Source organism: Chlorocebus sabaeus, chromosome 10, assembly GCF_047675955.1.
Source record: "Chlorocebus sabaeus isolate Y175 chromosome 10, mChlSab1.0.hap1, whole genome shotgun sequence".
Classification (NCBI taxonomy): Eukaryota; Metazoa; Chordata; class Mammalia; order Primates; family Cercopithecidae; genus Chlorocebus; species Chlorocebus sabaeus.
In genome coordinates, this window is record NC_132913.1 from 102,809,176 (window position 1) to 102,953,354 (window position 144,179).

Sequence of the window (144,179 nt, forward strand, 5' to 3'; positions counted from 1 at the left end):
ACCTAATTTTTCTTGAATTGTCAATTTCTTGCCTAAAAATAGTTTTTTCTTTTAGCAATACCTCTTCAATGTTGCCTGCTTAAAATAATGCTCGGGGGAAGCAATAACCTGAATCAATAAAAACAGCAAAACATCTTTGGAAATAGTGGATTCTTCTGTTTGAGATCAGGAGTAAACAAACTGTTTAGCTGGGAGCTTATCAAGCCATGCTAAAAGTGTCAGCTGACACAAAGTAAGACGTGTGAGGTTGGGGTTATCATACCATGGGGTTTCCCTAAGACAAAACTATACTATACTACTTGCTAAGAAATAGTATGAAAGTTCTACCATTCTTGTACTGTGGTGCTAAAAGAAAAGGCCATGTACATGTGTTTAATTTGCTATTCGTTTAATTCATAAATTTAATGTATTACTTTGGAGAATCCAACAGACATTTTGGAAAGGGTGGCATTTTTCCTGACCTTAAGTGGGAAACTTGAGGTTTTTTTACATTTCAACATAAAAGTAAAGGTGCTTGCTATCCATTTAGTGAATACAGTCCAACTTAAACTGCATTTTGTTTTTATTTTTAATTTTGAGATGAAGTCTCACTCTGTCGCCTAGGCTGGAGTGCAATAGCACAATCTTGGCTCACTGCAACCTCCGCCTCCTGGGTTCAAATGATTCTCCTGTCTCAGCCTCCCAACTTATGGGGACCACAGGCATGTTGCCACCATGCCTGGCTAATTTTTTATTTTTTTTTTTGTAGAGACAGGGGTCTCACTATGTTGCTCAGGCTGGCCTCGAACTCCTGAGCTCAAGCAATCCTCCCACCTCGGCCTCTCAGAGTACTGGGATTACAGGTGTGAACCACCATTCCCGGCCCTTACACTGCATTTTAGGGTAAATATTTTTAGGTTTGTAGTCAGGCAAATGGTGTGAAGCATCATCAGTCTCAAACCATAGCTGCTCTTTCCTTATATTTTTAGATATCAAGGCCTTTAAGCAAGATTCAGATGAAGGGCCTGCTTTACCAGCTCACCTATGAATATGGAGGCACCAGCTTACTTTCTGCAGCACATGTGTCTCAGGGGGTTGTCCCTTCCCACAGTATATAGATTGGTATTGAGACAACATTCTCTCTCCAGGGTGCAGTGATGACCCACATATGTGAGACAGTCATTTACTGTCACCTTTATTTTGTACTTTCTGTGGTTTCTAAAAAACATACAGAGCAGTTCTCTTGGTGACTACTGGGCTGATAAAGCTGAAAGATCAGTAAGGTTAAACAGAAGTCCAGGGTCTGGGTCTGTATTTTGCTAAGGAACCCTCATCTGAGCTTCATTCCCTGTAAAATTAAGCTCTAAAACCTCTCCTAAATGAGATGGCTAAATGTCAAAGCATTTTGTAAACTGTAAATCAATTTAAATGTGAGTTAGTATTTTTTTTTCAAATGAACATGAGGAAGTATCTTTCTGTATTTAATTTTAATATTCTTTGCCAGGTATTTATTGAAATACCTTCTTTCATTGTACAATAGTGTATTTAAAAAGTGCTTTGCATGTCTTGTTTATTATGAACTACTAATTTTTTACTAATTAACAATTAACTATTTGCAGTGGCACTATTTACTATTCTGAATGTCACGTACATTTATTTATTTATTTATTTATTTATATGTGTTTTTTGAGATGGAGTCTTGCTCTGTCCCCCATGCTGGAGTTCAATGGCACGATCTCGGCTCACTGCAACTTCTGCCTCCTGGCTTCAAGCCATTCTCCTACCTCAGCCTCCCGAGTAGCTGGGACCAAAGGCACCCACCACCACGCCTGGCAATATTTGTATTTTAAATAGAGACAGAGTTTCACCATGTTGGCCAGGCTGTTCTCAAACTCCTGACCTCAGGTGATGCACCTGCCTCAGCCTCCCAAAGTGCTGGGATTACAGATGTGAGTCACTGCGCCTGGCCTGAATGTTAAATTTAATCCGAAAGTTTGTTTCCTCAATGTTAAATTGAAAAAGAAATGACCTTTACAGATCAGGAGTAAACAAACTGTTTGGCTGGGAGTTTATCAAGCCATGCAAAAGTGTCAGCCGATCCAAAGTAAGACATGTTAGATTGGGGTTATCATACTATGGGGTTTCCCTAAGATAAAACTCTATACTATACTATTCAAATACTTTTAATATCTTAGTCATTTTTATTTTCCTTGCGCACAATCTCTTTGAACAGAGGTTTATTCAATAAAGGAAGGAAATGGTGGAGGAAGGAAAGAATTATAATGGTTAGAAAAGAGTAACTAAAGATTATTTCGATTATACTTCTGAAGAGCAAACTAGCAATTTTAATAAATATTTGGGTCCACTTAAACTTATTAAAGCAGAAAGTATAAAGCTGTCTCCATTAGTGCAGAGATGAAGTGACAAAAACGAATCCGTTTTTGTAGCAACTGACTTAGAAAATCTTGTACTGAAATCAACAATTAGAGAGACTTGCACATCATAGATTTTCAAATGTTTGCTGAATTGAAAAAGAACATTGACAAGAATTATTTCCCCCCAAAGTGTCTTATGTCAAATAGATGAACTTCACGTTGTGGAATGTAAATCTTTTATTAAAACAGTTGTCTTTCCACAGTAGTAAAGCTTTGGCACATACAGTATAAAAAATAATCACCAACCATAGTTATACCAAATTCCTCTTATCAACTGCTTACTAAGTGTTTTCAATACAATTTTTTCCGTATAAAAATACTGGGAAAAATTGATAAATAACAGGTAAGAGAAAGATATTTCTAGGCAATTACTAGGATCATTTGGAAAAAGTGAGTACTGTGGATATTTAAAATATCACAGTAACAAGGTCATGCTTGTTCCTACAGTATCGCGGGCCAGACACTTAAGTGAAAGCAGAAGTGTTTGGGTGACTTTTCTACTTAAAATTTTGGTCATATCATTTCAATACATGTTGCATCTTGGTTGGCTGCATATGCTTTCCTATTGTTCCCAAACCAAATCACAAGTTAGAATCACTTCATTTAAAATACTGAGCGGTATTGAATACTTTGAAGCAGAACAGGCAATGTGCAGCCCTCATTTATGAGAAAACTCTCAGGACACTCCCAGGGTGATGCTTGGAGAAGCTGTGAGTTGAGCTGAAGCTGGAGCACTTCCTCCAGAGCAAAGGGCTTAAGAAAGAAACAAGAACTCTAAGATGGGTCTGCTAACAACACTCCAGTTTAGATGGATCTTGGCAGAGAGACACGCTTGTTCCTCTGGGTTGGAAAGATTTACTCTCGGGAATCTTCTCTGTCAGCCTGTACATCTAAAGGCATGAAGCACTCAATTGGGCAATTAACATTCTGTTTAAAAAGAAGGAAAAAAAATTAGTGGCAAATACTGTAAAGTGTACAGAAAAAAAAATGCGGGGAGGTGGAGACTCATGACAGCTGCTTATAAATAGGATAATATTTCTTCCTAGTTTCAAGAACCTAGCAGCATACTGGGCAATAGGAGATGTTCAAGAGTTAAATAAATTATAACTTAAACTGTATTATGGAATACAGTGTTTCACTTAAGTCATTTATGAGTTTTTTAAAAAATTAAAATATTTGGTTCATTCTGAAGAAAGATACCTGTAGAAAGGACTGTCTAGTATGAGGAAACACACTCGTGGCGCCAATGCACTTACAGTGTTTGTTCTTTGATGGTATCTCTGAGAATACTGGTTGTAGGACTGACCAGTAGTGCCTTCGGGACTGGGTTCACCCCCAGGTCTGCGGCAGTTGTCACAGCGCCAGCCCTGAGAGAGTAGAGGCATGAAGTCAAATGGGGTTTATGATAACCTGAGGACATTGTAATTTAGTGTTTGAGTTAAAGAAAAATTTCACAGCTTATGCACTGGCCAAATATAAGCAGTTAATCACTAAGGAAACTTTGATGATTTCATGCATTTATAATTCTTAGAATACATTTTGGCTTATTACCATATCTTGTACCTGTATCTGTCTCTCTGTGTTGTTTCTTTTCCCCCAAAATGTCCTCTCTTCTCTTCCTATTCAAACCTTACCCATCTCCTGAGGCTCATTCCAATCCCAACTTCCTCAACAAGTTCTCTGCACTAGATAATGGAAAAGGTAGAATCGTAGCGATTTTAAAAGGGACTTGAGATCACATGAACAAACATTGTCATTTTATAGGTAAGGAAACAGAGACCCAGAGGAGAGGAGTGACCTTGTTTAGAGGGAGCAGGGCAGTCATACTGTGGACCACTGGTGGAGTTGGGGCTGCCGCCCAGGAGGTGGGGTGACCCCGGCCATGTTCTTTCTAATGCACCACTTTACCACTCCCTTCCTAAACTTCCCTACGCAGAGACATGGTAGCCTTTCGTCCGGCCAGAGATGGCATGGGAGATGGAAACGGGACCAAGCTGAGCCAGTGAGGCTCCTCCCTGAGGTTTTTGCTGGAAATGGGAGGACATACATGTTCTCTTTTACTACTGTTCTTAAGCTGGGAGGGGGTAAAACTGGAGCTCATGGAGGTCAGGCATCAATGACACCATCTGCAGAGACCCCTCTGAAGCATGGCGCCAGTGCATGGGAAGGCACGAGGAGCAAGAGGGACTCCGGGTGCCATTGCTGGAGCAGCCCCTGAAGCTGGTGGATCCTGGGACTTTTCCATTCTGTGGACCATTTTTGCTTAACTTGAGTTGGACTTTTTTTCTTACAACTAAAACGCAGCCCTAAATAATACAATCACTTTCTTTTTTATATTAGAATTTAAATATTTTGGACATATTTCTCTGTGTAAGTGCATATGCCCCTTAATACCTAACACAATACCAGTGACTGCCTCCTTACAGAGTCATTGAATCTTCCTTTCATATGAGAAAGTAACAGTTTCCACTCCTGTCTTAAATGTTTCATTTAGCACTTTACTTGAGAATAGAATAAGCCTCACACATGAAAGGTTTCATGTGCATAAATAATGAGAAGATGCTGAAGTGAGACCAAAATCAACTTCCCAGCAAATTCACTCTCCATCACACATTTTTATACCAGAGTGACTGAATTCTAAGATCATACGATCACAGCCGTTATAAGTGTTAATGGAAGAGAGAGAGAGAGACAGAGAGAGATACTGAATTCAATCTAAATTCCAATCTCCAATTCTCCAGAATTGGGAGCACCTCCCTCCCCATGTAATCACTGGGGGTGAAACAAGATCAGAGTAGTTTCCATGGGCTGCCCCTGGTGGGGTCAAGACAGGCCCCTGAACGCCCTTGCTGCCAGATTAATTTTCCTAAAGATTAATTTTCCCAAAGACTATTTTCCATCATGTTTCTTTGCATCTTGGATACCTGTAATTGGTTAATGCCAAATGCATTAACCAGTGAGTCTCACCCTCGAGTGTGAAGCACGCCCCTCACCTACCAGGATTTGGGGAGTTGCTGGGAGGGCACGTCTTCACTGAAAACAAAGAGCTGTCACGTTCCATTGCTTTTATTTGAGTTACGCGTCATTTCGTTTTGAAATTTCAAATCATATTAGAGAAAGGCATATTATTTTTTGTTATACTGGGCATATTTTAGAAATGGTTGAGAAGTACTGGTTTAAACAATGGGCTGCCAAGGCCCTCCATAAGCCACTTCTTCCCATCTAATTTCTTACCAGAAGACAGCAGGCAGAGGGTTGGCTCACCAAAGCCCACCTGGGCCAGCTCCTTTCGATGCCAGGGGGTGTGCTTTCTGTCTCTCTGCTTTCTACCCTCTCAACTAAACCTTAGGCATCGTAAACCTCAGTCAGTTCATGCTTCTCTTTCTTGCTAATTCCAGCCTACCCAGAACTGTATTTGTCAGACCCACTTAGAACTTAATTAGCTTGACTTCGAAATGTATGCTAATTTAACATCTTCAACTATATCATTAAGAGCCAAGACCATTTCCCATTTCCTCTGTTTTTCCTATATTACTTAGCACAGTGCTAGACCTGTAACACGAATCTGTTCTGAATCAAGGAGAGGGTGAAAGAGTGGCATTTTCTTACATCTGAGATATTATTCAAAATATTTAACAACGTTGCCATGGGGACACCAGTCCATCAGAATGGAGCTGGAGGCCTAGAGCTACACTGCACTTAACACTTCAGTTGCTGAAAAATAGAAGCAGCCTGAGAGTAGCGGGGGAGGGGATGGTCTCAGGCTGCCCAGGATGGGGAGAACTGGCTGAAATGAAACACATTCTGCTCACCACTAATTAATTTGACTAGTATCTCTGCTTCACTTTTTTTCAGTGTAAATGATATCTCTGAGATGTCAGGGAGCTTAGGAAAATGATTCTAGCATAGTATAAATGACAGGTATTACTATTAAGAATGACTCAGGACTCAAGGTTTTGGTACTCTACATGCCATTCATTCTTTACTATTAATATAATAGTATTTAATTATAATAGTATTTAATATAATAGTAATTCTATTACTATTACTATTACTAGTCATAGTAATTTCTAGTACTAGAAAGAATGAATGGCATGTAAGGTAGACATAGAGCTACTCTAGAGCGCTGTGTCAGCAGCTGTATGCCAGCAAGAAACGTGGTATTTTAATACTTCTGAAGGGTCTCTGCCCCTCCTGTGTGTACGACACATCCTCACAGGAGCCCACCCTTTATCTTAGCTAGCTTGTAGGGAGCCTGGCACATCTGGTCTTACCCGCTGGCCTCCAAAGCATGTGCAGGAGCAAATGGCACCGAGATATTCCTTCTGCCACTGTTCTCCTACGTGGTACGTCTTCCCATCATCATAACACGTTGCCTCATCTGCATGTAGACACAAGACAGATGCATGTGTAAGCTGAGAATAATACTGCAGACTTGATCTGGGGGTGGGTTCTATTTCTGTCCTAAATTTATATCATCACAGTGCAAATTCCACATATTTATGTGAATCATCCATAAGAGAAGTACTGCTATACAGATCTTAGGGTGGCATTTCCAAAAATTAGACTTAATACTGGAAAGGCTCCAATGGGAAGATGGAAATCATATTTTACAAGTTGAATCTACAGACTAATAAAGCTGCTTTCTAGCATTTTACTGCAGATAATGGTCAAAATACTCAGGTTGGAAAAGTGCTAAAGTGTCCTGTAATAACATTAAATCATGACTCATTTTTGAAGCTTGTCTTCACTTTCCCAAATCAAAAGACTAAGAAACCCACTGTTCACTCTTCAAGGAGACCTAAAGTCTCCGATCATTTCTGTGAATGAGAGTTACAGCCTGATAATGAAAGTGGGAACGCTTAATAAGGCAACTAAAAATGATCTGTGATGACGTACGAGGGTCACACTTGAATTCTCCTTTTCCATTCCCAAGACACGTGCAGCTCATCATCTGGCCATTTTCTCCCTGACGGTCCCACTTCTCTCCAATCTTGTAGTTCACACCATTGTCATGGCACCATCCTGTAGGGGTGGGGAAAGTCAGGACCAAAAAGTTATTTGTATATTCTGACTCACAAGACAGTGGGTGAACTGGGACGTGTCACAGGGTCTTCAGAACCATGATCTGGAAGAAACAGCAAGTTAAAGATAAAAATCCCTATAATGGGCCATTTTATTTGATTATTTTTATTTATTTAATTTATATGTATATATATTTTTGAGACAAAGTCTTGCTCTGTCACCCAGGCTGTAATGAAGTGGTGCAATCTCGGCTCTCTGCAACCTCTATCTCCTGGGTTCATGCAATTCTCCTGCCTCAGCCTCCCGAATAGCTAGGATTACAGGCACTCCCCACCATGCTATTTTTTTTTTTTTTTTTTTTTTTTTTTTGTATTTTTAGTAGAGATGGGGTTTCACCATGTTGGGTAGGCTGGTCTCAAACTCCTGAGCTCAGGTGATCCACCCACCTCAGCCTCCTAAAGTGCTGCGATTACAGGTGTGAGCCACCATGCCTATCCAATGGGCCATTTCTTTGGTTGACTTTTAAAATATTATTTTTTTTTATCATTTACCATTTTCTAGGACATTTTAAGATTCAATTTATTCTGCCACAATCATGACATAAGAATAGTCAAATGAAATGACTTCCATTTGAATTCTCACTATTAAGATTTAAAATTGTGGAAAACTAAAGTGGGATTGGAGTAGACTGTTAGGAATAGAACCTAGATGAAAAATCACTTTTGGATTTGCAGAAACCCTGGATACGAAATAGTTCAATTAACCATAAAACAAGGATCAGCTGATCTCTATATGCCACCACCTGTTTCAGGTACATGGGAAGAGTAAAAAAAAAAAAAAGAACCTGGATAAAACAAAACAAAAACAAACAAAATGCTAAATTATTGGTTATTATCCACATCAAATAAGACTGGTTCTGTGGAATATCTAAAAGTCACAGTTATATGTCTTTAACTACTATACATAAGAGATAACTTTTTAACCTCCAGGGCTTATACAACAAAACACACCTCAGAAGCTTATATAACAATATACTACTTCTTCCATTTTATCAACACTTCAGCCTGCCTTAAGTTACAAAGTAAAATAATTAGACAACTATGACATCAAAACAAAGATTATGTAAGTTTAGCCAAAGAGTCACATAAATGAACTTGACAGCTCTGCTCCCACAATTGCACCTAAGTGCTTAAACAGGTAATAAACGTACAAACTTAAATGTAGTTCGATTTCAGGAGTTAAAAACCACCTACTTGAAGTCAAATATTAAAATTTCCAACTCCTAAACAGCATATGATGTTTTTACTGTTTTTCATTTTCAGATGGTCAAATATGGAAGTCTATATTGAAAACAGCTGGCTCTAAAATTTCAGTCTGTATTAAATGATTTCAAGTATACAAGCTAAGTAAAATACTTTGGAAATCCTTTTTTACCAAGTCCTATATTCCAATCCCATGGGACATGATTTCTGTATGTCTATAGGTGGCTTATTTATAGGCATAATGGTCAACATCTATAAAAATGAACCAATTGTCAATAATAATCACATCTCGTAAACACAAAGAATAAATGAAAGGTTTATACATTCTAATTCTAAATCTCAAAGCATAATAGATATTTCCTAGGCACATTTTAACTTAAAAAGTTTGAAAAATTAAAACCTATTAGAATTTAAAAATCAAACATTTATCAATTCAAGTTGATTTTTAATGATCTAAAAGCAGATTATCTGTTTTTTCTTTTATATTTCTAGCAACATTCAAGCTACCTGGGCTATGTGTGTGAGGCAAAAGTGTGTACATGTGTACTATGATATGAGCATGTTTGGTTTATGCTGAAGGAGACAGTGTTTTTGAGTCTAAATGTTCACCTCTGATTTCACTCAACACTAAAGATTAAAAGAGATTTGAAGTTTTTCTGTGTTTCTAATACTCTTAATTAGAACTGGTTCCAAAAGCCTTTAACTTTATCGATTTGTTTTCACAGAAAATTTCAAAAATTAAATTAGCACCATAACCTTATGTTTAATTAATGGTTGTGTTGGCATACAACCCTTGAAATGAAGCAGTGTCCACCAAGTAAAATTTCCCATCATTTTTCTATGATGCAAAATATTACTTCGAGTCAAACAGTATTCCCTTGTTTGCTTCATGTTTGGAAGAACCTATGTCTTCCAAACATGCTTCCTTGGCATATGAGTGCATGCATGGAACTGAGGAGACGAACACGCAAGTGGATGGACAAAGCAACTACTCACTAGATGAATCACATCTGAAATGACCACTTCCAAAGCCTAAGCAGTGGCACAACAGTTTAAAGCCTGATTCAGACATTCGTTCCCACTCATCTCCAACGGCGTAATGGGAAACCGTGTAGGGGTCAAAGCATGAGTCATCCGTAGGTTGGTTCAAGCCTTCATTGACTATGAAGAAAAGGAGGAAAAAGCAAAAAGAGACATCTTATTAATCGATTTGGACCATAAGAAGAAAACTGAATGATTGTATACAATGACTTAATCTAAAACAAAAATTCTAGGAGGATTAAGAGGCATTCATCTGTTCTATTAAGGCATTAACTGCTCTAAAAAACCATGCTTAGATGTAGTCAGTGGACACCTGTCACAGGCATCTGACAAGAAGCCCATCTTTTATTTTTCCCTTTGTTTCTAAAATAATTGCCATTTCTGCTAAAACTACTTTATAGAACGTGGAACAGATCTTGAGGCAGTTTAAGCTAGTTGAGAACTTTAGTGGGATGCAAAGACTAGCGATGCCTCTCCACTGGTACCTGAGTGACCTTGGGCTAGCTATTTAACATTGCTCTGCCTTGCTTCCCTCATCTGCAATACTAGGAGAATAATAAAAATATCTATACCTCCTGGGGAATCTGCGAAGATGATATAAGGTCATGAATTCAAAACACTGACCCTTTTCCAAGACTTAGAAAGTGTTCACTAAATAAAGAATAATTATTAAAGTTGTCTTTTGCTTATAGTGCAAAAGTCTTAGCATTTTAATATACCATTATAATGTAATTTTCACTTTTATTATTGTAATTTTTGCATAATAGTGCAGCAAACCTAGATTTTGGACACTGTTATTATAGTGGTGAGACCGCTTTATCAGTGACGTCAACGGTTCCAAATAAGAAAAAGCCCTTGGAATACAGATGATTTAGGAATGAGTAAGGGAGTGTCTTCATGTTACCTAAGATCTTATCTCTTTATGATTTGGAAAAGCTTATTTTAAAAAAAATCTGTGCAAACAAAGCATGCTTCGAATTATTCCCTAAAAATTAAATAAACTAATTTACTTTGCCTTAAAGTCCCACTGTGTATTTTTCTTTTTACAGTGCAAAACTCAACAGCTCAAAAGCAGTAGATATTTGAAGTGCCTAATTTTTAAAAGGCATCACCCTTGAAGAAAATAGTGTTTTGGAGAGCTAGTAAGTCTGAGATGTCTCAAAGCTGGGAGAACCTGGTTAGAATGTAGAGTACTGCTACTGGGAATAAGGAGTTTAAAAGAAAAATGGAAGGAACTTAAATTGTTCCTAGGGGTTTCTATACTCAAAAGAGCCAGGAGTTAAAATTCCATCCTAACTAAAGTTAAAGAGATGGAATCTTTTTTTTTTTTTTTTTAAATGACTTAGAAAAGCACGAAGACCTTTTTGCTCTTGAAAATTCTGTTCACGTGGCATTCTGCTAGTAAAATCACAAAAGGCAAAGATAAGCATTACTGTGGCTATGTAATACAACAAACACAAATTAATCTCCTCCCAACCTCTCTCCAGCCAAATGCTCAACTGCTTAATTCACAGGAATTTATACATGTAAAGTAGCACAGTCTTCTATCAGATGAGGGAAGAGACTAAAATTAAGCAACTGGCCTTAGGAATAAAATCTGTCACTTGGCAAAAACAGGACTTAGCACTCTCTGTTGGTGTGGAGTAGAGAACCCTCCTGTTGGAAGATTCGGGATTCACGGTTTTGATTATCCCCTATCTCATGTGCCTTGGTGGATCTTCAGCTGCTTCAAATTGAGAAGCCAGGTGGCACACTATTGATTTAAAAGGATTTCCCAGGTGCTACAGAGAAGAGTCAATGATCTTTTAACCTCTATAGAAGCTTTTGACCTATATAGTCAGGAAAAAAATGGAAATAACGTTGGGAAAAATGGAAATAACATTGGAAAAATGAATTAACTTTGGAATAACATTCTCTGCAGACAGAAATGCACAATGGTGGTAGCATTTTATATCAGGAGCAAAAGCCAACTGTCCCCATGTCTGCAGAAGGGGTATTTTCTTTATAGGTGATCATTTCAGTATTTAAGAATCACTCAAGAGGACAGCAGCATGGTGAGTGGAGAGGGGTCTGGGGAAAGACATCAGGAAACCTGTGCCCTATATCAACTCAGATACTCACAAGTAAGGACTCAGAGTGTTGTACTAAATAATATTTGAAGTCCCTTCCAGATCTATAATCATATCACTATTTGACAGTCTGTCAATAACGTATGCATTTTGTGAAGACAACAGGATATGGCAGGAGGTGAGGGAGAGATTAATTTAATACAAAGTTGCTCATTTATTTCATGTTGATGTGTTGCATTATTTCCCAAAGATAAAAAGACAATGGCAACAAAGGTACAGTCAACAGAAAAGCCCATCTCTGGTGTAGAGCAGAGGGGAGCCTGTATCTTAATAATACGTGTTTACATACCAGAGTTGCCCACGGTAACAACCTCTTCTCGAACCTTATGCCTCTGCTGGTCTTTCAGTGCCTCCACTATGATGTTGTAGGTGGCACCTCTGGTGAGGCCTGTCAGAGTGGCACTGGTAGAAGTTCCAGGAACCCTGAACTGCAATTATCGGTACATCCAAAGCAGAGAGAAAGCATTATAGTGAGGAATGACATGGGCTCTCCTCTTACCAATAACCCTCACTGTTTAAACAAAGCAAAGGAAGACAATAAACAAACAAACAAACAAAAAAAAAAAAAAAAAAAAAAAAAAAGGGTATAGTGGTCCTAACCAGCGGAGGAGAGAAATGGAACAAGGATAGGGGCTAACATTCCTGCCAGATTTTCCTGCCAACAATCTACCTATGTGGTCCGTAGTTAGCAGGAGCCCTCGACAATACTAGAGACGGCCTGCCCTTGATCTTGCTTCAGTCGCAGGTCTGCATAAGCCCTCGGGAAGCTCTGGCCATGTTTGCTTGACATAAAACCCGGACACTGCACTATATGGGAGACACAGTCATGCTACTCCAAGAGGTATCTGACCCCAGTGTGGAGTCCTTAAAACAGTTGGGCAAATCCTCAAACCTGTGTTTCTAAGCTCATAAATTTCCTACAGTGTTGTCAGTTTTTAAATTCTACCACTTTCTAAAAATAACAACATAATAAAAATTGATACTGTCAGTGGGCCGGGTGCAGTGGGTGGCTCATGCTTGTAGTCCCACTACTTTGGGAGGCCAAGGTGGGTGGATTATGAGGTCAGGAGATCGACACCATCCTGGCCAACATCGTGAAACCCCATCTCTACTAAAAACACAAAAATTAGCTGCGTGTGGTGGCACGTGCCTGAATCCCAGCTATTTGGGAGGCTGAGGGAGGAGAATTGCTTGAACCAGCGAGGTAGAGGTGCAGTGAGCTAAGATCACGCCACTGCACTCCAGCCTGGGCGACAGAGCAAGACTCTGTCTCAGGGGAAAAAAAAAAATTGATACTATCAACACAAAGAATATACATTTTAGAGAATCAATCACTTATCAGCTGCTATGCACAACTTAGGCTGTTTTTTTTCTATAGACATAGATAGTGGGGTTCTTCAAGGACAAATCGTAAAGGTAGTGTTGTAGACTGCTGCACACAAATGGAAATTCAGGTAGAATGTTTTTCTTTCTTTTCTAGAATCATCTCTTTGTCCTTACTCAAAAAGGAACCTCAAATGTGTGAGAATAATAGAAATAGTTTCATTTTCTCTATGAAATAAAAGCTAGTGTCTCTCTGGTATATCCTCCAAAGTAGAGCCATGTTGGGATTAAAAAAAAAAAAAAGGCTTAAATATGCCATCTTCTAAGAGGTTCTAGAAGGAAAGCCACTTTTTTTTTTTTTTTTCTTCAAAAGATGGGGTTTCACCACATTGGCCAGGCTGGTCTTGAACTCCTGACCTCAAGTGATCCACCTGCCTTGGCCTCCCAAAATGCTGGGATTACAGGCGTGAGCCACTGCACCCAGCCATGAAGCCACTTTTTATCCGAGGGCTGGTCACTTCAATTACCTAACTTATTCTGTGCTGCTCCATGAGAAGTGAAGAGAAAAATTAATTACCTGTAAGGGCTCTTCGTCAGTGCCAACAGGATGACATGAAATGATGTACTCAGAAGTGTCCTGGAATGGGGCCCATGAGATGGTTGTCTGAGAGAGAGCTTCTTGTCCTGTAGAGGCATTTGGATTGAGTCCCGGCCCATGTGGGTAGAGGTGATAGTCTACGTCTTCCCTGGGGATGTGACCAATTTGAATCTCCTCACCTACATTCGGCGGGTATGGTCTTGGCCTATGCCTTATGGGGGTGGCTGTTGTGGGAGGTGTGGTCCGCCTAAAACCATGTTCCTCAAAGATCATTTGTTGCCCAACAGTGGGTTGCTGACCAGAAGTGCCAGGAAGCTGAATACCATTTCCAGTGTCATACCCAGGGTGGGTGATGAAAGGGGTCTTTTGAACTGTGGAAGGAACATCCAAGATCTCTGGTCCATGAAGATTGGGGTGTGGAAGGGTTACCAGTTGGGGAAGCTCGTCTAGCCAAGAGAGGTTAGAGCCAAAAAAGCAAAGCGCATTAAGCTCCAAGAAGCAGCAGCAATAATAATAATCTATTCAGGCAACAATGAATGTTCACCAATGTGATAAAAAGCCCTCAGAAAATGAGCAGTTCTGAGATCACGAAACACTTTTTCCAGAAAGAAATCTTTAGGATTTTTCTCAAAGGTTTCTTTATAGTTTAGAAAGAAAAAAGTGTTAGTATGAATTTATCATACACACAGCTTTAAACCGCTGGGCCCCTTAGAAGCTGCCTCTGCTCAAATTAAACCTAATGGAACTGAAATGTGCATTCTCTTTCTTTCTTTTTTAAATTGGAGAAGCAAGTTGTAGGAAGTAGAATCCAGACTAATCATATTAGTGTCTTAAGTATGAGAATTACAGAGGTTTGGCTCAACAGTTCTTCATGGTTTGAAATGGTAAAAATAGATAAAACACACATTCATTTTTAAAATTTTCCTATCACGACAGCATTTTCTTGAAATTAAAACTGGGTGCAAAAGCAAGACATTATTTAGCTCGAAGTTGTAGAAACCAAACAATAAATAAAGATAAATGTGAGAGGTTTCTCTTCCTCCTTTAAAAAAGGAAACATTTTAAAATTCAACAGAAGGTATAAAAGAAGAGCAATGATAGCAACTTGGTTTTACATTTTACATCTTGTTTGAATTTTTAAAAGGCGAATAACAAGGCTTTATATTGAGTGGCTGTAGTAAAGAAAAAAAATAAAACCAAACTCTGCAGTGCATGTTAAATTATTCCTACTATTACAGAATACAATATATACACTATGCTGTTAGAAAAAAAATCACAAGAAATGCATCAAAACACAGAGAACCTTTTCATATTGCAAGATTGCTCATCTGTTATTAGTTTTGTCCTAACTTTCTCCTTGTTACCTGCAAGGTACTCTTACCTGTCTTTTTCCTTCCAATCAGGGGCTCGCTCTTCTGATTATTCTTCAGGGCAATGACATAAATTGTATATTCGGTTCCCGGTTCCAGGCCTGAAGGGAGAATAGAACCATCACATTATGTCAATGGGCTCAGCTAGTCAAGTGGAAGTCGGTCTCACCAGCAGATGCTCCTGGGAGGAGGCACTTCCTCTCCAGCTGGCTGTTGGCCTCTTGAAGGTAAAATCGACTTCACTTTTCCTCCATAAACACCTAAATATCCTGCATATAAAGTTCACATCGCAAAGTACTTGTCTGACTGTCATATCTGACACCTGAATAGACACTTTTTGGGTACCTTTTCCAGGGTATTCTTTTACCATGTGGTCTTATTTGCCTTTTTGAATTTAAGAAAATCTATCAGCATCATATACCACCACTGGAATATCAATTTGGAAGACAGTCCTGCAGATTATATACATGAATCTACTTAGGCCTAATAACCAAGTGGTCCTCAGTGGCAGATCAATGAAAAGCAAAACTCAAGGCAAGTGAAGGGTAAGAGAGATTGGCCAATCTTTGTACAGCCTCTGTGGGAAGTGTCTAGTTCAATTCCTCTCATATCTGCTTCTATTTTCCTGTTCTCCCGAGTTTTAAAAAGGCAGTGTGTCCTTCTAATGTCTGTATGTTCTATGGGAATTTTAAAGTCTAGGTGATACTCTATACAGACTGATATGGTTTGGCTCTGTATCCGCATCCAGATCTCATCTGGAATTGTAATCCCCATGTATTGAGGAGAGGAGGTGATTGGATCATGGAGGTGGTTCCCCCAGGCTGTTCTCATGATAGTGAGTTCTCACAAGATCTGATAGTTTTGTAAGTATCTGGAAGTTCCTCCTTTGTGCTTCTCTCTCCTGCTGCCATGTAAGACATACCTGCTTTCCCTTCCACCATGATTGTACATTTTCTGAGGCCTCCTCAGCCATGCGGAAATGTGAGTCAATTAAACCACTTTATAGCAGTGTGAAAACAGACTAATACACATAGTTTAAAAATTTCATCTCTTGGGCAAAAATAATACTAGAGACTTATAGTCTTTCCCACCAAGGTAATCAACTTTTATTCGCCATTCCAGGCATTCTTTCTGATGTGGGTGGTTGGGATTGCTGTGCCTCAAGACCTATCCTGTGATAGTGGTCAATGGCAGGCGGTACTCTGGCAAGTCCTGCAAGAATGCCATATCTATAGAGATCTGAGTGTAATGACAGAATCACTATCAGCTAGTTTGCTTTGAAAAATATCTTTCTCCAGGACTGAATTGACAGGTATCTGGCAAACTTGCAACAAAAGGAAAACATGAGTCTAGTCCTGCCATTTAGGACAGTCTTGAAATTGCATTTTCCTTCACTCATGCCTTCTGGGATGTATTGAGCTGTACCACTCCTACACAGAGAATGCTTTTTGAGGTTATCAGGAACAGGGTTTTGCATTCTCACGACACAGTATCAAAGACGCAGCGGGCGTTTGCTAAGGACTTCATGTGCCCTAGGTAGTAAGAAGGAAAATGACAGCATGGAAGCAGCAATACCAGTAATAGTAGCCTCTGTGACACCAGGGCGGGGCCGAGGGACCACTTCTCTGGGAGAAGACCCAGGCTTCTCATACTTGATGATGTAGCCAGTGATCCTGGCACGTGGCGGCTGCCACGATACCAGCAAGGAATTGGGTGTGGTGGCCAGGAAACGCAGGTTGGATGGTGCATCAATGGCTGAAAGAAAAGAAAATTAAGTCTCTAAGAAGGCAAATAACCAAGAAAATTATTCCCACACTTTTCTCCCTAGCCCTTCTAAACACACTTAAAAGAATCCGAGAATACTGTAAACCGGAAACAGGATTCTCGGGAATCTATAATACAAAAATATCTGCCTCACTTTTGTTTTTTGAGTTCATGAGACTGACTGCATACAAGTCAGTGGCATTTCCTCAGTAGAAGGTATAGTTACCTGTGGAGGCGTCGATGACCACAGGGGAGCTCCGGGCATTGTCGTTCAGGGTGTACAGGTAGATCTTGTAGTCAGTGCCTGGTTGTAAACCTGGGATTTGAGAAGAGATGATTTTTACCAGTTCTTGCTTTACTAGGAGAATTCTCAAGCTCGCCTGCAGTTTTTCTGGGTTCCTCTATCATCCCATATTTATATGGACTATCAAAGTGGTCCACATTTGAACAGTAAAGTAGAGCATGGTATGGATGTAACTGTTAACAAGAAATGTATCTTGAAAGTGAATCACTGATGCAGATAAGGACACTGGCTAAAGTAAATTCTGGAATGCAAAAATGCTATATTGGAAGAGGCAACATTCATTGCAGAATGAGGGGCAGCCATTTATTGAGGTTTTCTCTTTATAGTAATCAGATGATCAATAGCTGAGCCTTGGAATCACAATTTTAAAAAACTGAAAAAGACCTCAGATATTGAATATTCTTTGGTTACAACTTTGACCTTTATTAAGTAGTATAATTTACTTTTATATTAACTATGCTTTTTAATTTATACTAATGCTAAGATCTATACATCACTGTTTTTTATTTCTTTTAGTTTTAAACTTTGTGTTATAATTTTTTAAATAAGAAAGGGCACAATGATGAAAGATCAAACTTGTTGAATGAAACTTACGCCATTTCCATGACAAATATTACACAAAATCAGGCATTCAAAAGACAAAACAATTTCTGATCATAGCATGAAAATAACGTTCTAAAACTGGGTAATGATAACACTGAAAATAAATTTTATCAGTGTCAGTCTTAGAGCAATTAATAAGTCAGTTTACATTGTGGATATTTTTTAACAAATGTGGTTAGCACAATGAGTTCCCTGACCTGTGATGGTGTAGCTTCTGACATCTGGCTTGATGGTTCTCTGGATTGGAGTCTGGCCATTGGCTGGAACAGCATCAACTTGGAAGCCAGTGATCGTCTCGGTCTTGGTTCTCCAGCTAATGGTGATGGTGGTCTCAGTAGCATCTGTCACACGAGCCCTTCTTGGTGGGCTGACATCTGCACAGGAGCATAACTAGAGATTAGTGCCTGCTTGGCTCATCCTTGTAAAGTTTTGGTATTTTAAAATGTTTCCTTGGTATATATCAAATTCATCCATTTCAAGAAATATATAACTAGTAATGTGTAGATTATCTCCTTTGGCATTCAGAGAGAAAGGTCAACTGCAATTAGAAAATATGAAAAATCTACCTCTCATACACTTTATTTTGAAGAACTGAAAAGCTTTATAGATACTGCCAGTGGTTCCTAGGGCTGGCTTTTTAGTATCTACAAATATTTCAATAAATATTAAAATTATTAATGCATTATAATGTAAAAATATGTGTGGTAGGAGTTATAACATGGCCAGCTAACAATTATATGTGTGTGTGTATGTGTGTGTGAGAGAGAGAGCATGTGTATGTCTGTGTGTGTCTAATATTACTGCAAGTATTTTTTCTTTTCTCTCAACAGGTAAAATGCCATCCTTCTTTTATAAACGATGAAACTTTGACACTTTACCTGACTTTTGAAAAGGCATATATCAAGTTATTGATATAACAGAAGACTAGAATCTAAGCCTGATTTTGGTCCAATGGTTACTGTGCTGTGATATAATTTGGATATTTGCACCTGTCCAAATCTCTGTTGACTTGTAATCCCCAATGCTGGAGGTGGGGCCTGGTGAGAGGTGTTTGGATCATGGGGGCACATCTCTTGTGGCTTGGTGCTCTCTTTATGACAGTGAGTTCTCAAGAGATTGGGTCATTTAAATCTGTGGAGTCGTCCCCTACAACTCTTTCTCTCTCTCGATCTTGCTTTTGCCACAGCCATGTGATGTGCCTGCTCCCCCTTGGCCTTCCATGATGATTGCAAGCTTCCCAAGGCCTCCCTAGAAACCAAGATACCAGCACCATGCTTCCTGTAAAGCCTGCAGGCCTGTGAGCCAGTTAAGCCTCTTTTCTTTAGAAATTACCCAGTCTCGGCCGGGCGCGGTGGCTCAAGCCTGTAATCTCAGCACTTTGGGAGGCTGAGACAGGCGGATCACAAGGTCAGGAGATCGAGACCATCCTGGCTAACCCAGTGAAACCCCGTCTCTACTAAAAAATACAAAAAGCTAGCCAGGCAAGGTGGCGGGCGCCTGTAGTCCCAGCTACTCGGGAGGCTGAGGCAGGAGAAAGGCGTGAACACGGGAGGCAGAGCTTGCAGTGAGCTGAGATCTGGCCACTGCACTCCAGCCTGGGCGACAGAGCGAGACTCTGTCTCAAAAAAAAAAAAAAAAAAAAAAAAAAGAAATTACCCAGTCTTAGGTATTTCTTTATAGTAATGCAAGAATGGCCTAATGTGCATTGTTAAGATATAGCAGAAGCCAGTGGGGTCTCCCCAAGCTTAGCTCTATGAAAACAAATTCTAACAAGTAGAGCATAAACTAGATGTCAGTCCTAGTCCATAACATCAACATTGTAAGCTGATGAAGTGATTCCATTTTATGGGTCAGTAGACCCCTTTCTGAAGGAGTATAAAAGATGACAGTCATGCGTCAAAAAGACAATCAAATTGATTTTCAAATTAGGACTCATTCCACTGTTAACATATATAGCTTAAAAAGCATTTTTTTAATTAATTTATTTATTTTAAGAGACAGGGCCTTACTATGTTGCCCAGGTTGGTCTGAAACTCCTGGCCTCAAGTGATGCTCCCACCTCAGCTTCCCAAAGTGCTAGGATTTTAGGCATGAGCCACTGAACCCTGCTGATTTACCTTTAATTTTGGTCTATACAGAAGGTTTGTCGATATGAAGAGATTTTATTGCTTACTCTCTAGAGTGGTGACAACTCCCTGAGCTGGTCTGCTTGTCAAAGTGTCCTTAAGAGCATAGACACTCACTTCATATTTGGTGGCCACCTAGAGAAATAAGGGCATGGTGAGCGTTAGCAGTGTCATGAACTGAAACCCAGGGAGTTTCACTATAGCATTAGGTAAATACAATGATTAGAAAATAAAAAATAAACAAACTAGCAAAACTCACAACCTTGTAAATTCCTTGATTTCATTCCTACAGTGCAGGTGATCAACGTATTTAATTTATCAATTTTAAAATGCTCTTAGCGGTTAAGCTTAAGTAAGCCATAGATTACATACTTAAACTAAGCTGGTAAAAAAATGAGGAAAGTGGGTATTAGCATATTTTTCTTTTTTATGATCTGACAGGTGCAAATCATAATTTTTTCCTTATCATAGAGAGGCAAAAAGAATGTTCCATTTTGTTTCTGACAATCTTTCTGTAGTTTCCCCTGAAATTGACCTTACATTAAGAGGTACATCAACCCCCTAGGTTCCTAGCAGTTTTCTGCATGTATGTCTGGAAGGTTTTTAAAATGTTTTAATGAGGGTAGGGTCAAGGTAAACTGGTACAAACTGTAAAATATTCTTTACCAAGATAACAGAGCTCAGAAAATGCATAACTAAGTTGATTTATGCATTCAAGCAACGGATATGTAAATTGTCCCCCACAACCTTTTAAAATAAGCACAATACATCTAAAAGAGCTGAACAAAATCCAAAGCTATTTATAAAATTCTGTCCCAATGGTTACCTGGAAAACTTAGGTCAACATAAAGGAATTCTGTTGATACAAAGTTACAATAAGTATTTGATGCAGAGGAAAAGAATAGTTAGATTTATTATGACATTATATTTTCACCACCTTAGAAACTGTATTAGAGATGGTCTCCATCTTTATTCCAACGAACAAAGGTCACGTCTTACCATAAGTCCTGATACAACCACGGATGAACTGTCAGGAGCAAGGTTGATTTCTTTCATTGGTCCGGTTTTCTCCTTGGGGGTCACCCGCACTCGATACCCAGTGAGCTGAACATTGGGTGGTGTCCACTGGGCGCTGAGGCTCGTTGGTGTGACCTGAGTGAACTTCAGGTCAGTTGGTGCAGGAATAGCTGTCGGGATTGTAATTGGTTAGAGGTTATCTTATAGGAAATGGGGAAAAAGGAAAATAAAGTGGGTTCCAAGAAGTAGAATGGATTGTTCTTGTTGGGTTAGGTGGGTTCCCTGGTCAAGCAAAGATTCAGTACGAGAAAGTACAATAAGGGATGTAAAATGAAGAAAGTGTTTGCTGAGAAATGTGTTTTATATCCACCAATTCTCAGAATCACTGAGAACATTTGGATAAATGCCAGAACTCTAGGAGATTTTAGGTTTTAGAAGTTTTTTTGCTTTCCCTTAAAAAAAAAGTTATATTGCCTTATTGACCATTATGATTTATTTTCCCTTTGTATGGAAAAATAAGCAGTAGCCCTTTTTCTTTCTTAAAATTTTTAATTAATTTAGAAACAGGGTCTTGCTCTGTCATCCAGGCTGCAGTGCAGTGGAGCTGTCATAGCTCATCGCAGCCTTGAACTCGTAGGCTCAAGCGATCCTGTACCTCACCCTCTTGAGTAGCTGGGACTACAGGCATGTGTCACCACACCTGGCTAATTTTTTCATATTTTTTGTAGAGATGGGGTCTCGCTTCATTGCCCAGGCTGATCATGAACTCCTGGCCTCAAGCAATGCTCCCACCTTGGCCTCCCAAAGCACTGGGATTACATGTGTGAGCCACTGCACCCGGCTTCCTTTTTCTACATAAAGTATCTTTGTATATGGATAACCATTTCACATAGTATTCCATCCAAAAAAGAGAGAATAATGTTTTTATTGTCTCTTTATTTGGACCCTATGACAGATATGGCTGCTAAATTTGATGTTCTCTCTGTAATGCGGCATAGGAAGAAAATTGGCTCCCAACAGAAGCAGAAGAGAGAAGCGAAAAGCAATAATACAGACTGTCACCTCTAGGGTTTATGCTGTCACTAGGATACATCTTTAGCATTCTACTCTGCTTCAGAAATAAAGCACAAGAGCTAAAGTATTATGGAAAGCAATTGCCCTATTGATTGTTTCCTATGTGTCTGAATCACAATCATTTAAGCTAATTATACACCAGCGCATGACATCTAACCAGAGAAGAAAGGTCTTACCCATGTGTGCTCAGAATCATGCTGCTATGAAATGCCCCAGTTTGGGTTCCTTTTTATAAGTAAGCTGTATGATGCCAAACTTCTTTCCTTTATACATAGTGAGGGTAATCACAGGGAGTCAGAGCTTAGGAAATAATCCACAATTTTAGTATCCTCTTCAAATGTCTCGTTTTATGGTCTTGTTTATAAGCCAAGATACTCCAAAATTTCTTTTTATCAGACTTGTTTACTTAAATATCACCTCAGTTTTATTGTTTCTTACCATTCCTCTTTAAAGAGGATCTTTCCTAATAATTTTTTTCACCCTTACACGGGAATCAATAGCCCAGTGAAGTATAATTCATTCAGCAGGGCATAAAGCCGCTGCTCCCATGGGCACCTGGTGGTGCAATTAACAATATACCTGTGGACTGGGTTCCAATCAGGGGCTGGCTCTCCATATCATCGTGCAAGGCAACCACACTGACTGTGTACTCAGAACCCGGTCTGAGGCCTTGCAGCTCTGCAGTGTCTTCTTCACCATCAGGTGCAGGGAATAGCTCATGGATTCCATCCTCAGGGCTCGAGTAGGTCACCCTGTACCTGGAAACTTGCCCCTGTGGGCTTTCCCAAGCAATTTTGATGGAATCGACATCCACATCAGTGAATGCCAGTCCTTTAGGGCGATCAATGTCTGTTAGGCAAATTAATGGTAAGAGGTTATGTGAAAAGCAAGTTGTGAAATAAGCATTTTTATAACATGCAAAGCAGTTTTGCAGATACCATTTTCTTTGACGAAGTCCAATTAACCCACTGTCAAATGGAAAATCACTTAATCACTTGCTTAATCTTTCTTGGTTTAGAAAATATGCAATGTTGCATCACTTATTAAAACATAGGTGTATGTGAGATAAGCAGATACCCTGCAAAACGTCCCCACAATGGCAATGTATTTATATTAATTTAAAGATATTCTACTACCATTTGATTTTACAATGTGATGTTAGTCTCATAGACCTGGATTTTCTATACCTTGGAAGTGGTAAAGCTGATTTGCAACGTCAGATTCAAATTGTTATAATTGTTCTTTTTTTTTTTTTTTTTTTTGAGATGGAGTCTCCCTCTATCATCCAGGCTGGGGTGTAGTGGCATAATCTTGGCTCACTGCAACTTCTGCCTCCCGGGTCCAAGCAATTATCCTGCCTCAGCCTCTTGAGTAGCTGGGATTACAAGCACGTGCCACCACGCCTGGCTAATTTTTGTATTTTTAGTAGAGACGGGGTTTCACCATGTTGATCAGGCTAGTCTTGAACTCCTGACCTCATGATCCTCCTGCCTCGGCCTCCCAAAATGCTGGGATTACAGGCATGAGCCACTGCGCCCGGCCCTATAATTGTTCTTACACTCTTCTTTTCTCATCTCTATTAAGCATTTATAGTACACTCTGGTCCAGCCATAGTCCTTCAAATGCCCCAAACATAACAGCTACATGAGGCACACTTCAATCAGCTTTACCATCCAGTTGTAGAAAAGACGGTCTAGGAAAATTTTTTGTAGATTTGCTATAGGCAAATAAGATTTCGCTGAGGCCATTTGAGCAAAAGAAATTCAAAGCACAGCAACTAACTATGGTAGTTTCACAACTTCTTTCTCTGTAAATTCCTTGCTTGGCACCGAGAAGGAAAAAAGATGTTCGTAAAGGGCTCAGCTCAAGACATAAACTAACCAACAAGTCGACTTTCCCTATATGTAATTGCAAAAGACCTGTGGCGGGCATTCAGACACCCAAGAACAAAATTCGACTTTGAAAATGGAAACCAAGCAGTGGTTACGTACTGGTTACTGCAGTCTGAACCAGAGGCTGACTCTCTCCGCTGGGATTCTGAGCAAAGACACTAACCACATACTCCACTGTGGGCTGCAAGCCTTCAATAGTCATTTCTGTTTGATCTGCAAAGGGAGTGAAAAGCACATACGATACCCACGTCATCCACTATAAAGTCCTCCAGGTGGCTTCTAGAGTTTGGTAGTGAACATATGGTAGCCTAGAATTTTTATTTGCAGAATTGTAACAAAAATGTGGAGGAGTCAGACTTTGATTTCCTCTTGGACAAACCTGTTCATTGCTAATACAAATTACCATATGGGAGTGAAGTCACACTCAAGGATAAGTTCTAAAACTTAATATGATGCCCCCAACAATTAGTGATACTGCTCTCAGAAAAAATGAAAATTAACTTGACTTTAATAAATTGCCTTAAGATCCTAATTTCACAAGTATTCTATTTAAAAACAAAGACAACATAGCTAAAAGGATCTGAAAAAGTCAGGCCATTTCTCTTTTTAGTGTGAATGATAAACAAAACCAGAAGGGTGAATCTAATAATTTAAGATGCCCATATCACTAAATAGAACTATCCATGTTAAAACAGAAATGCACTTAAGACTTCTACTGTGAAGAGGGTTGATAACGATCTTGAGCCCTGAATTCATGAATGGGTAAAATGATGACATAGGACAAGAATTACATAGTACTCACAACAAGGTAGCCATTTACATAAAAAAGAATATTAGATGCTACCCCATCTATCCTGTTGTATATGAGATGCAGATTATTCTTTTTTTTCCTGAGATGGAGTCTCTCACTTTGTCTCCCAGGCTGGAGTGCAGTGGTGCTATCTCGGTTCACTGCAACCTCTGCCTCCAGGGTTCAAGCCATTCTGCCTCAGCCTCCTGAGTAGCTGGGATTACAGGCAGGAGCCACCATGCCCAGCTAATTTTTTGTATTTTTAGTAGAGATGGGGTTTCGCCATGTTGGCCAGGCTGGTCTTGAACTCCTGACCTCAAGTGATCTGCCCGCATCAGCCTCCCAAAGTGCTGGGATTACAGGCATGAGCCACCACGCTCGGCCAAGATGCAGATGATTCTTACCTGGACCTGCAGTTTTAGTTTTTGTTGGTCCTGGTCCATTTTTGGGAGTGGTGGTTACTCTGTAACCAGTAACAGGGGAACTTGAAGGCAGCCACTTGACACTAATGCTGTTGTCCTGAACATCGGTCACTTGCATCTGTGATGGTTTGTCAATTTCTACATATAAAAGCAGGGAGAAACCGGTGAAGCCCCAGTCCTTGGAGAAAAGATTGGACAAGCCCTCCTCTCTAGGTCTGCTATATGTTCGAATGATCTCTTACATGAGAAAGGTATTTCTTCTTGAAAGAACACAGAGAGAGCTTTTAGAGGGATGGGGCAGGCATCTCAATACCATTTCCTATTTTTGAGATGGCTGCTTCATCCACAAAGAAGCTACATTCCACAAGCAGATGTCTGTCATCCTACTTTATCAACTCATCCATTCTTTTCCAACAAATATTTATTGAACACTCTCCATGCCCGTCTTATTGCAGACATGTGGAATATATCAACAAAACTGACAAAACTTCCTGCCCTTGGGGTGCTTCCTTCTTTATCTGGCTCAAAACTCTGTTAGCGGCAGGTGTTAGCTGCAGTTTGTTGTCTCATTAAAAAGGAAAATCTATTCCACAATGAGAAAAATACCTTGGGAGAACATTGTAAAAAACTCTCTGAATAAATAAGCTGGTGTCACCCCAGAGTAGAAGTTTGTACCTGTTCGGTAATTAATGGAAATTGGCTTGCTGCTTGCGGGGCTGTCTCCACGGCCAGTGACAGCATACACGGTGATGGTATAATCGACTCCAGGTTTAAGGCCACTGATGGTAGCTGTAGACTTGCTCCCAGGCACAGTGAACTCCTGGACAGGGCTATTTCCTCCTGTATGAAAAGGGGTTAGTTCAGAGTGTGAGGGGCTTAGAGCTACTTGGGTATTACTGATTAATTGAATTACCACATTTATAGCAGCATGTAAATCACATCTTCTTGCTTATTCCCTTTTAAAGAGCACTCTCTTGAACAGAAAGGGGTATTTATGCACGTAGCAAACCTTGGTAAGTGTATAAACATTGAGAGAAAATTACATTTAGTGCTATTTTAACATTTCAGCTTTAAAATGCCACTGAGTAGTAGAGTAGCATTAAAAGTGGGAAGAAGGTAAGCCCTCAACCCAGGATTGCACGCATTGTGTCCTTTTTAAAAATTTTAACGGAATAAATTCCTGTTAAATAAAATTTGGAAAATATAGAAAAGTAAAGAGAAGAAAAAATAAAAATCACTTATTTCCACCACTGATAATATGTCTGTGAATTTACAATCCTTTTATTTCCTCCGCTCTGCTGTTCCCCCTCTAGTTGTATTATATAAACAACTTTTTATTTGGCTTTTAGAACAAATTATATCATCTATATCTTCCATATTTTCTTGGAAAAAACCAGGGCTCCATTGAATGGACTTGCCAACATTTCTTTAATTCTTTGTTCACTGTTGGGCTTTCAGGTTATCCACAACAGAGTCTGATTTAATCAGAGTGTAAAATAGCATTTTACTGCTGTACCTGTTTCTCCATAAGTGATCCTGTAATATCTCACAGTGACAGCAGGAGCATCCCAGCTGATCAGCAAGCTGGTGGGGGTCGCAGCAACAACTTCCAGGTCCCTCGGAACATCAGAAACTAGAAAAAGAAACGGGAAACTTTTCACATCCGTAATTTTCAAACAATACTCAGATTTATTCTTTCTTTATTTTCCAAATAATTGTCTTAATGATTCCTTCATACAGTAATGTAAATAATATGTGTAATTAGCAGAATTTAATATTACGACGAATTCAAGATAAGGGGTTACAGAGCCCATTCAAATTGTGATAAAATGATTATTTCAAATATAGGGAAGAATTTTTTTCCCTCAACATTGTATTTGGAAAAATTTCAAAACTACAGAAAAGTTAAAAAAAAAAAAGTAATACAAGGCCGGGTGTGGTGGCTCACACCTGTAATCCCAGCACTTTGGGAGGCCGAGGCGGGCAGATCATTTGAGGTTAGGAGTTCAAAACCAGTCTGGCCAACATGGTGGAGGGCACCTCTACTAAAAATACAAAAATTAGCCGGACGTGGTGGTGGGCGCCTGTAATCCCAGCTACTTGGGAGACTGAGGCAGGAGAATTGCTTGAGCCCAGGAGGCAGAGGTTGCAGTGACCTGAGATCCCGCCATTGCACTCCAGCTTGGGTGACAGAGCAAGACTCCATCTCAGGAAAAGAAGAAAAAAAAAAAGTAATACAATGAACACCTATATACCCTTCCCTTAGGTATTTATCTCTGGCTTGACAACTTGAGACTAAAATACAGGTATCATGATGCTACTGTTCCCCTAAGTACTTCAGCTCTATCTGCTAAGAACAATGACATTATTACCCTAAAATTATATTGTTAAAGGTACTTTGAAAAAGTGTTCAGTTTTCTACATTTTTTTTTTTTTTTTTTTTGAGACAGATTCTTGCTCTGTTGCCAAGATGGAGAGCAGTGGCACAATCTTGGCTTACTGCAACCTCCGCCTCCTGGGTTCAAGTGATTCTCCTGCCTCAGCCTCCGAAGTAGCTGGGACTACAGGCGCATGCGACCACGCCCAGTTAATTTTTGTATTTTTAGTAGAGACAGGGTTTCACCATGTTGGCCAGGATGGTCCCGATCTCTTGACCTCATGATCCACCCGCCTTGGCCTCCCACAGTGCTAGGATCAGAAGCGTGAGCCATTGCACCTGGTCCCCCCTTTTTTTTTTTTTTTTTTTTTTTGAGACAAGGTCTTGCTCTGTCACCTAGGCTGGAGTGCAATGGCTTGATCTCAGCTCACTGCAACCTTCACCTCCTGGGTTCAAAGATTCTCCTGCCTCAGCCTCCCGAGTAGCAGGAATTACAGGTACATGCCACCACACCTTGCTAATTTTTGTATATTTAGTACAGATGGGGTTTCACTGTGTTGGCCAGGCTGGTCTTGAACTTCTGACCTCAAGTGATCTGCCCACCTCGTCCTCCCAAAGTGCTGAGATTACAGGCGTGAGCCACCACATCTGGCCAATTTTCTACATTTTCAATAAAACTTGTGTTATTAGAAATGCATAAATGCCCAAATCAGGTGAGAAATTTCTTGAGAGGAAAAAAATGATCTTCTTTACTGCTACCATGCCCGGACTTCTTTACCATATTCTAAGAGAGGTGTTTCTCCACACATTCTCTCCCTTTCCTCTCCGTGTCCCATGACAGTGATCTATTTTTTTTTTTTTTTAAGAGCTGATGACAGACAACAGCAAGCTACTTTACAGAATCTACCAACTGGGTAGGAAAGTCTTCTGAGTTTCTTTGCAGACCAGAAAACAAGTTACCTGTTGATTGTTGGCCAATCAATAAGGGACTTTCCTCTCTGCCATTAAGAGCAACGATGCTGACCACATACTCTGTGCCTGGAGTGAGGTTGGTGAGGGTGATGGAATTCCGAGAGGGGGGCACCCGATCTTCTCGAGGTCTCCCGCTAACGTGCTCGGGGTGATGGCGGATCCTGTAGCCAGTGATGGTGGCTCGAGGAGCAATCCAGTGCACAGTAAAAGAGTTGGCGGTAATATCAGAAAAGTCAATGCCAGTTGGGGAATCAAGACCTGTTGTTCCCACCCAGGGGAGGAAGAGAAAAAAGAAGAAAAGATACCACCAGTTTAGGAAGTGAAGAAGGTGTAGGGGAAATTAACGTACATCCAACATTTCATTCCTGTCTCATCAATACCATGATTTGCCATAAACCTCAGAGTAAGATGTACTGATTCTAAGCTACATATGAATTTTAAAATCTTAAATTGACTCACTTCAAAATAGCCAACTCAAGCACTCATTTTTTTCTTTTGCTAAGTAATTCAAGCAATTTTTAGGGGTTATTACAGTAGGTTTCTGTGTTACATTTGGAGATAAGTGTTCAAGATCTTCTGAGAATTGACATTTTCAAATTCTTCAGTGTTTAAGTATTCTATGTTTCTATCCTGTAAGTGTATCCTTCCAAGTAAAGCAAGATCTGCCCACTCTCAAGGTAAATGTTTGACTCTCAGAGAAGCCTCCTAAGCTCAAGAGGGAATTTATATGTCAACAGAGTGGTAATGATGCCAAACACAAAACTTTCTGAAACTAAAGACATTATCCCAGACAAATTACAATGCTGATAATTCCTCATGAATTGACATTTTTGAAAAATGCATTTTTTAAAAATGCACAAAAATTCAGAGTTTGTTGTAAATTTAAACCACTTAGTCTCTGGGACTTCCAGCAAATTTCTGTTTTAGTTACAGCATTTACTAGTTCTATTCAATAAGAAACTAAACTAAGATATCGTAAGTCCTTTTTGGAAGCAAGTAGACTATAAATAAATTAATTAATACACTAAACTGTATCTTTTTAAAGAAAAAATTAAAAGAAGCATTCATATTTAAGTACATAATATTTATGAGGTTCAGTTCAACTTCCTTCTAGTAAATTCATATTTTATTAAGTAAAAAGTAAACTTGCTGGGTTAGTAAAGGAAGAAAAATAGATGACAATGAGTGTTGGGTCAGCCATTAGACAGAGCCACCTAATGAAAAGGAATGTCCACTAAATCTAAATAACAAAGATCTTCTTAGGAAATGTTTTTTAAAAGGACAGACGACAAATTTCTTGATTAATTTGTTAGTGACTGAAAGTCAGTGGTAAAGTCATACTGTGATGACAAAAGTACACACACCACGACCACAAAAAATGGAGATGTATTTCATTTGTTATACAGAATTGGTAGGCAAAAGTCATACTTTTGACTTTATCCAGTATGACTGGATAGTCATACTGCCAACACCACTCACCTGTTTTCTGTCTTCCTCTAAGAGGTGTGCTCTCGTGTTGTTCGTAGACACTGGAGACACTCACTACATATTCTGTACCAGGCAGGAGATCTGAAAGGGCAAGTGGGGCTTATTTTAAAACTGTGCTCGAAAGCGTGAGAAACCAAAGCGCGCCCAGGACTATTTCAACTGATGAAATGTCCAAATGTCCAGTCCTAAATCCTACTTACACTTAAGTGAACACTAAGGCAAAGTGTTCACTGAACAGACCTGGCGAAGGTCTGTAATTAGATGACTCAGCTGGATTTCAAGTGGGACGAAGTTGCTGCAACAACTGGATATTTCTCGCATCCACCTGAGAGTATGTCTCTGGAGGGCACATGATAATCCTGGCTGTGGTGCTATGGATTGCCATTGATGCCTCACAACAACCCTGAGAGGTAGTTTGCTACTTTTAAAAGCAATTTTCTTGCCATACAATGTACTGCATATATTTAAAGTGATTTGATGGGTTTTTACATATGTGTGACTTGGGAGACCATCACCGCATTCAAGAAATGAGCAAACCTATCACCTCTAAAAATTTGATTTACAATTATCTCCATTTTGTAAATGACAAAAAACCAAAAAACAGTAACAACAAAAAATACTGAGGCACAGAGAAGTTATCTTCTTTAATTTACTTGCCCAGGATCATACAGGGATTGACCCAGGCCAGCACTAGTGGTCTTAGCAATTAACCTTTACTGGAAAAAAGCCACACTTCAAGAGAAAGCAATCGGTTCTGCCATATTAAAATGAGAGCAGAATAGTTTTTTAAAAATTAAATATACATCCCTGAGTCTCTTCTTCCTTTTTTTTTTTTTTTTTTTTTTTTTTTTTGAGACAGACTTTCACTGTGTTGCCCAGGCTGGAGTGCAGTGGTGTGATCTTGGCTCACTGAAACCTCTGTCTCGTGGGTTCAAGTGATCCTCCGGCCTCAGACTTTGGAGTAGCTGGGATTACAGGTGCCTGCCACCATGCCTGGCTAAGTTTTGTATTTGTAATAGAGACAGGCCTTCACTGTGTTGGCAAGGCTTGGACTAGAAATCTTGACCTCGTGATCCACCCGCCTTGGCCTCTCCAAGTGCTGGGATTACAGGCGTGAGCCACTGTGCCCGGCCTCTTCTTCCATTTTGATACACAATCATGCATAGCTTAATGATGGAGATACATTTTGATAAGTGTGTGATTTGGTGATTTTATTGTGTAAGCATCATAGAGTGTACCTATACAAACCTAGATGGGCTTGTAATCCCAGCACTTTGGGAGGCCAAGGAGGGTGGATCACTTGAGGTCAGGAGTTCAAAACCAGCCTGGCCAACATGGTGAAACCCCACCTCTACTAAAGATACAAAAAAATTAGCCGGACCTGGTGGCTCATGCCTGTAATCCCAGTTACTCGGGAGGCTGAGGCAAATCGCTTGAGCCTGGGAGTTGGAGGTTGCAGTGAGCCAAAATCGTGCCATTGTATTCCATCCTGGGCAACAGAGGGAGACTCCGTCTCAAAAAAAAAAAAAAACAAAAAACACCTAGATGGTAGAGCCTACAACACACCTAAGCTATAAGCTATATGGTCTAGATGGTAGAGCCTACAACACACCTAAGCTATAAGCTATATGGTCTAGATGGCAGAGCCTACGACACACCTAAGCTATAAGCTATATGGTCTAGATGGTAGAGCCTACAACACACCTAAGCTATAAGCTATATGGTCTAGATGGCAGAGCCTACGACACACCTAAGCTATAAGCTATATGGTCTAGATGGCAGAGCCTATGACACACCTAAGCTATAAGCTATATGGTCTAGATGGCAGAGCCTACGACACACCTAAGCTATAAGCTATATGGTCTAGATGGTAGAGCCTATGACACACCTAAGCTATAAGCTATATGGTCTAGCCTACTGCTCCTAGGCTACTAGCCTGTGCAGCATGTTACTGTACTGAATACTAGAGGAATTGTAACATATGGTAAATATTTGTATATCTAAAAGGTATAGAGAGTGAGGTTTCTAAACTTGGAACTCCTACTCACTAAACCCTCATTCCCCTGCACACCATTTGCCCTTCAGCGTTTCTGTAAAGCCTCCTGCAAAGCTTGGAAAAGTGCCAGACTGGAGGACCAGATGCTTGGATTCCATTTCCACCTTACTAGCTGGCCAGTGGCAATTTACTTAACCACTGGGGACCTCAACTGCTTGGTGTTTGTTTATTTATTTTTTTGAGACAGGGTCTCACTCTGTCACCCAGGTTGGAGTGCAGTGGCATGATCATGGCTTGCTGCAGCCTCAACCTCCCCAGGCTCGGGTGACCTTCCTATCTCAACTTCCGACATAGCTGAGACCACAGGTGGGCATGACCATGCCCGGCTAATTTTTGTATTTTTTTTAGAGACGTGGTCTCACTGTGTTGCCCAGGCTGGTCTCGAACTCCTGGGTTCAAGCAATTGGCCCACCTCAGCCTCCCAAAGTGCCGGGATTATACAGGCAAGAGCCACTGCACCTGGCTTGCTTCATCTTTATAATAATGACTTTGCTAGGAGGGAGAGCAGCTACCTTGAGGTCATTGGTAGCATTAGGATTATAATAAGGTCTTAGAACACATGATTAACATGTGACAGGTCTATGGCTAAGGGACAGACATTATGATACAGGGGCTTGTATACTGGGTGATGCTGTAATTAGTGATTCCAGGGTGCTCTAGAACAGAAGCAATAGCCCTGAGGTGGTGGATATGCCAAATAAAGATATTCTTGCCCTCAGCCACAAAGTAAGAAACCAAGATTATGGTCACGTCAAGCTGCTCTTCTTTGTGTTTCATTGTCTAAATTATGTTTGAAAGGTAGAAGATGTTTTCAGACTAATATTTGTTAATGTACCTAAATGTAAGCTATTTTTCCCTTATGTAGAATCTTTTGCTGTTGTTATATATTTGACTATTACAGTGAAAATAATAAAAAGTACTGTTTATGTGAAACACAGCACCATCTTGCAGCCTACTGTTTGATTCTTTAACAAAAGATGTCTATTCTATAATGGTTGGGACTAGAAAGAGACAATTTCCATAAATTGTTGTTGTTTATTTAATGTCAGTTTTTTTTTTTTCTGAGCTCTCAGCCTTCTGAGAAATCCTTCTAACAGATTCTTTTTGAAGTACAAATTAAACTTCTGACTCTCTTCAAAACAACATCCTAATCTAGCCCAAGCAATCAGTCACTTTTCTAAGTATTCAAATCCTAAATCAACTACTGACACTTTTTTTATACAAGTGAGAATAAAGCATGCATAGTGACACTATTTTCAGTTCTCATTTTTTTCTCTAAAGATTTACATTTAGTCATGTAATTTCTCTTGATATTCACTTATTTTTATCTGCTTATTTGGAAGCGGAGTTTGTTTAAAGTCATGGAACTTTCCTGCTGGTGTTTTTCCACTATGATTTTTTTAAAAGCTGTAGATATCAAAAGTATATTAAGATAGCAACAAACATTACAGCTTTCAAAATTTATGGAGCTGTATATTGAATTTGGAGTTTAGTTTGTAGCTTGGTTGCAGCTGTCTTGCTTTTAGCTGATCCTACTTGAGAACTCAGAATTCATTTGCTATGCTCTGGGTTAATATTTATGGAACAGATACATTCGACTGCTTACTTGTTAAGACCACTGCATTGTCTGAAGGAGAAATTGACAACTCTGCAACATCTTCCTCATTTTTCACAGGTGAGTAACGCACCAGGAAGTTGGTCAAATCAATGGATGGGGGTGGAGCCCAGGTGACACGCATGGTGTCTGGACCAATGTTGGTGAATCGCAGGTCAGTGGGAGGAGGAACAGCTGGTTTCGAACAAGAAGGAAGACTCATTTAATATAATTTTAAAATTAAAGCTAACGAAGTAGCTGGAAAGGTAAAACCAATATTTCATGCATAAAGGAAACAATCATAATCATGCAAACAGTCTAATCTAAATCTATTTTAAGTCATAGTGTACTACTGTTAAAAATAAAACACTACACACAGTACTGTTAGGCCCCCTTTAACCTTTTTGCCGTCATCGATATATTTAAAAAAATAATTTTAATCTACTTTCAAATATGTTGACTTTATGTACATTATTAATACCACTGCAGATTATTTTATCCCAGGCTGAAGAGGCTTAAGTCGCCACACAGCAAAGAGAAACATAGCGGTACTTTACAAAGAAATACATGCACACAGACAAAAAGACAAGAGGGTCCTAAACTTCCCCCCATGTGAGATGTCTAGAGCTACAAGTCCATTCAGTGAATTCTACTTACAAGTGAAAAGTGTTCATGCAAATTGGTTCTCAGCATGTTTCTTTTCCCATGCACAGCAGAGAACCTTTAAAATGTTGCATGCATGTCCCCAGACTGTGGTTAAAGAGGTGTTTCTTTACCTAGTGACAGCAACGAAACCTAGAATGCTCCCAAATTTACTTTTCTCCTACCTCAAAACACTCTACCCTAAATTTTGATGGGTTTTTAGCTACAAAGAAGGAACATGGTACAGTTTATCAAAGGGTAGAAGGAAGAGCATGATGGTACATTTTGGAGATATATTTCTTATAATTAATTGGTGCTTATACAATTTGGTATTTGTGTTTGGTATTTAAGAAGGAAAATTCTAGGTCTCCAAATTGAATGAACATTTGCTATTTTATATTTAACAGAACAGACATCTGAATTTTTCTAGCTCTGTATCTACTTGTGATTTAAATGAGAGTGTACTGAAGAATACTTGCATATGTTTAGCAGATGCATTTGATTCCTTATCCCCATAGTCCACCCTGTCTTAATCTTCGGCCAATTGCTGACTTCCCCCTTAAAACATCCATATTTAACCAGAGTAACTGGTGGCAGCATGCAACACCATCTATGTCTCAAACACAGAAGTTTTCGAAATTCACCCGTTTGTTGTGTCAGTGTAGTAGGGGCACTCTCGCCGCCATTAATGAGAGTGATAACGCTGATATCATAGTCAATGCCCGGCTCCAGCCCTGTGACTGTGTAGTATCCTACTGAGGAGTCCACAAAATCTTCAAAAATAGGGATACCTTCTCCTGCCGCAACTACTGTGATGCGGTACCCAATAATGGTGGAAGAGTTTAGCGGGGTCCACCTCAGGCCGATGCTTGAATCGGTTATATCAACAAAGCTTAGGTCAGTGAGTTGGGGCACCTCTATTGAGTTACAAAGCAAAGGGGGTGGGGGGCAAAAGGAAAATAGAGGCAAAAAAAGAGGAAAAAATAAAGCAGTGTATATCAGGTTATCAGTAGTAAAATTGATGGAATGTTAAAGCAATGATGGTAATATGCAATCTGTTTTAAATTCTCTGAAAAGACTTCCTAAGCATCATGAACAATTTGCTTCCCTGGAAGAATAAAACAGGTTACAATATTCTTTTAGGGATTTTTTTTGTTTGTTTGTTTTGTTTTGTTTTTGTTTTTGTTTTTGCATTTTGAAAATGTCCTTAAAGGGTACAATTTGAACTGTTCAGATTCCTAAAAATCATATGCCTGTTTAGGATGTCAAAACCATTCTTAGAGCCAAGACATAGTATCTGAAGTAAGCATCAGCAATATTTAATAAGTATCTGAAATAAGTGTATGAAGTAAGTATCAGCATTATTTAATAATTCCAGAACTGTTTTAGTAGAAAATAAGCTTGCATGAAGAAGGTTAAAAAATAATAATAATTAGGTGATAAATTGATATTTTTTCTCCCATACAAAACTCATGACAATATCATGGCCATAACGCTAATGCATTATGAATGTATGGTGTGAAATGTGCCATTCAAAAGCACATTGAGGCTTAGGAAAGAGGCTTAAGGTCAAGGCCATTGCCACTATTTTAGTTCATTTATAATCAACATATGTAATTAGCGTTAGTAAAAGCATTCTTCTGAAGAGTCCAAAGGGGGACACAACTGTCCAGTGCTTTCATTCTGTTATAACCCAATGGACAAACAAGCCTATCCTTAGACAGGCCTTTACCATGTTGTCTTTCAAGCCACAACAAAGAACACCCTGAAGGTGTGGCTTTTACTTCTTTTTTTTTTAGTCCAATTTTTAAAAAGAAGGATTTGAAACTGCAAGATGAAAAACTGGACATGTCAACCGAATGCTGTTTCCGTGCTCACATACGAGGACAAAACTATTTTATAGGCAGCTGTTGGAAATTGATGTGGACTGTAAAATCAGGCAGAAATGTACTGATGGGATGCATTTACCATATTACTTTGAGCCTGTCAGTACTGAGTACAGACACGTGACAGTGTTTTAGTCATACTTCCATGTGAGCGGACATTACAGAGTTAAAGCTGTGGCTGCCACTCCATTACATACTCGCTGCAACACACAGCATCCCAGTGAAGCACAGACAGTAAAGCGGTGTTAACAGCAAGCATTTGTCCAAATCGCTGCTTTGACTTCTTGGTTTTGGAGAGTGCAGCTGGGAGATCGGAATTAAATCCCAACTATATTTGACACCCTTAACCGTCTAGGGATTAAGGTGCTAATCCCCACTCTTATTGGAAGTGCCACCCTCAGGATCGCAGCTTATTTTTCTATTACCTGGGATGATGGTATCAGAGATAGGGACACTTTCCTTGTCATCCTTGACAGTGTAAACACTGACATTGTACTCCAGGCCGGGACTCAGGTTATCAAAAGTGCAGGAGCTCTGATCAGCATGGACCACTTCTTCCAAAGAATATCCCTGCTGGCCGTTTGTAGGGGTTGTGGTAATTCTATAACCAGTAATGTCTGGAGGAAAAAGAAAAGAGGAAGTTATTGCACAGAGCATCTGTGAGCCAGAGCACATTTAACTAGACTCCAATGACGGACTCACAGAGCGGAATGGAGAAGGACTTGGCATTTGCTGAGGACTCCACTGTCACTGTCGTTCAATGCTTGCAACAATCCTTTCAGGCAGTACTAAGATCCTCACTTTATTTTACTTTTTGTTTTTATTTTTTGAGACACAGTCTCCCTCTATCACCCAGGCTGGAGTGCAGCGGCACGATCTTGGCTCACTTCAACCTCCGCCAAGATCCTCACTTTAAAGGAAATTTTGAACCAGGGGAGTGATTCCCAAAAGCTTTCATTTCCAAATCCCATGGTCCTACCACTGTACCCTGCTTTTCCTTAATGAATCATTTGAAGACAGCTGAGGAATATTCCTTTCTACCTGCCTAGTATGGAATCGCTCTCAACCTTAAGCACATTCCTCAGAGAGCTCTCCTAATTTAAAAGGTCTGAGACTATGGGATTTATAGGAAGAGAACCAAGAAAGGAGAAAAGGTGAAAAACAAAAGTGGTGATACTTATTCTATAAAGAGTATTGATTGGGAGGTTGAGGCAGGCAGATCATCTGAGGTTGGGAGTTCTACACCAGCCTGGCCAACATGGTAAAACCCCATCTCTACTAAAAATTCAAAAATTAGCTGGATGTCGTGGGGCATGTCTGTGATCCCAGCTACTCGGAAGGCTGAGTCACGACAGTCGCTTGAGCCCAGGAGGCAGAAGTTGCAGTGAGTCGAGATGGCACCACTGCACTCCAAGCCTGGGTTGCAGAGTGAGACTCTGTCTCAAAAAAAAAAAAACAAACAAAAAAGAGAGTATTGATTGTTGAAGTCTTCAGGAATCATAGAAATCGGGCAGTAAAAGAGTTGAGGGGGATGAGAGACATTCAAATAAAAACAGTGAGGACTAGACAGCTGTAGGGCCAGATTAAAAGTAAAATGAGAAAGTATATTAAACTTTATAAAAGGCAAGGAGATGACAGAATTTCATTTGCCATTAGGAACAGGGTAAACACTAATGTGGCAAATACAAGGAAACCCAACTGAATGAGAAATAAATATTGAGATCATTACACTTGCTAGTGATCATCCAAATGTGTGGGCTGGGTCATTGAGACAATGAGTGATCCTGCTGCTAACAAGCGTGAAGCTTGCCAACTGAAAGTTTCAGATTCGGAGCAACTCAGCTGGAAATTGTACAGCTTTGGCTTAAATGATGTTTCCGCAGATAATGAAAACTTTACCAAAATCATTCTACTTCAGAGAGAGGGATTAAAAGAGATATTCTGAGCTAGTTTTTTTCTGTGTGGTTGCATACATTAATCAGACTTAGAGATGATAGCCTTAGCTCTGTGCCCTGGCAAAGATAAGAACTATATAGTACTTTTTTTTTCTAACAAAAATTTCACAATAATTTAACAGTAAAATTAGAAATAGCTAAGGAATAAACTAAACATACCCCTTAATTTAACAAATATAGGAAGTAAGAATGCAATCAACATTAATTGGAACTTCTATTTTTGTTTAAGATTTTTCTCCATAAGTTTTGTGAGACTTCCATGTGGTTTTGGCAAAAGTAATGAATATCTAAAATTTCCTGTTATTGCCATAGTACATCGTGCTATTTGACTATTATTACAGCTATCTTTATACATTTTAGTATTTTATAAATAATTTTCAAATATATGTGAACAAGGAATTTAGACAAATGCTTCATTTAAAGCTTTCAAATGGTCAAGAAACCCCTTAATCAAATTTTTTCAGTTGGCATAGAATATAATTTAAAAAAATTACATTCCAAATATGTGATGTTGGGTGTGAGAAAGAGTCTACAAACTTAAGTTACAATCCCAGTTTTGTAACATTTAAAATGTGTGACTATGAGTAGGCCAATTTTTTCTAAGTCTCAGTTTTCTTATTCTGTAAAACAAAGGTATTTCTGCCTTTCATCACCCTTAAATATTTGTGGTGCAACTCATGACAAAACATTCATAAAACTTCGGGGAATAATAAACTTAGGCTCTGTAACAACTCACAAAAGGGAAATTACGTAATATGACTTCAGCCATTTGTTTGGCAATTTTTAATGCACTCAGCAAAAGGCACCTTCCACAGCGCTTTTCTTCAGCCCTACAGCTGTGTGAGGATCTGCCTTGTCCCCCTAGACTAGCGTAAGATTGTTCTGTTTCCTGTGATTGAAGTCAACGTGGATTAAAGCATCCTGCAGGCTGCCCCATGATGTACGTCATGTACTGCTATAGTCTGTATGGAGAGCTGAGCATTTGTAATTTGAATCCTTTCTTTCTCTGAAAGAAACAGTTTCTAAAATCTTTGCCTTGGGAAGGTACGGTGTATACTTGCCCTGTGATCCATCCCAAACTTACCTGGGGTGGTACTCCTCTCCCAGGAGACTGTGAGCACTCCAGTGTCAGGGTTTGTCTCCAGATGCAAGTTTGTTGGTGGAGACAATGCTATGGAGAAAGAAAATTTTAAAAGTTAAAGATGACACAAAGCTCTTGACCTGTGTAATCTTTCCTCCTTCCCTACCTCCCTCTCTTCCACGCTTCTTGCCTCCCTCCCTCCCATATAAGTATAGGTTACATTATGAAAACATGATGGACAGCAGCAGTTCTCTGACAAAGACTTTTTTTATGATTAATGATTTTGCAATACTATTGAAATTATTTTCATCTTGCCTGTTCATAAATATTCTTGACATGGAAGGAACATTTCTGATGCCATAAAATATAAAGCATGAATTGAACCTGCTATTCCAAATTCAGGAATAGCATTAATAATTTAAGTAAGGATAAGATATCTCCCCTGTGCCATTCTCATCTAGTGATATTGACACTAGATTTTTTCAAAAAGTGGAACAGTTTTAAAAACTAATAGAAAAGGGAAAAAGAGTTCTTCTTACGTGTCACCACTTTGTTTACAATTGGCGCATCTCTTTCCTGTCCGTCTCTCAGGACTTGGATGGTGTAGACATATTCCACTCCTGGAGTCAAGCCAGACACAACGATGCTTCCTGAGTCTGAAGTCACTTCTCGTGGTGCCTCTCCTCCCTGGCTTGGTCGTACACCCAGCTAGAGGAAGGAAAGCAAAATAAACACCAAGGACGAATATTTCCAGAGGCCTGTTACTGCTGTGAGGTTGTGATTATGCTTTAAATAGCGTAAACTCTTCAGAAACTGCACAATGTACTTTTATTAGGAAATGATTTGGGGACTCTTTTATATACTTTAGCTGGAAATTCCCCAAGGTGGGGAAGGTATCTTCCAGACTGCATTAAGGTGGATTGTTATGGAAGGTTCCAGAGAAATGTCATTACATACTGTTTTGCTTGATAAAGAATCTCTTGTTACAAACCAGATATACCCAGGGACTGTGGGCCACATGGTATTTTGTTTCTATTTTTCTGTGTGTGTGCTGGAAGGAATGTTTGAGCTCTCCCTTTAACGAGTTATTCACATTCAATTCACCTTTTAGTTGCCATATAAAGGCACTAGCCCCTGTAGCAACTGTATTGCAAAAACACACCTTTCGAAGAGCTATGTTCATAGCTTCAACTGCAGGATGATACATTACAAGAGAAGAATTAGAATAACTATGCCCATAATTTAAAATCCTTTTAAGATCCTTTTTCAAAAACTCAGGTAACACTGTGCTATCAAATAGTGTCCAACTCTAAAGAGATCCTTCACACACCATAAGGCTTCTGAAAGTCAGCATGACATTCAGGGAATTTAAAAGGTATACTGGCAATCTTCAAAAAGTTCCTCTATATTTGAGTAGCATAATCATAAGTATGGCCATTCATATACTTTATCTTTGGTGTATTTTTTTAAACAATCAAGGGGATTGAGTCATGATTTCCAGCGATAACAAATATTTCTGTCTTCACACTAAATGCCAAAGAATGGAATTCTTTTAAACATATTCATTTGTATTCATCACTTCCCTAATATCATTACTTTAAAGAAGATGAATCCAGATATCCACAGGGAAACCTTAATCTTAACTTCTATTAAGAGATTTACCCGCAGTGCTTTGAACAGTTGGAGATGAAACTGATTGGATGAAAATGTGATTTTTAAGTGACTCTGAGTTTAATTGATCTCCCTAAATTGGCTTTTGTGAACTTGTTCACACCCATTTAGAACAACACATCAAATAAAGTTTTCCTATATTTTTTTGAAATGTAGTTCCCTGCGGGAAAGGATAGAGAAAATAAGATAACAACAAGCAGCAGCTTCGTGCTAATGTTTTATCCTTAGAAAAGCACTTTCATAACCTCCATCCATTCTTGGAACAATTCAGTGAGGTAGGCAGGGAAGGATTGTTAAGCCCTGACAATGTAGCCAAAGATGTATGAACAGAAGCAGGTGACAAAACCCAGGTCTCCTGACTCCTGAGCACCCTGTTTCCACTACATGGGAAACACAAGGGCAGCTCAGGATTGTATCACAGAGATTAGGAACATGGGCAGTTTACCTTAAAACCAATTCTTGGAGCAGGTGTCCATGTGATCACAATGGTGGTCTCGGTCACCTCAGTGTTGTAAGGTGGAATGGAGCTCCCAGGCTGCACTGTGAGAGAGAATCAATGCACGTTTTCAAAACTCAAAATCACAGATGATTTCATAGAATAGAGATAACAAGTATCTTTATAGAGAACCTCAGTTTAACCAAGCAGTGGAGAGAGAATGTAACATATTTTTTCATTGGGTGAGAATTGGGAGAGGATCAGGCTTCTCAATCTTTAATGTGCCACACACATCATCTGGGTCTGGCTAAAATGCAGATTCTGTTTCTGGAGGTCTAACAAAGAACTAGGGAGTTCGCATTTCTGACAAACACAGATAATACCGATTCTGTTGGCCCGTGAATTATACCTGAGTAACAAGGGGTTAAATATTCGCTAAGGCAGTCTTTTCAATGAAATTATATAATCTAATTCATGTCTTTCCATCATTGTTGGGATTTGAGTTTTATGACAATAAATTTCCCTATATCATCAGTGTAAAATCCCTTATAAAATGTACAACTGGCCACCACAAACTGATTATCGTATTGTTTCTTAATCATTAATTTAAGAACAATGGTAAATTATAGATGGTGATCTAAAAACAGTTTTATGCTGGGCAGGGATTGGTGGCTCATGCCTGTAATCCCAGCACTCTGGGAGGCTGAGGTGGGCGGATCATTTGAGGTCAGGAGTTCGAGACCAGCCTCGCCAACATGGTGAAACCCTGTCTCTACTAAAAATATGAAAAATTAGCCGGTCATGGTGGCTTGTGCCTGTAGTCCCAGCTGCTGGGGAGGCTGAGACACAAGAATCGCTTGAACCCTGGAGGTAGAGGTTGCAGTGAGCCGAGATCATGCCATTGCACTCCAGCCTGGGTGACAGAATGAGATTCTGTCTCAAAAAAAGAAAAAAAGAAAAAAAGAAAAAAAAGCTTTATGCTGAATTATTCCACAATAATGGTCAACTATTTTTGGTTGCAATAAAACATGCTATATAAAAGTTAAACAAAATCTGCCACCATGGATGCACTTTGAAGTCTAAAGATTTGTACTTTAAATATGTGATTATTTATTCAGAATAATAACACTGCAAAAATTTAGTATTTTATCACCAGAATCAGGAATTATAACAAGTTTGTTTTGCATTTTCTAGCATCCTGACATCACTGTCCTTTTTCTTATCGAAAATATTACTTTGGCTGGGTACAGTGGCTCATGCCTGTTATCCCAGCACTTTGGGAGGCTGACGTGGGTGGATCACTTGAGGCCAGGAGCTCAAGACCAGCCTGGCCAACATGGTGAAACCTCATCTGTACTAAAAATATAAAAAGTAGCCAGGTATGGTGGTAGATGCCTGTAATCCTAGCTGCTTGGGAGGCTGAGGCAGGAGAATCACTTGAACCTGGGAGACAGAGGTTGCAGTGAGCCAAGATCACACCACTGCACTCCAGCCAGGGCGAGAGAGCAAGACTCCATCTCAAAATAAATAAATAAATAAATAAAAAAGAAAGAAAATAAAATATTACTTAAACAAATTTTATTTATTTTTTTTTTGAGATGGACTCTTGCTCTGTCACCCAGGCTAGAGTGCAGTGGCACAATCTCCTCTCACTGTGACCTCGGTCTCCTGGGTTCAAGTGATTCTCCTGCCTCAGACTCCCATAACTGGGACTATAGGTGCCTGCCACCACACCCAGCTAATTTTTGTATTTTTAGTAGAGACGGGGTTTCACTATGTTGGCCAGGCCAGTCTCAAACTCCTGACCTCAGGTGATCTGCCCACCTCGGCCTCCCAAAGTGCTGGAATTACAGGTATGAGCCATCGCACCTGGCCAAAAATTAAAAAAAAAATTAAAAAAAAAATCTTCTTTTTAAATAAAAGATTTGTTTTGGGTTTTAGCACCAAAAATGAAAGAGAGAGAGAGAGAGAGAGAAAGAAAGAGAAAGAAAAGAAAGAAGGAAGAAAGGACGGAAGGAAGGAAAGGAAGGAAGGAAGGGAAGGAAGGAAGGAAGGAAGGAAGGAAGGAAGGAAGGAAGGAAGGAAGGAAGGAAGGAAAGAATGTATATATGAAGTTAAGATAGAATTTTCTAACAACCTCGCAAATCTTATTATAAATTTAGAAAGGTAAAGTCACAGAAGGCCAGATATTTTGAGTTGGGTAAGTTAAGTTCAAGGGTATCAAGTGTGTGAGTAGCCCTGGTCACATGTTTGATATCTCCACAATTCTTCCTCTCTTTGCATCTCAATCAAATTTTGTTCCCCTTTGCATCTCAATCAAATTTTGTTCCCATTGGGAAAAAAACCTCTGAATGTATTTATACTAAATTATGAATGGCTGGCAAGACAAAGAATTAGTCTCCAGAGTTATACAAACAGGGATTAAAAAGTGTTCAGACTCCAGTCTCAACTCAACTCCAGTCAATTTTTTTTTTCTTTGCCATGTGGGAATTTAGAATCAACATCGCAATTCTCGCATTTCTTTTTCAGTCTGGATTCTAAGGAGCCATTTTTTTATTTTAAAAATATTGTGTGAGAAAAAGCCAAATATATGTGTGGGCCACTTCGTAATGATAGCTCTAATGGCTGAATTGAGGTACTACTGGTTTAGTGGGCTGTTTCATCTATGTATGTTATTATTTTGATGGTGTTTGGTGGGGGTTGGGGGAACATGACTGGGATGGGTGACCCCAATGCCTTTTAGTACCTCTGAAATTATACACCAGTTGGCTGCTGCTGACTCTGCCAAAATGCCATGACAGCCCTGGGTGACCATTTTTTAATGGCCCACGAAAAGCAATTCAGAGAACAGTCAGTTTCTTTCACTGAACATCTGTGAAAACCACAACTTTTTTACAAATTATATTTGCCTCAACTGTCCTGGGCTTTAAGACTAGGTATTTTCTATTGCTTGAGCCAGCCAGCTAGAGTCTTCCCAAGTTTAAGATGATGCTCTCTGCCTGGGAAGGCCATTATGGGAAAATCACCAAACCACAAACCCACAAACGATGTCAAACAAAGGATGTGATTCTGAGTGTGAGCTATGGGTTCTGGCAGGTCTTGTTAGGGAAGAAAGCCCAGCTGTTAAATAAAATTTGCCCTATCAATACAGGAGTAAGCTGAATTTTCCCCAGAAACAGCTTTTTCCCGTAACTTTTCTCACATTCGCTCTTAAGAATTTAGCACAAGTTATAAAACTCAGAAAAGTTACTCCCAGAATTCAGCTTAGTAAGACAGTAAAAAAGTTACAGAAACTTAGTAATTTCAAAACCATGTAAGCCTTGAGGATGTTTACAACCTTAAGGAGTACTTAAAGTTCGAATGGAATTGTAGAATACCCTGCTTACATTAGTTTATTTAAATATAAGCTTCGTTGAACTGTTTTTGTTATTATTCCTTTCTCAATCATCTATTCACCAAGTATTTTTGAAAGCATGCAATGTTCCAGACACTATGTTAACCTTTATCTAATAAAATTACTTTTGGCTATTAGTACTTCAATTAAAATAATTATATTTTATAGGAATCTATTATGCAAAGCATAAAATAATATATCCAATATATCAAAGTCTTCAGAAGTACTTGAAATATCTTGACCCACCACCTTCCCTTAATTATTGTTAGCATCATTAAAAATGCTTTTTCTTTCTTCAGCACTGTGTTCAACCAAAGAAACTACATAAAATATGCCTTATGTTAAGGAATGAACAAGACAACTATAGAATTCTACATTTTAGTAAAAGACAACATCTACTGAAAGGGCACATTCACTGAAATCTCCATTCTAATTCACTGAAGGACATTTATAAGAAATGAATATTTACAAGAAATATAAAGACATTAATTTCATGAGAGTAGATCTTAGACTATCTTAGAACCGTGTAAAATTTTAGCCAAATTTTCAGGTAAGCTTATTTGCAAATTAAAAGTGAATTTTACTTGCTTACGATTAACTATTATTTAGGAAAAAGCCTTCATGGGCCAAATTTCATACAGTAAATTTAAATGGAAGTAAGTTTTCCTTAAAGTATGTATTTTTATGGGGAAAAGTTTATATTTTCTTTGGGAAATCAATTCCATAGTTATTTACAAACTAGGCTTCTATTGACTTTTTGAATGCTTTTTAACATCCATACTTTTAAATTAGTCGAAGAGTAACATTTGTTGAAAGCTCTTAGAAAATTGCAAACTAGTCCATGGTTACAATATATGCTAAAAAAGTGCTTATGTTAGGTGCTTCTATAATTCAAAACGTCAAGTTGAAAATAACACATAATGTTCAGCCAGAAATAAGGAGTCTCATAATTCTCTGTAATGTAAATGGAAATGTATTTAATAGAAATCAGTTTGTGAATAGAGGTCTTTATTGTGATGTAGATATGTGGGAGATTTAAGACCACTTCCTTTAAAATGTTGAGCAAAAGGACAGACATAGCCAAAAATTATTGTTAGTATTTTCCTTCTCTGAGGAATTTCAAGAGTAATTTAAGAAAAAAGCGATTCTGTCTGCAAAAGTACTTTAATCTTCTGCAGCCAACACTCATAAAGAAATCATTTCCCTGGCTTCATGTTCAATTAGTTGGTTCCCATTCAACCTGTAGATATTTTTATTCTGCATTCTTAGTTACTATTCAATGCCCAAAGTAATAGAATATAGACATAGGTGCTAATTTTTTCTTGCCTTAACTAGTATTTGGTAAATTCATTTAATGTAATAGAATGTAATTTTTGTAATAACAGAGTGCTTTAAACCCATGTTACTCAAAGTGCTGGCTCTAGAGGAAAGAAAGAGCTTGGCAATGTGTGCGAATTAACGCACTGCTTCCTTCAAGAAAATCTGGCTTCAGAAAAATTCTCAGCTCTACTAAGCAGTGTGCTTTGTGATTTACATTCTGGCACAACTCTTTTTCTTGCTGCAGACTAGCAGCAAACAATTAACGGGCCAGCAGCCAGTCTACGGAGCACATTTTTAGTATCACTGATTTAAATTATATACTAACTGTTTAATGTTTTTTTTGGGGGGGGGGTTGTTTTGTTTTTTTGTAAAGCATGAAGAATAGAGAATGTAAATATAGTTAAGAAAAGGCATTTAATTTTCGGCTTACGTGTGGTAAAGACTCCAGTGGCTTTGGGGCTCTCTTGGTTGCCCTTTATGGCCACGAGGGATACGGTGTACTCAGATCCAGGCTGCAGATTCCTCAGTGGGTACTTTGAGACAGAGGGACCCACATTGTACTGCCTGGGCTGGCCTCTTCGGGTCAGGCCCACAGTCAGTCGGTATCCTGTTATCCGGGCCCGAGGTGGAGTCCATCTCACCAGGACAGTAGAATCCGTTTCATTGACAAACTGGAGGTTAGTGGGAGCGTCCAGTTCTAGGAAAAAAGATGAAACATGCCAAGAAATATTTAGATCAGTAATGATCGTAACTCAAGTCCTGAAGCTTGATTGAATGTCTAAGTTTTCTCTCCTCAAGGTTGCAACTATGTGAAAGTCAGAACCCCGGAAAAACTGAGCCAGTAAGAGATTGAGTGCTACATAGAACTTTGCCAAAACTCTGCCAGTCATGAGAAGTTGTGGAACCATTTTGCTTGACTGTGATCCTTCGGGAAGTCTAATGTTCCAGCATGACCTTCCCATCACTCTCAGAAATTATAGTTACATTAAAGCAATGGTATTTTTAAAAAGGCAAAACAAACACTTCTGAACTTCACAGGTTGCTCTGAGCCAAACAGATTAAGGAAAAAGGGATATGCCTCCTAAAATGACAGCAAGAAGCAGCTCTCTATGGGTCAGAAGCAATATTCTGTGAAGAGTCCCTGCTAGAGAAATAAAAGTTATTTTCACATGGTTCATATTAGACAGTAATTACAGTAATGATAACATATCCTCAGATTCATGGTAGGATACTGGTGAGTTTGCACTATCAGAATCACATAAGTTGTGGAGTTTATTCTTAAGAATAATAACCAGCAGTTTTCCCACTGAAATTTAAATTACATTTCAAATAGAGGAAATATTTAAGAGGCAGTCAAGTATAATAATTCAGAGCATGGGCTTTGGACATAGGTTATAGAGCCAGCTCTATCCCTTCCTATCTCTGTGACCCTACAAGTTCCAGAATTTTTTTAAAGCCTCAGTTTCTTTATGTATTCAATATGGATACTAGTAAGACCTTCCAGCTGGGCACGATGGCTCATGCCTGTAATCCTAGCACTTTGGGAGGCCAAGGTGGGTGGATCACTTGAGGTCAGGAGTTTGAGACCAGCCTGGCCAACATAGTGAAACTTGTTCCTACTAAAAATGCAAAAATTAGCAGGGCATGGTAGTGCATGCCTGTAGTCCCAGCTACTTGGGAGACTGAGGCAAGAGAATTGCTTGAACCCAGGAGGTGGAGGTTGCAGTGAGCTGAGACTGCGCCACTACAGTCCAGCCCTGGCGACAGAGCGAGACTCCATCTCAAAAAAATAAATAATAATAATAATAATAAGACCTTCCTTCCTAAGGTCAAAACAGAGAGTAAATATGAGAATAATGCTTATAAAAACTGAGCAGATAAGCTGGTGGCTAGTAATACTAGATACTTGGCAATTGCTATTCTTAAATGAATTCTACTGTGTTACGATCCTGCATTTTAACTTTGATCTAGATATATTTAGTTACAGGAAAAATGCACTCAAATTAGATTCTCTTCAGTTCTCCCTCTTAGTACCCTTCAGCTGATACATGTATTTTAGAAATGGGTTACCACTTAGCCTCATGGAGCTTGTTTGAGTTTTGTTTTCAAGTTTAATGTGCTTTGTGTTCACTATGCATTCCCTTGCCGGCTGGGTATTTTCCTCTCTCTCAGCCATACACCTCTGAGTCAATGGTTTGCTGCACTTCCTCACAGGCTGGAAGTGAGGGTGGAGAATTTGGAGGGGAGGTAAAGATAGGAAAAGACATACTGGTTGTCTGTTCAGCAGTCAGAGGCTTGCTCTCCCTCCCGTGGTTCACGGCAAAGACTTTGAAGTAATAGGTGACCCCAGGGGACAGCCCGGTGACTTCTGCGAAGGTGTTCCTGCTGATGGGCAGCCTCTGCCCGTGCTCGCCAGGCAGGTTGACGGGGATCACATCCACGCGGTAGCCAGTCACTGCACTCTCAGGCGGTGTCCACATGATGGTGACCTTCACGTCTGTCACTTCCACAAACTGCAGGTCCCTGGGAGAGGGCACTGTATCTAACAGACAAGAGTCAACCAGTCATTCACATTTTCTGCTGAAGATTATTTTTAAGAAGCCAGTTTCTTGGATATGATAGGCAGTTCACTGAGCCTCTCATTCGAGAGTTTTGCTAAGTTTTGTCTCTTAATCAGATCATATTTTCATGGCCCAGTCATAGTGCTTAAATTATGACATTTGAACCTTTTGTCTAAAATAGTTAGGTAATAAATGAGTTACCAGCATATGAAGTGTCATATGATGGTGAGGGGAGAGGGTTATAAGAAAAGATACTAAAAAACAAAACAAAACAAAACAAAACAAAAACCTTTGAAATAACTGCAGAAAATAATGTAATGGTTTTTGTTTTACTGAATCATTTTATAATACTTAAGAATCAAAGATGAAATGACCCTTGAGCTTCTGGGAGAAAATTTGTAGACGGACGTTATGGTGTTGGTTTTTAATAAGAAAGGCCAGTAGCCAGCTTTGATAAGTTACTTATGACATTTCAGCTAAACATCAGAAGTTTAGGGAAAAACTATTACATAAGATTATTTGAATGTGGGAACTATTGACAGAGACAAAACCACCCTCCCTCAGGAACAATCTTGATAAGATAACATAGGAAGTGTCTTCTTAAAAAAGTTACCTGAACGTGGGGTGCCAGTGGTTTCTTGTTGAATGAAAACAGGTGTACTTTCTTGATTTTCTTCCACAGCAAAGATGGTGATGTTATACCGAACGCCAGGTTGCAAGTCACTGAGGGTGACGGAGTTTGCAGTTTCAGGAAGGTTGAGTTCTGTGCTGCTGCCTTCTACTGATGGTGAATAGACTATTCTGTACCCTGCAGATTGATCAGCAAAAGTAAGATGCACTGTTTTCTTTGAGACTGAGGCTTAGAAACACCATAAATCCTCCCTTTTCGAATATTCCTTAGCATCTTGCTTGATTAGTGAAGAGCCAGTGATTCTTTTTGACTCTTTTAATATTGCCACTTCTTATAATAATGACTACTCAGCACGAAGATAAAATAAGAACAGTCATGCAAACCTTGTTAATAATAAATGTCATCCTTGAAGACCTGAGATCCTTAATAAATGTCAATTAGAGATGCCATTAGGTGAAAATATTCATGTTAAGCTGATTTTTCCTCTTTGAGCTCCAGATGAGGGAAGCAATTAATGAACCAGCCTGAGCAGAGTTGTCTAGCACTGTGTGTGTCTTTTTGGAACTTCAGTGATGAGGCAGTTGAATCACCTAATGAGCTAAGAAGGCAGCTCAGCTTTCTCCTTAAGGATAAATCTTAGAGCAAGGTTTTCAGGAAAATTACACCTCTTCAACTCTGGGAACACTTGCTTTAATAAGCCAATGAGCTGGCTTTACAGGTTGTGTGTATGTTGTGGTGTATGTGTATAAGGGAGTTGGTAAAATGGTTTCGAGGGGAAATGTGCCATAGAAAATAACTCCCCCCGACACACACACACACACACACACACACCTCTCTCCCATAAATTATATTAGAGATTTAAAGTGATATGCAGATCCACAGTCAGAATCTGCGCCCTCCCTGTTGATGTCATTAAGATTAACATAGCAGCCAAAGAGCGGGAGGCTCAGCTGACCTGTGATGGGAGCCTGGGGTCTGCTCCAGCGAACAACAATTGAGGTGTCATCAACTTGGTCCACAGTCGGGTCAGGAGGAGCATCGGGCGCTAAGAAAGAAAGAAAGTGGGGCAAACAGTCAGGAAGTGCTACTACAGGCCTGTGGTTTACAGAAAAAGATTCTTTTAACACTATGTAGCACACAGGTACCTGTTGTTTGTGAAGTAGACAGGATCAAACTCTGCTCCCCATCCTCAGATATCTGATAGACATTTACAATGTATTTTCGGCCAGGAAGCAGGTCAGGGATGTTCACGGAAGTGGCTGTGCTTGGAAGATCTTTGAAATGAAAAGACAAGGTAACTAATCGGAGCAAACTAGTCCCTCAAATGACTCTACAGCTTATAAGAAGGATATTTTAAGAACTATATATTCATAGGGAAAAATGACTAGAAGGTAATGTGCTAATAGATAATCAGTGATTATTATTTTTACAGAGTCTTGCTGCATTGCCCAGGCTGGAGTGCAGTGGTGCAATCTCGGCTCACTGCATCCTCCACCTTTCGGGTTCAAGCAATTCTTCTGCCTCAGCCTCCCGAGTAGCTGGGATTACAGGTGCACACCACAACACCTGGCTATTTTTTTTTTTGTATTTTTATTAGAGACGGAGTTTCACCATGTTGACCAGGCTGATCTCGAACTCCTGGCCTCAAGTGATCCACCAGCCTCGGCTTCTCAGAGTGCTGGGATTATAGGAGTGAGCCACTGCACCCCACATAATCAGTGATTATTAATGTACTATGGGAAAACCCCACTCCTTGTCTTTCTCCTTTCTCCTCTTCCTCCTTCCTTTCATTTTTCCAACCTTTTCTCTAAAGATGTGTAATTTTTGTAATCTAATGCCAATTTTTAAAAATAGCTCTCTGCAGTAAGAAGTCAGGGTAGTGATTATTGGTGGAAGATGATGTGGTCAGGATAGACAGATATTCTTTTTCTTGATCCGGGGGCTGGTCTTGTGGTGTGTTCACTTTATAAGAATTCAAATTCACTGAACTCAGTGCTTACGATTGGCACACATTTCAGTGTGCCCATAAAGTTTTTTAAAGGCCCCTCACCATAACTATTTGAAAAGTATGAGTGACGATACTGTGCTAACATTGTCAGCTGCAGTCCTGGTAGTTAATTCCACCAAGAAAACAGCTTTTGCTGTAGAAACTTGTGCCCAGGTAGGCACATGATGCAGCTGGCATCAGGGACCAGGAACATGTGAGGGTGGCTTGGGAAAAACCCGGCCACTTCCTAGAAAGAGTCAGTCCTTTCCTTCCTCATGCCGGAGGCTGGTTTGTTCAGTCTGAGCTGTCAGCCAGTTCCAGACCACAGATACCACCTGCCTAGAGGCCCCTCCCAGTGAGAGTTTTCCAGCAGCTGCCCCAAACCTGTCTTGAGCGACATATTGAAGCTTACCCAAATACTGTGGTTCATCTCCCTCCTCACTCAGCTCATATTCCACCCGGAATCCCGACACGGTGTCGGAAGCTGAGACCCAGGAGACCACAAAGCTGCTGGCTGTGATTTCAGTGACAGATTCAGAAGTGGCCACAAGGGGAGAAAGGGGAGTTGTCTCTCCTGTCACGGTGTTGCCTAGAGAGTCACAGAAAGGGGCAAGTCAGCCTTCAGCCTTCTGGAAAATGTACCGTCGTTGCTGCCAACATCATTTTTAAAAATGTTGGTGCCCCTCATGGAAGAATATGAATTGAGAAGGAAAGCACTTCCTCAGGAGAGCCCAGCTCCAGGAACCTTGGGCATAGGAGGCGTGAGGGTGGTTGTGTACGTACTGGTCACAGGTGTGCTGGTGCTGGTGGTGGTGAAGTCAAAGCGAGTCACTTCTCGGTGGCCGTACTGCTGGATGCTGATGAGCTGGCCCTCGTATACCACACCAGGCTTCAGGCCTTTGATGGTGTAGGAGTTTAAGTGGCCTGGTATGGTAGCTTCCTTCCAACGGCCTACAGAATTTTTCTGAAAATTTAAATAAACACACACACACACACAAGTGTTTACAAGGATGAACATTTGAAGATGACATTCAGTAATCTTCAGAGAAGAATGACATAGGCAGGACTTAGGCAGCTCCACTCCAGAGGAACATCATGGAAAACTGGATTCCCAATGGTTATATAGTTAGGTATAGTTAGATATAATGCTAACTATTGTTAACATAGTTAACATATAATGCTAACTACTGTTAACATCAACAAACTGCTGCAGTTTACTTACTAATACCCATTCTCTGTGCTATTTACCTACATTCTCCATTTAGTCTCCATATCCTTCTGATGGTGAGGCAATGGCATTGTTGCTCCCATTTTACAGATGGAGAAACAGAGTGATATGTGATATGTCCGGGGTGACATAGTTGCAGACACTGGGCACCTTCCCTTTTTTTTTTTTTTGAGACAGGGTTTCACTCTTGTTGCCCAGGCTACAGTGCAATGGTGCAATCTCAGCTCAACGCAACCTCTACCTCCCGGGTTCAAGCGATTCTCCTGCCTTAGCCTCCCAAGTAGCTGGGATTACAGGTGTGTGCCACCACACCCGGCTAATTTTATATTTTTAGTAGAGATGGGGTTTCTCCATGTTGGTCGGACTGGTCTCGAACTCCTGACCTCAGATGATCCGCCCACCTTGGACTCCCAAAGCGCTGGGATTACAGGTGTGAGCCACCACACCCGGCCCACACCTTCACTTTTACCAAGTTAATTATGTTGTATCAGTAACATAATATGATTAACCTAAGCTTTGCCTCTCCTATTTATTTTTTATTCCTATAACAGATAACATTCCTCTGTGAAGTACAGAAATGCCAATGCCATATATTCTATCTTTTAACTCAGTGGGATACGATTCAAGATTCTTGCCCTGAAAAAACAAAGGCAGAATGTTGCTTTGTGACTCAGTTCCTGGGGCCATCACATACCAGGTTCAACAAGTCTGGTTTTGTGACTCATTCTTGGATAGGAGCTACCCCATCAGAAGTGGTTACCCAATTTTGGACAAGACTGCAGAAAAAACGCAATTTTGGTTTATTTAATCTTTTGCTCCCAGTTTATATTTCACATCCTGTTCAGCTTCATTAATATGCCATGGGTCACAAAACTCAGTGCAATAAAATGTGTATGAAAGAAACACCCTTACTTCAGACAAGATGAGACACTTTCAAGTGTAAATATTCTCAACTAATGTAAGTCAAAATATGTTTTTTATGCCCAGTGATTTTTTAAAATTACCCAGTCAACCAGTTCCTCAATAATTCAAATACTCAAGTGTCCATTTATATTTCTGGAATAAGCGAGAGTGATCGTAGTACTCTTCACAGTGAAATTTTAACTCAAATACATTGTGGAAAAAATTTGAAATCAGTCACTGCAATTAGCTCAAATTTAGTAATAAATCATTTTTCAATGTGAGCTTGTTTGGTTAGGTATTAGAAGAAAATAACAGAAAATAAAGTCTCAGGCGGCATCCATTAAAAAAATCTCTGAATTTATGTAGTTGTTAAAAATCTCAAAAAATTTGTCACTGCTGCTCTTTGAAGACTTTCCAATTCAACATACATTTTATATCTCCTTTTAAGTGTCTCCCACTGCAATGGTCTCACATAATACTTTGGATATCCTTAATTTTAAAGTAAATAAAATTAGTGATGTAATAAGAAGATGAGAGACTAGAACGTGTTGGATGCACTGATGCTGTTGACTTAGATCACTGGATATCAACTTCTGCAAATGGCCAGATTATGGACATAGGGTGAAAGAAGAAAAAGGATGACTTTTTTTTTTTTTTCATTCACCATTTGTTAAGCAGTGTGCCAGGTGCTGAACCATTCTAGACTCTAGGGAGACTATACTGAGCCAATGAGAAAGACACGATTCCCCTCTCTAAGAGAATCTGTTTCCATTTTCTATTCTTCTGGTCTTGCCGCCATGTAGACAACATGCTTACACCTCTATTTTTTTCATTTGTCAACAATAAGTCATATTTACAGACTCTTTACTATGAGACTTGAGGATTTATTTATATATTTATTTATGTGGACACAGGGTCTTGCTCTGTCTCCCAAGCTGGAGTGCAGTGGTGCCATCTTGGCGCACTGCAACTTCCGCTTCTCAAGCTCAAACGAGCCTCCCACCTCAGCCTCCCAAGTAGCTGGGACTACAGGTGCATGCCACCTTCCCCTGCTAATTTTTATATATTTTTGTAGACCTGGGGTATGGGCATGTTGCTCAGGCTAGTCTCAAGCTCCTGGGCTCAAGTAATCCACTGGCTTCAGCCTCCTAAAGTGCTGGGATTATACATGTGAGCCACCGTGCCCAGACAAAGTTGAGGATTTAGCTCAATAATACCACCCTTTTCCTTCCAGAATCGTGGACATTACCAGGGTCTGACATTTGTATCATTATATTTGTTCTTCTTGTGTTTATATTTGTAATATAAAGTATTAAGTATCTTTTTTTTTTTTTTTTTTGACTTCATCAGCTTTTGGTACCATCTCTCTTGATTCTCTATTTTGAAAGATAAAGCTATCACCTCCTCTCTTCTCCACCTTCCATATCCACCATTTTTTCATGTAAATGTTTACTTTTTATTTTGTTTTTGTGCAACCAAGTTTCCATGATGCATCTATAGACCGATCGTATCAAGCATTAGAAATATATTCTTTTTAATGAGTCTAACATCATGACTGCTGGGTGGATCAAAGTTTCCAGAATCAAGGTTCAATGGAATTTTTCCTCTCTTTGTTTTTATACTTTAATATTGCTGCATTTTAGTTTGCTTTATATGGGAATTATTGCCTTATAATACATTCGGGTTTTTTTTTTTTTTTTTTTTTTTTTTGAGGCAGAGTCTTGCTCTGTCGCCCAAGCTGGAGTGCAGTGGCGCGATCTCGGCTCACTGCAACCTCCGCCTCCCGGGTTCATGCCATTCTCCTGGCTCAGCCTCCAGAGTAGCTGGGACTACAGGCGCCCGCCACCGCGCCCGGCTAATTTTTTGTATTGTTAGTAGAGACGGGGTTTCACCATGTTAGCCAGGATGGTCTCGATCTCCTGACCTCGTGATCTGCCCGCCTCGGCCTCCCAAAGTGCTGGGATTACAGGCGTGAGCCACCGCGCCTGGCCACATTTGGGGTTTTTTTGAGAAAGACTCTCTCGCTCTGTTGCCCAGGCTAGAGTGCAATGGCGTGATCTTGGCTCAACTCCCTGCAACCTTTGCCTCCTGGGTTCATGCGATTCTCCTGCCTCAGCTCCTAAGGAGCTGGGACTACAGGCATGTGCCCACATGCCTGGCTAATTTTTCTATTTTTAGTAGAGATGGCATTTCGCCATGTTGGCCAAGCTGGTCTCAAACTCCTGACCTCAGGTAATCTGCCTTCCTTGGTCTCCCAAACTGCTAGGATTACAGGTGTGAGCCACTGCACCCAGCCACATTTGGGTTTATTATACATTCCTCCACCTGATTGTCATGTTATTATTTTAACTGCATTATTTGCCCCTGTGATTAATTATCCCCAAGCCTGCTTTTTCCATGAAGTCTCTCTTTATTCTTGGAGACCTCAGTCCCTGATCCCTCAATCCCATCCTCATCTTTCTGTTCCATCTGTATTGGTTGCCCTCTAAGCCAGCTATGCAGTTATTACATTGCAAAGTTTTCCACCACTATCAGGGGTCTGATTTGGAAGCACTGTTTGCTGGACCCCACAACTTCCTTCTTATTCACTCTTGTTTTTCTGGAGTGTATCTACAAATACTCTTAAGGAAAAGGATGTATGGAAAATAAACTACCAAAAATCTGTCTGAAAATATTATTTTGCCCTCATATTTGATTGATAACCCGGCTGAGTATAGAAGACTTTAAAAGTTTCTTTTTATCCTTGGAACTCTGACACATCAAAGATGTGTCTAGATGTGGTTCTTTCTGCTAATTTTTCTGGGCACCTAGGAGGCCCTTTTAAATCTGAAAAATTCTGTCCCTCTGCTTTAGGAATTTAGAAAAAGAATAATTTTAACAGTTTAAATTTTTCCCGAAGAGTTTAAATTTAACTGCCTGGGTTGGTCAAATTTTGTTTGTTTGTTTTTAATTGTGGAATTCAATAGCTATGATTTAAAATGGACATTTTTTTCTTCTATGTTTAAAACAGTGTTTCTCAAAGTATGAGCTATGAACTTTGGAGTTAAACAGGGCAGGGTTTAGAGAGTAAGAGAAACTAAAACTAAATAGACCAATATCCTCCTTATTTGGTTTCTTCAATTTCTAGTCACTTCTCATTAGGAAATCACAGGGCTACTGTTTAAATAAACCAACTGTCATCCTTTATCTAAACTTCCCTCCCATCATCTCTTTTCCTTCTATCTAAATAAATTCAGTAGATCAAAAGTAAAATTTTAAAAATGATCACTTTAAAAGTGAATCAAAAAAGAAATATATTAATTTGGCTATTTTTTTTTTCAAATTATGAAAATGACACCAAGTAATTTTCCTTTGATGAGGTTGCAAGACATATAAAAACCTTAGATTCTCTTCCCACATTGGCCAAGAACAATTTTAAGCATTATCAGTTCTAAGTCCTTACAAAAAAAGATTTCTCTAACATAAAGAGCTAAATTCTTCCAAATACCAACCACCCCCGCCGCACTGCAAAAAAAAAACAAAAACAAAAAAACCCAAAACCAAAACCAAAATCCCCTCGGTCTACAAGTCAATTTAATTGAGCACATATTGTTTGTTCACTAAGCGCATATAATAAAGGCTATAGGAATAGTTAATCAGACTTATTGGCTCAAAAGCTGGGAAAAAAGGAAACCATCAGAATTTGAAAAGGTCAGGAGACTCAGTATCCAAGGTTTCTGGGTGGGATACTCACAGGCCTCCACCTGAGAATGTACTTGGAAATGTGAGACGGCTGTGGTGCATTCCACTGGATGGGGTGAGAGTTGGGCTGACTCGGAGTCTCAGTGATAAATACTTCGACAGGACCACTTGAGCCTGGAAATGAAAATGTAACATTTAATTATCTTAGATATTCACTCCAACTTCAAACTGTGTACATGGACAGTCATCATTACAAACAGCTTTGCTTGCCGTTAAATGTGAGTATAGTAAAATTATTTGGGATTAGTTAATCTTTTAAATATTTACGTTGAAAATCAATGCAGCAAATCCATTTTTAGCTGATAATTACTGTTCTTCATATGAGAAATGCAAATCGTAGTTGTTTATAGCAAATAAAATACATTTTTTAAAAAATGTCTCTTGGCTTGCTTTTATTTTCTCTATTATCAAAGTAAGAATTGTGAGAAAATTGTGAAACGATCCTATAAAAATAATGTAATACAGAATGCAAACTTCATTTACTTATTGTATTGAGCCTCTTTTAAAGCAAATTCTAATTTTGGAAGGTTTTCATCAAGAATGAATCTACTACCTAAGAAGGAAACAACATTCCAAAGGCCATATGAGATGATGTAAAACAAACACATTTCTAAATGGGGGTAGAATCTTAGACAAATAGGCAAAGGTAATAATTAAAGACCTAGTTTTATTTCTCATCAGTCTAAGCAATCTATCAGTTTGGAAAAAACATCTCGTTTTATTTTTATTCAAGAAGTGTATTCCCAAATCACACCATTGATCCATAAAATTATTAAGTGATTAAACTTATTTTTTTCCAAAATCAGTTATCAACAGAAATGACTTTATGAAGTATATACTAAATTCCGTATTTCTACATCTTGATGTATATCACTGCTATCAACAAAATTTAAAGTATGGTTTTGGTTCTTTTGTCCAAAAAAAAAGGAAAATAAGGGAAGTAGCATCAATTTCTAAATAGTGTTAACTCCATTTAAGATAATAATGAAATAGCTAGAAAATTTATGCTTGCAGAACAGAAAACTACCTTTTCTTAAAACACTATCTTTATGATGTCAGTCAATGTTTAAATTACTAGGAATAAAAATCATGTCTTATAATAACCTTTTCAAGAATTTTTAACTGACACTCTGTCAAACAGAGCAAAATTTTGCATGTGTAATAAAGCACTTCACCAGATTATTAACAGATTTAAGTTTTCTGAAAGCCTCTAGGAAAAACTACATTGATTTTCAAGCTTTATTATCTAAGCTGTTAAATTCTCTTTGAAAACAAAGCTTTCTGTAGCAGAAAAAACATATAACTTGGATATCCATATAGATTCAGAAATTCTAGAACAATATGCTCACTTCCACACCAGTAACAATTCCAGCTTGGTTGAAGATTAACAAATACTTTGAATCATAATTCCATTTAATGCACATATTTCCAAGCCACATGAATACCAAAATACCAGAATGCATAAAATTATCAGTTTTTTATTTTAAAGTTGTATGCATTTCACAGAACACATAGGATGTTTGTTTTAATCAATTGGCCTAAGTCAATTCCATGTCCCTGTTTGAATTGCCCCTTCTGTTTATGAAGATCCTTACAAAGGGAAACACATTTTTAAAGACAACTATTCAAGAAAAATTTTGGAGATGTGACTATTTAACGTACTTCCATGTAGATCAGGAAAGCTAGGAATATCATGTCCTTAATTATTTATGATAATTGGCATAGGGTTATTTAAATATTGATCCTTTAAAGAAATCCGTCTACAATTTCCTCTATAAAGAGACATCTGATACACAGTTTATTTAGTTTTGTCAATCACGATTTTGAGGGGGGGAAAGCTTATAATGGTTAAATGTCTACTAAGTTTTAAAAAAGCAACATAAATGACCTTTACTGTTCACCTCTAAGCCTAATCATATTTCTACATCCACAAGGACACAAGGAGGAGGATAAAAACGGGCAGGGAAAGGAAGGAAAAAGGGTACTGCAATGGTTTTTACCCCAACCAAAGTGGAACAAAACTACGAGTCCCTTTTGCTTTCGTAAGATTTCAAGCACTGGTCTGAAATTCTGAGTTTTAAAATTTAGCCTTGTGCCATAGCCCACCTTTAAAGGAAATGGACTGAACAGCAATGGAATTTAGCATGTTTTTGTTCAGGAAGTAAAGAGACTGTGACAGTTATTTCTTAGATCAATTAAATTCCTCTATACTAGCTTATACTACATATAATTACTCTAGCTTATATTACGTACCTTTGAAGACAGAAAAGTTAAAAATTATGACATCTTTTACATTATTAGATTTAAATTTTTGACAATCCTTTTGCTACTGGTAGTTGGCATAACTTTTTAAATTAACTTAATTGGCATAGACTAGCTATTGCCATTGTGAAATCTTTACTCCCTCTCTTATTCAATATGAATAAACTAACAATAAAATGGTTGAGATGATACCAAAAAAAGGAGATAGTATAATGTCTACACTTTTAAAATTAGTTTAAAATAAAGTCTAACTGAGTAATTTCCAATAGTAGTGTCCTTGGAAAAGTTAAACATTTATGATATTTCGACTCAGTCCTTTTTTTCTCTATTTATTTTGCTGAGATCTGTGCTTTTCTAGTTGCTTATTGACAAACCAAATGTCTCTTATCTTTTGCTAGTTTGAACAACTCTACCAAGTTCTCTGTAGGAGGAACAAACAGGGCAGAACTCAGAGACAATCTGTTGGTAATCTGTTGTTCCTTTATTCTCACCACACTCTTAAAGCCCTACATGCTAGGCCACTGAGCAAACCAGAGATACAGATAAGCACCAAAGAGCGTATCTGAGGTCAAATGCCAATCTCTTCCCTCCAAAACCGCCTCTGTGCTCAGTGGGCTCTTGCTGTTCTCCTTTTTAAAGAGTAGGAGTAAGGTCAACATGTAAAACTCCAATAACTCAAAGATTCCTTCCTTTACGGATTTTATCTCTAACATGTCCACCTAAATGCTTCCAGCAAGCATATATTAAGTTACAAAACATTAAGTGATTCCTACACCCAAATCCTCCAAGAAATACAACTTAGGAGGTTGATCAATCTGTGCTATAAGCCTTCAAAAGCAAAGTCACCTTCCCCAGCACTGACAGTGTCCGAGGGTTGGGAAAAGCAGAATCTTCCAAGTTCCCAGAAAAGGTGCATCTGGGTGTTTAGTACTTAGGATGGAACTTTAAAGGTAATCAGCTACAATCTCCCCATATTACAGATGAGGAAATGGAGGAGTGAGGCTTGGCTAACACTACCTTTGGCCAAGTTGTTCCCATAGCTTGTTCTCTGTCACAGTGAATCTCTTATTGCAGAGTTAATTTAATCTTAATTTCTGTCGCATGCAGATTCTGACACCCTGAAACTCTTTTTTATTTCTGAATGTAGGCCATATTTTAAGTCAAACATTAGTGAAGACTTTGGAGATTTTGTACCTCAGCAATTGCTCAAATAACTGATGTCTTTTAATTAGCCTTTCATGTTTTAGTAACATGTTTTACTGTAATCACTCAGTGAATATTTAAATGCAGTTTTTCCCCCAAATGAATTAATTACACCTACAGCTAGGCATGATGTCTCTGTGACCTGGAAAAACTCAGCAATAAACATTTGAGGGTGTTTGAACTGTGTGGGCAGAGAGTTGACCAAGTTACTCAACCCTTGGCCCAACATACTGTGTTCCTGGCTGCAATTGATCAAATAAATGAGAAGTTTGATACAAAGGGAGCTTAGATGACATGTTGAATGAACACGTACCCTAGGTTGCATTTCATGCCATCTCTCTACACAGCTTCTCTGTTAAGAATCATAATATAAAACCCCAAACCTTTACTCCCAGCATAACTCACTTGGTGGTTTTTATTTCCATGTATGGATATAAGATGAAATCAGCCAGAGTGTCTTAACCTAATGGCATATTTTACAGTGTTAAGAAGTAAAATTATAGACAGGCACATCTTCATAGCCTTCTCTACCTTTTACTTGACAGAGGAAGAGAGAAAAGTTATTTTAATAAAAAATTCAATTATTAGATAATAATAGGAGAAAAGGGTGGGAAAGAGGGGAGACCCCCAACTTAGGCATGAGAGTATTAATAATCACTGCCCTGTTGTTATAACCCAGTTGGCAGTTCTCAACTTGCAGTAATAGAGCTACTTACTTGGATAGGTCTGTAAAGGTTGGCAATGCCACTCCCCAATGCCACGGCCATAGCAGTAGCACTGGTATCTGACACCATGCACATACTTCTCCCATGAATCTCCAATTTGATAAAATGTCCCAGTCTCTGAATCCTGGCATTGGTCTAAAATACACGCAAGGAAAAGATAAACAGCTTTGAAGACTTAAAACTATGAATTTAATTTCAGGGTGCTAGAGCATACATTTAGTTTGAATAGAAATTTGCAACTGTCCTTACACATATATGCAGTTAAAAAAGTATTTTGTTCACATTCTTTACCTTACAGGACAATTTGTAATCATAATTTTAAAAAAGTACCTATTAGGAGGAATAGTTTTCTAAAGGGTAATATTTCTAGATAAAAATGTAAAGATTTGGATTTCAGTGTATATTGATAATCTACATATTAATATTAAATATTAGATATTATTTTACCCATATTAATGTAACTGGCTTAACATTTGAATAGCAAGAAAAAAATCTGCAATAATTTCATTTTCCTTCTTCAAAATTTAAAGAAACTAATTTGACATTTAAATGACAGAGCTAGACTTTAACTATGAGTACTTGCTGAGCAGCTTCTAAGAAAACCTCTCAGTCTTCTCTCTCAGTTCTCGCAATCTCACGCTAAACGAACTGATAATATCAGTTTGTTTTCTTAGTTAGCAACCAGTCTCTTTTGGTAAAAAAAATAGTAATGGATTACCTTAAACTTTGTCGTGCTGGTAACACAGCTCTTTTAAGGCTCAACCTTCACTATTTGCTTAGTTCTATTTTGAAGGGCAGCCAAAAAAATCCTAGAGTATTTTGGTGGGCGATATTTACTGGTACAACCCTTTGCTCACGCTGTTGCACAGCTGGTAAGGAAGAGAGTTTGAGAGCAGCCTGACCAACATGGAGAAACCCCGTCTCTACTAAAAATACAAAATTAGCTGGGCCTGGTGGCGCATGCCTGTAATCCCAGCTACTCGGGAGGCTGAGGCAGGAGAATTGCTTGAATCCAGGAAGCGGAGGTTGCAGTGAGCCGAGACTGCCATTACACTCCAGCCTGGGCAACAAGAGCGAAACTCTCTCTCTCAAAAAAAGAAAAAAAAAAAAAAAAAAAAAGGAAACAATACTTTTCATAGCATGAATTATCTTTATGATTCTAAACCAAAGAATAAATTCCATTCAATTAAAATAAGCCTAAATTTGTCATCAAATTCAGCAAAAACCAGATGACTACCAATATCAAGATATTTTGGTTCAGTATTAGAGAGAAGACTTTACAAAGCTCTTTGCAAGCAACTGATTAAAGTCTGGAGCCAACTTCAGTCACGTGATTTCACATAGCTTTTCTCATCTGAAACTTGCTCACCATTCTCCCTGTGCAAACTCATCTAGGGAAATGGGGCTACTCACCGACGGGATCACACTTCCATCTGCCCCGACCCTGACCGAAGCATGTACAGTTCAGCATGTGTCCCTCTTCATGACGCTTGTGGAATGTGTCATTCACATTGTAAGTGATGTCATCAACAATGCACTGATCTGTTGAGGAAATAAGTGGGTGAGTGAGAAACTTTTTAAAGTTCCATTGATGAAAGAAAAAAGGTATGCTTCTCAAAGCACACAGCTACTTCTGCTTAATTATCAACACCTTCCACTAAAATAACTTTTCTACAAGCATAGAATAACCTTTTTAATACAATTTTTGCCAAAAAAATTTTTTTTCTCTCCAAAATCTGTAACTGTTGCAGAGGTTACAGCATGCTCAAGTAAAGGATATGGCTGGGCACGGTGGCTCACGCCTGTAATCCCAGCACTTTGGGAGGCCGAGGTGGGCGGATCATGAGGTCAGGAGATGGAGATCATCCTGGCTAACACAGTGAAACCCTTCTCTACAAAAAATACTAGCTGGGTGTGGTGGCGGGCGCCCATAGTCCCAGCTACTACAGAGAATGGCATGAACCTGGGAGACGGAGCTGGGAGTAAGATCATGCCACTGCATTCCAGCCTGGGCGACAGAGCGAGACTCCGTCTCAAAAAAAAAAAGTAGTAAAATACACTTTCCTGTGAAAAGCCAATATTTGAACAAATATACATCTTACTTTCTGAAAATTTCTTGCTTAGTTGGTAATTTCCTTTAAATATCTGCTTGTTAGGATAAATAAGAAGAAGATTAAACATATTTATCTAACACCCAGCATGATGTAGTGGTCTGGTCTATGGAATAGGGAGAAGGGGTGGAGATATATATATTTGGGAAATAAAATGTCAACAGTATTCATATTGCTAAAATAAATTAGGCCAACTCTGTTGCTCACTCTTTGAGAGATCCTGAGAAAATTACTTTTTCCTTTTTGGGTCTCAGCTTCTTGATCTATAGAGTGAGGTCTGTATGTGTTATTAAGGTCTCTTTCAGCTCTGCAACACCACATGTAATTATTACTCCTGGATGGTGTTACCCACTGGACACCACAAAAGGAGAACAAATTCAGACCAATATCTACACACTAGCCATACAGATTATTAATAGCTCAGAGTTCTCCCTAACTATTACTTTTCAAATCAAAGAACTGGAAAACTAAAACACTTTCAATAAGTCAATACTTCCTCATATTATACAGCTGGGTGCAAAGGAGAAAAACTAATCTGAACAAGGAAAGTTAGTCCCCTATGTATTTGTTTCCTGAAATTTAGATCTGCAAGGATCTGATTTTAGAATAACAAGGTCTTCATTTCTTTACAGAAATTATCCTATCTTTTCTAGACATGAATCCAGTGGCATAGCCTAAAGCTGAATGGATCAAATGTTTCATTCTTACTTTTGAAGTCATCTTTTTGGCTCAGCCTAAGTACTTACACATCCTAGGAATGTTTCAGAACGTTAGCATTGCTCTGCCAGCTTGTCTTAGCAGGCTGCCGGAAAGGCTTATCTTACCAAGCATGATAGACTAATGAATGAAGTGGCATTGAGTATTTCTTCCCCTGCTTGTGGCAAAGTGCAAGTTTTCATTAAAAAAATGTCTCCCTCTCTGTACTTTTTGCCATCTCAAATGTTTTCATGAATCAGCCAACGTACCTCGAAGCTGTGAGTAGGCAATGCATGTCCATTCCCCACGACCGTTCCCAACACACGTGCACCTCATCATGTGGCCCATGTCATGCTGCTTATCCCACTGATCTCCAATGCGGTACATGACCCCTTCATTGGTTGTGCAGATTTCCTCATGGGCTGTTTGGAAATGGATGAGAAAGGCACTTGATAAATGATCACAAGGTCTAAACAGGTATGTGTGCAATAGGATCCATTCAGTTTGGTCATCCCAAGAATTCTCACTGGGGAAGAAGCTTTGTGTGCATCCAAGAAATCTAAGTGCTGTCAGGTGAAGGGGTAGAATTTTTGAGCCCTGGAGGCAGAAAACGTAGTCCAAACATGAAGTATGTCATAGAAAATAGTTACAGGAAGGGTTAGGGGATGTTAAACTAAGATAATACCTACACATTCACACAAAGGGTTCATGCTGTTCTAGAAGCCTGGATTTAACTACTGCTTCATAACTTTTCCCAGTTCCAATTTATTCTGGATCAAATAAAAACTATGTGTTTGGATGTAGAATTTCAAGCAAAAGTGGTTTTTTCTTCTAAACTCAACATTTTCTTTTGTTGAAATAAAGAAATAAAAGTGTAAGCAGTTTCTTTGTCTCATAGTCACTCTTGACAGTGCCTAGTGCACAAGCTCTTGGTTCTACAACTGGAAAATCAAGGGGAATCAATGGGGTTCTTGAAATCTGAAAACAAGTAAAAGATATTGGTTTCCATTTGTTCGCCATCTATACAAACTGGAAACCTTAAAAAAAAAAAAAAGCGAGATTCCCTACCTGTTAGAAAACACTGAGTTTTAGTCACTTTGGCACTCTTTAATAAGTGCTAGAGCTTATGCCATCAAACCACAACCATGTGTCAATGTTGTAGCTCTGTGACTAAAGCCATCATATATATATTAAATGTTGTAAGCTACTCAGTTGTGTGCTCTTTACAAAGACAAACCTGTGTAAATTCATATTTCCAGACTTAGAAATAAGTAATTATACTTTTGACATTAAATCATGTCAATGAGGTTTAAAAATTATATAAATAATTATCTAATTATTCTTCCCAATCCTTATGTATATGATGTAACATCACACACATACACACACACACACACATTTCACATGAAGTTTTCTGTTGTCTCAAAATTGTCTTAATGAATGAAACTGGACACTAGTCTTTAGTCTCTATTCCCTAAATAGTTGTCAAACAAGACAACCCACAAGGGCTTCATCTTACCAGCCATGGGGCAGAATCCAAACTTCTGGTCGGCATCATAGTTCTGTGTGGTCCCACACCACTTCATGTTGTCCCTTCTGCCCTCAGAAGTGCAATCAGTGTAATTGTGGTTGTTGTATAGGAAGGGGAAGTGGCACAAGGCACCATTGGAATTTCCTCCTCGAGTCTGAACCAAAACTGCCAGGAACAATACACAACAAGGAAGGAAAAGATTACCGCTGAGCTTTCCAATGTACTCAGAATTACTGGTCTGAGAGAACCAAGTTTCTGCAGCTAATTCTCAGAGAGTCTATTTCAGAATAAAAAATATCTGATAATATAGTTCTAAGCTTCTTATAATGTTTACCTTCACCTTCAAAACAGATTTAAATCCCATTTTCACTGTCATTTCCCCAGCACCCCCCACAAAAGATTAAATGATAGCTTTGAATAAAACATTGTTTTAACTGGAAAATAAGCTAAGGCATTAAAATATTCATCCTGTGTATTCCTCAGCTCTGTGGGATCATCTACTGATTCCAAAATACAAGTATCTTTAATCACATCATAATCCCAATGTGTTAAATCAAATGAACTGGAAGGCTATTCCCTTGGTGTCATTTCCCAACAGTACTGGGGAAGACGGAAGAATCCTCAGCTGTTATGTGAGCTCCGTTATCTCTTGAGTCCAAACTTAACAAAAGCAATGCTTCTTGGGCAGCCTCAAAATAAATGGCTAGAATGCTGGCAAATAAAAATAGGGCATGCAAGTGAGTTTTTTTTTTCACTTCTGTGGCTCCCCCTTGGGACACTCACCAGTATGGTCTGTGCAGAAAGAATATTTCTGGTCCTGCTCATAATTCGAAGTTGTGCTGCACCAAAGATGTCCGTCCTGTCGCCCTTCTGTGGTGCAGGAGTAGAACGTCCTGCCGTTGTAGGTGAATGGTAAGACACATGGCTCTCCATTTGAGTTGCCACCATAAGTCTGGGTTACAGCTACAATCATAATGAAAGGAGTGTCAGTAAGCAGCTGCTTATTTATGGCTTCAATGAGATACTGAGCTTGTGCCCTCAAAGGAAGAAGGTATGAGTATAGATGATCATCGTTAATTTCAGTCTAAATGCATTACTTAGGAATCCACGTCTACTGTGGATAGAATGACACCTGAGTTCTTCTGCTGATATCCTTCATGACCACTTCTGCTGCCATGCCTCAGTTTCTCTATTTGTAAAGCTATATTTATACAGGTCAATTAAGGATGCTGCTTAAGGATGTTGGGATAATATTTATGGCTATATCTATGCCATAAAAATTAATATATAAGGCTATTCTGGGGGAGAATTGTGTACCAATTTTTATTGCCATAGTTACTACCACATTTGTAGCCCAGAATACATATATTAGGTTATTGGAAGATGTTTACATCACAAAGTTGCTGAAAATTGAGATTTAGAATATAAAATTTTGATGATCATTCAGAAAGCAGCTCTCTTGTAACAACACTTCAGACAAATAAATACAATCTTTACCCATGATGCCCATCGCCAGAAAGAAAATACATAAATTAAAAAGGTTGGAAGAAAATGTTTCAAATGCCAACCCTGATTGTTATCACAGGGTGGTAAAGATTACAAGCTTCTCTTGTTTGTTTTATTGTTTCACATTGAATGAATGTATTGTCCTTCAAAAACTAAATAATAAAGTCATCAGTCCTAGTCTTCAAAAAGATAATGCATACCTGTCTCTTGGCAGCTGACTCCATTGCCCAGGCACATGCAAAGCATTTGCTTATTTCCTTGTGTCTTCAGCCACTGCATCCCCACAGAGTAGACCACACCACTGTCTGTGACACAGTGGCCATAGGGGGCAGGCTGGGGGTGAGGCTGCGGTTGGTAAACAGCTTCACGAACATCGGTGAAGGGGCCAGATCCTAACGGCATGAGAAGGGAAGGTCATGAAACTGGGTGAGAGAAGACAATTCACTACTTTCTACAGTCAGGATCTTTAGGATCTCACAGAGATCACTCTGAAATCCATGTCGTTACTGGACTGGGACTGGAAAAAAAAAAAAATGTCCCTTATTCAGCAGTTGCTTTTGTATTTAGTCTAGGAAATAATCCACAAGTGTCTACCAAGTGGTCTCCATCCTCCAGCTCAATTGGGGCTACTGGGATTATATTTCTGTTTGTTTGTTTTTTGTTTTGTGGGGTTATTTTTGAGATGGAGTCTCACTCTGTTGCCTAGGCTGGAGTGCAGTGGCGTGATCTTGGCTCACTGCAACCTCTGCCTCCTGGGTTTAAGCGATTCTCCTGCCTCAGCCTCCTGAGTAGCTGGAATTACAGGCACATTTCACCATGCCCGGCTGACCTTTTTTTGTATTTTTAGTAGAGATGGGGTTTTGCCATGTTGGCCAGGTTGGTCTCGAACTCCTGACCTCAGGTGATCCACCCGCCTCGGCCTTCCAAAGTGCTGGGATTATAGGCATGAGCCACCGCACCTGGCCAGGATTATATTTCTAAATCACAGATATCATCCTGCCACTCCATACAGCAGATACCTTCAACATCTCCTCGCTTTTCTGTGTAACTGAGCTCATTAGAGGGTGCCTTCGGCAGCTGTCCTGGATTCTCCGGAGGTCACCTCCAACTTCCACATTTTATTTCTCCTCAGTATTATTGCGATTCTGTTGTGCTTTTTCTAAAACCAATCGATCCTCTTAAGACAGCTTTCCTTTCAGAACAATACAACAGGATGTGTCGATCTTTTCTTTCAACTTTTAGATATCTGTTCTCTTGGAGGCCAGGGCCCACCGCAGAACAGAATCAGGGTTGATGCTAGACCAAAGGGACACTGAATTCAGTGCCTCCCTAAGTGCTGCTGAACACTAGAACCCAAAGATGTTCACAGGCAAAGAATCCCAAGGTCAAACGTACTAGGGAGACATGGCGCCCATCCCCTACACGCCACCATGGAGAGTATGATGTAAAGGAACATACAAATTCTGCAGAGCAGGTTCCATTTTGTTTAACCCAGTGCTTTTCAGACTTTTTTGAACAATGGAGTCTTTTTAGTATTGGCAATATTCATAAAAATAGCTAACATTTACTGAGTATTTATCCCCATTTAATTCCCACCTACTCTTTTAATCTATTTTGGTAGATTGACATTTATAACTTTTTTTGGTCAGTAGCAATTTTATTAATGATAATCAAATAACTCAAAGATATCAAATCTAATCTTGTTCACCTTCGTAAGTGCCCAAAGCAAGACAAAAACTCATCAAAAGAAGAAAAATTAGAACAATTAATATTTTTAACTGAAGGATGGCTGAGACACTATATAACGATACTGGCACATCATATAGTAAAAAGTTGATCAAAATGTATTAAAAATAATGAGAGGAGTGCACATTCATGTTGGCCATATTTCTCTCTTCAGATTTTTATGAAACATTTATGATGTAAAAATCTTGTTCTTATGCCAAAAATGATTAAAACTTGTTTTTTTAAAAAGAATGCTTGGATATCATGTCTTTCATGGCCATCTCCAGGTCCTCTCTGAATTTCTAAAATTTCAAATGCCAATACATGAAGAAAATGATTGTGCATTACTTTATAAAATGTAACAAAGTTTGCCAGAGCATAGAAACCACATATGAAGGATGGTTTCCACTACAAAAAGAGCTCAATGTCGGAACAGGGAAGTATATTTCATTCAAAAACAAACAAACAAACAAACAAAAAACAACAGAAAACCCAAATGTACTTCTTTTGTTCTTTCCTAGGGAAGAACCAAGTAGTCATCTAATTAATTATAACTCTCATTTCCTTTCAAATGAACTTTGGATATTCAAAATACGTGTGCGTGCGTGTGTGTGCGTGTGTGTGTGTGTGATCTATCCATGGTAGATTTTATGATGATAGGATTCTTTAAAACTCAGTTTTATCTTTTGGAGATAAATCTGGCTTTTTTTCCCCCTAAGATTTATTTGCATCATTTTCATTTATTTCTCAAAAAGTTAAAACCTGACATTAAAAAAATTTTAACAACCCATAATGTGTTAAATGATCTTAGGTTATTCACTGAAACCCTGCAAATTATCCTCAAATGGCATGTCAAAGGAAAGACGGATTTGTGGAAATATTTCTTGACCTGCTTCCCCATTTCCCACCCCTGCTTGTCCTGTGCCTCACCGCTCGATGTGGTCTGCACAGTGGTGTGCCTCTCACACTTCCACTCTCCTCGGCCGTTGCCTGTGCAGATGCACTGGAGCAGGTTTCCTCGATTATCCTTCTTGCTCCAGGTGTCTCCAATTCTATAGGACGTCCTCGTGTCCTGATCGTTGCATCTATCTGTGTCACAAAGGAAGCACATAAATACATATGACCTGATGGTCAAGAGTGGCAAGTGGTCAGTTCAAACTTAAAAAAGGAATGCTATCTATGCCTGGTAATCTATTTTTGCTAATAGGTTCATATTCAGCTCTAGTGCTGCAAGGTATTACACTTCTGAAAGATGAAATTATATTTGTTACAATGGAAAGGGAGCTGAATGGCTTAGTCTAGTTTCATCTCTCTGTCAAATAACATATTCATTCATTCATTCGTTCATTCATTCATTCATTCATTCATTCATTGGTTTCACACCGTTCCTTTGGCTAACTTCATTCTCTGGCATTATATTTCATCTTTTTCCTTCTCAGGCTTTTCCAGGACTTTTCCTAGTCATCACTGTCTATGGCCTGCCTTTCTTTTTTTTTTTTTCTTTTTTTCTTTTTTTGAGACGGAGTCTTGCTCTGTCACCCAGGCTGGGTTGCAGTGGCCGGATCTCAGCTCACTGCAAGCTTCGCCTCCTGGGTTTACGCCATTCTCCTGCTTCAGCCTCCCGAGTAGCTGGGACTACAGGCGCCCACCACCTCGCCCGGCTAGTTTTTTGTATTTTTTAAAAGAGACGGCGTTTCACCGTGTTAGCCAGGATGGTCTCAATCTCCTGACCTCGTGATCTGCCTGTCTCGGCCTCCCAAAGTGCTGGGATGGCCTGCCTTTCAATAGGGAACTTGCTTTAGAAAACTATAAACAGGCTGAGTGCCGTGGCTCATTCCTGCAATCCTAGTACTTTAGGAGGGTGGATCATTTGCAGTCAGGAGTTCGAGACCAGCCTGGGCAACATGGCGAAACCCCCGTCTCTACTAAAAATACAAAAAAAATTAGCCGGGTATAGTGGCGGGCCCCTGTAATCCCAACTATGCGGGAAGCTGAGGCAGGAGAATCGCTTGAACCCAGGAGGTGGAGGTTGCAATGAGCCGAGATCACGCCACTGCCCTCCAGCCTGGGCGACAGGGCGAGACTCTGTCTCAAAACAAACAAACAAACAAACAAACAAATAAGCAAACAAAAAAAACTTGAAACAATGGGGAGGCAAGCAGGTCTTAAAGGGTCTTCACCAATGGCTACAAAGAAGCTATAAAAAGATGGTAGTATCTCTTTCTTCATTTGTTATGTAAAAAATTTAGAGGATGCACAATTTCTTTTACTAAAATGTTATTTTCCCCTGCCCTATACCCCAACACCTACAGTATTTAAAAATCACTAGCAAAATAGCCCCAAATTATTCAGTGTTAGCCCTCCAATGGAAGAGTGGGATCAACATAAAATGATAATTTGTAACTAAATGACCATTAGTCTATGTGTTCATTTATCTGGTAAATAGATTATTTAAATTATAATCCAGATTTGCTCTGTACCATGATGTGAGTATAGAGGATCTGATTTCTTTGTGAATCAGATATTGTTGCAACTACTGGGTTAGACACAAAAAATTAACAGTCGATGTAGGTTCAAACAAATACATACTCACATTCATCTCCCACAAGAACAGAAGTTTGCGTGAAGGTATAATTACTGATTAGAGCTTTTCCCCAACTCCCCCACTAAAAGTATTATCATCCCCTGAACCTCCATAGTGCTACTTTCAGTAGTTCTGTTGAAACTTTTAATATTGTGTTTTGCAGATGATAAATATGTGTAAGACTTTCTCATCTCCCTGACCCCCTAAGTGCTCTTCGAAGGCTGAGCTAATGTTCAGTTCATATCTGCACCCCTATAATACCTTGAACAAAGTAAGTGCTTATAAAATTTTCTGGAATAAATGACTTCTCTTTCCGAAACTTTTCCCAACTTGCTATTTAAAGAGTTCTAAATAATAGATAAGGTTTGAGTCAGACATCTAATTTGTCTTAAGCTAAAATATTGCCACAAAGATCCTGGAAGTCTGATGATCACAGTAACATTTTAAATGCAAAATAGCTAATAAACCAGCAAGTTTCTGGGAAAGTTTTGGTCAAAATTGTTACCATTTTTCATGAGAGACCTATTTTTTGTTAGCAAAGAATTTGAATTTGGATGATGGCTATGTTAAGATAGTTAAATGTTTTCAGCCAGATAAATAAAATAGGTTCAAATTATTTGGATTTGATTTTAAACTTATTTACAACACCAGCAGTTAATGGCTGTTTTACTTCAACAAACTCTCTAGTTGTTATTAGTATAAAATATCAAAAAAGGAGCCTTGAAACCCAAAGGCAACAATTAAGACCCCAAGACAATCTTAGAAGGAGCAGTAAAGATGCCAGGGCCCAGTTTCTTTATAGCACTAATAAAATGCGTTAGGTCAGAGACACTATCCTTAACTCCAGAGTAGATCATTTAATTTATGGGATAAATTCTTTTTAATTTTATCAATTTAGCCTATGAATGTGCTTTATTTAAATTTCAAACATGGAAGGAAACCTAAACCTTTTATTCAACTCTTTGTCAGTGGCAGTGAGCTGAGATTGAACCTCATTGAAGTGGTATGTTTTTCTATTTATGTAGTCTTCTCTGAAGATGCAGAATAAGTTGGTTATGAAAGTTTTCTTGACATCCAGAAGTTACCAAAGCATGCTGGTATACTGGATAGGTTCTAAGTGACATAGTATTACCCGTCTCTCTAGGAGTCCAGAAAACTATACCTGGACTTTAACATAAGGATGTAAAACATACTTCTAGAGGTGCACGTGATGCGTCCGCTGCCTTCTCCCAGGCAAGTACAATCTACCATCATCCAGCCTTGGTAGGGCTTCTCCCAGGTTTCTCCGACCACATAGGAAGTCCCAGCAGCATGATCAAAACATTTCTCAGCTGTAGGGAAATTTGGAAGAAAAACAGGAAAAAAAAAATGGTTATTTTGAATTGTGCAAGCTCCCTGTAATTTAAAGTGTAGTGTGTAAGCAAAAATTCAGCCACATTTTTTTTAAGTGGCACTCTGTTCAGAAAGAATGACACACCCAGCATCTAAGCACACAGTAAGTAGCCAAGGCAAAAGAAAGCTCCAGCTGAGTTGGCAGGCAGAAATTCCATTTTCCTAATAAGTACATGGACTACATATTTTCAGAGAGCCCCAAACTTCCCACCAGCATTTCCAGTAGCAAGGATTTATGTGTATAACTAGTCTGTGGGAGACTACATATGCAAAATTCCAATGACAAATGACCAATTATGATTTTTGAGTGGCCTAAATACAATGACAAAAAAAAAAAAAAAAGCTATTTTAAAATGTTGGAAAACAAAACAATACAAAACAAGACAAGAATCTCTAAATTAGAAGATAAATAAACAGAGTAAAATTTATAGCCAGAAACTTTCAGGCTTATACTTACAGAATTCAACTGAGGACTGAGACCCAAAGAAGCTCAACAAGTTTTAATTCGAAAAGAAATGACCAGAGTGTGACAAGCACACACTATTTCATATTTCAGTCCAGGACATTCCATATAGAAATGTGTCCAAAGTGTCATTTTTTTTCTTTTAAATAAATTATATCTTGACCAAAGAAGAATCTGGGATCAGCTATTAGGTAAAAGAAATGACTTCATTCTAAATCTCTATGCTTTTGAAGCAAAGTTAAGACGTCTATGTGCAGTCAGTACTTTTTGATCTGATTCCTGTAAGAAGACTATGGATTATATAATAATTCATTATTTCAAATAAAATTCCCATTTCTTTATTGGTTTTCATTGGAATTCAGGTCTATGACCTACGTAGATGTGATTCTGGTCTAAATCCACATTAGAACTAAGCATCCCAGCTCTGGCTCAGCCCTGAGACTCACACACCTATGGGCTTGCAGGTCCATTCTCCTTTTCCATTACCAAGACACACACACTCTAACATGTAACCACCAGTCTCGTGTGGTCTCCTCCAGGTGTCACCAATCTTGTAGGACTGACCCCCTTCATGGCAGCGGTCTGTTGAAGATACAACACAAATGTTAGGAGAGGGCAGAACCGATTTTTCTCTTTTTTTTGGTCTCATGTTCCACCCATGGTAGGTACTTAGGTTGGCTAAAGTAGAGACACAGACAACAGCTTTCCCATCAGAGACAGGGGAAACATGAACAGGTCTGGTCACTTGGAGTCAATTCAATTAAGTGTCTTGTTTAGAACACAATGGAAAACCACAGAGAAATCTGGATAGCAAGGAAAAGGTCAAAAATCCTGCTTTCCCAGAGAGATCACAGGAAATTGGGTCCTAAGCAGAAAAGAAAGGCTGGGAGGCTTGGTCTTCACTCACATACAGCAGGCTAAGACTGAGACTAATTCAGTGAAAAGGCCACAGCAGGCATAGCACTCCAGGTTTTAGGAGCATGGAGAGCCTGTATTTTACCCTAGGATAGAAATGTCATTTTGGGGGAAAGCAAACAGACACATACATATAAAGTGTGGAAATCCTGGTAGTTTTCTAAGGTGTTAAGTCCAATGGCACATTCAAATGCTGAACTAGACTAAACACTATGGACCCTTGCCTCTTGTGATTTGCCTGTAAAGTTGGATAAAGCCTAACATGAAGTATGGGGTAACTTGACTGGGCCTATTCACACGGAACTCTTTTGAATAGAAGCCTTTAAGATGACTTATATTTAAAGAATGGATCTAAAAACTTAAATACTATGTTAATAGAATCTATTGGTAACTCAGTGAATCATACTGGAAAGAGTGCCTTAGCTAAACTGGAGTTGATGAGAATCAACCCGGTTCCCAAAGTTCCTTAGCAAACACGATTGGGTTAATAATTTAGTATTATCCCTTGGAATAGGGACATCTGCTTCCTGGGTCACCAAGAAACCAGACTGTTTCTGTGAGGTGTAAGAGGTCTCTGCATGGCAAACAAGAAGATCAGACAACACATGGCTTGTTCACTCTTCATGAACACCTTCCCAGTCATGGCAGAAAAGTCTCAGGATTTGTCTAGCTTGAAGATGTCCAGGTGATTTAAAATGGGCAACTCCCCTAAGCATGTCTTATTGAAATGGAACCCAAGAGGTCTCTTGGATCTACTATGTACACAAACACACACACTCATAAATGCACACACATCAAACACTGATTCCATCTGTGCTCATACCCGTCTTTAAGAAACACAGGAACCAGTTGGGTGACCACTTAAGAGTACCTGGTCACCAGGGCCAAATCCCAAAGTTAGGAATATCCCGTCATGGATAACAGAAAGTGACAGTGATGGTAACAGAGAAATTCATATTTGGTATTTTGGCGTCATTTTACACAATGTCTTCCTTACTTGCTATGGTGCAGCTTATTCTCCCTCGCCCAGCCCCGATGCAGGTACAGTCCCAGATCATGGAGTCTTTAGGACGCTCATAAGTGTCACCCACTCGGTAAGTGTTCCCAGTGTACTTGTCAAAGCAAGTCTCTTCAGCTGAGGGGAAAAGGAAAGTCCACGTGAGCCTCACTTAGGTACAAGTTTTTCTAGTTCACTAATCCCCTCTAAAGGAAAACCCACTTTTCTATTCCACAAGTAACATGGTACAACTCAAAGAATAAAATGAAGTGAGTGAGAGATACAGATTTTTATCCTAGGCTGTAATAAGGCCATGGTTTCTGACCTTGACAAATTCTCAAATTTTCTGTAAATTATTCATATTGTAAAGAAATCTCAGGCTCTTAGAAAAAGGCCATATGAAGTACTAACTTATGACAGAGCTAGATTTGTGAAGGGTTTCAGATCCCAATCTCTGACTCAGGAAGTCAAACCAAGGTTCACATAAAAAGCAAACAACTGGCTGAGCACAGTGGCTCAAGCCTGTTATCCCAGTACTTTGGGAGGCCAAGGCGGGTAGATCACCTGAGGTCGGGAATTCGAGACCACCCTGACCAACACGGGGAAACCCTGTGTCTACTAAAAATACGAAAATTAGCTGGGTGTGGTGGTGTGCGCCTGTAATCCCAGCTACTCAGGAGGCTGAGGCAGGAGAATTGCTTGAACCCAGGAGGCAGAGGTTGCAGTGAGCTGAGATCATGCTACTACACTCCAGCCTGGTGACAGAGCAAGAGTCTGTCTCAAAAACAAAACAAAACAAAACAAAAACAAAGAAACAATTCGAAGATCCCCACCTCCCACCAGGCCTTAACATTTGTTAATCCTATGATTTCCATTTTCCCCTCATGAGTGCTTCTCTGACAGAGTTGCTATAAGAAAAATGTCAATGGTCTCAAAGGAATGAGAACTTTGAAGTGGCTAGTGGTTTTGTGTTAACTGCCGCTGACAAATTATTTTATAATATAGGTCCCCAAAGTGTTTTCTGGCTCATAAACTAACAGTTTAAGATTTGAGACTGCTTTATAATAAATTAAAATTTTATAAGCAATTTTTTTTTTTTGGTCAGAGGACACACAAAATCTTTGATTTTCTCATCAAAAACTGGGAGAGTAAAGCAAAAACAAGACTCTAGGAACTAATTTGGGAAAGATTCGTTTCTTTGTTTTAAAGGTAAAAGCATGTGAAAAGCAAACATAAGCAGTTTTTAAACGTTTATTCAGAGGAAATGACAGGTAATTCTATTAGAAAAATGGTGTATGTATTTTTACTTACGAATGCAAAGTTTAACAATTACCACTTCATGTATTAAAAGATACTAACTATGGGGCTTGTGGTCACTTACCTTCAGGTTTACTCTCGCAGTTAAAACCTCGGCTTCCTCCATAACAAGTACAAACCAAGGCATTGCCCAGGTAGGTCCGCTCCCACTGTTGATTTATCTGATAGTGTTTTCCATTGTCATAACAACCAGCTGCAAATAATTGAAGGAAAACGTTACTACATTTCCATTCCTCCTTTTCCCAAAATTATGGAATTTTCTTCATGTGAATATTTAGGTATATATTTTTTTCCTTTCAACTTTGCTAAAAGTTATATACAATGATGTCATTTGCATCTGGCCAGGGGTCTACATAAAAAAGTTGGAAACATTTTGGAAGGCAGACAATTGAAATCACATTTTTAAAACTTGCAAGGAACTTAACTATTCTTTTGGAGTAATAGTAAAAAAGGACAACTTTAAGCAGGTTTCTCGAAGCAAAAGGAGGGTGTGTCTTTGAAAAATGGAAAGAATTCCAACCTCTGTTCTTGGTGAAGTATCCTGAGCGGCCCTAAAGAGGTTAGAACCAATTACATCTCTTCCAAGTTAGTTACAAACAAGACAGCTATTTCAATACCCCCTTTCCACCCCCATGTTGAAAATATTTGACCAATTATTTAACAGAAGGAAATAAGTAGCAGTAAGGACCACACTGATCCTGGACGGAAAATTTATAGACATGCATCATTTTTCTCTTTAAAAGCAAGTTTGGGTTAATTCCTAGAAGGACAATCTATCTGAACGGGCAGAATTTATTAGAACACGGGTAGGTCGCAGAGTCCCCGTTCTCCAATGCATGATCTTATCATCTCAGGCCCTCAGAAGCAGCCTACTCAAAACTCGTTCCTTTTGTGTGCACAGCTGGTTTCTCTCAGTAAAGCGCGCACACACTCGCACACACGCGCGCGCACAAAACTTCAGCCCCAACTTTGGTCGGCTTTAGGGTCCCATCCCTGAGGTAGCCTGTTTCAGCCCGCGGTCAGTACTCACGCTTGCTTTGACTGACAGCCACCGGAGACTGGGGCTGAATCATTTGCTGAGCCTGCCTCTTGCTCTTCGAGGCTCCCGTGGAGGGCACCGCTGTCCCCAGGCACAGGACGGCCAGCAGCAGCAGCCCGGGCCCCGGACCCCTGAGCATGTTGAGACGGTGGGGAAGAGACGCCCTCACCGGGAGGCAAGTTGCCACCAAGTTTGCTTCCCTTCGCAACCTGCGGGAAAAATCCCTTCCAATGCCTCCCGGGGGTTGACGCCTCCAATAAGGTGGGGGCCAGAGGGTGGGAAGGGGACGGGTGGAGGAACAGAGGGGATGCAGAGGACCAGAGAAGTTGTGGCTGCAGGTCCCCTCTCCCCGCTCGCGCCTGGGGTTCCCTCTCCTCCCCCTGTGCAGCACAGCCGGCGCGGGCGTCCGAGCCCCGGGAGCCGGGGCTTATATGGGACGGTCCCCTCCCGCCCTGCTGGAGGCCTGGGGCGCGGGGGAGGAGAGACCCGCTGGGCTGTCCCCGTCCCGCCCGCGGCCGCCGACCGCGCGCCGATTGGCCCGGGCTCCGGGTGACGTCACGGGGGACTGTGGGTTCGCAGCGAACAAAAGAGATGCTGATGGCCCGCCAGGACTGGGGCAAGACAACTTTTTTTTCGGTTTCCTTTGCGGTCATCAAACTTTTTAGGGGATGGGGGCAGGGATGGGAAGCGGCTGGGAGGAAAGGGAGTGGCTGGACTTGTGTGAAGCGAAGGGGTTGCAAGACGCTCCCCCTTCCCTTTTCTTTTTTATTGGGGGTGGTGGTGGTGTTTGAGGACATTGCATCACCTCTGGTCGGGCTGAGGGGGGGGAGTCTCTGCTTATAGGAGTGTATTTTGTGGGGAAGAAACCCCATAAAATATCCACCACCTTGCAGCTGTAAGAATCCAGACTTTTCAGTCCCAGGGCGGGGCTGCCTTTCCCCCCACCCTGCTCGCTTTCTTTGGACTAGAGGGCACTGACTCGGGACTCCCTTATTTTGTCTTCACAGCTCCCTGTTCGGACTTCCCTTCTCAGCTCTGCGCCTGTCTGACTCTGAGAAAGGGCCAGGGGACGAACGGGGAGCGAAGGGGAAAAGAGACCTTGAATGAGCTTCTACTAAGTACCGGGAGTTCCACGGGGCGCTTTGCAGATCCCGGGGAAGTTCAGAGAATGAAGTTTTCCTTTGCAAGGACAAAGTAACAGTTTGCTTTTTCACAAACGCAGGAAAGCCTTTCTTTCCTGGGGATGGGACGCCCGTTTCCACTGAAAGTGAAATCACTGTGAACAACCTGAAAATTGGAAAGTTGGACCAGCTGTGGGGAGCGAAAGGTCTTCGTGTCCTTTCCCACGTTCACCGTGCCAGTGACACACAAAGCAGAGATTTTTTTGCTCGAATCATTAAAAGCCGGGTGGGTAGGGGGCACCCTGTGTACTGTCTTGCCCTCCTTCGGTCCCTTTCTCTCATTTATTTGCCATTTTCTTTTTGCTGACACGTTCCATTGCAGAATGCCCCCTCCATCCCCCGCCGCCAGATTTTTTCTATTTCAATTGTTATTTACTCCAAGAGTGTGGAAAGTTCTTTAAGATTCCCCCGTCTCGAACTCTAAACCCAGAGTGGAAAGGGAATCTAAAAAGTCTCTCATTTAGCAACTCATCACATCAGTCCTTTTTTTCAGACAAACGCAAGCACAATTGCTTTTAAAGATCTTCAGAAGGAGGAGTCCACAGCTTCCACAGTAGATCCAGAGAGACCCAAACTGAATGCTTTGCCTTCTCCTTGCGTTAGGATTTCAGAGGTTCCATTTACTTTGAGAGGACATGAAGCTACTAATAAAATATATTTATTTCGGCAAGGTACCTGTTTTCTCCAAAAGTTTAACCTTCAGTAATTGCCACAGGAGTAATTAGAACTCTGTGTTCTATAAAATGCCTGACACATTAAAGACACAAAATTAGCATTTGTTTTTATTCATGCAAGGATTTAAAACCAAACCAAAACAAAGCAAAACACCCAGCAAATATCAGGTTCCTACAAATAGTGTAAAAAAACCTCTTGAGGAATCTTGGTGACCCACACTCCAAGTTGAAAGAGTGCCATGGATTTCCCCAAATTTAGAATTCTGTCTGGGTTAAAGGATTTTTTTTTTTTTTTTTTTTTTTTTTTTTTTTTTTTTTTTGAGTTTCTCATCGCTTGACAAAACAGTTTTCTCTTTCAAATATAAAAAAGCTCCTTGTAAAATGCTTGGTAAATTTCTGGGAAGCCGAGTGTTTCTTCCAGAGGGATACCTGGAAATCCGGATGTAAGCAAGATAAACCTGTAGCTAAAGCTTTCTTAAAATCCATTGATTCTGGGGGAAGGAAATAAGTGATTAGAAAAGTATTTTCTCACCCAAAACCATGATAGTTTGATATATTTACTGTACTGAAAATACACTAGAATAATATGCATAGTGGAGCTTGAAATGGAAAGCTCACCTTACATTTTGGAAGAAACTTTTGTATTTCAATCCCATAGATATCTAATTTATTTAAGGAAACAGGATATCTCTGTCTCATAAGAAAAAAATAATAACATCTGACTGATTTTTATAGAAATGCTTCGGAGTTTACTCTTTTACTTGAAAGTTTTTTTGTTTTGTTTTGTTTTGTTTTTGCCGTTTTTTTTAAACTTTAGAGACAGAGGCTTTTCTTAGTTATGATAACAGGGCTTACTACAGTATTCTTTAATTATCAAGATCCTTTGCAACTCTAAGTCTGTTATCTCTAACTGGAGAGATAATTAAATCTTAAAGACCATTCTGACTCTAATTCAACCAATGTGTGTGGTGTCCAGGATCTTTGGACTTCCTTAAGAATTCTATTTTATCAAGGTGGTTCTTCCTCAGTAAGTTATATTCTTCTATTGGTAGGAAATGCTCTTGGATTTCTCTTTCTTTTCTTTCTTTCTTTCTTTCTTTCTTTCTTTCTTTCTTTCTTTCTTTCTTTCTTTCTTTCTTTCTCTTTCTTTCTTTCTTTCTTTCTTTCTTTCTTTCTTTCTTTCTTTCTTTCTTTCTTTCTTTCTTTCTTTCTTTCTTTCTTTCTTTCTTTCTTCCTCTCTCTCTCTCTCTCTCTCTCTTTCTTTTTAAAACTGTACTCAGAGAGGGAAATGTGACAAAAGGGAAATCAATAGAGACAAAGTAGATTCACGGGTACCCAAGTTCATGGGCTGGAAACAGGAATGAACTGTAAAAGGGCACAGGGAATCTAATTGAGGTGATGGAAATCTGTGTTCTAAAACTACATTGCAGTGATGACTGTACAGTTTAGTAAAAGTTTAAGAATTCTAGGGATTATACACTTAAAATGAGTGAATTTTACAGTATGTAAATTATGCTTCAATAAAGTTGTTTTTTTCAAAAGTTGATTTTAAAAGTTAGTATTTGCTCTTTTTTACTCCTAACCATCTCCTGATTTTGGTTTCAAGGATTTGCTCTTAAGTAGCAGCAACATACACAAGGCGTCCTCATTTCTTCATTTTTCTAAGAGGAAGTTTACCGTGAATATAGTAGTGGATTTCTTCTACACCAGTAACTCCTTCTGAAACCTGCTATTTGTGTGAGGGCACATATGTGGTAGAGACAGAACAGATCTTCATTTAGGACTGTGCCTTGTTTCTTCTTGGACTTGCCATAGTGATAGAATTTTCCCAGAGCCTCAGACAACTTAAACTTTTTGTAACAAAAAGAAGCACATATATTTTCAGGAAGGGGGGGGGGGGTGCGGGTGGCGGGGGGGCCATGGTATTGGGAAATTTTATTATTCCAGAAAGTTAAGGAGAAGGTTAAGGAGGGGCATGAGCAATTATGGAAATCTGAATTAAATTGATTTCATTTGTTTTGAAGATTAGCAATGGAAACATTTGATTAAGCACACAAAAGAATTGATCACATCCAGTCATTTAGAAGGACTGAACTAAAAACAGGCCAGGTGTGGTGATTCATGTCTGTAATCCCAGCACTTTGGGAGGCCAGTGTGGGAGGGTCACTTAAGCCCAGGAGTTCAAGTCCAGCCTCGGCAATATAGTGAGACAGTCTCAATAACAATAATAATAACCAGATTTGGTGACAGGCGCCTCTTGTCCCAGCTACTCAGGAGTCTGACTTGAGTCTTGGGGGATGACTTGAGCCCAGAAGATCGAATGATCAAAGCTGCAGTGAGCCATGATCACACCACTGCACTCCAGACCCAGCCTAGGTGACAGAGCAAGATCCTGTCTCAAAAATTTAACATTTAACATTGAAATGTTAAATGTTAAAGGTTACATTTAAATATGTCACATTTATATGTTACATTTAAAAATGTTACATTTAGATGTAACATTTAATTGATGGGCTGTTTTTCCTGAAACCCTTTCGCTTTTGTCCTGTTATTAATCTCTTTCAGTTCTGCTCGAGAGGAGACCACTGACTCTGGAGAGTTCGAACTTTCATTTCATCTTCTTCTATAAGTAGATTAGAGGTAGATAAAAATTAGAGAAAGAGGGAGATTAGAGTAGTTTTTTTTCTTATTTTGAATTTTTTTTTTTTTTTTTTTTTGGCATAAAATGCTTCCCTTCTTCCTTGAAAATGGCCAAGTTTACAAAAATGTTACTCATTAACCACAGGTGTGAGAAGTTAAAAATAAACTTCCCTGCGGGCAGCCCTCATGAGTAGAATGTCTGAAAAGTTTGTCAAGAATTGACAGGGTGCCTGCAACCAGGGAGAAAATAGTGGCTAAGGGCTTTAAATTATGCCATGAAAACTAACCAGTTTTTGCTTAATAGGCATTTTGTTTATAGTTTAAGTGACTTTGTTTTTTAATCAGCACTTTTTAAAAGCCTTAATCTATGCTTTTTCTTCTTAACAGGAATATTCTTTTCTCATTAGAGTGATGTAACTCCCAACGGGCATGGCAAAGGCGTTTAACTTATCCAGTAAAATGGGAACTGACTACTATGTAGCTGGAACATGGAACCAAAACTGTCTTGGAGGACATTTCATCTTTCCAAGCAAGGCAGCAGCTTCTTGGAAAAATTTTAATTTTGTGTGTTATTTCATGTTGCTGGCATTAAAGAGTTTTTGTTGTTGTTGTTGAAAGGCTGAATTAAAAAAATTAGAAGGTTTGCCATATTTAAATTATTTTCTATTCTTTTTACATTAGCATATTTTAAACATCTCATATGCAGCTAATCACAAAAGTTACTTGAGTCAAATGCTTAAAAATAACCACAAACATTATCTAATAAATAACAATTTATGCCAACAATAGACTATTGTGATATAAGCAGTCAATATTTATGCCTACCTGTCTAATTAGTGAATTAATTAGTTAAAATAAATTAAGAATATATTGAACCGAATTGTAAAAATGCCAATATACTTGTAATTGTAAATTTATATTGAACCATTTTCTAGATAAATTTGATATATTCTTTCATTAAGTATAACCATTTTACTGAGATAAAATGGACATTTAAAATCATTACTATTTTAAACATTAAAAACTAAGGCACTGCTTACATGCATGCACATTTAAGTAGTCACGAAGTCACAAAGATTTCAGCACCTAAATAGAAACAATTAAATAGCTGGATTTTATTAAACACGCTAAACCAGATCCCGTACTAAGTGTTTCATATGCATTTTTTCATCTAACCATCAACAAACTTTTAAGGTAAGCACTATCATCTTCTCATTCTTACAGATGAGGAGATAAAGCTTAGAAAAGCAATGTGCAAAAATGTTACTTGTTAAGTACAGATGTGAAAAGGAAAAATAAAGTGCCCTGCAGGCAGCTCTCATGAGTATAATGTCTGAGAAGTTTGTTGATAATTGACAAAGAATGAAGTTTTCTGACTCACCAGCCTTGTAGAAATTGTGGCATCAGGTTGTGTCCCTGTCAATACCAGGTAATTAGTCAAGTGATTACATAATGGTCTCCTTCAGAAACAAATGTATGGACAAGACAATTGGCTAAACAATTTTGTGGGTGACTTCTTTCATATGAGATTGATTTATCAAAAGATGTCACCCAGGACTCTGCTAACTGACATGCTACCAATTTTCTTCTGTTGTAGCCAAGGCCATTCTGCTGGGAACCAGTTTCCTCCAAACAGCCTGGCTGTGTTTTAGCATTTTAAATCAAGTGTGGAAGATTGTTACCATTGACTCTCCACTGGGCTGGAAGTTTGCTGGGGGCAGAGGCTCTGTCTTGTTTCCTCTCTATGCCCAGCACTAGGTACCAGGCACCCTTGGATAAGTACTTGGCAAATGTCAAATGAATGAATGGAAGGAAAGAAGGGCGGATGATGAACACTCTGAGATTCACATTCAGTGACTGTCCAGCCAGGCACAGTGCTAAGTGCTCTTCATATGCTATTTTATTTTATCTTCAAAGCAACTGCCAGAGTAGATATTGATAATGCCATTTTACTCTCTGAAGTTCAGAGCTGAAAGATGGTCCTAGAGCTTATGCTGTAAGACAGGGACAGAGCTGAAATGGAAACCAAGGTTCTCCTGACACAAAATTCTTGCCCTTACGCAAGACATACATGGCTTTCCCCAAAGAGACTTTGCCCTGTATGTTAAAAGAAAGTTAGAAACATTCTCTGGTGGTTACTTCTTATCTTCCTCTAGATTGTTCTGCCTTGCTTCTGGGCCCTGGGCCTGACCCTGTGAACTGCAGGGCTGGTTGCTCTGTTTGCTGGAGGACAGAGGATGACAGGTGAGAGTTGTTCCTCCCCACTTCCTCCTTGCTTCTAGCTTCAGTGCCAAGGTTCTGGTGGCAGCTCCCTTTCCCCCAGGACCGGCATTCTCAATGGGGCAACATTGCCCCAAGAGGGTGAAAGTGGGTTCTTGGGGTAGAAGGGGAGTGGTTAAAAAAATTTCAATCCTACCTAATAAAAATGTTATTCCTTAGTTGTGAATTTATCTTTTTTTTTTGGATAGAGTCTTGCTCTGTCACCCAGGCTGGAGTGCAGGGGCATGGTTTTGGCTCACTGCAACCTCTGCCTCCCGGGTTCAAGTGATTCACCTGCCTCAGCCTCCCAAATTGCTGGGACTACAGGCATGAGCTACCTCACTGGGTTAATTTTTGTATTTTTAGTAGAGACAGGGTTTAACCATGTTGGCCAGGCTGGTCTCCAACTCCTGACCTCAGGTGATCCGCCCACCTCAGCCTCCCAAAGAACTGGGATTACAGGTATGAGCCACCACGCCCGGTCATGAATTTATCATATTAGTTAGACTTTTAATTAAATTTCATGTCTTTCCTGGAGGGTTGTGTAGGGTAGGGTATTCACACATAAAAAGAAAAAGGGAGAAACATCGCTCTAGCACAGTAGTCCTGCCCAGGCTGTGGTTCCCCGAGGCTCCAGCTGTCACCAGCTCCTTCCCCATGATGGCAGCCCTAGGAGTGACAAACTGCCTACATTGCTAGTCCCTGGGAACCTCGGCATCCCTTCTTTATCCCTTGGTCTCTTTATCCCTGGGGAAACTAACAGTGCTTTCACCAAACTTTCCCAGCGGAAATCATTTTAATTCCATTTTCTGCTAAAACCCTGGTGATCCAGATTCTTTTTTTTTTTTTTAGATGGAGTTTCACTCTTGTTGCCCAGGCTGGAGTGCAATGGTGCGATCTTGGCTCACCGCAATTTCCACCTCCCGGGTTCAAGCAATTCTCCTGCCTCAGCCTTACAGGTATGCACCACCAAGCCCAGCTGATTTTTGTATTTTTAGTAGAGACAAGGTTTTGCCACATTGACCAGGCTGATCTTGAACACCTGACCTCAGGTGATCCACCTGCCTTGGCCTCCCAAGGTGCTGGGATTACAAGCGGGAGCCACTGTGCCCAGTGACGATCCAGATTCTAACCATCCAATGATGACATGAGCAGCCTACCCCATAGTTTTAAGCCTTAAATTATAGCAGAATAGACTTAGGACACACGAATTCTTTTACAACCTTAGCAACTAGTATTAATCATGCTGTGATTTCTTTGTATTTCCCATGACTTGCATGGTCTTATTTTTTTCTTTCTCTACTCTAAAATGCCCGCCCTTTTAACACTGTATCTTTCCCAAAGTAAAATGCTCAGATGATAGGAGCAAATGACATAGTGATCATACAATGATGGAGAAAAGAAACCGGAATTTTATATTTAAATTTATGGTATTTTAGACAGGGTCTCACTTTGTTGCCCCGATTGTAGTACAGTGGCAAGATCTTGGCTCACTGCAAAGTCCACCTCTCAGACTCAGGCAATCCTCCTACCTCAGGCTCCTGAGTAGGCGGGACTATAATCCTCCTACCTCAGGCTCCTGAGTAGGCGGGACATGTACACCACCATGCCCAGCAAAATTTTAGTATTTTTTGTAGAGATGGGGTTTCGCCATGTTGCACAGGCTGGTCTCAAACTCCTGGGCTTGAGTGATCCTCCCACCTTGGCCTCCCAAAGTGTTGGGATTACATGTGTGAGCCACCACATGTGGTCATGTCTTGACTTCTTAACTGTCTTGGAAATAATTTGATTTTGTCCAAGTAATTTTGTTCACGCAAAGAAGTTGAGCTCAGGGGCACATCAGAAAGAAATTCATCTTTTAAAGTGTTCCTTAAATCTACAAATGCAATAAATGTAAAAGCTAAAGGTTTTTATATATTTTTCACACATGTAAAAATGCAAGTTTTGCCTTTAAATTCATTTTAGGTACTGAAATAATCTAGCTGAGACCATGTAAAGTCAAGGAAAGCTTATTCAGATCTGCTCTACTTCAGCATGTGGTAAATTCCTAGGAGTTCACAATATTAGTGTAGACAAATTCCTTCTCTAGAAACAAAACCTTGGACAGACCTGGTAGACTAGTATCACTTATGCCTCACAGAGACTTTCCATCAAAACCAAACAAAAATCTGTCATATCTTTATTCATAGAATACAGTGTGATACTAGGGAACACAACTGTTTCTGAAATGCATTGAAACTGATAGTATTCTATAGATTTTTCTACTTGCATTTCTTCTTCTTATTATTATTGTTGTTGTTGAGACTGAGTCTTGCTCTATCACCCAGGCTGGAGTGCAGTGGCATGATCTCAGCTCACTGCAGCCTCCGCCTCCCGGGCTCAAGCAATTCTCCTGTCTCAGCCTCCCCAGTAGCTGGGATTACAGGTGCCCACCCACTACACCTAATTTTTGTATTTTTAGTAGAGATGGGTTTCACCATGTTGGCCAGGCTGGTCTCGAACTCTTGACCTAAGTGATCTGCCTGTCTTGGTCTCCAAAAGTGCCAGGATTACAGGCGTGAGCCACTGTGCCTGGCCTCAATTTACATTACTTATTTTTCAAAACCTAGAAAATCCATTAATTTTGGCTTGTTTGAATTTAAAAGTGATTATAATGTTTTTGTTAGTTATATATGAGCAGTATTTCACTACAGCTCATCTTAAAGATATTTGATAATTTATCCTCTGTTTTTACAGCAAAATGGTCACATTTTTGTCAGTTGACAATAAATTCTTTTTTTTTTTTTTTTTTTTTAATAGAGTTGGGGTTGAACTCCTGGCCTCAAGTGACCCACCCAGCTTAGCCTCTCAAAGTGCTGGGATTACAGATATGAGCCACCACACCTGGCAGACAATAAATTCTTGAAAGATTCCTGATACTTTACCAACTTACACATTAAGTTAATCTTCCCATTTTCTTTGTCCAATTAAGTTTTAAAGCAAAATAATATAAATATTTATAGACCCAAATTGTAAACACATTTCAGTTTTGAAGAACAATATAAAGTAAATATGCTATGGAATTACAATTAGAACACCAAGTTTGCACTGATATTTTTAAAACTTCTCTGGGGAACTGAGTTTTTCAACTTAAGGACACAACGTATTAAATTAGAAAGTATTTTCCTTCACTAATGAAAATTTTTGTTTTTTAATTGTCTATTGTTCTCTTTCAACTTTGAGTTTTAATGGCAGACCAATTAATGTTGCTTAAAGTTACAACTTAGACAAACAGTTAAAATATCTTAGCAAATTGTGGTTCTGGTTGTTCTCCTATATAGGAGGTAATTATACAGGTAATTAAGAGGGCAATTATTCAAGATTTAAAAAATTAAATAACATGTCCATACAATTGTCTCTGAAATGTTCCCTTCAGATTTTTAAAACAGGTTTATTGAGATCTAATTGCCATGTAATCCGCCCCACATACCTGTATACAATTTGATAAGTACTGACATACTTTTGACAATTTTCTATTACATCATTTTATCTTTTCTTTTTTTTTACACCACCTCTCTGCACTTATTACATATATTTTTTACTATTGTTTTAACATTTCCTTTTAGCTTATATAGCATTAAATCCTTTTCTATCAGTCTGAGCTTTGGAAACAAATTTTATTTTTTTGGAACAGGGTATCAAAGAGTAAAATTGAAGGAAAATTTAATCTCAAACTCATCGGGTAAAAGACATCACAGGAAATAAATGCTAAAACCATGGCTTTTTAACGTGTTGAATTAAATAGTTCTTAAGTTAATTGGTAGAGAATTATGAGATCTATTATCATTTGATATAATTAGGATGTAAATAAGGTGATATAAATTATGTTCTGTGAGAAGTTGTCACTGGTGATGATTGCTACCTCTGTGTAAAAGTGAGAAAACCAACAGAAAGATGATGATGTTTAGTGGCAACATTAATGATCATGAGCCTTTTCTAATTATTATGGCCCAATCTGGTATTTTTCTTCTCCTCATTTTGACTTTACCTATACTTTTTTTTTTCCACACAGACCAGCATATTATTATAGCGCTTTCAAAAATTTTATATTGATTCTTTTTCCCCAACAGTACTGTAAAGTCTTTGATTGTAGGCACTAAATTAATTCCTTCTGGAAAGATTTTTTTTTTTCTTTCTACCATTTGAAGGTTTTTAAGTTGTGTGGTGGAGACTGCTAGTTGTCCACACAGATCCATTCTCTTCTTTCACAGTTAGTCCCATCGTACACAATTAGGCTAAATTTCACAGTCTCCCTTGTAGTTACGCATGGCAATAGAAATATTTCCTCATCAGTGGAATGTGAGAAGAAGTGATCTATCCCAGCTCTGGTTCTGGGCCTTAATTTATTAACATCCCTCCTCCAGATTCCCTTGTTCATTCCCACTAGCTAAAATACACAACACAGAAGACACCCAGCTTCTAACCGTGTAGCTGATCAAAATGTCTTGGAAAAGTTTGGAACCTGAATTACCATGAAGAGCAGACCTTGACTATTGACATGAGCCGTTCACTTTGGGACTGTTGCATGAGAAATAGACATCTTCCTTGATTGTAGAAACCCCTGTGTTAATAAGCAGCTTTGTTACAGCAGCCCAGCTTTCATAGTAACCAGTATGACGCACTACCTTCCTTACATGCCTAGTTGTTTAGCTGCCCTGTTCCTGCTGACTGCGTGTGATTTGTTTATTAGCTTTGCCCTGGTATTTGCAATTCTACTTTCAAGTTTCCTCTCTTTCGTAGCTTTCCATAAACTCCACGCAGAATTTTAGCTTCTATGCTAAACTCCCATAATATTTTACCATTTGTTTGTAAATAATAAATTCAAGTCTTCCGTTAAATATTCTTGAGCACCTGCTAAGAGGACTGTTACGGTTTGAATGATGTCCCTCCCAAATTCAGTCTGGACTCCTAGTCTTCCAGAATGTAACCCGAGTTGGAAATGGGATCTTTAAAGAGGTCATCAAGTTAAAACACCTACATCAGGGTGGATCCCAATCCAATATGACTGCTGTCGTATAACAAGGGGAAACAGACACCCAGACAGGGAGAATGCCAGGAAAGATGAAGATAAAGATCAGGGTGAGGCATCTACAAGCCAAGGGGAAACAAAGATTTCCCACAAACCACCAGAAGCTAGAGGAGAGGCATGGAATAGATTCTTTCTCACAACCTTCAGAAGGAGCCCCACCCTGCTGACATCTTGATTTTGGACTTTTAGTTTCAAGAACTGTAAGACAATACATTTCTGTGGTTTAAGGCCTCCATTCCATGGTACTTTGTATTACTAGCAAATGAATCCAAGAACCTGGAATATTAATGATAACAAGAGAATGAGTGATAAATTTAGGTTCATAGATAGAACTCCAGAGGCATGACATAATATGCCCAAAGGCAAATGCCTGGTTAACTGAAGGGCTGAATTTGTTGATGCTTGCTCTTTCTTACAGATGTTTTTGTGTCAATCATTGTGTGTAGGAGACGTTGATAGATAAGATGTAGGCTCTACTTTTATGGAATGTAAAATGTACTAGCCAATTGACAGAGATAAAAAGGTTGATTTTTGTACACTATTGGCAAGTGTGTCAGTTGGAAAAAGGTATACATGTGCACAGATTTTAGGAGTGAAAATTGAGATAATCTTTTAAAAGGACATTTTGGCAATATTTAAAATGCACGAACCTAAGACACGGTAGAATGAACACATGCATTTTCTCTACACCCTCCTGAAATCACACCTATAGTTCAGAGATGAAAACAATTTAAACACACAAAAATAAAGAAAATAAGAAAGGAGACAGTAGATAAGAGACAACAACATTTTGGAAAAAGGAACACAGGTGGAGAAATAATAACTAAGGTCACAGAATTAATGCCAGCAAGCCAAAAAAAAAAAAAAAAAAGGAAGCTGATTGGCATTCAAGAAACCCAGAAAGCCTCAATCATGGGAGGCATCAGGTACCTCTAAATGGAGGGAAGGAAAGTGGAACTGAGACGTGTTTGAAAGTCTCTGCAGAAAGAATAACTGGACGCCCTCTTTACCCCTGCCCCTATTCTACCCAGCCATGGACTGATCCACCCCTCCCCCACCTTAACCAAGTAGGACTCAGGAAATTTGCTGTGTGGATAGATTGAACCAGAAAAACCCCAAACTCAGTGGCAGGGAGGGTGATAGTGGTGAAGCACAGGGCTAAAAAAAAAAGGAGAGTTAAGTGGAGGTATACTTGCTTACTCTCCATGTGGTGGATTGAAAATGTGCTCTCTGGACTTTGTCTCTTTGGAGACAATAATCTATAGATCTGACACTGGGGATTCCTGCAGTGAAATAGCCAGATCCCAACCCCATCACTTACAGTGTTGCCAATCAGTCACTAAGCTCCACCTCTCTGTGCAGTTTCCAATCAGATCTTTAGTGTCCCGATTCTAAACATGAATGGATGCCAAAGGATCAGTCACCAAACCTTTGAGAAAAGCCTCCAACACAAAAGTTTAAAGTGAATTTATAGAATACAAAACTATAGAAAAGAATAAGAGGCAATGCAAAAAAAATAGAAGACAGTGAAAATTAAAACAAACTAAAATCTAAAATCATGACTGTAGAAAGAGAAGATATTGTGAGAAGGAAACAAGAATAGTGATCTATACATGTATTCAGAGATCAAGACCCTGATCCTTAAGATTGACATCCTTATTAGAAGAGGCACCAGAGACATCTCCCCAACCCTGTATGCCTTCCTGACCCCAGGCAAGCACAGAGGAAAAGGAAAATAACAGGAAAAGAGCCTGCACCAGAAACGAACCCTGCCAGACCTTGATCTTGGACTTCCAGCCTCCAGAACTGTGAGGAAATAAATTTCCATTATTTAAGCCCCCTAGTTTGTGGTATTTGTTATGGCAGCCCAAGGAGAGTAGCATAATGTCTCACATTTAATAAAATTAAATGAACACTAAAACCAGAATGCATTTGCCTTTTGAGGGAGCAATTCCAAATTTCTCTGTTCTTTAAGATATGTAACTTAACCTAGGAGTCAGCAAACCTAGGGGCCAAATCCAACCTATCCTTTGTTTTTGTGCAGCCTGTAAGCTAAGAATGATTTTTAGAATTTATGCAGTTGAAAAATTAAAAATAATACTTTATGACATAAGAATGCTATGTGAAATTCAAACTTCAGTGTTCATAAATGAAGTGAAAAAAATATATAACCACATCTATTTTTAAAAATGTATTGTCCCTGGCTACTTTTGTGCTACAGTGGCACAGTTGAGCAGTTGTGACAGGGACCATATTGACTACAAAACTGAAAATATTTACTGTGTTCATTTAGGAAAATGTTTGCTGACTGCTGGTGTAGACCATCTGAGTAGAATTTCCTTCCAGATTCTTATACTATTTTCTCCAATCTTTTATAGTTGTCTTGCCCAAACTTAATTAATAGCAATATTTTAAATATCTCAATTTTATTGAGTTTTTCCAAAGTAATTCAAATTGGTTTTCTTAGGAATTGCTCTCTTTTAACATTTTGATTTTAAAGATAATATGGTTTGGATATTTACCTCCTCCAAATCTCATGTTGAAATGTGATCCCCAATTGTATTAGTCTATTATCATACTGCTATGAAGAAATATCTGAGACTGGAAAATTTATAAAGAAAAATAGATTTAATGGCTGGGAAGACCTCACAGTCATGAAGGAAGGGGAAGGAGGAGCAAAGGCACATTTTACATGGTGGCAGGCCAGACAGCATGTACAGGGGAACTGCTGTTTATAAAACCACCAGATCTCGTGAGACTCACTCACTATCACAAGAACAGCACAGGAAAACCCACCTCCATGATTCAACTACCTCGAACGTGGTCCCTCCCATGACATGTAGGGATAATGGGACCTACAATTCAAGATGAGATTTGGGTGGGGACACAGCCAAACCATGTCACCAATGTTGGAGGTGTGGTCTAGTGGAGGCGTTTGGGTAACAGGGCAGATCCCTCATCAGTAGCCTGGTGCTTTCCTCATGGTCATGAGTGAGTTCTCACTCTATTAGCTCTTGGGAGAGCTGGTTGTTAAAAGGAGTCTGGCACTTCCTCCCTTCTCTCTCTTTCCCCCTTTCTCTCTCCCTGTGACATACCTGCTCCCCCTTCACCTTCTGCCATCAGTAAAAGCTTCCTAAGGCCACTCCAGAAGCCAAGCAGATGCTGTATATTGCCATGCTTGTACAGCCTGCGGAACTGTGAGCCAAATAAACCTCTTTTCTTAACAAATTGCCCAGCCTCAATTATTTATTTATAGCAATGCAAAACAGACAAATACAAAAGGTAAAAAAAGCTTAACTTAATTACATAATTATCAAATCCATTACAATGGCAATAAAGAGTTAGGTACCCAACAACTGACTTCTGTTAAACATATAAATCAAATTATAACAGCACAAGAGCAGTGACCTGGTAGGGTGGAATCATGAGGTTTGAGTATACATTGGACATCATCAGTACATTTTACGGAGGGAAAGCAGAGCACAGTTGGGAAGTGGGTTGAATGGAAGTTGCTTAAGAGATTTTGTTGTAATTAGCCTAGTTATTTCACGTATCTGATTTTCTCATCCCAATGAAAGAATAAACCTCCTAAGAGCAGGGATAATATTTTGATTTCTTTTGTATTCTTTTGAGCATGGAACACCAAGTTGGGCACATGACAAATGTTCAATAAATCCCTCTTGAAAAGTTAGATGATGAGACTTCTACATGCTAGAGGTGACAATTCTTGAGGTAAGTCAGCTCTCAGTCACCTAGAAAGGTTTTCTCAACCACTGATTTTAGACTCTCAATCTCTTTTGATTTGTGATGCTGTATTCTTCTTTGCCATTCTCCCAAATGACACGTCAGCTTTCATGATTCATTTTTATGTTTTCTTGTCTATTGCCTCAATATTGGACTTCTGCCTAAGCAGCAAAATTCAAAGAAATCTCTTCTGTTGGAATTGCTGATGTGAAAGAAGCCCGTGAGGTTCAAATGACCTCATAGTGCATAAAACAATGTGAGTGAATATGGGGAGTACTATTTATTGTTCAAGACAAAAATGAGTATGTTGTGAAAAGCTTGCTCAGTTTTTAGTAAGATGAAATTGCTGGCTGAAGACTGCCTAAAACTCACATTCTGAGATGTCATTAATATTGACAACAAAAAGGAACTGTCTTAGAAAGTTAACTGTTACATATAATGTATATAATTCTTGCATTAACTATTTTGATTTTTAGCTACCCAGGAGTATGATCAGGAATCTGTACCAGTACAGCCTAGTGTAAGTTGCCTTGTTATTTCAAGGAGAAAAATTCTTTTGAAATTCTGTTAAAAGTTAAATTCTGTTAAAAGTTGAATATGTGAAATCTGGTGGCATAGTAAGCACTAATAGAAATTAGGTTATTTACTAATTTATTATGGATTTGCCTTATGATTATAGAAAAGATACATATTTGTATAATTTAATCACTTAATTACTCTCATTGTAAAAGCTAAATAAAATTATATCTGGTCTAGTCACATCATTAGTATATTGCAAAGATGCTTGACAGTTGTCTATAGAGTGGCATTGGTGACTTTGGGTGGTATGATATTTATCAGTTACAATTTTTATATAATTGACATTCCAGTTCCTGTTCTGTCAGTATATATCTATGTGAACTTGATTATACTGAAATCTTTGTTCCTCAGTTTCCCTATTTATAAAACAAATGTGTTGGATTAGATTAATTCTTATTCCTTGGGTTCAAAAATTACATAACTGTAAAAAAGCTTTTGTCCGTTATATTTTTTCAGCTTCACCTAAAAATGCCCAAATGCAAAATAATGATATGTGCGTACTTCTTAAACATTCATGTGCACATTTTGCATATACTCAGAATATTGGAGCACACATCTTAGCAAGGAATATAGATTTATATCCTAAATTTGCTTTTGTTTCTAACAGAAGAAATGAAGAGTTCATACCTGACCACTAGTAAGAATAAAAGCTTTGATTCTCTCCTCTGTTTAAGTAATTAAAAGATCTTTGTTTCTGTACTTCATGATTTCCCATTTTGAGGGTCCCTAGGGGTGAGAGGAGCGCTCATTAAACAGCTCATCTCTTTCCTGCCTGAATTCCACATAGAGAACTGATGGGGGCTGAGGTGAAGGAAGTGGCTCAGGAAGAGAGTGAAGGAGGCCTGCCTAGTGTACCCAGAGTTAGGGAGTCTCATCCGTCCTCTCCAGGCCCTGCTGCCCAGAAGTGGCCCACACAGGGCACGTTGCTGTTCCAGTAAAGCCAACTGCATGGACAAACAGAGGAGCAGCAAATATCTCAGTGAGCAGCCTCCCTACCCAGGAGAGAAAAGGAGAGCAGAGTCGATCAGTCTGGTCTGGATATTTTCCCCAAATTTACAAAGCCAGTGAGTCACTTCACTTCTCCAGAGGAGAAACAAATTGGGAAAATTGGCCCAGAGAAGCACCAAGACTGTGCTTATGGAAAATCACCAGGAAGTGGGAAAAGGTGTTCCCTCTAAACCTAGAATCATCATCACTAATAGCTGTGTTCTCTATAAATAAACTTTTGAAAATTAAAAAAGTATAAAATGTATAAAATGCCAAGATATGTCATGTAAAACCATTTAATGTAACTTTTCAAGTAGATTTATCTATAATTAAACCACTCTTGGTTTTAAATTTGCAGATGCTCTTTGCAAAGAAAGTAGCATGAGTTTAACATTTACCTTCAGTATTAACTGTCTTAATACTACTATTGCTTACTTTGACATGTTAGTTTTAATATTTATATTTGGAGGAATTAAAAAAAACAACTGGACTTCAAAGGAGGTATAACTCATTTTCACAATCTGAGTTCATGTGAATGTTTTAGAAGAAATTTCAGAAATGGCTTCGAAGTTATCTGAGAAAATGTTTACAATTATGCCACTGGGAATTACAATTCTATGTGTAGGAATTGTTTCTATGGAGATACAAATTGCTGAACAATGCAGAATGTAGTTTGATAGAATGAGAATGTTAGAATTTTCACAGTGCTTAAAGACTGGTAATTAAATTATAACTAGCAAGATAAGAACAAAATAGCCACATCTTAAGTATAGTTTGACTTTCATAACTAAAGATAAAAATTACAGGGAGGTAGGATTTTATTTCACCATAAAGATGAACTTCCTAATGGTAAGAGCTATTTAAGATGGAAATGGGCTGCCATAGTTAAACAAAAAACATAAAATTACTTGGGGATGATATTTGAAGGGGAGTCACTCATGCTTGTATTGTACTGCATGCCTTCCAAGATGTCTTCCAATTCTAATACTTGTATTCTATAAGAGCAACAGAATCATGCAATGATGAATACCTTTTCACAATTTTTTTCTTTTATATTAGTTAATAGACTACACTAAGAGTACACAGCATGCCTCTGCTTACGATAATAGAAAAGAACAAAGAACATTTAAAATGGGCTATTGAACGAGACCATTTGAAATAAATTTTTACAAATTAAGGTGTTAAACCATATCTATTTTCTAAGCAGATTTTTAAAAAGATCCTTGCAGGATCTTTTTTACTGCTAGTATTCCTTTGTTAGTTCTGAAAATAGATTCTGTACATCACTCTGTAAATAGTACTGTATATTACTAAAATTTTATTGGTAAATTTATTTGACTGATTCCAAAGTTTAGAAGGAAAACACTGAACAAAAGTTTCCCAAAGAATGGACTGTATTAATTTGGAAGCACAGTCCTGAGGAGTTCCCAAGTGGATGGGTTCTAGTGACCTGGCAATCATTCATCAGTTAACCACAGCTGCTTATTATCTCTATGAATGGAGCAAAGTTGATATACAGACCTTGAGGCAACCATGATCAGGATACATGACTAGTTTTCTTATTCCATCTCAGAGTCACACTTCAGAAAATTTCCTTAATATTTGATAGTAAATGTCATGCCCTCAATGACAACTAGGAGGAGCTGTTTGGTCTTGACTCTGTCTCAGAACTCTTTCCATGGGATCAAACATTGCACCTTGTACTGAATTAATCTTTTGTGTCTTTTGACCACATACGTAAAAGGTAAATAAAAATATATGTATTTTAAGCTCTGTTTAAAAAAGCGCAATTGCTGGCCTCTTGGATAATTAAGAGTTTATAACAATGAAGATTGCTTTGTCCTTTGTTCTCAGGATGCCCTCATGGGCTGTTTTAGAAGGATGACCTGTTGAATTTTCACCTTGGTAATCGCCTCTGAGTCCTGTTTCTGCACACGGGAACTTTCAGTGCTCCTTACCTCTTCTTTTAGTTTGAAAATAAAGGGTTTTAAAGTCTCAATCTAGGGTCTGAAATCAAAAACGTCTTTTCTCTCTAGTGGTTATGCTAATACAAATTCTCCAATGTTACTCTGCATAACTGAATCACTAACTCTGCATTTCAAAGTGCCAACATTGGTAAACCTGAAGCTTTATTAATGTAACAAACATTGTGCTGGAAACAAAAACATGGTTTCTGATCTCAAACATTTTACGATCACATTGGAGAAAAGACACAAACTGTAATGTCTTCACAATTGGTAGGCAGTGGAGGACATTTTTTCTGTCATAGAACTGAGAAATTGTCAACATATATACTTTTTTTGGTGTGTGCATTTTGGGAAGTAAAGAACATGGGGATGAGTAAAATTATAAACCTTTAGTATTTGTCTTCCTAAAATGTCAAGTCTTTAAGAACCCATCAGAAAATAATATTAGCTTGATCATCCTCAAATAATGTTAGATTGAGTCAAATGAAGTAATTATTTCTGTAGGTCACAACAGTCAATATTGACAAGTTCATATGGTTCGCCTAATTTTAAAACAGTGTACATTAGTTTTCTTTTTTTGAGAGAGAGTCTCACTCTGTCACCCAGGCTAGAGTGCGGTGGCACTCACTGCAACCTCTGCTTCCCGGGTTCAAGTGATTCTCCTGTTTCAGCTCCCGAATAGCTGGGATTACAGGCACACACCACCATGCCCAGCCAATTCTTGTACTTTTAGTAGCGATGGAGTTTTGCCATGTTGGCTAGACCTCTGCCACCATGTCCGGTTAATTTTTGTAGTTTTAGTAGAGACAAGGGTTCACCATGTTGGCCAGGCTGGTCTCAAACTCCTGACCTCAGGTGATCCACCCTCCTCAGCCTCCCAAAGTGCTGGGATTATAGGTGTGAGTCACTGTGTCTGGCCTTGTGTTAGTTCTCCACTAACGCACAAATCTATGACCACAAATCTAGCCCCTTAAAAAAACACTCATTTATTATCTCACAGTTCAGTAGGTCAGAAGTCTGGGTGGGCTTGACTAGGTTCTCTGCTTAGGGTCTCATGAGGCTGAAATCAAGGCTGAGCTCTTACCTGAAAGCTCTGGAGAAGAGTCTGCCTCCAAACTCAGATGGATTGTTGGCAGAATTCAGTTCCTGGTGGTTGTTGCCAGGGATTGTTCTCACAAACTAGAAGCAGCTCTCCAGTCCTTGCACGTGTTCCCTTCCATCTTCAGGTAGCAGTGGCCTTGTGCTTTGAATCTCTCTGACATTTCCTCTGTCACCAGTCTGAGAAAGCTCTTTGCTTTTAAAAGGTTCATATGATTTGATTAGCCCGACCAGATAATCTGCTTTTAATTAACACAAAGCCAACTAATTAATAACCTTAATTACATCTGCAAAATCCCTTTTGCCACATAACATAACATAATCAAAAGTGCGGTGAGAGGTTGTATAGCAAAGTGGCTAAGGGCGTGGGCTTGAGAATCAGACTATCTGGGTTCAAAGTCATGCTCTATCACTAAATTAGGTGACACTGAACAAAACTTTTTAGCTTCTCCGTGCTTCTGCAAAACAAGCATCGTCTTTAATAATCTACCTTGTTTGTTGGATTTTGAAGAGATCATTCTTAACAAATATTTAACAGAGTGTCTGGCATAATAATTGCTCAATGAGTAACATTTAGTATTATTAATGCAGAAAAAGAAAATGAGAGAAGTAAAGGTGAGATAAAAAAAGAAGTGAAAGAAAATTGTTGTAGGCAGAGTGATCAAGGAAGGATTTATAAAGGAGGTGAGGCTTGAGTTAGATTGAGGTTAACCGAATTTTTGTAAGCATGAAGAGGGGCAATGTATCCTTTCTAAATTGTAACAAATTTACCAATAAAAGGTTTGCATTTTGTAGAAATGAGAAACTGATTACCTCTGCTTATTTGGACAGTAAATGGAACCACATTTTCAGCCTGTTGGCAAACACCAAATATGTATAATATATTTTCTTCAAAGGTAAGTAATGTGAAAATTAACTGACAAGGCACGCTGGATCAACAGGTTACTATGCTATATTTGATAAATAGGCTTATTCCTGATACCTGAGACTTACTCCAGGACATTTTTTTTTTTTTTTTTTTAATGGAGTCTCGCTCTGTCACCCAGGCTGGAGTGCAGTGGCATGATCTGGACTCACTGCAACTTCTGCCTTTCGGGTTAAATAATTCTACTATTTCAGCCTCCCTAGTAGCTGGGATTACAGGTGCCTGCTACGTCACTTGGCTAATTTTTGTATTTTTAGTAGAGGCAGTGTTTCACCATGTTGGCCAGGCTGGTCTTGAACTCCTGACCTCAAGAGATCTTCCCACCTCGGCTTCCCAAAGTGCTGAAATTATAGTCATGAACCACCGCGCCTGGCCAGGAATTTGGTAAGCCATGTTTAAATATACAGCAGACCAGGTAGGAACCCTAAATATGCTTTTCCTTCATCATTTGATTGGTCCAAATGCCTTGGTCATTCTCTCCTACCATAACCCAAGCAAAGACGAACAATGACCAACGAATAAGGCTCGACAGTCAATCAATTGAATGGGAAAGCACTATAGCCACTTAGATCATAAAAAGCCCAAGTCTGCAGCCAGTCAGTCAGTCCATTCTGCTAGCAGCTTTCTGATTATATATCTTCTCTCCAAGAAGGGGCTGTTCCAAAGTTGGCCCTAGATAGTCCCTCAGTTGATCAGTGAATTAATAGTCAATTAACTAAATATTAGGTTGATGTGAAAGTAATCGCAGTTTTGCCATTGAATATATTACACTGAATATAATGACAACAATTGCGATCACTTTCACACCAACCTAATATTATCATCTCTTTTTCTAATATGTGACCCTGTGATAAGAGAAAACACCCTGATTTTCCTCTAAAGACCCATTCATTCTCCGCTTTCAGTGCATGCTTTTCAGGTCCAGCTGATCCCTGGGTGGTATTTTGATTCAGGTCCCAGTAATCAGAGCATTGCAGTGACTGATTACCAACAGCCTTTACTATTGGTTCGTGGCTGGGCTTGCAGTCCAAAGTAGGCCAATGGAGACCCTTCCTGAGAATTTTTAGAGAATTAATTAATAATCACTCTTCCGTTTGGAATTGCTAAAATGGTAGAATATAGGTGTGATACTACTGGTGATTACTCTGCCTCTGTGTGGGAAGAGCCTTCCTGAGAATGAAGGCACCCCAAAGAAAAGTGAGATCCGCGGTGGAGGGGCTCAGCCCTGAAGATGTCATTTGAGCATCTATACCGTGCTGCATTGTACATATCATGCTTCTGGACTTCTAAGTTATTTTCTTTAAGCACATTTGAGCTTGCATTTCTGTCATTGTCAACCAAGAGTTCTAACAGTCAGCTCACAGAGCCTCCAATTTAACATTCCCACTTTAAACACTCAGATTGATTAATCAATTTGAATCCCAGCTATAGAACCCTGATAGAATCTCTACCCTCTGATCCAATCAGACAGGCTCACAGAGCACAGAAACATCTGTTGTACTTTGGTGGGTGGGTGAGGGGGGATAGTGATCATGGAAGAGGAACAGACATACATAACCAAAGCCATTTGGTTCAAATATGTGTGACTTTTATAATCAGACAATAAGAATACATATTTATTTTGAATAATAACTTAAAACAATTTAAATAGATTTAAATAATCTATTAAACAATTTTTGCTCTTTTGTTACATTCAGGGGCTGCCAAGAGTTTTTAATCACTCAAGTAATTTTAATTAACAATTAATAATGAAAATCTAAGCAACAAAAATGTTCACTCTAAGTCATTTGAAATCAGAGAACTAGTGCTCATATGGTACATGGAGAACCCGTTTTTCATTTTCACACTTCACAATCTCTCACTGTTTTGCCACATTCCTACAACCAGTCCTTAATGACCTAGTCTCAGTCTCAAAGTACCTCTCTCCCTAAGGCATCCCATCTCCACAGCAACAAAAATGTATTGCTCAGTGAACCTTACAGATTATTTAGGCCAGCTTTCATTTGAGATAGAAGTTTCAAAGAAGTCAATAATGGTGAAATTTTTTTTAAAAGGGGGGGAGGGGAATATAATTTTATTGAAATTCCCCAAACAGCTTGATATTACAGGTGACCTCAGTTCCAGCTCAGACTGTAGCTAGTTGAGTCCTGCGTTCCACAGACTTTATTCCTAAGTAGATCTTTGTCTTTAGGAGTGAGTGTCAAGCCTCGTTCAGTAATTTCAAGCTGGAAGAGACCTTGGAAATTTTCTAGTCCATACCTGTCATTTTATTTTTATTTTTATTTTTTTGAGACTGAGTGTGCTCTGTTGCCCAGGCGCGAGGGCAGTTGTGCCATCATGGCTCACTGCAACCTCCACCTCCTGGGTTCAAGGGATTCTCCTGACTCAACCTCCCAAGATTACAGGCACATGCCATCACGCATGACTAATTTTTGTATTTTTAATAGAGATGGGTTTTCACTGTGTTGGTCAGGCTGATCTCGACTCCTGACCTCTAGCGATCCACTCACCTTGGCTCCCCAAAGTGCTGGGATTACAGGCATAAGCCACCGTACCTGGCCCGTACCCATCATTTTAAAGAGGAGAAAACTCAGACTCCGAAAATAGAGACCAATAATCAAAGCTGGGTGACACATACATTTCAGGAAGGAAAAATGGCTGGAACAAAGGCTCTGAGTCAAGAAAAGATAGGCTCAGGGACAAAATTTTGACAATGAATTTGGATGTGACTTTAGGTGCTTGAGGGGTTGACTGTAAACTTAAAAGGTAAATTATTAGGTCCAAATTATAGAAGGTTTTGAATGTTAAGGTGAAGGGTTGTTGTTTTGTTTTTAACTTTATAAACACATAAAAGTATGGAAAGTTGAATAATGAACGCCATGTGGTTACCACCCATTTTCTACAATGATCAACTCATGACCCATTATATTCCAACTATGACACTACTTCCTCTCTCCTTCTCTTCTGTCTCCCAGATTATTTTGAAGAAAATCTTTGTCATAATATAACTTTATAAATATTTCAACATATTTCAAGCCCCAAACTAAAGACTTAGAGGGTTTTTTTTTTTTTTTTTTTTTTTTTTTGAGGTGGAGTCTTGCTCTGTCGCCCAGGCTGGAGTGGACTTAGAGGGTTTTTAAGTATTCTGTAGATAAGAAGAAGCCTTTGAATATTTTCAACCCAGGGAGCAACATGTCCAGAATTGCAGAAGGCTCTTCTGGCAGTTCCATATGGGATGGATTGAAGTAGGAAGTGGCAGGGCAGTGTAAGCACTTGATATGCCACATTGTCCTTGTCACAGAAGCGTTGTTTCCTATTTTCCGAGTTTAACGTATGCTCTGTGGTTTCCCATGCTGGTATTTAAGGGTAGAAATAATTTATAGATTCTTGGCCAATGGAGATATTTCCCTTTTAGAGGTTTTGTCATTTTGACATTTCAGTTTCACGCTTTGTAGTTCTTTTATTCATTGAGGTGTATGGCAATAATGTAAGTGTGAATTTTTCTATTTCTCCTTATGTATTAAATATTCATCTTTTATTTTATTATGTTGCTTATGAGGGACATTCTGGGTACTAGCTTGATGTTTATGGAAGAAAAAAAAAAAAGCTTCCCTAGCTCTAAAAAATTGCCTTTTAAGTTCCTCATCTCTATAAGTAGCAAAATATAACACACAAATTATTCAGGCAATACAAAATGAAAATAAATACATTTAAAGTGACTAAGAGATTATTTCTCTGTGCATTGAGTCTTCTTTTATATAGTCATTGCAAAACCATGAAAGATTGAAATATTTTCTGAATGAGGAAACTTTCAACATGAAGCAGCACACACAGCACCGTGAACAGAAACTAAAATAAACCCTGTCTGGCCTCAAGGTTTGTGTTGCATATTTAGAGTTGGAAATACTCATTTCAGGGTACATTTTTCTTTAACCCAGTCATCCCAGAGTGGAACAACAACACTAGAGAACAGATAAGAGTGTCTGTCTGGCTAGCTGAACACACTGTCCTTCACACCGCTGAGAAATTTATGGAGAATGCTAGAGGTTTTTAGATCTTGAAACTGTACAAGGCACTCTTCTGCTTTCAATTTATGCTTTGAAGATTTATACAAGATAGAAAAGAGCAAATAACTCGCTTTCCATTTAAAATGCTCACATTTTCCATCTGGTACATTGTTATGAATAACATGTCTGCATGACATAATAGTAAATTTTTCATACCAGTATGGGTCTGCCATCAATTTATAATCAGAAATGTCACATGGTGTATTGAAAAGAAATCAGAATTGCACATGGTTGCTGCATTTGCCTTCTTATATTTCTTACCAGAAGCCGTTTTCCTTCTTTTCAGCTGCTCTGTGAATTGTGTGGAATCATTAGAGAAAAACCCAAGTAGAGAGCTAGCAATTTTACAAAATTGTAAAAAATTTCTTTGAATAACTATAACAATGGTATATTTTCAGTGCTTTTCCTGTTATCTTTTTGGTTGCATTTTTAAAGTCAAAACACAAAATTGATAGATGACAGATAATAAAAAAATTTTTATAACCAAATCTCCTAATGCTTGAAATTCCAGGCGAATCAGCAGAAAGTGTTATGAGCATGATTATGCTGCTGTAATGGGTCAGACAATATCTCATGCTAACTAAAAGCCTGTCTATGACTGTGGCAGTCATGCGTATTTTCTGAAAAGGAATTCTAGCTTCTCTATAGGATTTCAGACTTAGAAAGTCAGACACCTGCCCAAAGCTTTCCCAAACTTCTAATTAACAGAGCAGCAAGGCAGAGAACCTGAGTTCTCATCACTGATCTCCCACTAATGGGATGTGCCACTTTAGGTGTATTGTTAATTTCTGTTTACAGTGTTTCACTTTCTGTATTTCCAGATAAGAAAGGATTCTAATTACAAAAACAATCTTAAAAGAGTCTACACATATAAGATAATGATTGCTATTATTTTTACTTATTTATATCTAGGGAATCATGATTGCCAACAATCACTCAGCACCAACAATTTATTGAATGTTTATCTGCCCACATTTTTCTTGTGGCTGGAAATGTAGCAGTGAACCAGACCGAGACCCGGCTCCACTGGGTATATAGTGGGGGGAGTCAGACATTCATGAAAATAACTTCTAGTGCCACAGATATTTCAAAAGATGGAGTAAAGAGTTTTGTGGGTCTGAATGATAGGGTGTGCTAACCAAATATGAGAAGTTGATGAAGATCTCCTAGAAGAGTTGGTGCAAAACTTGAGTCTCAAAGGATAAGCTGGGTGAGGAGTTGAGCATAGTATTCTTGGCACATCATGGATAGAAGCCTGGATGCAGAGGAGAGGCTGAAGCACTGTGGACATGAAGATCAGCATGACTGGACTGGAGCTCACTTCCTGGTATTTTTCACCTCACTGCATATAAGCATCAATGAACCTGCCTCTGCTTCTGGCCATATCAAACAGTTCAATAGTTTGGCATCTTTGTGATCAGCTTACAGAAGTGCTGTGGGCTTTGTCAAAGCAGTTAGGAAGCTCTAGCTTACTGGTCAAGAGAACTTGGCATGAGAGGATGCTGATGAGTTAGACAGGGGTCTGATTGGAAGGGCTTGGGTGCTGAGCATAAGTTGGGAAAGGAGAAGTTAGTGCAGGCAACACATTCAAGATCATTGAAGGTTAGTGATGGGGTTTGACTGTGTTCTCATGCAAATCTTATCTCAAATTATAATCCCCATAAACCCCACGTATCGAGGGAGAAAGTTGGTGGGTGGTGACTGGATCATGGGGCCGGTTTCCCCCATGCAGTTCTCGTGAAAGTGAGTAAGTTCAGATGAGATCTGATGATTTTATAAGTGTGTGACAGTTCCTCCTTCACATGGTCTCTCTCTGTCGCCTGCTGCGATATAAGTTGTGCCTACTTCTCCTTCTATCATGATTGTTAGTTTCCTGAGGCCTCCCAGCCATGTGGAATTGTGAGTCAATTAAATCTCTTTTCTTTATAAATTACCCAGTCTTGGAAAGTTCTTTAAAGAAAGTGTGAGAACAGATTAATACAGTCAGATAGGCCTTTCTGAGCCTAAGTTCTTGACTATACTAAGAGCAATGGAGAGCCATGGAAAATTTTTAAGCAGGAGAGAAGTTTGACAAGAGGAGGACGAGATCTTGAGATGCCTTTAAGAAATTCACTTGTAGGGGCCAGGCGCGGTGGCTCACACCTGTAATCTCAGCACTTTGGGAGGCTGAGGCAGCGGATCACTAGGCCAGGAGATCGAGACCATCCTGGCTAAAATGGTGAAACCTCGTCTCTACTAAAAGTACAAAAAATTAACCAGACTTGGTGGTGGGCACCTGTAGTCCCAGCTACTCAGGAGGCTGAGGCAGAAGAATGGTGTGAACCCGGGAGGCGGAGCTTGCAGTGAGCCAAGATTGCGCCACTGCACTCCAGCCTGGGCCACAGAGGGAGACATCATCTCAAAAAAAAAAAAAAAAAAAAAAAACCAACTGTAGCTGCTAAGGTCTGGGGCTCAGAGAAGAGTATAACCCCAAGCCCAGTTCTCCAAAGTCATATTGATTCTAGGAAACCCTGATATTCTTTCAATACATTCCTTTTTTTGGTGCATAGCTCTGGTTGGTTTCTGTTGCTTGCAATGAAAGAACCCTAACAAATGCAATAATGCAGAAGCAACATTGAAGACGACACTGATTTAGACAAGATTTAATCTGTTACATGAGTAAATAAACAAAGCAAAAGGAACAGAATTTACCATACTGCATCCCTGCTGGGAGTATGTTGAGCTATCTGGCCTGGAAGACCTTTGTGACCTGTTGAAAGAATATACATGGATTTACTTCAGGAGGGAAAGAAATATAAAGTGTTGCTTTAAAAATAGATCATATTCATTGTAATTAAGAATGAAAGTTGTAAAAATTATGGATTGTGTCCGGGTGTGGTGGCTTACGCCTGCAATCCCAGCATTTTGGGAGGCCGAGGCAGGTGGATCACCTGAGGTCAGGAGTTCAAGACCAGCCTGACCAACATGGTGAAACCCCGTCTCTCCTAAAAATACAAAAATTAGCTGGACGTGGTGGTGGGCACCTGTAATCCCAGCTACTTGGGAGGCTGAGGCAGGAGAATTGCTTGAACCTGGGAGGCAGAGGTTGCAGTGAGCCGAAATCGCACCACTGCACTCCAGTCTGGGTGACAGAGGGAGATTTCATCTCAAAGAATAATAATAATAATTATTATGGATTGTATAGAAAAAATTACAGTGGAAGCATTATGTGTGAACTTTATTGGAGAAATATTTATTATGACATATCGAGTTACATATACGAGACATAAGGTTAAAATGGTACCTTACTTTTTATCATCTTTGTATAGTCAGTGAGAGGCTTTTTTCTGTATACATTGGAAACCTAATTTTTAAATTTAATATTTAAAACAGATCATAGTTGATATATATATGAATTGGACACAAATTAGCTAGACTCTCTTCCTAGGGTAAATGATGTCATTTTATTTGACTCCTTTTCTGTTTTAGCTCAGTTTTTTTCCAGCTACTTTAATAAAGAATTAAAGGTAAATTTTTTCTCAACTTGTATTACTTCAGCAGATTAATTTTCCATTTTGTCCATGTTGAGATAAAGATGGTAGCATCCCTATACAAAATCTTACTACCCATATTCACTTGGAAAAATATCATGAAAAGTTTTACTAAAATGAATGAAGTGAAGCCATTCTGTTTTGATAGTAAGTTTCAGAGGTCATTTCATCAATGTGTAAGTAGCCTAAAGACTTCAGTGGACTTCTATAAGAATGAAAAAGAGAAAAGCAAACCTACGAAGATGCATAAAAATTATGAACTCTGGGAGTTATCTAATTTACATATGGTTTCTTTTCATAAATTCAGGCAGAAGCGTCACCTATTTCTCACCCCTAGTTTTTGGAATGTCTTCCTGTTCCTATCCTTGGTTACGTGTGGATTCGGTCTAGACATACCAACCATTAAGCAACCAATTTCACAGTTAAGTGAGTTGTCTGTATTTAGATTTCCTGTTGCCCTCTTAAACCCTATTGTCTTCATTCCTTGTGATCATCAAATTATATACATCCTGGGTATCCTGTTTCAGAGAGATGACCAGTGGCTCTCATCTTAGCTCTCATCTTAGTGGCATCTCATCTTCATTCCTGGAAGAATTCCCACCCTTTGCCGTTCCACATGATTTTCTTTGGCCCTAGAGCAATTGTCTCAATGTGCAATTGAACCTTGATAAGGAAGTCTTCAGGAAATTCTTTGATGATGACAGGCATGTTTGTACTCCTACCCATGTTAATGAGACACACATGAAATCAGTTTGAAAACCTTAATGCTGTTATTTTTTCATTAATGTAACTTTTCTTCTGATGCCTCCTTCAAGGAAGCATAATTAATTCTTCTCTCACATTTCTTTCAGTTCTCACTAACCTCCTCGCCAAAAGAAGTGCCACTTTTTCTAAAATTTCAAATATGAGCTACTGAAGTTACTGTCATAAGAGATTTTTAAATCAAATATGTATTCAAGTGCGAAGAAAATTAACTCGCTATTGAAAGCTCAGAAACAAGAGATAACATGATGTAGTTATCTACCAAGCAGCACTTCTCTTATTTGGGAAAGTAACATTCTATTCCTCAGTCACACCCATCCATCTGCCCCCTCCAGGTGTCTAACAAGAGCATCTCTAAAGGTAGTGGGGCTGGGAGGAGCTACTAACTTTTTCTGAACCAGGCAACTGAAGTTATAAGCTCATGCCAGTGGTTTACAACATTTTTAACTTACATTTTATCTAACTGAGAAAAAAATTAAAAAGCCAGATGTTTCTGTGGCTGAGTTTCAAAAAATTAGCCCATCCCTAAACAATACTGGTCAAGTCTCTTTCAATTGCAAGCATCCAAAATCTAACTGGCCTGAGCAAATGAGTGAAGATGTTGGCTCCTGTAATTGAAAAGTTCACAGGCATCAGACACAGCTGCATGTAGATGTTTAATATGTGTCATCAGAACTTGGGCTCTTTTCAATACTCCTGGCCCTGCCTTCTCCGCATTGGCTTGTTTTCAGGCAGGACTCCTCCCATGCACAAATATACAGTGATAAGATGTCTAGCAGCAGTTCCAGGCTTTTATTCTACTAATTTAGCAGAGGGAAGAATGCCTCTTTCTCCATTGATGCACTCTTTCAGAGACTCAGTAAACAGCATCTGTTTTTGCTGCCTAGATTTGGAACCATTGAGAAACAAGAAAAGTAATAAGGAGCCCAAATACCACCCTAATTACTGACAAAGTTGGCATTAGATGTCAGTTGGCCTCAGATGGACTTCCTAATATGAGCCATATAACCAGGCAGACTTTCTACTCAGTCCTGGGCTGGGTCTCCCAAAGGGGCCTCTGTGAGCAAGCTGGCCTAGTGAACGTGCCCTATTTATTCTTTTCAAATTTACCAATTAGATAAATCATTCTTCCTTGAGGACTGGGAGGAGGGGTTGACAAAGGCCAGAGCTGTTGCATCTAGCAAGGCTGGAGATGTCATGAATGTGGAGAAAGTTCTGATCTAGGATCTCCTGGCTCTTTTTGTTTCTTAACCCACTGAATTAACTATTAAACCCATGAGCAGCCAGAAATGTGGCTGCCTCCCTCCAAGGACAGTTCTATTCCCTCGTTTATAGGGCCACCCCCAATAGTGAAATCCACTTCATTGAGGATCCCTCTCAATCTTCAGTGGTCACCCAGAGCTCTGAAGTGGGTCAGAGCAAAACAGGCACAATTCAGAGATATTGTGGGTTTAATTCTAGATGACCCTAATAAAGCAAATATTGCAATACAGCAAGTTGCACAAACTTTCTGGTTTCTCAGTGCATACAAAAATGATATTTCTACTATACTGTAGTCTATTAAGTGTGCAATAGCATTCTGTCTAAAGAAACAATGTATATACCTTAATTAAAAATGCCTTATTGCGGCCAAGTGCAGTGGCTTACGCCTGTGATCCCAGCACTTTGGGAGGCCGAGCTGGGCGGATCACGAGGTCAGGAGTTCAAGACCAGCCTGACCAACACAGTGAAACCCCGTCTCTACTAAAAATAAAAAAAATTAGCCAGGCGTGGTGCTGTGCACCTGTAATCCCAGCTACTCAGGAGGCTGACACAGGAGAATCGCTTGAAACCGGGAGGTGGAGGTTGCAGTAAGCCGAGATGGTGCCACTGCACTCCAGCCTGGGCGACGGAGGGAGACTCCGTCTCAAAAAAAAAAAAAAAAAAAAATCTTCTTGTTAATAAATGCCAACAATGATCATCTGAGCCTTTAACAAGTTGTAACATTTTAGCTGGTGGAGGGTCTTGCCTCCGTGTTGACGACTGCCGACTGATCAAGGCGGTAGTTGCTGAAGTTTCTTAGAATAAGACATCAATGAAGTTTGCCACATCAATTGACTTTTCCTTTCACAAAAGTTTTCTCTGTAGCACGTGATGCTGTTTGAAAGCATTTTACCCACAGTAGAACTTCTTTGAAAATTGGAATAAATCCTCTCAAACTCTACCACTGTTTTATAAGCTATGTCTATGAAATAGTCTAATTAAGTTGTCATTTCAGCATGTTCACAGCATCTTCACAAGGTGTAGATTCCATTTCAAGAAACCACTTTCTTTGCTCTTCCATAAGAAGCAACTCCTCATCTATTAAAGTTTGACTAAGAGATAGCAGCAATCCAGTTACATCTTCAAGATCCACTTCTAATTCTAGTTCTCTAGCTATTTCTACCATATCTGCAGTGGCTTCCTTCACTGAAGCTTTGGACCCCTCAAAGTCATCCATGAAAATTAGAATAAATTTCTTCCAAACTTCTGTTAATGTTGAAAATTTGATCTTCTCCCATGAATCATGAATGTTCTTAATGGCATCTGGAATGGTAAAAACTTTCCAAGTTTTCAATGTACTTTGCCCAGATCCATCAGAGGAATCATTATCTATGGCAACTATAGCCTTACCAAATGTATTTCTTAAACCATAAGACTTGAGACTGGGTGCCGTGGCTCATGCCTGTAATCCCAGCACTTTGGGAGGCTGAGGCAGGTGGATCACGAGGTCAGGAGATCAAGACTATCCTGGCTAACATGGTGAAACACTGTCTCTACTAAAAATACAAAAAATTAGCCAGGAGTGGTGGCATGCACCTGTAGTCCCAGCTACTTGGGAGGCTGAGGCAGGAGAATCGCTTGAGCCTGTAAGGCGAAGGTTGCAGTGAGCCGAGATCATGCCACTGCACTCCAGCCTGGGCAACAGAGTGAGACTCCATCTCAAAAAACAAAACAAACAAACAAAAACAAACAAACAAACAAAAAAACCTTGAAAGTCAAACTTAGTCCTTGATCCATTTGCTGTAGAATGAATGCTGTGTTAGCAAGCATGACAATAACATTCATCTCCTTGTACATCACTAGAGCTCTTGGGTGACGAGGTGCATGGTTAACGAGCAGTAGTATTTTGAAAAAAAAAAAAAAAACCTTTGTCTTGAGCAGTAGTTCTCAACAGTGCACTTAAAATAATCAGTAAACCATGCCATGCTGTAAACAGATGTGCTGTCACCCAGGCCTTGTTGTCCTACAAGCAGAGTAGATTTAACATAATTCTTAAGGGCCCTAGGATTTTCAGAGTAGTAAATGAGCATTGGCTTCAACTTAAGAAATCAATTGCATTAGTGCCTAACAAGAGAGTCAGCCTGCCCTTTATAGCTTTGAAGCCAGGCATTGATTTCTCCTTTCTAGCTATGAAGTTCTTCAATGGCATCTTCTTCCAGTAAAAGACTACTTCATCTACATGGAAAATCTGTGGTTTACTGCAGCAACATTTTTTTTTGTGTGTGTGAGACAGAGTCTTACTCTGTGACCCAGGCTAGAGTGCAGTCGCAACCTCTGTCTCCCGGGTTCAAGTGATTCTCTTGCCTCAGCCTCCTGAGTAGCTGGGACTACAGGCGCATGCAGCCACGCCCAGCTAATTTTTGTATTTTTAGTAGAGATGGGGTTTTGCTATGTTGGCCAGGCTGGTGTCGAATTCCTGATCTCAGGTGATCCGCCCACCTCGGCCTCCCAAAGAGCTGGGGTTACAGGTGTGAGCCACTGCACCAGGTCTACTGCAGCAACTTTTATCAATTATCTTAGCTATAGATTTTTCTGGATAATGTGCTGCAGCTTCTACATCAGCACTTGCCACTTCATCTTGCACTTTTATGAAATGAAGATGGCTTCTTTCCTTAAACCTCATGAACCAACCTCTGCTAGCTTCCAAGTTTTCTTCTGCAGCTGCTTCACCTCTCTCAGCTTTCATAGAATTGAAGAGAATTAGGCCCTACTCTGGATTAGGGTTTGGCTTGTGGGAATGTTGTAGCCAGTTTGATCTATCTAGATGACTAAAACTTTATATCGGCAAGAAAGCAGTTTTGCTTTCTTATAATTCGTGTGTTCACTGGAGTAGCATTTTTCATGTCCTTCAGTAACTTTTCCATTGCTTTTACAACCTGGATAACTGACATAGGAGGCCTAGCATTCAGCTTATCTTGGCTTTTTTCATGCCTTCCTCACCAAGCTTAATCATTTGTAGCTTTTGATTTGAAGTGGGAGATGTGTAACTCTTTCTTCACTTGAATGCTTAGAGGCCATTGTAGGATTATAACTTGGCTTGATTTCAATATTGTTGTGTCTCAGGGAATGGGAAGGCCAAAGAAGAGGGGGTGGGGAGAGAGAGAGAGAGAGAGTGAGAGAGAGGGGGGGGGAGAGAGAGAGAGAGAGAGAGAGCGAGAGAGAGAGAGAAAGAAACAAACAACTGGTCAGTGGCGCAGTCAGAACACACAACATTTATTGATGAAGTTCCCCTCCATCTTATATGGTCACAGTTTGTGTTGCTCCCAAACAGTTAGGATAGTGAATAGTAACATCAAAGATCACTGATCACAGATCACCATAAGAGACATAACAATAGTGATAAAGTTTAAAATATTATGAGAATTACCAAAATGTGACACAAAGACAAAAAGTGAGCACATACTGTTGAAAAATAGTGCCAATAGATTTGTTCAATGCAGGGTTGCCACAAACCTGCAATTTGTAAAAAGTGTGATATCTGTGAAGTACAATAAAACAATGCATAATAAAACAAGTTATGGGGTGGGTGCAGTGGGCCACGCCTGTAATCCCAGCACTTTGGGAGGCCAAGGCCGCTGTATCACCTGAGATTGTGAGTTCAAGACCAGCCTGACCAACATGGAGAAACCCCATCTCTACTAAAAATACAAAATTAGCTGGGCCTGGTGGCACGTGCCTGTCATTCCAGCTACTCAGGAGGTTGAGGCAGGAGAACTGCTTGAACCCAGGAGGCGGAGGTTGTGGTGAGCTGAGATCGCACCATTGCACTCCAGCCTGGGCAATAAGAGCAAAACTCCATCTCAAAAACAAACAAACAAAAAAAAAAAAACCCAAAAAAACCAAGTTATGCCTGGACATTAATTCAACCAACTTCAAAGTCAGTTTGTATCAAAGACTGAATATTCACTTCCTATTCTCTTTTCCATCCCACCTGATATCCTGGGTCATCCATTATAGTCTTTCAGAGGTCAAATGAAATCATAAAACACTCCACTAATGAAATGCATAGAAATTTCAGTCGTACATTCCAACAATTTAGAGATCCCCCGAATGTAAGCATAACAGTTTTTTAATGATCAAAGTCCTGGGAAGAAATTATAAAGCCCATAAAAAAGCTTCCTTTTAAATTATAAACCACAGATATTAAAGTCTAGAGAATATTATATTCTATAAATAAATGTCACCATTCTTGTGCAAGGAAAGGTCAAAGTCCAAATGTCTGATGTTAAAATTAAAGTTCAGAAGCCATTCTCCAAAATGTACTATGCAGTAGCTCAGTCTCAGTGCGTGAGGCTGTGGGTATGTTGGAAGAGGGTAGGGGCTGGTTCTTTCTGGACCTCAGAAATTATACTAGTTCCACACCAAATCTCTCACTTTCTAAAGAACCCAGAGAGTTAATAGGACACACAGATTTCTATAGCACTGGCGTCACACTCATCATTTTTAGAAAACAAGTTAATACCCAACCTTCTAAAGCAGCCGTCCTTAACAAAATTATGTATCAAGAACTGAGTATTTTATGCTGCCAAAAAGCATTACAGACATATGAAGGTATTTGAAGAAAGGACAGTAGATGAAAATCTTTTTTTTTCTTTAATCTACTAATCTTTTGTTTACAAATGGGGTCTCACAGCCTGGTGCGGTGGCTCACACCTGTAATCCCAGCACTTTGGGAGGCTGAGGTGGGTGGATCGCCTGAGGTCAGGAGTTTGAGACCAGCCTGGCCAACATGGTCTCTACTAAAAACATAAAAATTAGTGGGGTGTGATGGGAGGCTGAGGCAGAAGAATTGTTTGAACCTGGGAGGTGGAGATTAAGTGAGCTGAGATTGTGCCATTGCACTCCAGCCTGGGTGGCAAGAGCAAAACTCCTTCTCAAAAAAAAAAAAATAATAATAATAAAATGGGGTCTTTCTGTGTTGTCCAAGCTTGTTGTGAACTCCGGGGCTCAAGCAATCCTCCTGCTTCAGCCTCCCAAAATGCTGGGACTATAGGCTTGGGCCACTGTGCCTGGCCTCCCCCAGTGCTAGTTGCCTGGACTCCATGGCCTATAAACTGCTATTCAAATAGAAGAAGATTCTCAGAAAGTAAGAAGTTCATTTTGGCATTTTGTATTTACCATAGTTTGGGAGAAACATCCATTTCTGCCCACTCTCTCCATTCCTGGAGAGTGGTATTTGAGACACTGCTGTCTTCTTGCACAGTTTGCAGAGTGGCAACAACAGCCCCAGTCAGCAAGTCTTGTTTAAGATTCCTGTTTTTCTTTTCATACTGGAAAACTCTTAATTGCTGTTTCCTCTTGATCCCTGTTTTTCTTCACTTCCTTCATCTTTATTCAGATGTTACCTTCTCAGTACACTCACTTATAGTCACCATAAGTAAAATTGCAATCTTAGCCTATGATAGACAGAATAATGTATCTTAAGTAAAGATATAATTTCTGAATTTACTAATGCTTTTGAAAAACAAGTCTCATTTTAAAAATCTTAAATGAAAACTATTTTTTCTATTTTAAATCATTTAAAATGTGGGAGTGAGCTTTATAAATGAAACTGCTATCATCATCAACATCAACTTTGTATAAAGGAATTCCTTATCATATGGAAGAAAAGGTCGTTTTGACCAAAAGAGTTTTTACAAAACTGTTCAGAAAAAGGCTAGGTGTGGTGGGTGAATATGTTTTGTTACATGGCAAAAGGGACATGGCAGATGTGATTAGGTTAAGAGTCTTGCGATTGGTGAGTATTCTGAATTGTCCCGATGAGTCCAATGTCATCACTAAGATTCTTATAAAAGGGAGGGCAAAGGGTGAGGGTCAGAGGAGAGGCGATATCAGAAGCAGATGTGGGACTGATGTGATCATTGGAGGGGGACCATGAGCCAAGGAACACGGGCAGCCTCTGGAAGCTGGAAAAGGCAAGGAAACAGATTCTCCCCTAGAGCTTCCAGAAAGTCCTGCTGACACTTTGATGTTTAGTCCAGTGAAACCTTTTTTGTACTTCTGACCTGCAGAACTGTAAGAAGATAAATCTGTGTTATTTTAAGCCAAGTTTAGGGTACTTGGTCATAGTACCAATAAAAACTAATATAGAACTAATATAAACTAATATAGAAATTAACACAACTCCCTACCTCTGTACTTCCCAACCCCCTCATCAGTTTAGTTTTCTCCATAGTACTTAGCACTGTATCACATACTAAATATTTTCTCATGTGTTATGTTTTATGTTTGTTTTCTGTCTCTACCCACTAGAATGTCAGCTCCAAGAAGGCAAGGGATTTTGTGTTTGTTTCTAACCCCCAATGTCTATAATAGAATCTACCATATACTAGACCTTCAATAAGTATTTGCCAATGGAAGCATGTATTTGTCTTTTAAATTTTTACCACCTTATATCATTCTTAGTTTTTTTTTTGAACTGTTTTTAATTTTTACTTTTAATTAATTAATTTATTTATTGAGATGGAGTCTCGCTGTATCACCCAGGCTGGAGTGTAGTGGCACAATCTCTGCTCATCGCAACCTCCGCCTCCTGGGTTCAAGCAATTCTCATTCCTCAGCCTCCCAAGTAGCTAGGATTACAGGTGTGTACCATCATGCTTGGCTAATTTTTGTATTTTTAGTAGTGATGAGGTTTTGCCATGTTGGCCAGGCTGGTCTTGAACTCTTAACCTCAAGTGATCCACCCGCCTCAGCCTTGTAAAGTGCTGGGATTACAGGTGTGAGCCACCACACCTAGCCTTTTTCTGAACAGTTTTTAAAAAACTCTTTTGGTAAAAATGACCTTTTCTTCATTATGATAAGGAATTCCTTTACACAAAATTGATATAGATGATGATAGCAGTTTCATTTACAAAGCTCGCTCCCACATTTGAAATGTTTTAAAATAGAAAAAATAGTTTACATTTAAGATTTTTAAAAAGAGACTTGCGTTTCAAAAGCATTAGTAAATTCAGAAATTATGTCCTCACCTAATACAAGAAAAAGCAATCTTTAAATTTCTGGCCAAATATCAATTTCCTGAAGTCACACAACTCCAAATCTAAGGATCTCAAGTCTTCTAGTGAGAATTCCAAATATGTTTCTCATAGATTAGAGGAAGTAAATCATCTCAGAATAACTCCCTCCCTTCCTCCCTGTCTCCCTGGTACCACATAGTCTTTTCTCCATTGCAAATAGAGGAAATTACCAAATGTGCTACGTTCTAATTTTTATGAAATCTGCCATGATGTATTTTATTATTATGACCCTGAGTCAGAGGCTGGGTTTATGGTATTCTAGTTTCTGCCTATGCAATTGACGAGTGTTACGTTTCCTCTCTTCTTTGGAAAGTGATACGGTTTGGCTGTGTCCCCACCCAAATCTCATCTTGAATTGTAGTTCCCACAATCCCCACGTGTTTTGGAAAGGACCCAGCTGGAGGTAGTTGAATCATGGGGGCAAGTTTTTCCCATACTGTTCTCGTGGTAGTGAATAAGTCTCACAAGATCTGATAGTTTTATACGTGGGAGTTCCCCTGAACAAGTTCTCTTGCCTGATGCCATATAAGATGTGACTTTACTCCCCCATCATCTTCCACCATGATTGTGAGGCCTTCCCAGCCATGTGGAACTGTGAGTCAATTAAACCGCTTTCATGTATAAATTACTGTCTTGGGTATATTTTTATTAGCAGCGTTAGAATAAACTAATACATAAAGTTTGTAAGTAGCGCTATGTGCTATGTGGTCATTCTGCTCCAAGGCTCATGAGTTTGTCATGAACCTTGCATGTTACCCAGTGCTAAATAAGCAGTTGTCTGCACAGGTATCTCTTAAATTAGCTTAAGGATATTTATCAAGCCACTATTTTGTGCAAGGTGGTAGGGATACAAAGATCACAGTCTCTAATTATCTTGAGCTTTTAGTCTAGTGAGTATCTTCCTTCTTACTTTTAGGGTGCCAAGTGTCAGAGCTTGTTGCTGTTTGATGAATTCCAAGAGGCAATGGAGAAAATATAGGAATAAATTACATTTTCTTCTACACATAAGATGTAAAGGAAACATTTTCTAAGTAGAAAATCCTTATTTTTCAGAAAATAACTTCTTAGGTAAAGCATATCATTTTAGCCCTTTTTACAGAAAAAAAAAAATACAATGCTTCTGGTTCAAGGTGACAATTTGAGCACATATGTTTTAATCCTCCTCTTTACCAAATAACCATGAAAATGCAGGAGACACTTTTTAGTATTGCTGAAACCACGACAGAGTGATATCCATGTGTTCAAACTGAGTGGAATTCGTGGAGGATATATGCAGATAGAAGAAGTTGAGTGACAGACAAGATGACCAATAGTTTTCTGCACAAGAAGAAGCCAGTCAGTGAAGTAGGTGGAAGCACCTTCTACCCCAGAGAGGGAGCCGGAGGAAAGGTTGGGCTTTGGGAGGTCTTTGAGGTGCAAATTTCTGTGACACTGGTCATGGCTCACATAGAGCGTGATTGCTGCCATGGCTCTTAAATTATCTGAGCTCACACTTTATGTAGTTGGTCATTCCTAGGCAAACAACCAGGGCTTCCTTTGCTGAATCCTAAATGAGGCAGTTATGCCAGGTAGGAAAGGGAAGTGCTGCCCCAGCTAGCTGGATGCCACAACAGAGGAGGCAAGGAATTCCCCAAAGAGAGGTACACTTGGGTGTGATGGCCTTTGGTTTGAAGTTGGAGTTCCTTCTTACTCCCCAAGTTCATGGGCCACCAGCCTAAGAAAGCAGTGAAAATGCTTTCCTTTGTCTGTTTTCTTGTTTTTGTTTTCATCAAAGATTTGAAGAGGTAGACTTGCAATTTCTGACGAAAGCATTTTAACCACATAGATACACCTCTATCTGCTTTTGCAGGGGTGGGTAAATAGAGGTGAATGGCAGGATAGATAAGTGAGAAGCGCCAGCTGTCAAAAGGAGAGGACCATTATGAGAAAAGGTGTTCTTGTGAGACAGTGATTATAAAAGAGGATTAAAAGGTCTAAAAGCTCATCTTCCACAATTGATTAAATAAAGTGCCTCAGCGCCATAAAATGGCAGCCATTAAAATGATATGATTAGAAACATGTATTGCATGAAAGGATTTTCACAATGCATTGCAAAGCTTAAAGAAAGAGAGCAAGAAAACAAATGAAATAATAGCAAAATGAATACATTGTGTGTGTGGATGGCAGGAAGGAGGGAGTGAGGGTTGGCAATAATAGGAAGATCAATACCAAAAAATTATACACCAAAATAGTTAATAAGGCAAAAAGTTAATATACAGCCTGGAATTTGATTTCAATGATTTTATAATCTTTTTGATGATGTATTTTTATTTTTTTCACCCAAAATGAACATAAAGGGATATGTTTTTCTTAAAGTAAATATTGTTTCTCAGAAAGATTACTTTCCAAAAAGACACTAGACTGAAACAATGTTATGGATGCGTTCTTAACGCTTAACAAAGAGAGGGGTAATTTCCGTTCTATTTAAAATATTCTTCAATGCAGGAAGAGATGGAAAGTATACCAATTCATTTTATGAAACTGTCATATCTCTGGATATCAAAGCCTAACAAAGGGAGTTGGAAAAAAATCAAGCAGGAGCCAATTTCAGTTGTGAATATAATGCAAATTTTTGAAAATGATAATAGAATTGTTTTTAGTATTTTGCTAAGTAATAATGCTATGGCCAAGTAGCGTTTCATCTCAAAGTGCAAACATATTTTAATACTAGCAAGTTTATTAATAAAATTGTTAAGCACCTCAGAAAGATAAGCTAAGGCTCTAGAGATGCTTATATTTGTGACACACAAAGCAAGAGAAAATGGCTTTCATTTCAATCTGGCACTTTGCTGGGATGGTACATTCGACAGAGAAAGAGGGCCCCATCACAGCTGACCCCCAACAAAGATAGCCTTGCCAGTTACAGGTGGCAGGCTGAGAGGTTGCCACAACCTACCAAGGAGAAGACTGATGGCTCAGAATGTCATACTCACTCTCTGTTGAAGAAGTTTGGTCCTCTAAAATGACGGAACAAAGCAACTACAACAACTACACAGCAACTTAAGTTTTACCCCACCCTCCCCTTTTTTACCCTGAAAGACTTGTGCAGGGATTTAAACCATCTCTGACAAAATCCCCTATCAAACGGACAATGAAGAAAACTTTAAAAAATAGGTAATTCATTTTATTCCTCAGTAATTATATAAATACATTTTATTACTGAAGAATAAAATGAATTGCCTATTTATATAATTCATTAATAAATTAGCTATTCAAACAAACAGAAGAAAACTTTAAAAATAAGTAGTTCATTTTATCACTGAATATTGTGAGGACATTTGATTTAGATCAAGGTGTGAGGTCAGGAAACGCTTCCTAGAGGTGAAAATATGTTATTTTAAAAATGTGATGGAAGCAGTAAATTGCAGATTTAAGAGGCAGAAATAAAATCAGCGAATTGGAAGACAACTTGGAATTCTCCCAGCATTAAGAGAAAAATAAAGGGATCAATATGATGAGAAGAGACAACAGACATGAACGAGAGATCTGGGTAGTTCAGTTTATGCATGAAGACTTTTAGAAGACAACAGAAACAGATCTGAGTCACTGAAGATGTGGTCTTCATAACAGAAGGGCTAAGAAAATGCCAGGCACATTAACAAACACATTCCACACATAGTCATAAACATAAAATGTCTGAATTTCAGAGAAAAGGAGATTCTTTAAATGGAAAGTTAAAGGTATCCTGACATACAGCTGCAGAGACAGACACTGTATTGCCACGGGGAGAACTCCAGCACCAGAGGTGAGTAGGTGATGGAGAAGAAGCAGAGTTTGACATGTACAAAGCTGAAGTGAGTCTCTAACTATTTCAAATATTCCAGATATTCCACTCTCTATGAAAGAAACTATATAGTGCTTTTCCAAAATATGACAAGGATCCAAAAGAATTGTGTTTCATTACCAATAACAAGGGGTGAAATGAAAAGTAGTTTTTGGTACTGCCAATAATAAAAAACACATTTTGATCACTAAGCTATAGAAATTCTCTTACACATCTCTGTATAGATAAAGGCATTACAAAATTTTTGTCATTTGGAGAGGTGATTAAAAATATGCAACAAAAAATGTAGAAAAATATGTATAATATTGCAGAAGTATACCAGACAATTAATTAAGATAAATACTATATTATTTTTCTGGACTTTCTGAGTTTTGTCATATTTTCTCATATTTTAAGATTGTGTTGGCCAGGTGTGGTGGCTCATGCATGTAATCCCAGGACCTTGGGAGGCCAAGGCAAGTGGATCCCTTGAGCTCAGGAATTTGAGACCAGACTGGGTAACATGGTGAAACCTCATCTCTTCAAAAATAAAATAAAAATAAAATCCAAAGCTCATACTCCTTCTCCACAGTCCATTGACACATCATATCTTGTATTTGGGAGGGGTACTCTTGAGGTTTTCAGGTTCAGGGACTCAATTGAATATCCCTCACAAGGGCCTAGTGCTCTTAGAACTTGAAAGTTTCAGAAACAAAAAATAAGAAAAAGAAAGAAAATATTTTAAAAATTGGAAAAAAAGAAATTAAAATAAATATTTAAAAAGATTGTATTTGTTGTTCTTTCTCCTTTTAAATGCAAATTCCTATTCATACCTAATTTTTAAATCAAAGTATGATTTATATACAGTAAAATAAGTCATTATAGTTGTTTATTTTCTTCTTAAATGTAACCCATAAAATTGTATAAGTTTCAGGCATCCAAAACCAGCATCCCTCTCTTGTACAAAAGCCAGGTACTCTTTCTGCATTTCTTTATCCAACCAAGAAATAAATCAACATAAGGAAATAAAAACTTGAAAAGGGAAAGATTAAGAACTAAAAGGATTCTGGGTGATATGAAGATTGGAAAACATTTTTAATGTCTACATAATTGTTAATATAGTTGTAAAACCTAGTGTAAGTGTAAAAAGTAATTTTTGAAAGAGAAAAATAATAGAAAAATTAATTATTAGTTATCAAAAATATTGGATCATTTTATAAAATGTGGTATGGAGTTGGGGGAGATATGAAGAGGACTCTATTTCCCATGGCCCATAAGCTTTGCATTTAGAGTCTGTTGAGGATGGTATGTAGTTTTGTCATTTAACCTAACATTGGTGTAATATTCTATATGTGATAACTTGTGTATCATGGGTACTCACAGTCAGGATGGACACTAGTTGGAACAACTCACATAGTCATCCCAGAGCATACAGAAGGAACACTATCTTGGATGTAAATAATCACTGGTAGAAAGTTGCAATTCTAAAACATTCAATTTTTTTAAAAAAGTAAATTCTAAAATCTTTAATTAATATCTAGTTATTATTCTCCAGTGAGAATGTTGGATGTGGGAAAACAATAACTATTGAGTGGATCAAAATATTTCTATCTTATCCTTGACATCATTAAGCCAAGGCAAATAGAGATACAGGGACCCATTAGCTCCTATACTAGCTGGTTAGAATACCAGTGGTCAAAACATACCAGTTCCAAAGCTTCTGGTGTCTTCAACGTTGGCTTCAAAGACAGCAATTGCAGTAAATGTCTGTGAACTTTTGAAGGGCTGATCTCACTTTCTTTTCTCCACTCCAGGAATGAAAGCAAAGCCCTTTTGAAAATATCATATTCATCATCTATCAGTGCCTTGACTTTGTTCTTCCCATTACAGGTTCATTGGTTTAAAAAAGTATTTGCTAAAATAGGCAAAGGCCCTCTTTCCCCATCAAAAGCAAATAAAAACCCCCGAACTCCAAACAACAGTAAATTTTCTGGGAAGTGTTAACTAATTTCTGTATTTGTTATACAGAAAATGTTGAAATTATAATCGGAAAAGTAGTGAAACTCGGAGTTGGAACTTTGGAACAGTGATTCTTTTTCTTTCATGTGCAAGGTGGACATTTTTAATATTTAGGAATTTAAAGTTCTATATAATTGTTTTTTGTTAATGGTTATAGAAAGCACAACTCTGGAAATACATCCTACCTTCCACTTAACCTGAAATCTCAGGTCAATACTTGATCACTTGTGGGTTATGTCGTAGGGATGGCATTCCAAGTGTTCATCCCTCTGAACAAGGCAGGAGTATTGTTCCCCCCTCTTTTTTTTTTTTTTTTTTTAACATAATTATGAACTGTTGCTACGATGTTTCAATTCATTTGTTGGCTATAGATGTGTGTGTGTGTGTGTGTGTGTGTGTGTGTGTGTCCTATCTGTTCCCATGTAGAAAATTTCTAGTAACTCAAGATTGTGATACCAAGGCAAATGTTTCCAGCACCACAAATGAATTTTTCATGGGCCTGTCATTTTAATTTTTATTCTTTTGGCTTTTGCTTAGGAATAGTTTAGTTCAGTTGCTTGGGTACAGTTGATTGAATACAGTTGCAGCAACTAATTAAAATCTGTTATAAGCTAGGGGCACTTTAAATTTGTCCTCTTTTGTCTCCACTATGATGCATTATGTTAAGCCCAGAGTTTAGCACCTGTACAAATTCCCTCTTAGTCTGAAGCTTTGACGAATAATGAAGAGGATGCGGTATTACTCACTTTGAACTGAAAAAAAGTGTATTAAAATATAATGTTCTATAAAAAGGTGGCAGAAACAGATCCTCTCGCTTTTCTTGTTGAAAATAGGCGAGGCTCCCTTGCCATTGGGTTTCCTGTTCAATGGTTAGGTTTTTCCAGTAAAGGTTTCTCCCTGCAGGAAGTCGGAGGCTCAGAGGAGTGCGAGGTCCGGGTGTTTACTATCCCACCTGCCTGTGTGTCAAGTCGCTGAGGATTGGCTTTGGTCCTCTACCAAAGGTCACAGCCCCTGCCAGGGAACCCCTCGTCCAGCCTGCCGTCTGGGCCTATTCTCTCGTACCTGTATGTTTCCAGCCCTAGGACTGGCAGCAGCTCCCTTCTATTGGTACCCTCAAGGTACTGTACCATGCCTTCTTGCTTCTTCTAAACCCTGCACATTCCTTTGTAAAAAGTGGTTTTAATTAAACTCACCTCAAATTTTCCAGTGTAAGTGTGCCTTCTGTTTTGTTTGTAGGTCCTTGGGTAAGGCAGTCATTTAAATAAATTAGGCATTTTGGGCAATGTTTATGATAAGGGAGAGAGAATAGGGAGCCACAGAGCCCTGCCTGAAATTCCTGGGCAATTCCTTCCCTTTCAACTCCATTGATCGTCCTAATTGACTCTCCCTCATTCTGGCCCCCAGTTTCCTCATGTCTGACTAAAACCTTTAATTTCTCTTCTCCATGGAATCATCTCTACCTCAGATTAAGTCCAGTGGTCTAGATATAATACTCTCTCTCATCTCCTGAACTTCTCATAAACTTTTTGTCTCCTATGCCTCATTCCCTCAAACACCGATGTCAATTAATTGTTAAGTAGGAAAGCAATTTGACATACTAACCTATGTTAAGGCACAAAGGTCTACTAATGCCTTAATCATGTGTAGCACACCATGGAGTAGTGACTTCTGAAGATAAAAATGACTTATCCCAGATTACATAGCATAAACAAAAGAATGACTCTCTAAAGGTGAAAATATCACCCATAAAGACAGAGAGTTTTACTAGAAAGACATTATGAAGCAACAAGTGCAACCTAAAGTCACATGATAGGAGTCTGTCAGTTCTACTTCAAAGTAAGATTTGTATTGAGACCTCAGTGGTAAGTTTAATGTTCAAGACTGTGCCAAAATGAGACCATTTCTCTTCCTAGTAATAAGAACAAAAGTAGAATGGATATTGGAAAACTTGATACAAGAAATGAGCACCTACTATAATAATTATGTCTAGATGTGAGCAATCTTCATTTAGATATGGGGTAGGTACGACTTAATGTGTTAAAACTTAAGAAGAAATCTGAAGAGTAAGGAATTGGACATACTTTGGATAAGGTTAAGAACTTCTGAAGGATAAGGACCATTTTCAGAGCCATGTTGATTTTTATTCCTCTAATATAAAAATATTGGGGTGTCGTTAATACCTATATGATGGTTTGCATTATTATGTATTTGATGCCATTAATGTCAGCACTCAGATATGTTTTACATGCCATGTTTTAAGAGCTTCTGTTGGTAGTGCCATCCAATGTAACCCAGAAATGAATGAACAAATCTCACTTTGTCATATGCACTTTATCCTGTTTGATTAGGACATGCATGCATGTTGCATAGCAGGATTTTATTAAAATACTGCACATCAATTCATTCCCAAGGGGGAGGCCAGTAACATCCTTCTAGCATCTACATATGATTTCTAGCACCCCAAACCCTAAGTCTATCAGTTGGCTGAGAAATAGAACTTGGAGTACAGCTAGGTTTCAACATCAGCGACAGAGGCCTGGGGGTAGGAGAGTGTGAACCAGAGGGAGGTTTGCAGGAGAGAATCTTTTAGAAAGTTCAGTCCTTTGAAAACTCTCCCTAAACCTTCCCTAAAAGCCTCATATACTGACCTTTGAGGTTTCCATTGAATATTTTACACTGCTTCTTTCACCATTCATCCAGAAGATGCCTGCCAAATACCAGATGCCACTCTGGGTGCTGCGGATGCATCCGTGAGAAAAAAATAGATAAACTATTTCTACCTTATAGGGAGTGAGGGGCAGGGAAATAGACCATAAGCAATAAATATAATAAGTAATTAGACCATATAGTGGGCTAGAAGATAGTAAGTGTTGGCTCAAAAGAAATAGAGCTGGGTAAGGGAGTCAGGAATTTGAGAAGTTACAATTTATCAAGTGACCTTATTGAGCAGGTGACATTTGGGTCAAGACTTGAAGGAGGTAAGGAAATGAGCCACACAGCTACCTCTTTAACACTGACCGTTAAATCAGCCTGTTAAAGCAGCTCTGGGCCTGGCACGGTGGTTCACACCTGTAATCCCAGCACTTTGGGAGGCCAAGGTGGGCAGATTGCCTGAGCTCAGGAGCTCGTGACCAGCCTGGGCAACATGGTGAAACTCCGACTCTACTAAAATACAAAAAATTAGCCAGGTGTGGCGGCATACTCCTGTAGTCCCAGTTACTTGGGAGGCTAAGGCAGGAGAATCGCTTGAACCCAGGAGGCAGAGGTTACAGTGAGCTCAGATCGTGCCACTGCACTCCAGCCTGGGCGACAGAATGAGACTCCATCTCAAAAAAAAAAAAGCAGTTCTGTCCGGTTGAAATAGAATGCAAATAGCATAGGTCATTTAAGATTTCACAGTAGTCACTTTTAAAAAGTAAAAAGAAATAAATTTATTTTAACAAAATATTTTATCTAACCTAATATATTCAAAATAGTTCAGCACGAAATCAAAATTCTAGAAAAAAATTAGATATTTTGCATTTTGTTTTTCATACTGAGTCTTAGACATGTGATGTGTATTTTCTGATTAATCAATTTGGACTAGCCATATATCACATGCTCAGTAGCCACATACAGTCAGTGGCTACCATATTGGGTGGTACAGCCTCAAAGACGGTTGAAAAAGCGTCGCTTTTGAAGAACACACTAAAAAGGAGTGAGTGGTCCTTCTGCTCTCCCATCTCTCCAGGCTAGGCAGGGGGTGCTTGTGGGCAGTGGAGAGGTGGCAAGCTTAATTTAGGGAGGGAGAAATTTACTGCAAACAAAGCATTAGGGAATTTTCTTTCTATTTTAGATAAATAAGAGTAACTATCCCATATCATCCCCTTTGAATCAGCAGTGTGATACGAAGGGTCATGTTCAATTCTCAGGCCTTTGTCTACATCTTCCACCAAAGTCTTCCTCTCCTTTAGGAATTGTCTCACTGAGAGACTGGTTTGGCCAGATTATCCATTCAAGATCAAGCCTTTATTTGTGGTATTTTGTATGTTTCTTGGAGATGGGGACGATAGCCTTAAACTAGAGGTTAAGAGTATAAAATAGTGGCTTTGAAGGATGCAATTGTTCTGTGGATGCCAGGGTTCTAATATTATGACCATTTATAAGGTATCAAGTTCAGCAAGAATGAGGAAGAAACAAACCATATATTATTGCCATTTTCGTAGTTCCTAGCAATCAACTATGAAGAACAGCTGTTATTAGTTTTTCCTTTCGCAACTAGACTATAAGTCCACAAAAATAGGAGCCATGTATTCATGACTTTCTCTTTTCTTTCATATCCTCCATAGAGAATGGTGCTGAGTTGCTATTTAATAAATATTTATAGATCACTCCAGGTGTTGGCAAACCTTTTCTGTAAGGACCAGATAATAAATATTTCAGTCTTTGAGAACCATACTCTTTCTGTCACAACTACCCTATTTTGCTGTTGTAGCACAAAATTAAGCGTAGACAATATATAACTGATGGGCATGGATGCATGCCAATAAAACTTTATTTATATATACAAGTTTAAATGTCATACAATTTTTACATGTTACAAGATATTGTTCCTCTTTTGTTTTTTTCAATTGTTTAAAAATGTGAAAAAACACTGTTAGCTCAGCTGTGCAAAAACAGGCAATGAGCTGGATTTGGTCTGGGAGTTATTGTGTACCAGTGCCTGGTTTCCATTATTCTCATTTTTTGTTGAGCCGTTTTTCTTTCTTTTCTTCCTTTGCCTCTTTGTTACCTAATTCTCTCTCCCTTCTTTCTGTTTGACCTTCCTTCATCTCACTGCTGATTCTCCTATATCTTCCTTCTTCCCCATTCTTCCTTATCCTTCTTTTCTTCTTTCTTCAAACCCCATAGCCATTTTCTTCTATTTGCCTAAGCACTGTCATCTTAGGTGGAGGGGTTTCCAGAAACACAGCTTCACTTTCAGGAAGAAATAGATGGGATTAAAACAATATTTAAAACATGGAGTCCTAAAATTATATTATGCCCTCCCATTTCCCTTCTTCTCCTCCTTCTCTTCTTTCTCTTCCTCCATATACCACATACAATGGTAAAAGAATAAAAGTGACTTACATGTGTCTATTAACAGAAGTCTCATTACTAATATGTGCATGTATGTGAGTGGATAATGGTTATGTCAGCTGTGCTATTTGTTTTGTGTTAATCGGTAGTAATTGAGCCCTTCAGTTGTTCATGTTTTCACCTTTTCCTGCAAAATCAGGCACTTATTTGAGAAAATTTTCTTGACTTGCTAACATATTTAGTTTGGCTGAAAGTAATTTTTATTATTCCCAACCACTTTAATTCATAGCTATTAATTATAAATATGACCTTATTCAAGTCCTTTTTTTACAACACTTTCACAAACAATTTGCCTCAAATCTATCAGGTTTGAAAAATAGTCTTTATAATTCAGTTACCAGGGAATTTCTGAAAGTACAGACACACAAAGCAAAAAGAAAACAAAACAACCTCCACAAAAACAATAACAATAAAATCCCTTTGGTTCTTGCCAACACTGTTCAGAGCATGTCTCCTTTGAAACAAGATAGTTTCACCAATTAAAAAAAATACAGCAAATTTTCCCTTCTTGGTTCCCCCCCCTTTTTAAAATAAAATTGCCTACTTAAAAATATTATAAAAATTTTACCATTGTCAGCAGTTATACAGAATTTTGCTCATAAATCCGAGTTGGTTTCGTCTTTCCTTATTTTTTTTAGGACACTCTGATTAGGTATTAGAATCAATACCCCCCTTCCTTTGACACAATTCTTTTTTCTTTTACAAGTAATCTCTGAATTAAAGGTTGAGCAATTGATTTCTTCAATTATCTTTACCATTGTCTTAGTCACAGAGATCTGATCTAAGACAGACCATAATTTTTCCCCTTAATTCAGAATATTTGATAGAATATGATAGTACAATTAGCATAATCTAGACTGAAGCAAATTGCTTACAAAAGGCATGAAAGTTTCATAATCATTCTGTCTTCAAATGAACAGAGTATTGATTTGAAATATTGTTCCGGCTCCTGTCCTCTTCAGGAGTATACTGACAATTCACTGAATATTGCAAAAGCATCTCAGTTGTGTGGATTGCAGACGAATGCTGACTATGATAACATCTGTGATTTGTTATTACAAATTGAAAGATAATAAAATAATTATCTCTAGTTGCATAGTTACTGTTTTTAGCATTGCAAACATATTGCACTTAATACCTTGATAACGTTTACAACATCCCACAGATATGAGTCAAAAATACAAATACCAGTATTTTAAACAAGAAAGCATAGGTATTCAGCAAGTGTTTTGTAATAAAATTTGTAATCTAATATTACATAATCATAGTATTAAATTATTAATTTAATAATAATTGTGATTTAATAAATTAAAGTATTAATCATAAATATTAAAGTTTAGTTTACATACTGTTTACATTTCCTCATTTGTTCATTAACAAATATTAATCTGAAGACTGTAAACATAAAAAGGTTACTGTCTATAAAACACATAACTTTGTCATTCAGATGTCCTAAAGTCTTTCATATGCTTTATATGTAGTTTTACCAGTGTTAGAGCGAGAGAAAAAAACAACCTCTTTAAAACCAGAAAAGAGCAAAAAAAATAGTTTCGTGGGCATACTCAAAGAAACAAAGGTGGTAATTATGGCAGCCCACTCTAAGAGTGATATTTCTCTGTTTCAACCCTCTAAAAAATGTGCAAAGAAACAAGTAGGCCATTGTGGCTGTGTTTTCTTTTCTTTTCTTTTCTTTTCTTTTCTTTTCTTTTCTTTTCTTTTCTTTTCTTTTCTTTTCTTTTCTTTTCTTTCCTTTCTTTTCTTTCTTTCTTTCTTTCTTTCTTTCTTTCTTTCTTTCTTTCTTTCTTTCTTTCTTTCTTTCTTCTCTCTCTCTCTCTCTCTCTCTCTCTCTTTCTTTCTTTCTTTCTTTCTTTCTTTCTTTCTTTCTTTCTTTCTCTCTTTCAGACAGAGTCTCACACTGTTGCTCAGGCTGGAGTGTAGTGGCACGTTCTTGCAATCTCCGCCTCCCGGGTTCAAGTGATTCTCCTGCCTCAACCTCCTGAGTAGCTGGGATTACAGGCACATGCCACCATGCCCAGCTAATTTTTGTATTTTTAGTAAAGACAGAGTTTCACCATGTTGGCCAGGCTGGTCTCGAACTCCTGACCTCAAGTGATCCACCCACCTCAGCATCCCAAAATGCTGACATTACAGATGTGAGCCACCGCGCCCAGCCTGTGGCTGTATTTTCTAAAGCTTGTTGCACCAATATATATCTCATTCCACATGCTCTTGTTACAGTGTTGCATCAATATGCCTGCATTGAGCTGTGGGGTCTCTTTTCTCCCCTTGAACCTGGGTGGAGCTTTCTAACTGCCTCAAGCAATCGAATGTGATGAATGTGACATTGCATGACTTAAGAGACTAGGACATAAAGGGACATATAATTTCTATCTGGCTCTTTCTTTTTCGCTCAGTGCACTTGCCCCTTTGGAGTCAGCCACCATGTTATGAGGAAGTCTGGGACACATGAAAAGGCCACATACACATCTAAAAGCCCCAGCTAATTGCAAGACTGACAGCCAGCAGCAACTATCATTTTTGCAAACGAATGAGTCTTCAGATGATTCCAAATCCCAGCCTTTGAGTCAACCCAGCTGATGTCAAGTAGAGCAAAGATGAGCTATCCTCACCAAACTCCATCTAAATTGCGATTCATGAGCAAAATAAATGTCATTGTTCTAAGTCTCTAAATCTTGGAGTCATTTATTATGTAGCCATAGATAACAGGAATGGCATTCAACAAGATAGTTCTTTAACACTGTAAAAATTACCTTGCTCGTGTAATAGGAGCTCCACTGGATCTCAAAAACCAATGCTGAATCATAGCAATTCCTGGCATACTTAACTCATTTCCCCATTTGTTAAGTGTAGAGTTCCCTTCTGTGATCACCTTGGGAATGGAAACAAGAGAGATCACTTCAGAACAGAAAGAGACCAGAGAATTACTGCTCTATGGTTTTTGTGAGTCTCCAGAGCTAGAAAAAAAAATAATTGGCTTGCATTAAAATGCTTAACTTGGTTCTGTTCTTGGAGGAACACTTTTACGGCTAGCGACATGATAGACATTGCCACTCTTGTTTACTTATTATGAAACAAGAATGATCTATCTCCATAATTGGAACAAAAATGACTTTTGAGATGTGGGTAAGTAAGCGGTAGGGACGGGCAGAGCAGTAACTAAGTTGTGTTCATAGGTATTGCTCAAGTTCTTAAGTAGGCTGGAAGCACACGGTTATGGCAAGTGTGGAGTTATTTCCCCATTTTTAACTCAGCAGGATGACTCCTGTCATTGGCCTAAGAATCACAGGATGAGATGGAGAAAACTGCCAAGGCATGTGGGCCAACTCCTCAGAGAAATACTACAGTTAACTTAGAGGTCAGTGTCACCATTTCAGCATGGCTTTTTAAAATGTTGGCACTTTTCAAAGATTCCTGTCAACAAAACTCTTAAAGTTGTTTACAGCATCTATATGGTGTGGCTAGCTGATGTGGCTGAAAAGTTTATATTTGGGGTTAATTCCAGGTGTTTTAAAGACTCCATGTCAATAGTGTAGTTCTTCCCTGGATGTGATCCCAAGAAATTCATATGGATTATTGGGCAAACATAATCTTTATAGACCAGCAGGAGGCTCATATGCAGCCATGTAATACACTATGGTAACATCTGAATCAATTGCAGTTCAGTAGACAAAACTTTGAATCAAAGCTTTTATGCAAATATTCTCTGAAAGTGCCATGATAAAGTGGCCCAGACAATGTAAAATATACTTCTTAAAAGAAAAAAAGGTAGACAGTAGAGTATTTAATAGTATAGACTCTGGAGCCAGACTGTCTGGGTTCAAATTCTGTCTCTGACACTGGTTTCATGATTCTAGGTGGAGGTATGTAGTTTTTCTTTGCCTCAGTTCACTCATTTACAAAACGAAAATGATAAGAGTTGTAGGCAGAAAGAAATTGATACATGCAGAGAGCATACAAAAGTGCTTGCTTTGCAATAAGTTCTCAGAATTGTTACCTATTATTATTATTTTGTGAGTGAACTATAGAGTACTGTGAATAACTCAAAATTGTCCCCTCTTTTGCCATTATGGAGTATTTTAGGGTTCTGGGAAGTTAATTATTCAGCTTCTTCGGCCAGGAAAAGATAGCTCCAAGCACGTTCTGTAATATCGACATTTTCTCTAGAAGTGGCTCAATCTCTCTAGGAATCTCCTGTAATAGCTCTGAATACCAACATTAGATACTATTCTTTTAATTTCACCCTCGGCAAGTAAGAGAGCACATCATGACCAGTGAGTGTGTGGCTTCAATGCTGCATAGTGAGATAATGAGAAAGCCTTGCAAAAAGAGTTTCAAACAAGGCTTGTATTGTAGTTGTGAAAATTGAGAATGTAGGTGAGAGACTCCTGACTTCAAAAGGAATTCAGGCGATAGATGATATTCTTGAAGCACTTAATGTTTCAGAGCTAGCCATCATTATTTTTCTAACTATGTATAGCTCCCTTCCCATAAGTTTAAGAATAAATGGTAAGAAATTGTGGTTTATTCTCCCTGAATGCCCATCAAAGATCGACTGGGTAAAGAAAATGTGGTACATATACACCATGGAATACTATGCAGCCATAAAAAGGAATGAAGTCATGTCCTTTGCAGGAACATGAGTGGAGCTGGAGGCCATTATATTGAGCAAACTAATGCAGGACTAGAAAACCAAAAAAACCCACATGTTCTCACTTATAAGTGAGAGTTAAATGGTGAGAACACGTGGACACATAGAGGGGAGCGACACACACTGGGGCCTGTTGGAGGGTGGAGGGTGGAAGGAGGGAAACAATCAGGAAAAATAACTCATGAGTACTAGACTTAATACCTGGAGGACAAAATAATTGTACAACGAACTCCCATGACACAGTTTTACCTATATAACAAACTTGCACATGTACACTTGAACTAAAAAGTTAAAACAAAACAAACAAAAAATGTCCATTTTAATTGTTTGCTGCTAATTTATAGAAATACAACTGACTTTTAAAAATAAAAACCCTAAACTCAGAAAAAAATGTGATTTATTCTCAACATAAGGAATTCATTTTGACTGAGAAGCGAATGACCATATAACATCCCAAAAAGTAACATTATGCTGAGACCAGCTCCACTGAATGGTTTTTCCAGTAAAATGTGAAGTAACCTGACAATGGCAGATTTTTGAGGCAGAAAAATAGTAGGAAGTGCAGAGCCCCAAGATAGTTTAGTTTTCCTTAACTTTAGATCATATCCGGTGTTGCACATATGTATCTCAGTTGGCTAAATGCTGATAGCAGAGATAGAGAAACCCAAGAAGGTGCCAGTGGAAGTTCTCATTCCAAAACTTCCCTCATCATTTGGATGCCCACTATATTCTACTTTCATGAGACTGTCAACTTTTTTTCCTTCCTTGAAAAGACATTAGTATTTTACCATTGTCAGCAGTTATGAGAAACTTTGTGAAGACATGATTTATCCTCTCTCTTTATTTCTGAGTTTTTCTGTGAATTCAGCATTTTTATGGACGCCATAATGAACATATTGTTGAAGTACGAGCACCTTTTGTCAGTCACTTCTCAGTTTTGGTGTCAGATCCAGTCTCTGCCCTTCTCAGTAATGGGAGAGCAACACTTCCCTGTTTCCCTTGCAATCTGACTTCTGGATCACTCTGACCAATAGAAGGCACAAGTGAGACACTGGAGGGCAGACGGAGGGGAGAAGATACACTAATTCTCTGTCTCCACTTTGGTCAGTATCTCTAACAGATGTGTCTCCTCTGTGGCTCCAGCCCGCACTGGGCAGATGGAAATGGTTCCACTCTGCATTGGGCTCGAGCTTTAGAACTTCTGTAACATCTAGTTAATACATTTTCTGTATTAAGCTCCTTCTATTGAAAACATAGACTTATTTCTGTTTTCTGACTGGACTCTGCCTGATACACATTTGTAGAATCCTTGTTAATATCTCTGAAAGAAAACATTAGAATGCTAGAAAATTCTAGGATTGTAGGGGTAATAGAAATTCTAAATAATATCACTAAAACTGTTTCGGGATCATTGATGATGCTTTGGTTATCTACAATCATGCCATTAATGATCAGATATTATTAGGCATAGACAAGCTAATCTTTGTGAAGACCTTATCCTAGGTAAGGATAGTGAGAAGTTTATTAACTCTAAATACCACATATGGGGATTTCTTAAGGGCTTTCTTCAGAGTCTTTCTATAGTCTCTACAGAGTTTTAACAAAAGCATCAGTCACAGTATGATTAGCTTAGTCCTTAGCATGCATAATGTATTCAATGGTACCTTAGTTGACTAGAAGCTCAAATATCTCCTATATATTTTTTCCTTAAAATAAAAAGCTTATTTCTGACTTGGAGCAAATTGCTGCAATAGCTGGATGTAGATAGAATGATACAGTCTTTTTTTTTCCTGCAGTTTTAGGTTTACAGAAAAATTAAACCAAAAGTACAGATAACTTACATATACCCCCTCACTCTACCCCATTCCCCACACTTCAGCTTCCCCTAGTATTAACATCTTGCATTAGTGTGGTACATTTATTAGAATGGATGAGCCAATATTGATGCATTATTATCAAGTAAAGTCTATAGTTTATTTTGGGATTCACTCTATGTGTGTACATTCTATGAGTTTTGACAAATATGTGATGATAGGTATTCACTATTACAGTATTATAGAAAATAGTTCCACAGCCCCCCAAAATCCCATCCCCTACCTCCTCATCCTGCTGTGTTGAACCCCTGACAATAATAGCTCTACTGTCTGCAATTTTTTTCCTTTTCCAGAATGTTATATAGTTAGAATCACACAGTATGTGACCTTTTTAGATTGGCTTCTTCCACTTAGAAATATGCATTTAAGCTTCCTCCATGTATTTTCAAGTTTTGATAATTTACTTCTTTTTATCACTGAATACCATTCAGTGGAATATGGAATGGAATACCATTGCATGGATGTATCACGTTTGTTTACCCATTAACCTGTTGTAAGACATCTTGTTTGCTTCCAGGTTTTGGCAATTATGAATAAAGCTGTTATAAGCATGTGTGTGCAGGTTTTTATGTAGATATAAGTCTTTAGCTCATTTGAGTATATACCACATTGTAAGAGAATGTTTAATTTTGTAAGAAATTGCTAAAGTGTTTTCAAAAGTGACTGTATCATCTTGCATCCCCATCAGCAATGAACGAGATTCCTGTTGTTCCACATCCTGGCCAGCCTTTGGTGTTGTCAATGTCTTGGATTTTAGCCATTCTAATAGGTGTACAGTGGCACCACATTGTTGTTTTAATCTGTGATTCCCTAATGTGACATATAATGTTGAGTATCTTGTCATTTACTTATTTGCCATCTGTATATCTTCTCTTGTGGGGTGTCTGGTCAACTTTTACCCACTTTTTAATGGAACTGTTTGATTTCTTACTGTTAAGAGTTCTTTATATATTTTTCATATCAAACCATTATCAGATGTGTGTTTTGCAAATATTTTCTCTCAATCTGTGGCTCGTCTTTTCATTCTCTTAACAGGCAGACTTTTTAGTGCAATTTTTCCCAATGTCTCTGGAAATTTATTACCATCTTGTTGAAGCTAGGATATTTCTATGGTTTTGAATACCTGGGAAATTAATTCCTCATGTTTTGGGATAGTAACTCCCCTCCAAGGTATTTTTATGACCAATGGAAATGTATTTTATAGCCCACAACATAACTTCTAGTATCAGTTGTGTTATCATTATAATCTTGAAGAATTATGATTAGTGGTCATAGCGGTGGAGTGAAAGAGCTTGGAGAAAATATCACTGAATGGTCTCAATCATACTTTTAGACCATTTCTACAGTTCACTTCCCATTTACTCTGTAAGCAGTGAAGCAGTCTGGCTCCCAGCCCTCTACTCCCACCCTTTAACCTCTCTATTGGAAGTGTCTTGAGAAACCAATCAGTGACCTGCAATGTTAACTCCAATACCTTTTTCTTGCAAATCTCTTTACTATAATCTTGGCCTTTGCAACACTACTTTATCCTAGAGGCAGGTAGTTAGGAATTTTATTATCTTTTTTTCTGAACTTTGTAGTGGCCTCCTAAGTTGTTTCATTGCCTCCCTCTTTTCCAATATATCCTTCACATCGTCACAGCACAGAAGGCAGCATGGTACAATGAGAAGATCACAGCCCTTGAAGCCAATAAGACCTAGGTTTACATTTCAGCTCTGCCACATAAGTGACTTAATGCTGACTCTCAAGTTCAACATGACATCTCTTAACTGTAGTAATTTATAATACCTATAAAGTCGCCTGAACGTGGTATAAAGTCATTTCAATTTCTGAAGAACGAACGCAGTTATGAGCACATCCGTCTTCCATTAGTTATACGACAAATTCCAGACTTCTCAGCCTGGTATGCCTGGTCCTGCACAGGCGACTGCTTCTTGTCCATCTTAGCTTCTATGCCATCATACATGCTCTGAAAACACAGATGGGCTTGTTTTCTTCCACATGTGGCCTCTCAGCTATGCCTATGTGTATATATATAGTGCTCCAACTGTAATATCTTCTGTCCTCCTGTCTGAATGGCAGGCTTCCAATTTATTCTTCAGGGCCCTATTCTAATATTACCTCCCAGTCCTTTGCCCTCATTCTAATAGATTTTGAACAACTTATGCTATTGAAGTGATTTCCTATCTTTGAAGATTTGGCCCTTCACATCCTGGAATTTGCCAACACAGTGAATCTGTGGCTCCATTTCTCAAGAAGTAGATAAACTATAGGACCAGCTCACTTTCCTTAGGGTCTGTGAAGCCTGCTTTCAAAGGCATGATATTTCATTTTAAGAATATAAACTTCAGTTAAAACTTATTGTGATAATTCTTTGTACTGGTGAAGATGTGGTAAGACAAGCATTTCACAGCACTTACAATGGAAATGCAAATTTTAGTATCTTTGGGGAGTGCAGTCTGTCAGTATATATCTGAGTAGATACTTAAAATACTTACACCTTTTGATCCAGTGATTTTATTTTTGAAAATCAACTTAAAGAAAATATATTTATATATAAACATGGTTTATCATGTATAGTAAAAAATTTGAATGGAATTTAATAATCCAAACAGTTTTTAGTTTTTTAAATTATATTTGTACCATAGAATAATAAACAGTGATTAAAATGTACATGTAGAGAGTTTTTAATGAGAGACAAACCTTATGATATAGTATTAAATAAAAAATTTGAATACAAAGACATAGTTTCAATATGACCATTACTGTATTCAATATGTATCTAGAAAAGAGACTGAAAAGGAATATACTGAAATGTTTGTGATTCTATTAGTCAGGGTTGAATACCTGCTTAATAAACAACCTCTGAGTTTCTGTGGCTTGACACCAAAGGTTTAATTTCTTGTTCATGTCACAGTACAATGCAAAGTTGGAAGGTGGCTCTTCATGTAATTATCTGAGGACCTGGTCTCCTTCCTTCTTTTAAAGACTGACTTACTTTATGTATTCATTGGGCAAGTGAAGGAAGGAGGTTTCAGTGGCATGGCCTGGAATTGAGACACATCACTTCCATCCACATACCACTGGGCAGAGCTCAGTCACATGAACCCGACTAACTGCAAAATATTGGGAACTACATTCCCAACAGAAAGAAAAGGAACTTGAGTATTGACAGCACTAGCATTGTCTTCCTCATCTCTAACAGGAAATCTGATAATTACCAATTCATTTTTCTGCATCTTCCAATTTTTCCTCAGTAACTACGTATTATAAGAGAAAAATGTATACCTAGAAGCCCTCAAAGTTTTAAAAGAGGGCACTCCTTTAATTTCCACCATGTAAATTTACACAGCCAAAAGTATTTCCTTGGACGTTCAAAAGGTTAAATTTGGTTCAAGCAAGAGTTGCCGTTGTAAGATTTCATCATTAACACCACAAAAAGAAATTCAATGCAGTTTGAACAGCCTTTTGATTCAGTTAATGATATTAAAATATGTAAATAACATGGAGAAGTACATTGATTATCCCCACATTCATCAAATGTTTTTAATAAAATAGGATGTTGTAAATCTAACTTTAAATTATACTTTTAGTAGAAAGAGATGAGAGGTGGAGATGTCTGAGATCCAGATTGGTAGACTTCAAACTCTTTCCTGGCGGCACCCTTTCTATAGTTTATTGTTCCCAAATTGTCTTTATTGTTGATCACATCATCAGTCTTCCTGGTTGTGGATAGACAATAAGGAGAGAGAGAGGATGCTGGAGACCTACATTAGTCACTTTCTTCAGCCCTTTCCTTCAATGTCTTGAGGCCAGCATATGTTCTGGATAGTATTAAAAATCTTGCTGCCCAGACTGTCAGGGTGCTGGCAATATTTCTTTCTTTCTTTTTCTTTTTCTTTTTTTCTTCCTCCCTTCCTCCCTTCCTCCCTCCTTCCCTCCCTCCCTCCTTCCCTCCCTTCCTTCCTTCCTTCCTTCCTTCCTTCCTTCCTTCCTTCCTTCCTTCCTTCCTTCCTTCCACCCAATCTCCTATGCAAGAAACATTGATTAAAAATCTACAGTGACCCAGGAACTACACAATGTAACTCTATTTTTTGTTCTCTGTTTTTATTTGCTACATGATGAATTAAAGTCTTTTTCGATATGTATATCAGAGAGTCAGTACAGTGACAAAAATTCTTCCTATTTGCTCTAGAACAGCCACATTGGGGAAAATTGCACTAAAAAGTTTGCCTGTTAAAAGAATGAAAAGATGAGCCACAGACTGGGAGAAAATATTTGCAAAACACATATCTGATAATGGTTTGATATACAAAATATATAAATAATTCTTAAAATTCAACAGTGAGAAAGCAAACAGTCCCGTTAAAAAGTGGGTAAAAGATATGACCAGACACCCCACAAGAGAAGATATACAGATGACAAATAAGTATATGACAAGATACTCAACATTATATGCCACATTGAGAGGTGGCAACATGCTAGCAGCCCTCACTCGCGGCACCTCCTCTGCCTTGGCGTCCACTCTGGTGGCGCTCGAGGAGCCCTCAGCCCGCCACGGCACTGTGGGAGCCCCTCTCTGGGCTGGCCGAGGCCGGAGGCAGCTCCCTCTGCTTGCTGGGAGGTGTGGAGGGAGAGGCGTGGGCAGGAACCGGGGCTGCGCGCGGCGCTCACAGACCAGCGCGAGTTCTGGCGGGCGCGGGCGGCTTGGGCTCAGCTGACCCGGCACTTGGAGTGGACGGCTGGCGCCACCGGCCCAGGGCAGTGAGGGGCTTAGCACCCGGGCCAGCAGCTGCAGCGGGTGTGCCGGGTCCCCAAGCAGTACCGGCCCCGCCAGCACCGTGCTCGAGTTCTCGCCGGTCCTCAACTGCCTCCCCACGGGGCAGGGCTCCGGACCTGCAGCCCGCCGTGCCTGAACCACTGGCCCCCAGATCCTGATCCTACTCAGCCTGCTGAGTGGAAGTAACATTCTTTTGCTTATTATTTTATAGTATTTGAGGATACACCTACGCTGACAGATGGTTGCTTCCCCTTGTATGCACACATCTGCCTCAAACCTCTTATTCTCAGGGGCTGAAAAAACTGTGGCATATCAATTTTTTAAAAAATCAAGCTAAAATTAGCAGGTCTAACACAAGGTAATAACTTCTCAAAACAACACACCTTGCAACCAGAAAGTCTCAGAAAGACTCTAACAGCCATAGCCAGCCCATTACCCTCAATGTATTTGGGGATAAAAGAGCCTCCTGCTGACCCAAGCATGATCTTTCTACACTTATTAGAACCTGCTTTCACAGTAGTTCACAAGTATCCTTCAGTCCCAGATTGTTGAAGGAAAATATGTCTAGAACAAAAGTCCTAAAGAAGAAACTGGATATTAGATTAACAATTCATTTATTCTATAATACTCTAGGTAAAATTAGGAAAGTCTCTTTTTTTTTTTTTTTTTTTTTTTTTTGCCCTTCTCAGTTTACCAGATTGAGAAATACAGATTGCTAATCTGTATCAACCATGGGTTATTAGCATTTCACAATCATTAACATTTCATTACCCTTTTTTCTTCTCAGTACAAAATGCCACTGGAAACATATGTGAAATATTTAGGAATCTTGTATAAAATATATAAAAGAACATGAAAAATACGAACATTTAATGATAAGAGGAGAAAAGGACTTCTCAAAATGTCTTGTTAATTTCCTATTTGAATTCTAACCTCTTGGTTAGATGCTTAAGTCAATCCTGCCTAACCGAATGCAATTGGCCACCTCTCCATCCCTGCCCAGTCTTGCATATTTGCTATCTACATTCACATATTTATGTAGTTGGTTGTGTCTGCAGAACCCGGGGATTCTGGACATAGGATAATATTGTATGTGTTTGGGATTATTGGATCACCCACTCCACGTTATATTAAAGTCAAGAACATTGGATTTTCTAAATTGTCTGGTTATGAAATAGATAAAATTTTCTAGGTATTTCGACGACTCCCTCCTTCATCTAGGAGACTCAGGGATTTGCTCACTAGTTATGCTGATGGCTTTATTGAGTGCACACAAGTTAAGTTATGCACTCTGTGAAAAAGTTACTTTAGATTTAGTCCCTGACCAGCAGTCTCATAGCCTTTATTTAGCAGTGGCACTAAAAAGCAAACAGAATTAACTGCACTTTTACTGAAATATAATTGCTACTGTATAATGGAAAGGAAACTAAGTTTTTTTCTTTTCTATCAACATTGCTTGGTGGTGATAATTTTGACCATGCAGTGAGAGAAATAAAAGATTCCTGTTTTATAAAGGCATTTTTCAGTAATACAAGTATGTTCATTTTAAGTAAGAAAGTGCTTTTTGGGACTAGAATTAACCACATGATATTTGAAGTGAGTATCAATGCCCACTATTTGAGGCTACTGCTTCTCAGTGAGATTCAAGTTGTGTGGGAGACCAATATCCAATCATTTACTCCAAAAAGTCTCTGATCTGCTCATAGCACCATTTTCTAATAACAATGCAGGAGATAGATTTATAAACTGTTCAGGAAAGCTAACATGAGTCCCTGTTGGAGCTGAGAGACTGGGATAGGAATAACCGGCACTTTTTTTTTTTTTAGCCATGTTTTAGGTTAAAGGGCAGTATTAATCCTCCTTTAGAATCAGGTGGATCATTTGAGGTCAGGAGTTCAAGACCAGCCTGGCCAACATTATGAAACCCCGTCTCTACTAAAAATACAAAAATTAGCCAGGTGTGGTGGCTCACGCCTGTAGTCCTAGCTACTCAGGAGGATGAGGCATGAGAATCGCTGGAGCCTGGGAGTAAGAGGTTGCAGCGAGCCAAAATCGTGCCATTTGCACTCCAGTCTGGGTGACAGAGTGAGACTTTGTCTAAAAAAAGGTATGCATTTTCTTTTTTTCTCCATATTCCCTTGAGAAGACAGCTCTAGTCATTAGAAAATGTAAACTCAGCTTTCCTTTTTACCTTTGGTTAAAAAAAAAGTATTCACAGTTCTCTTCAGAACTAGGCTGGCTTACTTTGGCCTGTGTTTTTATTTGCTCTTTTCTCCCCTATGTTGCCTTCTTTGTGCCCTGTTTTTCCCTTTCCGCCTCTTCTGAGTCACATGTTGACGTAACTCAGTGTGAAGCCTGGGGTTTGAGAAGATGCAGATGCCAAGTCCAGGTACACAGAGATTTTTGTCTGATAACACCACAAACACTCCGCCTGCAGACTTCCTATGCTCGAAACATCGTATTTTCAAACACCAATTTGCCAAGCAGGTTGGCTGTGAATGTGCCTGCCTGCGGCTGCTTGTCGATGTGAGGCTGACTCGCTCCATTTCTCTAACTCTTGGGCTTCATTCGTGATGTAGCCACACTGATAAATATAGCTTCTTTTTGAAGTAGAGAGTCTAGATTTTTTCCCCCAGGCTTTAAAAAAATGGACTGCTTTATTCCAAACTTTATTTTTGATGAAATACAACTCACAACTCATGTTGGAAAAAAAAGCTTTTCAAATTTTGAACTGTTGAAAGTTTGAGTCTGAGGTGCTATGACATCTTTTTGATCATTCAATAACTTTATTTCCTTTCTTCTCGATTGCTTCACAAGTTGGAAGTTACATGCACCTAATACCACTGTTCCTATTTGATGTTTTCAGATGTGAACAGGGGTGACGCTTCAATCCTTAATTAAATCTCCTCTTCCCCAAGCTCACTTCTACATTTCTAATAAGTTCTTTTCTATTCTATTTATAGTTGATGTATGTCCAAATGACATAGAATGTACGAGAGGGAAAGAAACATAATAGAGAAAATAAAGAGATACAAAGGAAAGAATAAAGTGAATGAAAGGACAATTCAAAGGGGGTGAGAATCTGAGCAATGGGTAGAGAATTTTAAGAAGAAATGCAACAGGATTTCTACCTAAGAATATGAAAAATTTCACTAGGTGTAGTTAGACAACTTGGCTTCTTTCATGAAACAAAACATATAAAACTGGTATGTTTTCATAAAGAAATTTTCCTGATTTTAAGTCTGCCAAAAGATGCATGAATAAGAAGACTCTAATGAGTCACCCACACATGCCAGTGGAATTTGATAATTAACATTTAACCGTGTAAAAACAAGAGGTCTCAAAGATAATGATTCAGAGTTGGCAGAGTGTTTATTTGTCTTTGATTTAGAAAAGACATTGTCTGTTATTTGATTGTAGATATGTCTTAAGAACTCCTTTAGGTGTGGTCTTGCTGAAACCAAGAGCTTAAAGCAAAAACAGACATGCTTTCCGCATTTGATGTTCATGCTGCATCAAGATACACCTAACATCTATGGTCTATGCTGGGAGACCCTCCGTGATCACTTAACTTTAAATAGACAGATGAATAAATAGATGGTACTTGCTCTTACTCATCACTGGTCAAATTTTTACAAGAATGTACTTTCCAACTTGGAGCTCCACATCTTAAGAGAACTCTTAACATTTGGGAAAGATTCAGAAGAGACTGTGAATGTTGATGAGAGGGTTGGAAAATGGAACTTATACAAAAGAGTTGAAGAAATTGGAAGAGCTTTTCTTGGAGAAGAGAAGTAACCAAATAACAGTCTTCCCATTTTTGAAGGTACATAATATACATGATGATTACCAAGTGTTTTCCTTCTCCATCAAAGAACATCAGAGGTCAAGTGCTCACACTGCATACATCATATATAAGGAAAACTTGTTGCTTGTGGTGGTGGTAGTGTTAAAAAGATAAACTGGTAACCATTGGCTTTGTAAAAACTTTTCTGGAGTTACTTAGATATTGGATAGTTTTTTGGTCTCATATTTTCTGAGGATTGGGAGATAATACTTATGTCATAGTTCTTAATGCACCATGATTTATAAGCTATAAGAACAAAAATGTATTTTAAGGAAATAAGTGTAGATAATGGCCCAAGATTCATAGAATCTATAATCTACTTTCCGTTAAATAAGTGAAACTAAGACAGGAGATGTGGGTTCCACAGAGACTTTAGGCGTAAACATTTTAGTGTGATACTCTGATTCCTTACAAAAACACTGCTGCTAATTGATGTAAGGAAAGGCAAAATCATATGTGTGTCTGTGTGTATAAAATATACAACAGATACTATGTATAATAATACAATATACAATAGATATATGTATACTAAATTATATGGGCACTGAGAACCTCAGTTAGAGGTTTAAAAAAAAAAAAGAAAAAGAAAAATCCCAGAGCTTTCTTTTCTTTTCTTTCTTTTAATGTCTTTCTTTCTTTCTCTTTCTTTCCCTTTTCCTTTCTTTTCTTTCTTTCTTTCTTTCTTTCTTTCTTTCTTTCTTTCTTTCTTTCTTTCTTTCTTTCTTTCTTTCTCTCTTTCTTTCTCTCTCTCTTTCTTTCTTTCTTTCTTTCTTTCTTTCTTTCTTTCTTTCTTTCTTTCTTTCTTTCTTTCTTTCTTTCTTTCTTTCTTTCTCTTTCCTTATTTCTCTGCCTTTTCCTTCTTTTCTTCCTTCCTTCCTTCCATCTGTCTTTCCTTCCTTCTTTCTTCCAACTGACTGAGTTAATTCTTCTGGTCATCCCCAAGTAGATATGCTGCTATGCAAAACTCCTTGCATGAACAAATATACTTTAAGTATTCCTCATGTTCCCAGCCTGTAAAATAAGCTGATCAATTCAATAATAAAACAATTTGAATGTCTATCTACTCTATAGTCACTGGTGATATTGGTTATTTGGTTACATCATTGAAGAAATAAAACTCATTGAATTCTTTGGCAAATTTCTACTTTTTGTAGTGCTAGGATCATAGAAACATAGTCTCATGATTCATCTGCATTTTAAACTCTAATAGAATGCATCACATGATTTTAGGGGTAAAATCAATTTTCACCTAATGTTAGCAAAAATGGGATTAAATATTGCACTTATCAAAAATAGCATTATGTGTTTTCCATGATGCAGGGCTGTATTTGTGTTTTGTTTTTTATCATACAAATACATTGTATTCTGTTTTCACTTCCACTCTTATCACTAGAAGCATTTCTTTGTGCTGAATGGAACTACAAATATACACATAATTCTCTATGAGTAGGCACAAACAGCTTTGCTTTTCAAATTTAGGCAGCAAACAAATCATCTGCTATGAAAACATGGTTTAATAATTTCTGGTGGAAATATATTAATACCAGAGGCCTTCAGATTAAGTCATAAAAAGAAAGGTTTCGATTTTTGTCTTTCACATTTTATTTTAGAAAAAAGACATACAGGCCGGATGTGGTGACTCACGCCTGTAACCTCAGCACTTCAGGAGGCTGAGGCAGGCAGATCACGAGGTCAGGAGATCGAGACTATCCTGGCCAACATGGTGAAACCCTGTCTCTACTAAAAATACAATAACTGGCTGGGTGTGGTGGTGTGCACTTGTGGTCCTAGCTACTCGGGAGGCTGAAGCAGGAGAATCTCTTGAACCTGGGAGGCGAAGCTTGCAGTGAGCTGAGATTGCACCGCTGCACTCCAGCCTGGTGACAGAGGAAGACTCCATCTCACAAAAGAAAAAAGAAAAAGACATACAGTGTTTATTTAACATAGTGGCTTTGCTTAGATGGTCACTTTTGAAAGTTATTTAATGGGGGAATGAAAAATGTTTTAAAACTTTATTGTGGACATTTACCAACATTCAGAAAAGCAGATAGGATGGTGTAATGAACTCTCATCACCCATCATTCAACATTTATCAACACTTTACATTCCCGCTTTACTTACCCCTACCTCTCTCCCTTAAAACAAGCACACAAATAAACAATAACTTTAGTGGAACCTAAAGGCACTTAAACTTCCTTTGGGAATTAGTGATATTTTTGTCAATGTCTAAAATGTAAGCATTTTTATTTGTCAATTTATTCATAATTTTATACTAACATTTTGCTTCAGAATATTGAGTATATTGATTTGCTATGACTGCTGCAACAAATGACCACAAACCTAGTTGCTTACACCACCACCAACCTATTATCTTATAGTTCTGGAGGTCAGAAATCTGAAATGAGTCTCGTTGGTCTAAAATCAAGGTGTCAATAGGGATGTGCTACCTTTTGGAGGCTCTAGGGAGAATCTGTTTTCTTTCCTTTTCTGGCTTCTAGAGGCTGCCTGAATTTCATGGTCTCCTCCACCTTCAAAACCAGCCATTGTCAGTTGAGTCTTTCTCACATGGCGTTACTTTAACTCTTCCCTTTCTGCCTTTCTTTTTCTCTTATAAAGACCCTTCTGATTACATTGGGCCCAACTGGAAAATCTCATCTTTAGGTCACCTAATGAGCAACATTAATTCCATCTGTAACTATCATTTACTTTTGCCAAGTAACCTAAC

The 144,179-nt window shown here is 38.8% G+C and overlaps 1 protein-coding gene and 1 long non-coding RNA gene across 21 annotated transcripts; one reads left to right on the top strand and one right to left on the bottom strand.

Annotated features, from left to right (window-relative positions):
* Positions 1-2,573: 2,573 nt before the first annotated feature.
* FN1 (fibronectin 1) lies at positions 2,574-77,947 on the bottom strand. Of its 20 annotated transcripts, none has more exons than XM_007966174.3 (47): positions 77,535-77,947; positions 76,569-76,697; positions 75,188-75,325; positions 73,726-73,857; positions 72,614-72,751; positions 69,767-69,925; positions 67,312-67,503; positions 66,389-66,568; positions 65,594-65,770; positions 64,344-64,496; positions 62,681-62,809; positions 61,259-61,402; positions 57,070-57,191; positions 51,989-52,169; positions 51,618-51,794; positions 50,364-50,492; positions 50,174-50,263; positions 49,201-49,395; positions 48,296-48,568; positions 46,457-46,723; positions 41,322-41,416; positions 39,745-39,913; positions 39,209-39,295; positions 36,595-36,786; positions 34,928-35,200; positions 33,654-33,836; positions 29,983-30,072; positions 28,492-28,761; positions 26,671-26,787; positions 25,830-25,994; positions 25,137-25,292; positions 24,042-24,155; positions 22,630-22,899; positions 20,959-21,146; positions 20,007-20,094; positions 18,031-18,207; positions 17,153-17,242; positions 16,738-16,917; positions 15,174-15,263; positions 13,972-14,163; positions 13,772-13,878; positions 12,161-12,299; positions 9,698-9,862; positions 7,314-7,439; positions 6,689-6,795; positions 3,671-3,781; positions 2,574-3,341 (listed from the first exon to the last, which is right to left on the bottom strand). In XM_007966174.3, the coding sequence occupies exons 1-47, from the start codon at positions 77,680-77,682 to the stop codon at positions 3,270-3,272; spliced, it is 7,266 nt and encodes a 2,421-aa protein (XP_007964365.1). In that variant the 5' UTR covers positions 77,683-77,947; the 3' UTR covers positions 2,574-3,269. The 20 variants fall into 20 exon arrangements, with proteins under 20 accessions (XP_007964365.1, XP_007964364.1, XP_007964373.1 ...); XM_007966173.3 differs by having other exon boundaries at positions 13,972-14,238; XM_007966182.3 differs by lacking the exon at positions 34,928-35,200.
* Positions 77,948-78,765: 818 nt separating this feature from the next.
* Positions 78,766-82,680, top strand: LOC103217802 (uncharacterized). The gene is made up of 2 exons (XR_491236.3): positions 78,766-78,950; positions 82,426-82,680. It is a non-coding gene; the product is annotated as an uncharacterized lncRNA (long non-coding RNA).
* The last annotated feature ends 61,499 nt before the right edge of the window (positions 82,681-144,179 follow it).

Excerpts from the sequence above, each read along its gene's own strand:
- FN1 (XM_007966171.3), bottom strand. The coding sequence starts at position 77,682 with ATGCTCAGGGGTCCGGGGCCCGGGCTGCTGCTGCTGGCCGTCCTGTGC. Across the intron at positions 28,762-29,982 it reads TAGAGGAAGACAGAAAACAG|GTCTTGATTCCCCAACTGGC; the intron begins GTGAGTGGTGTT and ends TGGGAACAACAG. Across the intron at positions 6,796-7,313 it reads AGAATTCAAGTGTGACCCTC|ATGAGGCAACGTGTTATGAT; the intron begins GTACGTCATCAC and ends GTCTACATGCAG.